The following is a 122,062-nucleotide window of genomic DNA, read 5'->3' on the forward strand; positions in this document are numbered from 1 at the left end:
GTCCCAGTTCCAGCTGTTTTTGAATGGTTCAATTATTGTTCTGACTGCAGATATGGATATGGCTATTTTGTTGACATGATTTCTCAAGTTGTGAGCACATGAAATCTAACTCAAAGCCATCTTTAAGAGGGAAGCTAATAAGTGCGAACACCTCTGTAATCCACCTCTTTGGGCCTGGGTCTAGAATCTGAGCCACTGGCTTTACAAAGTGTTACAATAATTGTAGAGAAGTCTAAAAAAAAGAGAAGACATGAAAGAGCATGTTATTTCCACCGGAACTAATGAGACTCGAAGCAGGACCGCCGGTCATCCGGTGTGAAGTTTCTGTTTGATAAGAGGTGCATGTGAACATATGAGCCTTCTGATGGTTTACCTTTTGAAGTGGAACGTCAAAGTAAAGGTCATGCCATTTTGAACTCGGCATAGTTGAACAAATAACTATTGTTAAATATTTAGACACATTTATCCACTGTGTTGTTTTTTTTCTGTACATGTCATGTACGCACTGGTATTTCATTCATTCTACCGGAAGGTTATTCAGTTAAATCCCAGATTATACAAACCCATTCCAGATTTGGGTTTGAAATGATGTTTTAATTTGACTAACACTGGAAGTAGCACTGCTCTTTTGGGACTGGTCCCCACAAGAGACCTGATTTGAATTTGAGAGAGAATCTTGGGAAGGAGCAGAAGACCAGGATGGTGGTTTCTAAGATTTTGGAGCTAAATCACCAAAAACACCTGTGAAAGCAAACTACAACCTGAACAGGCCTTGATTGCTGCTTTTTCCATTATTTACCTGAAAGTCAATTATTTTTAATATGTCAAAACAGTGACAGGGAAACAGTGACTTTATTTTACCTCAGTGAGACAGTGATTATGTGGTATTTTGTACCTGACTGTCCTAACATTACAGGATTGTTTTCTAATTTAGACCTGCTCACATTCTCGGTCAATAAAGCCCAATATTTCATACAATTTTCATACAATAGAATTGTTTAGTACATTTTTCTGATCATTTACTCCCATCTGCCGACCTATCAGGCTGACATCCTCTTCTTTAGATTAAAAAAAAGGTTAATTTGCAAGAACTTACATTATTTTATACCATTTGCGCCAACATGCGTTTATTGGAGTCCTTAATGGCAGAGCAAAAAGCCGGCATGTTTGTCACAGAGACTCAGAGTTTGCTATTGTTCCACGAAGATTCAAGAAGAGAGACAGGAGCATCAGAAGAAGTTTCACTTCACTCTGATCCCATTTCTTTTTTTTTTTCTTTTTCCTCAGTTACTGAGTTTCCCCAAAGCTTCTTCACATGTAAGGCATCTTCAAATGTTCCTCCTCAGGCAGAAGAAAGTTAAAGCTTTACCCGCAGTTTGTGTCAACTTTGGAGTTTAGTATATGGCTATAGCTGCTGGTGGCAAACCCTGTCTTGTACATTTTTTTGGTCTTATGTCTGTACAATGAAACCTGTATATTCAGTCATCTGGGGGGGAAAAAAGCATTTCTGTTTTAAAGCGAGCAAACCTATATGGCTAAAATTGATCTCCTTTGGAAACGTTGATCCGAGTCAGAGTGCTTCCCTAATGTGGGAACTGGTTCCCTGTGCTCATGAAGTCAGGAGCCAAACGGAAACTGGTTCTTTTCAGAGGAGGATTTAATAATTCCTGACATAAACTTCATCTACATTTATATTGGTCTTTATGTTATGGTCCGTGGTGCCAGGCACAATTTTAACTCTTCCATGCATGAATTATAATAAACTCAGGATCTTTTCAGGGTGAAGTGTTTTCAATTATCTTTAGGTATATAATATAAAATAGTTTCCTTTTCACTTTTTTTTTTAAAATTGCAATTCAGGTAAATGGCATGTAACTAGACTGAAAAATAAGGATGGACATGACGAATGATACCAGACAGAGTGAAACCTACATAAAACGTGTTGTATAATACGACCGCATAACAGACCATTTTATAATTTCATAAATTTTCCGCTGCTGCAGACAGACCCCTCCTCTTGAACTGCGAATTTCAATAACAATCAGGCCAGAAATTTCAATAACAAACAGCAAATATATCGTTCACACTGATCTGATGGCAAAGTGTAGCCCGCCCAGTTATTAGGTTTAGGGCAGAGAGGTTAGAATAGTTTTTTTTCCCTCTCTTACTAAACAAAATCAGAATTTGACCTGCATTCTGTATTTACTTAGGCTGTATTTGTCTGATATTACAATTTCTTGGTCTGAAACATAGCTATATTCTATACTGCACCCTCTCACATAGGCAAGAAAATTGCTTTTGATTAGCTGTCTAGAGTGATCACTTTATGCGTGAAAGGGCGACTGTCGTATTCTGGGAAATCCTGGAATAAGGAAAGATTGCTAGAGAGATAAACAATGCATGTTTAAAACTTTTTGCCCCCCTCTAAACGCCGAAGCTTGACGTTGCGCATGCAGGCCTGAGTTTAAATCCTGAGCATCAAAGATGCTTTCTGACACGCCTCCCCCTAGTTTGCCACTCATCCCACTTTAGGGACACTTTGCATGTTGCACCACTACCATCTTACAGCATCATTACTTTTAAACCTTCTGCCCTGCAATGCCTCATGGACCGCCTGACAAAACAGAATTCAAGAGCTGCCTTCTGCATCCCTTTTATTTGCTTTAGTGTGTAGCAATCGCAGAGCAGCTCTGAATGTGAGCCTTAAGTAGGGCGCACACATTGAGCAAGCTCATAACAGCAAGACAAAAATGTCAGGTCATGGTCCTTACTTTAAAAAAATACAAAATAAAAGGTTCTTACTCGTATCTAATTCTGGGGAAAAAAAGGTTTGCTGTCGTGTCTGTGCCATCATATTGGCATTAACATATGAAGATTAGTATTTTAGCACAAGAAGATTATTCTGACTCCTGCTACACCTTATCGTCTATTTGACAGTGCATAATAAAAAAAAAATAAAACATGTTATATTTTCTAAAACGGCAAAATCACATCCCATGGAACGAACGCTGTGCCGTTCCAAACATTTAATTATCATCTGCGGCGCTAAATCTGTGCCAGATGTTTCTGTACGCGAGAAGCCTGAACCTGTGAAAGACATAAACGCAATCACCTTCAGAATGATACAAATATAATCACTCTTTCTTCCACAACTTACCCAGTCAATAGTCTCTTTTAATGAAGTCAGATTGTGGCGTGACGAGACTGTCAACGGAGCCGTTCTCACATCGCCACAAGTGGAAGCATTCAAGCTATTTCTTTGAAGAAAGGCTTGTTTTGCTTTGTTTTTGGGGGGGTTTTTTCTCTTCTTTTTTCTTTTTGGGTGGGGGTGGAGGGGGACTGCATGATGAAATAATTGCAACCTCGTTTACAATCCCACCATGTGCAACATTGCTTATATGTTTCCTGCATTTCACAGTGAAACAGAAGAAGCTTTAAATCCCGCTGAAAATTGTTGAGCTCTAACAGAAGCTGTGCTGATAAGAGCGAGCGAGAGCGTGTGTAGTTCCACGGAGAACGAACGTTTTAAAAAGAAACGGGCGTCAGTCAGCGTATCAAAAACAAGTACACAACATAGCTTGTTGTAAACAATGCATACTGTGCAGAAATGAGTCTCCTGGGGGAATCCAGATTCATAATGGCTGCCTAAAGCACGTGTGAAGGATAAAGGAAAAAAAAAAACATTTTTTATTTCTTTTTGTTTCGGTTTGGATTCAGTTTGTGCACCTAGAGCAGCGATGTTTGCAGAAACCAGATTTCGGCTCAATCTTTAATAATATTTTAAGTTATTATGACAATAGCAAAGTGGTGAGCAAAATTCAAGCGCAGCTTTTTGAGACAATTAAATAATATTCATTTCCATAATAGTTTTTGGACATGCAAGGTTGCAACACTGATTGTTCCTGTAATTTAATGAGCCAAACAGGTGAGGTGCACTTAGTCGGAAGCATCATTCCCACTACAGACAAAATGTCTGTTTGTAACAAGAAAAGCTAAATGTTGTTAGGTGAGTGGATCAGAGGTTGGTAAATGAATAATTTGAAATTTTCTTCAACTAATTTAGGGGAGAGAAAGTCTCTGACATGCCTTTTACAAATACCAAAACCACTAAATCATTTTATTTTAAACTGGCTCAATGTCCTTGGAACTATTAAGAGGAAAAAAAGAAGAAAAAAAAAGTTGAGTGGCAAAAAAACCCTGAAAATTTTGTCCATATGAAAGGATTTCTTTCTAAGCACATATGACAAGAAAATCCAAAATGTGTATATTTTTTCAACTTGATTGAATTAATTTTTTTAATCCAATTTGATTAAATGTTTTTGTTAAATTTGAGCTGTAAGTATATATCATGATTTTTCTGGGGGGTTTTCTCATCTTTGTTTCATACTTTTTGACAGCCAGACTTTATTGTTGCTCCTGAAACTGTTTCAGTGTGAACTTCTTACTGTATTTCATTGAGTCTCCAACAGAAAGTTCCATGTTCCTTCCTCTCCTAAATGCAAAACTCAACTATTACTAGTTTGAAGAATAATTGGCAATTATTAGTACCTAAGCACATTCCGAACTGGGCGGTATTTTATAGTAAAAAAGCTGGAGTCTAATACAGAAGACTGTATTTTTTGTGTTGATTAGAGAAAAGCAATTGGTCCTCTCATTTGGGTTGATTGAAATTAGTGCATTGTGAAAAGACGGGAAGTTTAATTTCATGAATACTTAAAAAAGAAAATAAAAATCTGAGTGATTATTCATTTTTTTAAAAATGCTGCAGCATTTTACAAAACTGTGTTTTTGCATTTTTGTTGCTGTACCCAGCATCATAAATAAACATGTAGCATTGATTGAAAATTCACCACGTTATGATGTTTTTAATTATGGATGGAGTCTGAGCCCCCACAGCAGTTTGAGAGCCACAGCTGCACTGCATCCACAACGATTTAATGGAGCAAACAAAACGCTGTCTACTTAAAAACACATTTTGTCCCGGCACTGATTGAAAAATGACACATCTGACAAGTATGTAGTTTTTGGTGTGCTGAAGACCTTCTACGTAGTCGACCGTTTACCGACAACCACTGCTGCACTTCCTCACCTCAAAGTGCAACGGTGCAAAAGCTTCAAGTTTCTATTCAGTTTTGCGGTATGAATAATAGTAATGGTATTTCGGCTTGGATTGAAGAAAATGAAACCAAGCAATGCAACGTTTCAGAAAAAGGTTGTAATCAGACGTCAGATCTGACCCTACTTCCTCATGAAAGATTTATCCCTGCTGCACGCCTCGTATCGTTTATCACTTGTTCCCTTCTTCTCGCATCTTTTTCCGTTTATTTTTAAATGCCTTCCTCCGTAGCTCTGGAGGGTTTGTCAACCAAATGTCAGGGATGTTGGGATGTCACTGGAAGCAAGAACTTCCCCCCACTGTCTTTCTTAAAAGCCGTCATCCAAATGTAATTGTTCTTCGAAGAGAGTCGCTTTTATGAAAGCAATTTGAGGTTTAAAAATACTCGGAGGTGGAATGGCTCTTTCTTAGTTTCCGCTAAGAACACTTTCTGAGCTAAAATAAATTCAAACCACCCCTTTCTTGCTGTAGGCTGTGACATTCATCACGGAAAGGCTCGTGTTTTGGATATGCTTATTACTTTAGACGCGTTTTAGGTTAAAAAGGTACCCAGCAAATGGGAGGCATAAGTACCCATGTGCATTCATACTAGAGTAAGAACCTGTTTTTTTCGAAATAACAGCTTATAAAATGAAAGTGGTCTTGAAAAAGAAAAAAAAAACATTAAAAACAGCTGCATCTCAATGCGAATCCAGTAACGTGAAAGGAGTTGAGACTGTTTTACATTTGGTCAGGTTCCTCCGGATAGTTCCATACAAAAGAAACACTAATGAAAGAGGATTTAAGAAAGTAATCCAGAAAAAATATTCCAATTTGCAAAGAGTTGCTTTAAGTGTGCAGGTCTACCTTGCTGAATAAAATGCATAAGAAAAATGTAGTACTTTTCAAAAACATTTCTTTTTGTCCTGTATGCATCAAGTTTGTTAAACAAAAGTTAATATTCATTAAGACATACAAGGTAAAAATAAAAATGTATGAAGGTTTTGACTCCAATGTTTGGTTAAATCTAATAATAAAATGATTTTTTGAAGTAGAATGGCAAAAGAAAAATCACTACACATATATACATATATGCCCTAATTGTTCCATAAATCTACTGTCTTTAATAGATCTTGTATGAAATGCATAGAATATATTTTTTTTTTAAATTAAAACAGCAGTCAAAGACAATTCCTCCATATGTGGGGCAGCTGTTTCAAATTGTTTGTGTATACCTAAATAGCAGGAAGTTACACTTTTGTACTAATTCCTGCTACATTGTAGAACATAACGCTCCTCAGATACAGATATCCTGAGTGACTCTGCAGCTGAGCATCGTTAGCGAAACAAAGATATGAAATATGACACTTTTGGAAAAATAGGTCCCATGGGTGTGAATATAAAATATATTTTTTTCTTGAAATGAAGTGGCGCTCTGCAGGAGATGAGCAGAGAGAAATGGAAAAAAGAAAAAAACTGTTCTGAGTTGATTATCTTTATAAATAGGGAGTCAAATCTCATCACATGCTTGTGGTGCCGCACCACGAGAGTATGGTAATGAATCAAAAGAAGTCAAACATCCGTATGGCACAAAAGAGTCCTCGGTGCTCAGAGGGTTATCAGACATACCGAGAAGTGCTTATTCATTGTTTTACTGCCGACTGCCCCATAAAAGAGATAAGTAAAAAATGGCTACTGTCCTTTCAAACTCGCTATCTGTCGTCGCCAGAAATTCTGAGTCAAAGTGAAATCAATTTTTTGGAGTTTTCAAGAGTTAGAAACGGTGTTTGCAAAACTTCTCGGTTTTATCTAGAACCATTTTGGTGCTGGAAGAATTTTGTTGTTTCAGCCTCATAAAAAAGTTAAACAATAGGCCCAGAAAGCCACTCTGAAGAAAAGTACGTAAGTATGCATCCAGTCCTCAAACCGCAATGCAGTTTAGTAACTTGCACAGTGAAAAGATTAAGTCGGCTCATAAACAGCAATGGACTGCAGATTCGGTTGAAAAGAAAGCAGTAAATTGAGAGGGAGAGAAACTAAAGCTGGGTTGTGTTGTTTTTCTTCTGGGCGGATAAGTGCACTTTATGTTATCCAGCAATTATTAGCTGAACTATTGCTGTTAGGGGATTTTGTAGGGTCTGAATAACTCATCCCTCCTGGGCGGGGGGAGGGTGGGGAAAAAAAAGTGCTTTATTTCGACTGTAAAGGTCTTAACCCTAAAAATATGAAACCCCACTGACCTGACCATGTAGCAGCGAGAGACTCTGTTTGATATTGGTTTACTTTGGAAGGGCAAACTAGTCCATTACGGCTATCATGTGCATCAACCGATAGCTTCTGGTTTGTTCTCTTTGTTGGTTGCTGGAGAGTAACAAGTGCAAGATAATCGTAATTCAAGCTAGAAGCAAATTCTTTGTTTGCACATGCAGAACAATTCTAAAGATCAATTTTCATTTACGTGAAATTCACCCAAAATTTAATTTCGGTGAGTGAAAAATGTTAGCTACAACGCAAGCAACTTCGTTTTCAGTAGCCATATTTTTTTTCCATTCATTCTATATTTATAATAAACAGGACCACATAAATTCAGTGACTTGCGGACCCTTTTATAAGCTTCACTAAATAAAGCAAACACTGTCAACGTGTGACCACTTGTGAGAACTGAATGAAGAAGAAATTAGATCAAGGAACAAAAAAAATGCAAATTCAAAAGGTTGAAAAAATTTCAGTGGGAAATAGTCAATGAGATAAAATATTTTCTGTTGCTTGTATAATGTCTGTGTATTGTTCAATATAACGCCTGATGGCTTTATTTCTCCGGCTTCTTTGGCTTTGCAAGGGCAGCTTGATGTTTGAAAGCTCTTGCATATTGTCGGCTGACTGGTGATGCATAAAGACAGAAGCAGCCTATTGAGAAGCTTTTCTTTGCCGTTTTCATGATGCTGCTTTGTGAAAGAGCCAACTGAAAACAAGGCAGAAGTATGTCCAACAAAATTTTATTTATTTATTTTTTCTCTTCACCTGCTGAAGCTGGTTACTCTTGTGACAGTTTCTTCGTCTGACGGGACTGTCTTGTTCTATGTAGTCGATTTGAAATCAAATTAGTTGGATTTGTAAATGTGGGCTGGGCTGCTTGACCTATGACCTCTGGAAATATTTATTATTGTCTTTTAAAATAGTATAGAGGCACAAAGAAAAATATTTGCTGCACAAATGTTTGACACTAATTTCATTTGATTTGAAGAAGGTCGGGGGACAAATTCATGTCATATTTAGGGTTAAACTGGAAATTTATTTCTAGATGATTTGCATCTAAAATCATTATCAGAGCTGCAAACAAATGCTGAGTGTTCTGCATGTTTACATTGCATGATTATGCATAGTAGTTTGTAGTATATATCCCTATCAAATGTAATTTTCTCTCTCACAATGTAAACATGTACATATATCAGAGTGTAAATACAAAAAAAACACACTTTCTCACTTCACAACTGTTACTTGCATTTTGTAGGTAAACCCACAGACAGTTTTTTTTTTATTGCAGACCACATGTATGTCAGTATTTTTTTTTATTTTATTTTTTTTACTGAAGTCAGCCTTTGAAGTCAGAAGAAATTTCCAGTTTGTGCTGACATCAAAGACTCACAGAATCACCTCAAGGTTTCCTGGCACTTTCACGAAGGACTACAAGAGGATTTTCTGTCGGGTGTTTTCGAATGCAGTGTTTCCAAAAGAAATCGCAGCAGTTTCATTATGCACCTTTATTTCAGACAATATTAGTCCATATCTTAAAAAACTAAACACATAAACAAAGTCTGACATAAATTCCCAAGTGACACAATTTTGAAGCAGGTGTAGATTTAATGAGTGTTTCTCTTTATAGGTAAAATAAGATTCTGGTGTGGAGTTTAGCGCTCGTTAATGGACGCCTAAAGTGACAAAACCTACATATCCACCGAACACTGCCAGGTTATTTCTTCAACCCAAGAAATTGGAAAATTTCAACCAAATAGTTGGTCTGAAATTGAAACCCTGTTTGTTTTAAATATGAGACCAGAACAAGTCCTTTTTTTTTTCCTCATACACATCAGGAGCTATGCAACAACCTGACCAGTCTATACTGAACTTCTTCTACTTGAAATAAGAAATGGTAAAACAGATTTTTTTTTTTCTTAAATGATTTTACTTGTGGACACGTATGTAATTGCAGGATTTTAATTTTTAAATGAGTAGTTTTAAACAGCTAACTGATTCAAGTTTTTCTTTGTTTTTTGGTTTTTGGGGGGAAAATCGACATAGCTGAAATTAAGTATGTCTTTTGCATTTTCTGCCAATTTTTTATTATCTTTTTACTTTTACCAAACCTAATTTTATTTTCTGTTTTATCATTTATCTGCCTGTGCTGTTGGGATTGTTGTGAATGTCCTGAGTAAATAAACTTTGACTTGACTTCAGCTAAAAACAGGAAAAGTGGAAGGAGTACATAACTTTAAATCTGTTGCAGCTCTGAAGATTAATTTACTTTTTCTGCAAACTCACAGTGATGTCTCATTGGTGCAGCTAAGAAAACTGTTATTGACGACATCTTCAAAGAACCTCACGTCCAAAAATATTAAAGTTTAACATGCATTACCAGTTGTTTTAGGTTAATCTATGTATAACTGACAGCACCTGTTGGTGCTCCACCTCTTATTGTAAGAGGAACTCATAAGAGTGGGTGTAGCATGGTGAGAAATGTTTGTCAGCGCTCTAGATGTTGATTTTATACTTAAAGTTTGCAGCAGGGAGAAATTCTAAAACATGGCACACAAAAAATTCAGATGCTTAAAACCGTGCGTAGGCATCTCATTTGCACGTTACCTTTGTAAATCCCAATTTACGGTGAATTGGGCACAGCTGCACGTGCGTTTCAAGTGACTCGATCGCCCCTAAATGTATGTAAATATACCCGGAAGACTCCCATCACGTGTCTGAATGGTAACAGCCCCTGCTTGTAGTCTGTTTCCGACTGCTAATAATAAAGTAGTACATTTACAATGTGCCTTTCATGGCACACAAGGTTACCTTATAGAAAATAACAGCAATAACATTCAAAGCAAAGCACTTAACATATAAAATATATAATTTTAGAGAGGGAAATTTTACTTGGAGGCGTTGCTCAAAGTGAAAATGCTTGTTGGAACAGACGAGTTTTCAGCCAGAATTTAAAGAGAGACTCCATAGTTTCAAGAAATCTTGTGTTGAACCATGCCAACATTTATCGGCTACATTTTTCATCACTTATAAGTTGCACATTCACAAAGCTGACATTTCTTTCCAATTCACAGAAGAGCATTCACTTACAGGTGGTGCTCCGGTCATTAAATTAAATTGCAATTTCATTTCTGTCGGTTCAGCTGCAGTTTTAGGATTATGCATCTGGGCAATGTATGAATGACGGAGATATTCCCGACCTGTCAGTCATTTCCCGCTGAAATGCTCTGGGTTTAAGGAATCCCAGCGTAATGAGAACTTGAACTGCCATTGGTAATGTATGGCTTCTTTGGTTCCCCTTTATAATGCTGGGGCAGAGCTACAGGAGGATCATTCTGGGCAACCTGAAGCAGTATGACCTCTGAAAATGAGGTTCCTCTGATTCCTTCTGTTGATGATTTCCTACATCAGAGTCAAAGCTGCCATCGTTCCATAATGATGTGTACTTTAGCACAGCAATTTATGTGTGGTTGTGATTGTCTACACCTGATTGAAGTTACTCTGTGCGGTTTATGTCCGTGTTTTCTTTGAATTTCAGGCTGGTTGCAATAGCATTGGTTGTAATAACTGGGGCTTTAGGTGTCATTTGTAAATTTTCTATGTTGAATTAGTCGAGTAACGTGACTTTTGTCGAACTTGCTGGTAGCAGTTGACAGTGTCAGGTTGTTTTTCTGCTTAATTTTGATCTTTTTAAAAGTTAATTGATCTCTATTGCCAATGAATGGCAGGTGTTTGTTTTTTGTTGTTCTTTTTAAATATATAGGAAAACTATTTGTTCACAAAATAAAATGTTTGAAGTAATACAGCTGAAGCCCAAGTTAGCCAATCAAACCAAACTGGGCTGTTCTTAACTCAGCAGATCTTACAAGGTAAAAATCACATTTAATATAACAGTAATGAGATTAAGCTGATAAGAAACACATGGAGTTTTGGTAAAGTCTCTCTGGGATTTTTTTATCCCCATAGATTACTTGGTTTCTTCTTGAATCCACAAGAATCAGCACTATCTTGCTTTCATGTCACATCCTAAACCCCTTTGTTTACTGCATACAAAAAGCAAATGCATCTACATAATGAAAAGTGAGTTATCATTCGTTTCCAATAAGATGCCAGAATGAAAGGCTCTGCCTCTGCCCTTTTCTCTCCCACACTGCTGCGTCCCGACACGCCACTCTCTCCGGCTGCCCCTGGTGCACTAGGCAATGAAAGGAAAGATACCTACGAGGTGAATAAAAAGGGTAATACCCTCTTCAAACACCTCTTCCCACTAATCCCTACATGCTCTCAAACTTCACACAGCGAAAGTGTATAGCGCTGACACCTGAATGCTTACGCTACCCACTCAGAAAGCCTTTCCAAAACAGATTTCACTACTGAGGAGTAACTAGAGGCTTGAGGGAGAGGAGATTATTCATTCAGGGGAAAAAAGAAAGTATCTGTCGGCACTTTCGCCCAGCGTGTGATTCTCCACAGACATGAGTGCTTTGAAAAACCATCTTCCCGTACAGACAGGTGCAATTGTTGCTTCCCGTCATCTGATGCTTGGTATTGGCTGCATACAATGCAGCTTTGCGCTGCTCTGTGCTTGGAAGGCTGTGTAGGCATCCACTTATGAGTGTTAATTTGCAATATGAGCAAATATTTCTTTAAAGTGCTTTTAGCATTTATTTAATAAATTATCATCACCGGGTAGCAAGAAATGGCCAATACTACACACCATTAGGACCCTCTGAGAAAACTCAGGTTAAAAATATCAAGCCTGTTTTACAGTGTAACAACAATTGTTTTATCTAGTAAAGTTTAAAAGCCATCTGTGTAAATGAATCTTTTATTACAGTGTGAATAAGAAATTGTTCTTAATACTTTGCCTGGTGAAATAAAAGTTTAACCACAAAACCTACCTTAACAACAGCCTGTTAATGAAAGAAAATCTGTTTTACCTCCATGGTAACGAAAAAGTTTTGCTACCATAGTTTTCTATTTTGAAAAAAAAAATGTATTTCAATACTCAAGATATGAATCTATGTGTCTTTTAATTTGCTATACTATCTGCTTAAAATTAGGTCAAATGTTGGTTTTATTTTGTAAACTACAAATGTGGTCATTTGAAAGAGTAAATCCTTCAAGTTTTTTTCCTCATTTGATGCAATTGAGAGACAATGGCATTTTAACTAACATTTTAAAGCATCTCCCCAAAAACACTGAAAAACCTACCACACTGTAAAAATTAATTTTTTTATATGCCACTATAGATACATTTGCAGTGTGCTCCATACTTATTAGCACCTCTGGTAAAGTTAGTCAGTAGCTGGTTTTGTGTTTTAATTAATAACCTGTTCTCTCTGAGGTCTTTCTCTTGCTAGTTTCTGAGATCCAGCTTCTTTTTGTGAAAGTTTGCGGGAACTCCACAGAAGAGTTCAGCTTTCTTGAGATATTTTAAAAGGCTTTGACCGTGACAGCTCCTCTGATATCGATAGCACAAATGTTGATTGTGCTCCACTTCAGCTGCGTGCAGGAGTCAAGTCTCTTGGTCTGCCTGACATTGAGAAGTGCCTACTTGGAGAGAAATATAAGATGAAAAGTTCTACTGACAGAAAGAGAAAGAAAAAATGCAAACACTTCTACTAAGGAAAAAAAAAAGCAACATAAAAATAAAAAAAATAAGGATAAAAGCAAAGCAACAGCCAGCTTGTTAGACCTTCAGTTCAGATTTGTATGCAACACTTGAGAAACTTTTATCTTATTCTACTTTGGGGAATTGTTTAATTTAGCGCATGCTGAAGGTTTTTTGAGCATGTGTGCGGTTATGCCACAGCAATTCTGATTCAAGTCTAGACTTAAGCAAGGCCAGTCCAAAACATTCAGAGGTTTTTTTTTTCTTTTTTTTTTTGCCATTCAGTGATGGTGTTCCTGCCGAGCTTTTGGATCCTTCTGCATAAAACAAGTTCGGGTAAATTTGAGGTCACAAATTGAGAACTTGCTGGATTTTCTGGTAAACTATAAACTTCATGATTGAATTGATCCTTGTGGAATTCTGCAAGTGTTGATTTTATTCATTAGCAAAAAACAAAACAAAAACAACTAATAGTAACTGAAATAAGTTCTACCAGAAATATATGAAGACAGCCAAATGTTTGAATTATGTAATATAATTATTGTCAAAGTTGGTGAAGAATTGAAACATCAATACAGTGTTACCTTCTATAACCAGGTTGGCGTATATCCTATAAACAATTCTGAAAGAAATACATAAGTAAATGATTACATATAACCTTTTCCCAAAAATGGCAACATAGCGATTTCTCTGCAGCTGTCAAGTAATGTGTTAGTCAAGATATTCTCTTTAATAAACTTATTGACATTGCATTCTAGGACTATGAGGAGAACATACCAAACAAATAAAATTCCATTATAAAACATTGCCTGCGTTTTATGTTTTTGGTTGTGGTTTTGAGAAACTTAAATAAAGCAAATGCACAAGGTTAGGCTGAGCTGTCACTTAATGCAGATTATGCTATCTTCATCTTGCTCATGGTTGGATGTTATAATGATAACATTAGAAAAGTGTGGATAATTCGATCACGAATGAGATGAATAAGTTATTCCAGAAAAATGTGTTGCAAATTTAGCCTCCATGTCCTCTCAAAAACTGTGGGAGTCATCATTCGTTTCATTTCTGAGCCCCAATTTCTTTGCCCACTCCCAACACGAACCTCCCTCCCGCCCCCCTTTGATCATTCTGGGCACGCTTCACTTTACTCACTCCTCGCCTGATTCCATTTTCTCTTTGGTGTCCCTTACGGGAGCTCATGTTGCTTTCAGGGTCACCTGGGATCACGCACCTGCTTCAACGTCAGACCAGGAGGCAGCTTAACAAACATGCTTGTTTATTCACAGGTGTTGGTAAAAGATCTTAGGGTTGATGGCGTCTAATTGGACCGGATCCTGACGCGAGCACACGCAGCACGGCGCTGCGGTGAGTCGTGCAGGGAGTCGCAGCTTTTGGGGGGAAGTGACCAAAAACACAATCAAAAAGGATGAGGTTCTTTGAGAGGATGACAAATTTTACTGTTCAACCCTCGGCTCCCATCTGCTGCTCCTACCTAATGGTCCTCATTTGTCAGAGCATTCATAAATGTGTGTAGCAAACGTGTAAATGTAATGCGATGTGGCAACAGCAGCCTTGCATTTGTCAAACATTTTATGTTTCTATCATGGCCAGGCGCAGAGAACACCCACATAGACATTTCCCATGTGGGAAATCCTGTCACACAGAGGCAGAAACATTAGTTCTCTGAGGCAGGAAGGGGAGACATAAATAATGGTGTCGATGCAGAATAAACAATTATTATTTAACAGCTGACATAATGGGGTTATTAGAGGTTGTTCTATAAACTGTTAAGTTGATTGGATGGATGGATGGATGGATGGATGGATGGATGGATGGATGGATGGATGGATGGATGGATGGATGGATGGATGGATGGATGGATGGATGGATGGATGGATGGATGGATGGATGGATGGATGGATGGATGGATGGATGGATGGAACAAAATGGACATGGACTTGAGAATTTTTGAGGCAGGAAGGGGCAGATTTCAGTGAATCATGATCGATGCTGTAAATCACGAGTCAGGTCACGAATATTAGCAGCAACAACCTCCCATGCTGCACCATTTACTGCTGAGCTACTCCGCTCAATAGAAACCAAGCATAATGTCAAATTGTTTGCATCAACAAATGATAGAAATGTTTCCGTTGAAGCAATTGCTACTTGTTGACAATTAGAACTTGTAGTCTCCGAAATAGCTTTTGCAAATGGCTCCCATTGTTTTATAGCCTATAGTTCCAGGAAAATTGTGAATCATCAATTTAAGATGATCAAAGACACTCTTGAAATGGAGTTGGAGCTACTCTTTTCTGTTTTCTTTTTTTTTTAATGCACTGTTTCAGACATTGCTGGGAAAAGGCTATTCTTATTTTCCTCCCTGTTTCCATTCAGTCCAGTCGCATTATGATAAAACGGATGTGGATAATCGTTTGCAGTTTAGAAAGAACCTTGGCTGGTTTGACTGACATTCCTCTCAGCGTGAAAATGAGTCTTTGATGCAAGCAAAACATACTACACCGGACAGACGAACAAGCGAGACTCGCTCATGTAGCCACACTTCGCAATCATCATGACAAACACGTGTATCTCTGACTTCTGTTTGGACCTTTGAATCTCCCTGAACATTTGAACCTTGCTTGGTTTTGATCCTTAAGCGTCCATTCGGGCTAATCTGCTTGATTTTCTAGGAGGATGAAACGAAGTCATGTCTGTGCTTCCCAAAGACTAATATGATTTGGATGGATTATCGATTATCATCTCTTTAATTGCAAGTACAGCCAGTAGAAATGGTCTGGGTAGAACAGCGGTAAATCAATGCTGCCCTCTTGTGGTGGCAAAAATCCCAGTTTTTTTTTTTAAATTCAATTCCATCCATCTACGTCGAAATTTTTTGCCACAAGCTTGCTGGGATGCTTTAATTTATGATGCTGATTTAACAGCTCAGTTTTCCCACAAGTGTAATACTTAAATAAATAAATAAAAATAAATAAATAAAGGTCAATACAAAAAATAAATAAATAATAGTAATAATGACGCTATAATTCTGTCAGTAACTTGCTGCTTTTATGCCCCAAGTGTTAAAATGTAGCAGCTCAAGTGCTTGCAGTCATTCATAAGCACCCTCGAAGGAAGCAATTAACCCTTAACTCTTGACCCAGTTCCTTTAAAACCTCCTTTTTATGTAGAATTTTTTTGCTGAGGTCCAAAAGGTAATTTCTAATGATATATTCCACCTCCTTTCATCCGCCCCTCGTCTCGCTCTTAAATGACATGAACCTGCAGACAATAGGGCAGAAATTTCTCTTTGTTTCTTCTAAAACAGGAATAATACAAGAAAAAAGAACAACTTTCTTTTAAGTGTTCACCAAAAAAAAAAAAAACTGCCTGTCACGTTCAGTGTGTCTGTTCTGTTTAAACTGCTTGTTCGCTAAACACACAGTGAGAGCTCTGTCTTATTTTCCACGGCTCTCACCTTCTGGAGCCTCTGACTCTTTGACCCAGCTGATGCATCGGGTGGCCTGGCGATTTCATGGAAGAAAAAAAAAACAGCAAGCAGTGTCTGATCTGTACAGCTTTCTCGCTAAGGATGTTTTATTTCAGAAATTTTGCAGTTGAAATCCTACGAAAGCATAATGACAAGGTAAAAGTGGGAGATCAGATTTTTGCACCCTGGAAATAGGCAATTTTCTTATCTACTTAGCTTTTATGACCTTCTTAATATGGCCATTTCAAATCCTTTCAGAAATCTTTGACTGATTTGAAGTCAAAATTTTGGTTTGGATGGAAAAAGCTGAAGCATAAATCAGGAATGTGTGCTGTGTATTGTTAAATGGTCTTCCCTCTATACTATGTCTTGGTTAGCCTGTCTGTCAAACTGTGAGCCGTGTTCTGTGTTTTTCATGATTCAACTGGAATAAAACCTTAATATTGGTTTTATAAATTGATGGCATCTCATTGTTCACTGGTAGAATCCATGTTTACTTGGCATCAAGTAAAGCATAAAGCTTTTGTACATTGTCACTGAAATGTCTGAAATCACTCAAAGCTCTAATTGGCAGTAAGACCTATTTTTGCAAACAGACATGACAATATATGTGCTTAAAAAAAATTTAAATTCACCATGTTTTGCTTTGGATGTGACGTTGTGGGATGTTTTTCCAGCCCAAATAATCTTTGTCCACCTCTAACAACCACATTTCTGTCATTAGCAAATAAACAAATGGTAACAGTTTGCATCACTGGACCCACTGTCAGACATAAGAATAAGCTAATTAATTCACGACACAGTTTGGGTTTTTTTTTTTTAAAGAACATGTATGCTCAGTCCAGAATTATGTTAAAACGATATCAAAGAGTTGTGCACATACAGCAGATATAAAAAAGCTTCGTAACGTTTGGCAAAGCGTCTTATTACAACGTGAAAGTGTTTGCAGTCTATCCGATTTAGCACCAGCCCGTGGCCTTGCCAGGGTCATCATTTATTTAAACCCAGGCAGCTCTGCGATCTAACTTGGAATTAATGAATTTATAAACAGCAGATGCGAGTTTCCAGCGTCGTCTACCAGATTAATGTAGCGCTGTTTAGTCTCTGTTACTGTTAAACACCAGCAAACATTTTTATGCAAATAAGTGCTGAATGTAGACTGCGTGTCCTCGAGTAAAACACAAAGTAGCGTGATAAACTGCACAAAGTGACTCCCTGGTAGGCCTTCATGAAGCACTAACGGTGCACTTTGTCTTTTGTGCCACTTTTTCCTTCAGTTGTAGTCACACTAATGGCGAGCACACAGTGCCTCGCAAAGACGTTTTCCTGAAACTATTTCACGTTTAGTTTTGCTACAGCCACAAATGCCGGTGTCTACTTTTGCAATTGTACATAATCCGAAACAAAGCATTTGTTTTAAAAAAATTTTTAGAAAATTTAAAATGAAACGGTATGCGTTTATATCCGTCCGTCTTTGCTCTTAAACCCCAACATGAAATCCTGCTCATCTAACCGCCATCAGGTCAGGTCGGGTCGGGGATACAGTTGGAATAAAAAAAGAAACCTCATACATCACCTTGAACATAATATCCCCATAGTGAAATTTAGTGTCAGCATCATGCTGTGGGGATCTATTTCTTTAGCATGGACATGTTCTACCTGATAGAAACTTTGAAAATCCTAAAACAGGAAGCATTTAGATCAATACAACAGTATTTTAATCAATGTGTTAGGATGGAACAGTCAAAGGCCAGCTTGGAATCTATGGCAAAACTTAAAAGTTGATCACAGATTTTCTCCATCCAATGTGACTGACCAGAAAAGAACAGACGAAACTTTTGTCTCTGCGTATGCAAAAGAGAGAGCAACATAGCCTGAAATACATGCAGCTATAATTGCAAAAGAAAAACGCATATACTGTGAAACCACAAAATCTTATGTACAAAGTATTTCTGGCCTAGTTCCTGGTGCAAATGTCTTGGTACTTGAAATAAGAAAACTAACTCACAAGTAACTTTTCAGTAAGATATAAGAGCTCGTTTTAAGTAAGTAATTTCCTAACATTGAGAGAGTACTAGTTCCTCTGGCAGATTATTTCGAGACATTTTTCCAGAAATCTCTTGTTATAAGTGAAATGATCTGTCAATGGAACAAGCAGATCACGTGCAATAAGATATTTGCACAACAATACTTGGTAAAATGTTATGTTTTTGCAGTGTTTTAAATATGTGTGCCTCGTCACTTGCGGTCAGGTTGGGATTAAAAATGTGTCTTGAATTATTATAAGAAAAAACACTTTCTCCAAATGAATCTGGTGGAACTGTGCTACTTCTAAATGTCTGAGTGTAAAAATAACAAGCATGCTCTGGAACTGCAAAGTAGTGGCACAAATCAAACGTATTGCAAAAGGTTAACATGACAAAATGGCCCATATCTGTACTTTAAAAACATTCCTGATCTGTATTCTATTTTAACAAGCATGAGTTTTGTTTGAAAATACATGTTTGAAAACAGCTGCATAAAAAAAAACAAGCTGGCATATTTAACACTTATGGTGATGTTGCATGTTTATTTCATAAGACTGTATTTAGTTTACCTATATTTTTGACATCCTCATTTGTCATACTGTAAATTCTGTGTTGTGTGTTATTTTACACCGCTGCATCAAACATTTACAGTCAAAATTGATTGTTTTATTGATTAGTTTTGACTGTGTAGCATTAAAAAAATAATGAAAGAATTGGAACATGAACTTGAGCGAAGCTTCAAAGTGCATTGATTTGTTATCCCTGATTTCCAAATATCAAGTTCCAGGCGTTTTCCTAATTCCTCCTCAGTGATTGATGGAATAAAGAACCCATCCCATCACTTGAAATCAGCAAAGCACGTAGAGAAAAAAAAACAGAATAGACAGATAAATGGAGAGATGACTAATTTTGTTATACCTCACCTCCAAGGATTCGACAGTTCTTGTGATCCAGAGCTATCAACGACATCCATTTAATTGTGGTCGATAGTTCTCCAGCCTTTCTGAATGTCTTTCAGAAAATGTCAGCTGTCATGTTTTGTCTTTTCAGTCCAGCCTTTGTTCCAGACTGAGGCAGCAGAGAGTGTGCCAAAAATGAAAGATAAGTAAACATCAGAGAGACGAAACAGAAAGTCATTCCTTTGAAAGACAAACAAGAAAAACGTCCACAACACTTTAGTGTATTTTATTGAGACGGTCTGTAATAGGACATATTTGGAGCAACTTTTTGCTCATAGAAATCTGAAAAGTGTGGAATTAATTAGTATTTACCTCCCCTTGTTCTGCAGCTACAGCTTCACTTTTTTTTTTACCAGCATTGGCCACTTAAATGTGGCCCAATTTAAACATTGAGCCTTTTCTGAAGTTATCAGATGTGTTTAAAAAACATCATTGACTGAGTTTTTGAACCAGATTATGACTAAAATAAAATGCTTGTTTTCCAATCATTCCCATCTCCACAGGTTAATAACATCCAGCTCCTACATATGCAGTCTTTTTCTACAGATAATCGCTCCCAGAAGTTCCTGGAATGGATTTTCATGACTGAGCAGAAGCATCCAAGCTAAACATCATCAAGGGCAGTGCAAAGTGTTGGCTGCAGTAGCACAAACCTTGCCTCCAATGGATTCTAAAATAGTAGAGATGTGTTCTCTCTACTTGCCTGACTTCATTCAGTAACATGTGAAGTTGACTGCTGAAAGAATTGTGGTTTTAGACTGTTTTCTTAGGGGGTTCTGTTCCACGCACCCAACTTTGTGGGATATCTTGCAGATGGCTGCTTTCTTCTTTAACATCGCTGTGCATCCGTGCGTGAAGCAAGGTCCTTGAATACGTAAATGAGCAAGGATGGTATAGAAGAACTTGACTGGCCAGGACCAACATCCTATTAACTCCTGTGGAATAAGAATGGGGTGCCACTAGAGCTCGTATTTGTCAAGGCAACCAAGCACAAACATTTGGTGATGTAGTTTACTTAGAAGCAAAATCCAAAGAAAAGAGAGATGCTTCTAAGCTTGATGCGTACTGTAAATCCCGAGGCTGATGCAGAGTTTCACTAAAACAGAACCCAATCCACTGTCCCACAGCAATAACCTGGAGGAACAATCAGTTCTAGGAACAAAGCTGCAGGCCTCACAGTGAAATAAAATAACTCAAGCTGCAAGGCTGAAGTCCCCAGAAATTTTCATAACTCCCCAACAGATTTAACAAAATTCAGTCCATGTGCAATTGAATTTTATTTGCTTGGAAATACAAGTAGAAAACAAAGCAGGGATGGGGTTGTCTCTGTGCTGTTTCTTACCCACCACCAAAGTTAAATTGGCAACAGAGAGTTTATCCCTTTATTTTAAACTCTTACTTTGAAGCGGCAGAATAAGAACGTCTGCAATAAGAGTTTGTTTGTCAAGTATTCCCAGACATTCAGACGAGCAGTTTTTTGATCATAACATTTTGATTTCATAAACACTAGCAAGCTGAAAAGCTCAGGATGTTGGATAAAGAGGTTTATTTAACCAATCTTGACTCATTATGAAGTCGGTCTCTCAAAATCTCTGTGAGTGGTTTGAAAATATGGCTGAAAGGTCAGATTCCTGAGTGTTTTCTGTCTCTGCAACATGCCAAAATGTGCAAAAGTTTAGGACAAAAGATGATTTTGTGAGGCACTGTAGTGAGTTTTTGGATGTTTTTAGCTACTTACAGGGTTGCAAAATAATGGAAATGTTCTAATTCCAGTTGAATTTTTGGAAGTGTTTGGAAATAAATTGGAAATTTTAAATAGCTTTGGACTTTTCCATATGGGGGAAATGTGTCTTAGCACAATCTAGACTGAAGCAACCAGATTTTATGCAAGTATACATGAATATACTTCATCACATATGCTTGCCATATTGTTTTTTTCTCAGGGTGATTGAGGCCCTGCCATGCACTTCTTTATCATACATATAGTTAGAATAGATTCTTTATTTCTTCTCTTTATTTATGGCAAGGATGGATGTCATTTCACCTTATCTATAAATATAAAGGGTTAGGGTTGAGTAATATTTTCTTATTGCAAAGAATTGCTGGTTATGACTCAGAAAAATGGTTTTCCATTGCGTCAGTCGCGTTTTAATTGCAGTGGCTCCCTTCAGTCTCATTTGTTCCCCTGCGAGGTGTTCCAGTTAATGAGCACAGTGATTGAGTGCTGATGACATGGACACCTTAAGATTACTGTATGACTCATTACTCCTTTACATTTTCGACAAGAGAAAATTAGATTAATATACTTCACTCTGATTTACTTCCTTTTTCAGTTGAGCATTGTGTAACACATCAAGTACTTTTTTTAAAGAGGCGTAGCTGTAAGGAGTTTCAGTTTTTCCATAAACCTGTAAGACCTGTGTATTTATTTATTTTGTGGTTTGGTTGTTTGTTTGTTATGTTTTAATTATCTTTAGTATCTTCAATCTTTTTTCCTTGTCAGGTATATTTAAGACATTCCAGTCTTTCTATTACTGTTTTTTTCCTCTTGTTTTTTTCTTCCCCCAGAAGAACATGTAGTGAGTCATCTGACATGGAAAAAATTTGTGAAGGCAATACATTTCCATGACATTATGATCTGTTATTTCAAAAGCTTAGGAAGTGTTTGGGGGAAATAATAAAATATTTTGCTAAATATATAATACATATTGGGTTTTTTTTTTCAATTGAGCTGAATTAAAATTACAGTATGACATCATTGTGAGTCCGTGCATATACATTTTACTTAAAGGAATAAAATGTACATTAGTTTTACATTGAGTGTTACTTAATGTAAAACTAATTATAAACTAAGTTATAATTGTAGTTGTAAAATTATAAAAGTATGTTAAATCTCCAATGCAACAGAAATGATTTTTATTTATGAAATATTTCAATGTACTAAACGGTTAAAAGTTTAAAGTAGGGGTTTGATCTAGAGATTTTTTATTTTATTTAAATATAAGGAAAGCAGGTCTAATGCTTGTCCTCTTCACTTAATTTCATTCTTAAAGTCTGCCTTCTTTTTGAAGCATTTTCATTTATCTTTGTCATGAATTGGGTGACGCCCTTAATTTATGCAGTTTTATCATGCTCCACATGATGGCGAGCGCCAGCGTGATAAGCGTAAGATGCTCTGATTTACTACTTCAGCATCAGTTCCAGCCTGAGGACAAGTTTCTGTACAATAAAACCGGAAATTACATGTTGTTACATTCAAAATAAAGGTTGGCTTCAGCTTATTTTGACAGGAGAGAACGTGTGCGGACTGTATTAGGTGAGTATTCCATAAAAAAAAAACATTTCTGGTTATTTGTTTAACATAGTGTTGTGGGTGCCTCACAAAGATAGAAGAAAAACTTGGAGTTTCTTTAATGATAACAGACATAGTTTGAGTCTGACCTAAGACCTAAATAGAGCTGTTACAACTACTATTAATATCTGATAGTAGTAGGGTTTTATATTTCATGTTTCAAATGTATGCATTATTCTATGTCAATCGTTTTTCTTGCCTATCCAATTAAGGTTTAGGTGATTGTATCTTGTAGAATGTAAATTGATGTTATTTACATTTCATTTTTGTGTATAGAGAGTGGTCGCCAAGTGTACTTTCTGTTATATGTTTATGTGAAATCGGGAGTTATGTTGTTTTTTTCCCTTTAGTTCACCTAGTCCCCGATTTACATTGAGAATGGTGTTGCTCGTTTTATACTGGTATTCCATAATGGCAATCACATCTAAACAAGAAGTGGGTGGTATGTTCAAAGAGTAGGAAGAAAAGGTTGCTGTATTGTGAAGGAAAAAAAAGGATTATTAACCAATAATTTAATTACAAACTGTTATGCTATTTTTATAATGTTGTCTCCTAAAAATAAAACCAACCTGCTTATGCAACCTGTTTATTAATAAATAATAAGAATGAATGTTTCTTAAGTGTAATTAGAATTATTAGTTAACTATTAGTTAATTATTAATTATTACTACTTTATTTTGAAAAGCCCGGCCGGATGCCTTGTTTATGATTGCGTCACACTTGACGCCGGTGCCGAGTGGCCCATTGAGCCCAATCTTTAAATAGGAATAATACCCCTGCGTACAGTTGCGGCAGCCTGCTGGCCCGGATATTTTAGTGTTTTCTCTCTCTCTGAACCTCAGCATTAAATTCCAGGATGCCTTCAAATAAAAACATGCAAGGTAAAGAAGAAAAGCGACTCGGAATAATTTTTTTATATATATATTTCGGTTGTCTACCATTAGCTAAAGCTTTGAGTCTTTACAATAGAGCGTCGCAGGCCGACTGGCTCCAGTTCAAGACTAGCTAGAGGCGGCATTATTGCATTTATCGTTGGAATAACCTTAACCTTCTTTTTGTTTTTAGGTGGGAAAGCTTTCGGTCTGTTGAAGGAGCAGCAGAGGCAGAAACTGGAGGAAATAAATAAGGTAGGAGTGTAGTCTTTCTGCGAGCCTCTCTAACAGCATCTGAGTTAATGAGGTCGTGAACACTTGACTTGGCATTGGCCTTGTTTTTGAACGTGCAGCAGCCCCGGCGGTTTGCTGAGGATTCCCGGCAGAGCAGCCTCCTCTCCGCCCCTATGATAGATGAATTCCTGAGACATAGTTCATATTTGAGTGTAGCTGGCCGCTGCACTAACAGTAATAAACATTTTTATTGATTTATTGCCACCTTGTAGTGTCTTGGCACTTGTTGAATGGCCGCATACCTTCGCACATGAATGCCTTTGGGAACTGTTTCCCTCTGACCCGATCACATCGATCTGTTGTAGCAGCTCTGCCTTCTCCCTCCTTCCCATTATGGTAGAACAGGTGTCCGAATGGGCTCTTTGTTTCGCGCCGAGGCCTGTTCTCGTCAGATGTCTGCAGTGGCCCCTCAGATTAACCAAATTTTCCCATAATCTGCGCTTCGCTCCTTTATACACCCTGACCTGCCGCCTGCTATCAGCTCACCGCTGCAGCAGCCGCGTGGAAAACAGTCACTGCAGCTTGTTACACTTTACTGCATGGCACTCCTTGTTCCCGTTATCTAAAGATATCCCGTTATCTTTGTTTGGTAATTAGAGAAATGGGAGGTGAGATGATCCCAGCGTGCCCAATGGTTCTTCGGGATCTGATAACGCCGCAAAACTGTGTGCGAATTATTGACTTTTGCTCTATATCTGTTTCATTTTACGGTACAGATATCCTAATGTATTAGGATATTTACAGTGCCATCCAAAAGTATTCATACTTTTTGTTTCAACCAGAAAAAATAATCAATGTTTTATGCAGTAGACCAACACAAAGAAGAAAAGGATGCATGCTTTTTTTATTTATGTACAAAATAAAAGTATGCCACATGTCCTCAAATCCTCTAAATCATAGCTTTTGCTATATTTACAGCTGCAACACTTTATTGGGTATCTCTCTACAAGATTTGCATACCTAACTCTGAAATGTTTTCTGCTCTTCCTTTGAAAAATGCCTCAATCTCTTGTAGATTTCATAAAGAGTTTCTGTCAACATCAATACAGATTATCAACTTGATTTTGGTCTGTTTAGATCAGAGCATCTAATTAGATGCTCTGATCTCTGATCTCAACCACCCCTTGGCAGGTTTTGCTGTATGTTCTGCTGGAAGGCAGGCCTCCAACCTAGTCTGAAATCTGCCATCGCCAAACTGGTTTACTTCCAGTGTCGCCTTGTTTTTAGCTCCATTCACCTTCGTGTCAACTGTGACCAGCTTGCCCATCATATCTGAAGAAAAGCTTCCCCACATTATAATGCTGCCTCCATTATGTTTCAGAACGGTGTTGGTGTGTTTTAGATTACGTGCACTTGGTTTTCTGTTATTTAGCACATTGTCCAAAAAGAGTGAAAAATTTGGATGCATTTGTGACCCATTTGACCAGAGTTCATTTTTCCACATGACTTTCTTGTCCCCTACTTGGCCTGTGCAAAACTGCAAAAAAATATCATTCTTTCATGAATGGCACTTCCATAAAACCCCCATTTGTGAATGCATAACTTAAGTCATTTTGACATATTCTCCCACCTGAGCTACGTATCTCTGCTGCTCCTCCAATTACCATTGTACTCTAGACTGCTTCTCTAGATAATTAACTTTTTTTTTATTGTTGTTTTATAAACTCACCTTGTTATAAACATCTCCCTGAACAGTCTGGGTTGTGTAGCGGTCTTCACAATCCACATGTTTATGAGCTGCTGTATTTATACTGAAATTAAAGTACACACAGATAGCCTCAAATTGTTATACACTATGTGTACTCCAGAATAACATTTTCAACTTACAAGAGAGACCGTTTGACAGCAAAAACACACACTTTTAACAGACTTGTACAGTATGAGGTTAGAATATTCATTGAATTAGAAAATACACCCTGAGAAGTCTTGTTTGTTAGATTAAAAATACCTTTTAAAATAACCTTTAAGTAAATATTAATCACAGTTTTTATTAAGCCTGCATTTTCGTTTTGAAGAATTTTTTTTTCTGATGGATTATTCTGATTTTAATTTTGTCTTCATCAGCTGTTAGCAAAAAAATCACTGTGATTGAGAAATAAAGGTGTAAAAAAAATCAGCCAGTCTAATTAATCTATATAATGTGTTTGACTTGTCAATAGTTACTAAAATAAATTCACTTAATAATCAGGAATATTCTATTGTGTTGAATGGGTTTGTGTACATTTAGAAAAACACAGTTCAGATTCAATGGATTCTGATAAAAGTTGCTTCTGATGCTAAAAAGAAAACCTGTGAAATGGAAAACATGCATTCTATTCTGTTGCAAAATCTGCGGGAAAACTCTAGAAATACAGAATTTGTAGGAAACCTTGACGAGGGGAAATCTAGAGAGAGCTCTCAATAAGGATCTTGAGAAAGAAGAAGTACAATATTTTTTGTTTTGACTCATGTGAGGCATTGTTGGCCGGAAAAGAGATTTCACGATGTGATGTGCAGGCACTGCACTTGTCAGGATGCGTTTTCATGCTCCTGTCTGCGAGAGGACTTTCCTGTGGGAGGGCTGCAGCCAGCTGAGTCAGTCTGCACTGATAACCATCTGGTTGCGATGGTTATCCTCTTTGATTGCAAGCTTCAAAGTCGCGCGGAGGTCAACGCAGAAAATCAGACTCGCTCTGTCTTCCCTGCTCTGTGTTCGCGGTGGTGGATGACTCCCACACAGCATATTGCGCCATTATCATTTTATTAGAATGGCTCCCTTCAGGCACTCCTACTCCCTCATGAGGTGCCCCAGTAATGAAGTGGTGACAAGCCAGGAAGAAGAGCATCGTGAGATAAGATACAATTAGATCAATGCAATTTGTGAGAACCTGGTAACTTAAAGAAAGGTGTCATAATGATATTGAGGTGTTTCAGTTTCTTCGTAACATGCAAAAACTTTTTATGTGTACCCCTCCACCCCCAATTTTCCTTGAGTTTTATCACCTCTTCATCTTTCTCAGGAATACCTGGAAGACCAGAAATACAGGGATGAAGAAGGCCTCGCAGAGAAACTGGAAAGCTTAAAAAGTGAGTAAATCCACTCCTCACGTCAGCTGTCCCAGTATCTACTAGTCTGATTGTCCCTTTGAGGAAATGTGCTTTTCTTCTAGCTGCTGTTGTGCCTTCAGCAGTTGTTTAGTCGCTGCATGGTCTGCGTCGGCCCCTTTGGTCGTGAGCATTTTTGCTTCTCTCTGTGGGAAAGACGGACTGCTGTGATTTCCAAAAAGATTTGCCGGACCAAGTTCTCAGTGGGCTGAGAGGAATGTGCCGGGGCGTTCCTCCACTTGTTGTTTCAATATTCAGAACCTTGCTGAGCAAACTCTGAGCTCCTGGGAACAGAGAAAACATTGCTGCTAGCTAATTACAGAAACAAAGTTGCATGATTCGCAAGCACCATCCCACTCCTGCACTACACATGTATGCATCTGGTGCTCCCCCGCGACCCTTCTTTACTCAATGCAAGTTCTGGTTGTAATTTTCATGAGAGAGTGACATCTGGCTATTTAGCTTAATAAGTTCTGGAAAAGGGGAAACATACCGCAGTGTCCTACTTAGAGTGCAGGCCTGCTGGAGGATATGGAGCAGTGACATATAAACAGCACTCAGGTCCTGGGAGGTTGCTCTTTTTTTTTCCCCCTTCCTCCTCTTTTCCATACTGTCCCAGTGACCCAAAGGTCAACACCCTGACAGCTATTGGCAACCAGTAAATTTCCATCAGTTCACATCTATACCACTTTGAAGCTTATACATTAAATCTGCACAGAGTTTCTCCTGATCATTTGCATGCATAATTGTTCACTTTTTTTTTTGTCATTAAATATTTTACAAGGTTTTTGACACGACAAACTTCTTTTTAAAACAAAAGTGTCCTTTTGACATTAAACCATAATGTTTGTGTATGTATATTCTAATCAGGAGGGTTGTAACGGTAACTGTTTTCACACTAAGCTCATTTGTCGGTACATGCATTAACATGACGCTGCACAGATGTTTTTGTGGGGTTTTGTTTAGTCCTGTGAGAACTCGTAGATGCAGGCTTCTCCACACCAAAGCAATGCAAAAATTACTAACATTAAAGATGCGCAGAAGCTTGAATACCCACCTGCTTATTTTTAAGTCTGGTACCTACCTCCAGCAGTCACTGGGCTTTACATGGGTCACCAGGGCAGCACAAATAAATATCGTGCACACACACTCAGATGGCAATTTACAGAAGTTGGTTAACCTAACAAGCTTTTTTTGGACCATGGAGGTGATCCTACAAGAAACCCATGCTTACATATTATATGGAGAAAACATCCTAACTTTATTCAACAAAGACTGAGATTCAAACCCACATTCCTATTGCTGCAAGGCAACAATGTCCTTTATTTTATATCCCTAATTTATACACATGGGTAAATATCTCATTGCCTTTAAAATTTCACTCCCAATGGAGACCTGGCAAGAACGAGGTGCTGGAGTTTTCTAGTTATTGTGTGTTTTCAATTTGGTTGAGGTTATTAGGTTAAATTAACTTGATCCCAAGGTAACTGGAATAGGAAGATCCATCCATTATCTATACCTAGTTATCTGGTAAAAATCTTAAAGGGTGAACTGGTGCCTATTTCCGGTGGCCATTGGGTGAAAGACACACGCTTGACTAGTCATCAGCAAACCACAAATCAAATACATTTTTCAGCTTATTATTTTTATAGCAAGAAAAATAAGTCCAAGGTTTGAACTTGTACCATGTACTTCTCCCGTGATCCCATAACCTGTGTACTTCCCAAATGTGGACTTAAAGTCCTAAACCTCTACTAATGAACTTTCCTAATCTGTTCACTTAAGATTTATGCGTAGATTTTTGAGAAAACTTCTGCTTACTCTATAATCACAGTTCATAAGAAATATACTACATTCAGTGGACATATAATTGTCTGTTTACCAGTCTCAAAAATCCCAAAAAATAAAGATAATGATTGGAATTCAAACTATGTTTTAGATGAAAAGATGCCATTATCGCAGTTCCATCTGGTCCCTCGGCCATTGTCCACCAGTCTTATGAAGGCATGGGAAACATTCTTTGTCAGCAGGCCAAAATGGCACAAATGATCTCCTGTGTTGTCGTCAGCTTCGGCTATTTTATCAGCAAGCCTCTATAAAATGGAAAGCTTCTTCAGATAACAGTTGGTTATAAACGTGGCGGGGAGTAAACTCACTAATCAAAGTACACCTCAGTGACACAAAACGTTCAAATGAGCGAAAAATAAAGTCATTGCATCATAGTCATTTTGTTCCAATAGTTGCTTTAGGAACCCAGAAAGGAGCAACAACTGAAGGCTTGAGTTGTGTTGAGTCGAGCCCCTTTCTGAGGCTGCAGATGATCAACAGGCTGCACTACAACAAGTGGTCCTCTCAAAAAGTCATGTGTGTGTGCGTGGAGACCCCCTCCTGAGGGTTTATGAACAGGGTTGGCATTGTCCTGTCCCTCTTCCCCAACGATTCACACAGTTAACACGGCACCCCCACCGCTCTCTCTCTCTTCCAACACACACACAGAGCATCTATTGTGGGACAGAAATAGCAAGAGTAATCTGACCAAAGGGGTCTTCTAGGGAAGTGGAAAGAAGGAAGAAATACAGAAATGCCTCCTTGCTGGAGTGTTAAATGTGATGTTTTAAGGCGATGCAAATGTAGTTAAAAAATATACTATTTAACTCCAAATACCTATTAACTAAAGAAACTATGACCAACAACTTCTAAGTTTCTAAGTAGAGCTGTGCAATATACTGAAACAGAATCATCATCACAATATCAGTGTGTGCGACATCAGAATCGCAAATGACTCTTTGAATGCAATATTTAGTGCTGTACGTTCAAATTCTTAAAAGTAATATATTTGGTTTGTTGAATGGACTTTCACTCCATTTCTACGGTGGATCAATATTTTCATCCACTGACGCTAAAGCTCACCAACAGTGGTGGTGTGACGAAAGAAAACTATGTTGGTTAATCGTAGTAGATATCGTCATAATAGTAAAGATGTTTTCCCGTTGGACAATTTTTACATTCATTTAATTTGTAAACAATGATTCTTTCAAAGCTATTCTTTCAAAGCTATTGGAATTTAGCATTAGTTTTTTAAAAAGTTGTATTACCTTCTGTTTAAGCACTTTTTAAACTTTCTTTTTTTTTTTTTTTTACCTTTTCCTGATTCCAACCTGACACATAGTATGTAACCTCCCCAAACTCCTGTTCTTGTCATCTGCTCACGGCTCTCACTTCGAGATGTTCACCGTCAGCAGAGTCTTAAGAGTGTGGCCCGTGAACAGTGTGTGTCAAGAATTTTGCTGAGAAGTCAAATGCCAGCTGAGTTATTGTTGTTTGTACTACAGGATGTGGAGTGTGAGGTGAGATTGAGCTCCCACTGTAAGTAAAAATCCCTCTGTGTGTGTTTGTTTTGCAGATAAATATGCTGAGTTTGACCTGAATGATGAAGGAGAGATTGGTGAGTAATAACCAGCTGTAAAACACCTGCCGCCCTCGCATAACAATTGTCAGCTTGGCTGACCAAAGTGCAGTGTTGACAGAAAGGAACAGTAATTAATACTACGTGTGTGTGTGTGTGTGTGTGTGTGTGTGTGTGTGTGTGTGTGTGTGTGTGCGTGTGTGTGTGTGTGTGTGTGTGTGTGTGTGTACTGTCTGGCCTCAGACAGGCTCATGTGTCACGGTTGTGTCCTTGATGTAAAGTGAGACTCCTTCACTCGGCCCATCGCAGATGTGAGGTGAACAGGTGTTGAGCGCTTCCAGCTTGTCAGCAGACGCTGATGTTGTAGTTCTAACTTGAGCTTTGTTTTTCCTGTTCACATCTACTGCTGTGGTAAACTCAGATTTCGGAGAGGTGACTGTCGTTCGCAGCTGCTGATCTGGGATGGCATGTCTCAGCAGCAAGCTGCTTCTTCTAGAATGACTTGAAGAATTGTGTTGCTTTCCATGTAGTTTTACACCATTGGATTTTTATTTTTTAAACATCTTAACTCACTTTTCATCAGAAAGTTTAGTCTTCTACTTTTTCATTCTTGGTGCAGGATTAGACTAATTAATTACACTCATTAGTACTACTTAATGTCAATGGTTAAGCTTTACTTAACTTTTTAATTGTTCCTAATGTATGAATCTGTTGCAGTGCTGATACTTTTTAGAGCAATATTTTGCCAATATCAATGTGGTACTCGAAAATGGCCTAAGCTCAACAATATTATAATTTATCGCAATAATTATTGGGACAATTTATTGTCCAGCACTACCCTAAAAAAAAAAAGCTGTTGTTTTTTTTTCCTTCAGTTGTATGAAACACTAGTTTTATCAGTTTGAGCCAGTTTGTTTGACATTTCATTAACATAACATCCACTGATGGCAAAAGACCTTCAGCTAATGTAATTATGTCCTTCACCACCTTCTCAGATTTGATGGGGCTGAAGCAGATGATGGAGAAGCTGGGAGTGCCCAAGACCCACTTGGAGCTGAAAAAGATGATTGTCGAAGTGACCGGCGGCAGCAGCAACACCATCAACTACAGGGACTTTGTCAAGATGATGCTGGGCAAGCGATCCGCTGTGCTCAAACTGTAAGTGAACGTGTAAATTAGTTGTGAAAAGAACTACTTGTACTTCTCTGCAAGATGTGATTAACACTACGATGAACAGTGTGTGTTATGTCTAAGGGCAAGGTCAGTCTTGACATTTACCTGCTTCATCCATCTGCAGGGGGCCAGAGGGATCAGTCATGATGAGCAGTGATGTCACTACCTACTTGCTATCAGTCACCATAGCAACAAAACCCATTTGGAAAGCCTATCCACAGTCAACACCCTTAGCTTTAGCTGCGATTAGAGGCTTATGTAACTGAGTCTAGGCTGATTAACCGCTGACAGTCGCATAAAAGCTGAGGAGGAAAGATTTTTTTAAACTCATTGGATCCTTTTTTGCTGTGTTTTTAAATGGGTTAATATAGCTGATTTAAGCCTTTTAAAGCAGCTGTGTGCTGGGTCAGCCATGCCAAACCAGAGCCAGAATGGCTGCTGCATGTCAGTAAGCTGACTGGACCCCAGAACCCAGACTAATCTCATAATCCCAAAAACATCTATCAGAATGCTAAACTTTTCCTACTTTGCCTTCAACTCTTTGGTTTTTCTTTCTTTCTTTTTTTTGGGGGGGGAGCGTATCCCATAATCCCGCTGAATCCCACAGCATTCTATTTATAAAAGTCTAATTTCTTCCTGCTTCTATTTTCCACTCCTTTGTATTCTAGCAAGATAAGCTCTGCTTTCCAGAAATCCTGTTTATTTGTGCTGTTTGTAAGAGGGCAAAATGGTAAACTAGTAAATACATTTTGCCTTTAAAACAGCAGCCTGACCTAAATTATTACCAGGTCAAACCTGAGCTTTGACAGGGTCGATTTGCCAGAAAAATGCTGCATTTTTTGTGTGAGCTCATTTTTAATGCGTGCTCTTTAAAAAGCCTGCAGTCCACTGGAGTTGCTGATAAGAGCGATTGTTTACAAAGCCTTTCTTTTGTCATGTTGTTTTAATCTTTTAAGGGAGGAAGTATGAGGGCGAAGCTGAGAGTACAAATTTATAGCAGAATGTTTTGGTTTGTTTTTCTTCAAAGCATTTGCGAGAACAGCAGATGATTTAGTTCCCTTTAGAGGAAAACAATTGTGGGCAGACTCCACAATAGTGCTTAGTTAACATGAGGGCAAAGGACACTGAGTTACTACAGTTTGATAACAGCAGGTGATTATGTTGGATTTATTTATTTTTTTTAAGTTTTGGGTTGTTTGCACACTATTAACACATCTGTGCATCTGTTTTGGGATCCTGCTCTCCGGGAGAGCAGAGATGCTGTCAGTAAGTGTTGAGAGGAGAAAGAAAGCAGACAAGTGAAAGTAGTGTCGCTTTACTCGTTTGGATCAGTGATCCTTCTGGGATTAGTGGGGCTTTGCCGAGTTTTCCAGAAGAGGAAATTAAAGGCAAGCATTCACTCTAAATAGCTCATGTCAGATCCTTTTCTCTGTTGTGTTGTGCTATCCTCTTTGTTGTTCTAGGTTGTCACCACATGAGCCGTAACTGTAGATTTCTATAAATCCATTTTAAAATTGCATTTATTTACATTGACTGATTTTTGTATTTGAAAAGTTTTTTATTAATTAATTTATTTAAAAAATTTGCAGCAAGAAAATTAGAACGTTTGATTTGTTGTATTTTATTTGTTAAGCAGTGGTCATGCATTATTTTTGGTTCTAAGTCGTTTAACTTTTAAGAATTTTTTTGGAAAATGTAATGTTCAATTATGTAGCACGTGATGTAAAAGGACAAAATATGGTTATTTCAGCAGATTTTCTTATTTATTTATTTTTGTTATCATCAATCTCAATGTTAAGATACAGTCTGGGAAAAATATGTAAATATATTTGTTTTCCAGACTTGGAAAAGTACAAAAATATCTGTAAATAGAGGACTTGAAAACCTTTTACACAAGTCTCATAATCTCCCAATGCATCTCAGAGATGCAATGAAAAACTTTTTGTATTTTCTACTTTCTGTTTCATCCATTTTGTTTTATCTTTCTTTGTCCCCATCAGAGTTTTGCTTTTTGAAGATAAAGCCAACAGCAGCCCCTGCAAGCCAGACGGACCCCCTCCTAAACGGGACATCACTAGCCTGCCTTAAACTTTGATGTCAGTCTCCAGACTGCAGAGCAGAGAGACTTTTTTTGTGACTGTGTGGAACATCATGGAATAATTGTATTATTGTGCAACCAGGGATCAAGGATGATGTTTTGTGAACAAGTGGTGTGTGCAAGGTTTCTGTCATTTGGAAGACCGAGCCTAAAACTCACTAAAAGATGTTTGACTGTGAATATTAATGTTTTGTTTTCCCTTTAAATCAAATGTAGCAGTGATTAGTTGTATATGTAATCCAGCTAATAAGTTAATTTTTTTTTTACTAAGCGTTTTGTGGTTGTATTTTTAAGGGAACACTCATAATTCTATAAAAGTTGCATCTCCATCTTTATTATATATATTTTTTGTACTTAATTTGAGAAAATCATATTTAACAATGCAAGATTGGGTCACTTCTGGAAAATCGGATAACAAAAAGCAGTTTTTACAGTTTGTTTTCCCCACCATCCTCAGCGGCGCTGCATAGAGGTTCAGCTCCATGCAGCGTCAGACAGCAGCAGCCCTGATCATCAGACCCAACATGCTACGACCTTCCTTTTTAAAAAATCCCTCACAGTTGTTGGCGAGATGAGCAGAAAGAGATTAATCTTACCTGGAAGAGTTTGGGTTTTGGCGCGTGGCCTGAAGACCAGCCAGTTTGATCCAGTTTCAGATCATGAGGTTTAAGCCACTGCTCTTTTTGGACACCGTTTCACATACGGGCACACAAAGCAGAACAAATGCACACACAAAAAATAAAAAAATTGCTACATAAAGTACAATCATGTTCTTTCCAAGTGCCTCAACCTGTAGATACTGTAAGGTTTTAGCCGTTCCAGAAAGGAGGAAGAGCACACATGCTTTCATGTAGAAATACTTTTAGCTTTGTAATTCCAAGAAATTGTGAATTTATGTTTATTAGGTATGATAGTATTAATGATAAGTGATTGCTTTGTATTCACGATCGAATGGTATTTACAATGTTAATTTTTGTCCTTTGCTTATTAACCCTTGTTTTCTATTTCTCTGTAAGTGTGTGATCCATTTTTTATTTGTCTGTCTCCCTATTTTATCAACTTTTCAGTTTGTTACTTTTTGTAAAATATTTTCTGTAATTTGTGCCTCTATCTATCTGCCCATTATCTTATCAATATTCCGCAAAATTATTGTGAATTTGGTACCTTCACTCATAACAGGGTTTACACACGATTTGTTTTTAGTCTTTTAGGAGTGTCACATTATTTTAATGTTAAGATGTGCATTGTTTGCAGACACCAAAGGAATTAAAGTTTCTTCATACACTGGCTTGTTAAGTTGCTTATTGCTTATTATTTTTTTTCAACGTGGAGATGTGTGGAGCAGGATGTGAGTAGTAGATGTATGTTTTTAGCCATTTTAGCTAGCTGGAGTTAACCTAAGTTAACTTTCAAACTCATTTTTGTTGGGGGTTTTTTTGGTCATTTTTCTCCACACGAACAAGATTGGTGGTGCTGCTAACATCTCCTACTCGTATATCTCAGTGTTCTTGAAGTTTTTCTGATTGTAGATGGGTTCATGCAGATTTTCCACTACTTATCAGTTGTTTTTGCCTTATTCTGCTGCCTGCAATTTGTCACACGGGTCAGGATGTTGTAGTTAAAGCGGAAAAGCCGGTGGGACTCGCTAATTGCAGACCCCAGTGGCTAGGCTCCTCACAGTTAGCAATACAAGCCGATAACATGTTTTGCAGCATAACTATGTGGACCACATGTTGATTGTTGCTACGTTCACAATGGTCACAGCCATCTTGTGGTTGGATAGAACTTTGCAAGTCCAAATTTTGACTTCAAATTTGCATTTTATTTGTTTTCAAATATAAATTGACAACATATCCTTCTGTGTGAAAAAGGAAGGTAACATTAATGACTGTCGCTTTATTCAAAGGGCACTTTCTTTGGAAATTTACAATAAAATGAACAACTTTCACATACTGAAGGGTTGCAGATACAGTATGGACGATGCTAAAATTGCCCAGTGGGTTTTGGTGGTTTCATTGTTTCTAACAAACTTTGTATCTATTTTGTACTCCAGATTCTGACTTCTTCTGAAACTGACCACAACCCCACTGTTTAGCAAATGCAACACAAACAGTTGTGCAGCACCGCTTTAATTTTCACATTTGTAAACTTTGATAGCTACCTTTATTTATTTCGTGAGACTTTATGCATTTTTGGCAGTTTTGTAACAGTAAGTGTAAAACTAAAGCAATTTCAGCAAAATGTCATGCTGCACATTGCATATTTAAATTTTATCATACTACAAAATGTATTAATCCTGGTTCCCTGTAGACTGATTCAATGGTATGCTTTAAATTTATTTTTCTTTTACGCAATTTTCCTTCAATGTGTGTGAGTGATTAAGCAATACATGTCTTTGTGTGAACATCACCAGCTGCAAATAGTTCTTTAAATTGGTTTCAGTCATCTTTATATTCTGGATGGTATGTAAGGGCCGTTTACGCTGCCTCTCATTTGGGAGAACAGTTGCTGGGGTGTGGAACAGCATGGAGGATAATAAGCAGGACTCTAACAAGCCTGCTAACAGGCGGGCCTACCAGGATTATATTAAGCACCTCTGTAATTAAAATGATAACCACTGTTGCATGTAATAAACTGTCAGAGGCTTATAGAGCTACTGAGGATGAGAAAATACCAAGACACTGAGAAAGGGTTGGCAAAAAGCAGTCCTGCAAATAGCAATTTCTTTAAGGTGAATGTTGGACTCAAATTTATACAATAAGTTTTATGTAATTAGTATTTTAAATGCTTTGAATGTTATTAGTTAATTTCTATTTTTAAGCTCTTTTTTTCATAATCTTAGTATTTTGCTTTGTTTTCAACTTTTTAAACAAGATTTATTGAGTTTTTTTGATCAGTTGATTAATCATCAGCTATTTCCAAAATATCATCATTTATGCATAATATCGGCCCTTTTTAACAATTAAAACCAGATTGATATCTTTAAATTATTCATGTGTACAAACATTATGCTCAAGGAAGGTCTGTGACACCTTTGCCTGTTTTTAAAAGCCATGCGTGGACACTGCCATCTGCTGGACACTCCAAGCAAAAGCATCAATTCTGTATGGATAATGCGGAATAACAGAAAAACTGCGCTTTGCAAAAGTATTCAAACTTTCAACTTTATCATCTCTATCAATGCATTGTTATCAGAAATTTTGCTTCCCAGACCAACACAAACTGGTACTGGACTGTTACTATTAACTCAAAATGATTCATACCCCTAGCTGACGTACACTGAAAATGACTCATAAAGGAGGCAGATAATGGTCCAAAGATAATGAAGCAGTTGTGTTTTTAATTAACTTGTTACTTTTTACTTTTTTAAAATGGCGTACTGAAAGTTGCATTTATTTTTCTGCATAATAAATGCAAAAATGTGTCCTGGCATTATGATTACTACCTATCTTTGTTCATGTTTTTATTGATATTTTGATCGCTTATCGTCTTTGAATCTTTATCTTGAGACTTTCCAAAAAATGTTGTAAATCAACAGATAACTTTACAACTGAATCTGCCAGTGTTTCTTTTGTTATAAATAATATGTGGTGTGTACCTGGATTTTGAGTCCTTTTACTCTGAAAATCCTAAACAAGTCCAGTCCAACCAGTTGCCTTTAGGAATCAATCAGTTAATACCAGAGTAATTTAATCCCAGTATGTTCTCTGAGTGCCTCAGAAGTTTCTTAGAGTAGATTAGTGAATAAATAACATCATGGGGACAAAGGAATACCTGACATGTCTGCCCCTTATCCAAGCGTGACACTAAGAAATACATTTTGAACTAAGAGATATTAGAAGTTTGAAGTTTTGAGGGACATAAAGATGTGGACCAGAAAGTGTTCTGCTCAGACGGGGCCATGATTCAATTTTTGTGGTCTGCATTAAAACAAGCACAGAGCAGCATGCTGATAGCACCGTCCCTATACAAGAAATGTGACAAGAGGTATGAATACATTCACAAGGCCCTGAACACCCCTAATGCTCGGCTGTTTAGCGGTTTGTTGTCAGGTCGTGACCTCCAGAAGTTGATGATTTCTCTCATAATTCACGCTTTTGTTGCATTCTGGTTTATTACGTTTTAAATTATTACGCATTTAAGGCCTCGCCCATTCTCCAGTAACTCACCTGCAGGTGGTTTAAAATGTGACTGTGAGGATGCTGAGCAGTACAGAAAAGAGCTCATAATTCCAGTGCCGTCAGCCTACACTGGCTCCCGGTTCACCTTCAATTTCAATTTAAAACTTGGCCGACTGCCTTCGTGGCTCTAAAGAAACAAGCTACTTCCTTTATCACAGGACTTCTTCTGCGACGTTTAGTCAATCTGGTAGCAAATCACTGCTGCAACTCTTACATCCCACTTAGAATGAAAAGAGCAACTGTGCACTCTTATGTAATTTTGTTTTTTTTTCTGTTCAACTTTAGCGGTGATCATAATTGATCACCGCTAAATGTGTTGCATATTTATCAAATGTGTTGCATATTTATTGAAATATGCAACACATTTGAATAAATGTGTTGCATATGATAAATTGTGGCAATGAAACCACAAAGAAAGCATTGAGGACAAGCATTAGCGGTAGCAATATACACAATGAGGAAAACATATTGCAAATTGCTAACAGAAAGAAACCAGGTGCAACCAGAGGTCATAGAAAATGTGAAAGGGTGAAAGAGATGAGCTGAGTCTGAATTGGAACAATGGGATCTCTTAATGGCGGTGGATCTACCTAGTTTATAGGATTGATGTACCACATTTTAATAAAAAGAACAAAATGGCTTTCATCACTAAAAATCTAAATATGTCCAGAAACTCACACAGTAAGGTCAGAAAAATTGACAGTGGTGTGAAAGGATATTAAGTTGCAATGTTTTCACTGAAATAAGCAGCAGTTCTAGGCCCTTACATAGCTCTCTAAGTTATAGTTGATGGTTATAATTAATGATAGAAAATTGAGGAGGCTCACAAATTCACAACCTAAATAGATGCGATTACAACTTTGATCTCTTGTGAGCATATTGGATGGGGTTAGGGTTAACCCTAACCTTGCATTTCTCTGTTTAGCTATACAGCAAAAGTTCAGCCTAGTTGAGCTGATCCTTAAACATTTCGCCCTGTAAAAAATACACTGAGGCCTGTCTTAATATAAAAAGATTTGACACAATTACCTAGATTTCTCTTAGATAAGCAGCCTTTGACATTATGGACTAAATGTGATTCCATTGTCTTATACTTAAAACCTATTTGAAAGATAATCAAATTTGACTATATGATTGAATTGATTTGATACTTTGACTTATTTCTATTATAATGAGAGGATATGTACTTCCAATATATAGAACTTAGAGTAAATTGCATAAAAACTTTAATGTGATGGGAATTGACAAAATCATCATTGTGCTTTTGGTTCTTGCATATATGCTGGGTAGAAAATTTTTTTCTTGCGGCGTATCCAACAAACACAAATGTTCTCAAGTGTATTTGGAGAACACTTGTAGGCTAAAAGTACAGGAGCAGGCAGAGATGAGGCTGGTTAAGAATTGTGACTAACCTACTCCAAAATTTAGTGAGTGGCCACACAAAAAAAAAGGCCATTGAAGAAATTCAAGGCAATCCACTTGAAAGTAGCAGCTGTGCCCATTGATGGTGATTCAAAGGTCAATATCCTAATTTGGTGAAAGGGGAAAATAATGCGTCAGCGCCCTCTGCTGGACAAAATGCTTACAGCACCTGGCATTCCCAGGTGGTCTCCCATCCAAGTACTAATCGGGCCCGAGTCCGGTTTGCTAACGAGTTCAGACGAGATCGGGCGTGTTTAGAGTAGCATGGCCTTAAGCTGTCCGAGAACATAAATACAGTCATTTTATACAATACACTACTTGTAGTTTTCTCAATGGGCCACTATTTTAGTGTAAATTATTTACAGTGTTCGTTCCGCTTCTTCGGAACTTACTCTCTTTTCTAGAGTTCAATTTTCTTGCTAGATTAAGTCTTGGAAGTCCCTATTTCTCGCCTTGTATTTAAAATGACCACATTTTTTTTAAAAAAGCGGTTGTGATGTGGAAAGTTTCCTGGCAAAACGCTCAAAATCTCAGTCTAATAATGGCTGTGCTACTTAAGTAGCACTTTTGCCTGGGGACTAGGTGCGTCGTCATCCTGGAAATCAGATCAGGATGTTTCTCTGAAGCCGTAGCTCACTTTTCTTGGAAAAAAATATTTTCTCCACGTTCAAAACAGTTTGAAGGAGGCTTGAAAACAGAAAATAACTTTCAACAGAATGTCTCTTTGCTGCTCTTCGAGTCACAAGGCTGACATCCAAAGTATATGTGCAGGTGCACTCATGCCCACATGCTACAAATGTTCAACAAGCTCTGCACTGGCGGCGACATAATTCCAGGAACAAAAATGCTGTGTGAAACTGGGGTTTGTCATGAACTTTTGTAGAGAATAAGCCTGCTTTTACTAAGTATACATGATTTGTGTCTCTAAAGCCAGATACATTTGACTGCAGCACTTGTAATTTTTACTTTATGCTTTTAGCCATTAACTCTCCACCGAATCACGGTGCTACCAAAATGTAGAACCTGTTATTTGCACTGTGCAAATAAATAATTTCTGTCAGTTTCAGTTCAATCTCGAAGCAATCATTACAACAATGTAAAATAGACAGTAATATCTAAATGTATTTTTCCACTTTACTTTATCTGTTGTGGCAGAGTATTCAAATGGAGAAATCCACAGTGAAATGTAGTGAAATTTCTTCCTTTGGGAATGAGATTTCACCAATACAGATTTCCCAACTTACTACATTGTGCAACACTGAATTTAGAAGAATATAAAAAATGTAAAATACTTAGAAAGGACATGGTTTATGTGCTGGAGTTATAAGGACAAGAATTTTAAAAAAATGGCTGTGCGGTTATTTTGATCTCACAAGGAATGTGCTTCCAAACCAAATGTTAGAGATGGTGATTTAGATTCATTTCTCTGTGGAGAAGCCCCACTCGTTAGCAGGAGGTTTCTGTGTTCAGGTTCTAACTTCATGCTTTCTAAAGTTATTTACCAGTGGTACCTATTGTCATTTTAGGCTCTACTTTATTTTTTTTCATCGCCACTGACTGGAGTCAGAGTTCAGTTAAGCTTCCTGTTTGAGCTTGTAAAACCTTTTCCCCTGATTCATTCCAGCTAGTTCTGGTTCCCTCCTTTAACCTGCAGCTGTTTGCGTCTTCGATGGCTCCAGCTGATCTGCATCGATGCATTTCTTTGGTTTCCTGTTACGGAGTAGAATCTGTAACGGATTCTGCTCTGGCTCTGTTTGTGGAGGTCATCTTTGGGATCAGAACCGGGATCAGTCCTGTTGGGATCATTGTCTCATCGTGTGGCTTGATTTAGATACGCCCAATAGTACCTGACTTCTGTTGTAGAGAAAGAAAAACGGAGGATTAGTTTCCTGTCCAGCTCAGCTCAGGTTCCGATAACGTCTCATTTTATTGGTCAATAAATCCTAATCATCATCTAACCTTCATGCCTTCATTTCGCTTACACCTTGATCAAAACTTAAACATCCTTCTGCTTCTTTTGATGTGAAAAGAAAATATGATCTGCAGAGAAGTTAAAACTTAGATGAGGGAAACATATTTGCCCTCCAGAAAGCACAACCTCAAGGGTTCAGGGGAATATCAGTGTAAGCTACTACCTCCGTGAGATGGTAGGTTTCTATTTGAGGAGAATTTCTGGAATATTGGAAAACTCAAGCTGGACTTAGCTTTCTTTCGGCTCTCATTTCTTCATAAATGTTTGTCTACATCTCCATATTTTAATCAATGACAGTTGTCTCAGTAAGCATGTAATGTTTTGAGTTCAAAATTAGATTAGAGAAAACACAACAAACTAATAAAATATGATTACTAATTTAATGGCTGCACGTGGTTCATTTCTCAAATGTTTGTCCGTCTATATAGAGTTTGCACAGAATGAATCGTAGATCAACATTTATGTGCCAGCAGAGTTTCCCTGCTCCGTTATTATAAGAGCTGGCTGAGCGCCTGCATATTAATGTAAACAAGGATTGTTTTGTTTTGGGACAAACAAAAATGTTGGCTTCCTCAATATATACATTCGATGCATATCTGAGCTAAATTTGTTTTCAGATCAACAGAAAGACAGATAGACAGTGTGAGTTGAAAAACAGAAATGGATAACTTGCTTAGATAAGTATGTAGTCAGATAGAGGGACGCATGGGTCTTCTTTGAATGCTTCAGGTGTGTATTTGGAAGACAACTGGTTTAACCTATCTTGATTTTGCAAGTGAAATTTCTGATGCTGTGTTGCATGACCTTAGTCATCTTCATGGAGTTTGTGTGAGTATTGATGTATGAAGTTTTATTTTCTACTTTTTAAAACTGGTTTTAGACGAAGTTTAACTTATAAATATTTTAAATAGTTGTTTATATTTCTTTGTTCCTTGTCTTTAACAGCTGTATAGTTATGTTAAGAAGTTGTAGATACCATCACTGGCAGAAGGGTTTTATTGTCAGATGAGCCAAAAACCAGGCTATTTGGTGACAAAACGTGTGTCAGAAGTAGGCACACTTTTGGTTAAGTTTTCTATCTTGAAAACACTAAACCAACTGTTATTTATTTATTTATTTATTTATTTATTTATTTATTTATTTATTTATTTATTTATTTATTTATTTATTTATTTATTCTGATACTTAATAAAGGGATTTTTCAAGTTCGAGTATGTAACGGAAATTTCGGAGTTTTGTTTGTGCAGTGAAGGCAACACTGTAACACGCCTACGGGCTTTGACGAATCATGCGCGTGCCGGGGTGGATCTCTTTCCTCCGTGCGTCGGGGAGCGGATTCGGAGCCGCTCGAGAGACGCACACAGAGTTCGGTCCGTCACTGGCTGCAGCAAGCTAACCCCGCAGAAAGGCCGCTGCGGGAAGATGGCGACGGAGAAACAGAAACACGAGGGAAGAGTTAAAATTGGACATTACATTCTCGGTGATACGCTTGGAGTCGGGACTTTCGGGAAGGTTAAAGGTATGTCTCGTATGTGTTGCCCGTCTCTGCGTCCTGGCGGCTGAAAGATGCAGGCTTTTAGCTTAGCCGCTAACTTAGCCTGCTAGCGAGCTAAACTGTCGCCAAATCGGAAATGTAGCGCATATGTTGTCATGTTCCAGCTTGATCTACTTTGTGAGAAACGCCACAATTACTTAAAGCAACTGAATGATTCAACAGAGCTAGCAAGACTTCTCGATTATTTCTGATACAATAGTTTTAGTTAGCGGTAATAGCGCTGTTAGCTAACCCAGTGATCCACAAGTCGCTGTTGGGACTGAAGTAAATCTTCCTGACTGCTATTGATTTGTCTCCCTTTTTCCTGTTTGAAAACATTAAAATTATTCTTGTGACACTGTGCTAACTTCAGCTGACCTTTACGGCTGAGGAAATGTTAACGCTTCCAGGTGTGTTTGGAGAGGGAGTGGGTCAAAACCAGTTAAATGTTCGCCCCAGTGTTTTCAGTGTTTTCTTAGCTACTACTCAGGTAGTAGCTAAGGTCATTAACAGAGGTTACCTACTCAGTTTGGACAGAGGTGGGATTTGTTAGCTGTAATTTGTACTTCCTCCCCCCGACACATTATAAACCTGGACCTATCACCAGCAACAAACAGCCGGTCTGTTTATAGTCAGTTAATTTTCAGTGACTCATCTCCCTGGTACCCCAGTTTCTGTAGCTGATGAAAGGAAAACACGGTGTTAGTGCATTGGAGCTGCTGCCCTGTGTGAATGGTATTCAGATTTAAGCAGTAAAGAATGGATGTTCACTTACAAAGTTGCACAGAGTGTTATAGAATTGCTGTCCGGAGTACAAATACATCTTTTATTACTGCGTCTGTTGTTTGATTCCAAATATGTGGCAGGCATATTGGATTTTGTGATCAAGGTTTGTGTGAAATGGCCTGTTTACTTAGGTGGTAGTTGTTGTAAAATGGTTTCAGAACGCCTGCTTTGTTTATACAATGTTACAAAAAGAGTTATAAATAGTCTGCCACATGTTTTATGAGGAGCTGAGAGCAAAAGCTCAAAAGGTCCAAAAACCAAGCAACTTTGCTGCAATACTTTCAGCCTTTCCTTGTGTAACAGAAAGGCACTTACACTTGCAAATTCTGAAATCAGCTCTTGATCAGTTCACTTCAGGAGAAATTAAAGCACTGTGGTATTTGCTGATCTGAACAACAGGAACTTACAACTCCTCAGTCTCTTATCACGGCTGGCAAAGTTGACCTGGCATTTCCTCTTTGTGTCTCTAAATATTTTGTCAGCACAGCTAATAAAGTGAAACTTTGAGCATCACCTTACATAGCAAACTGCTCTGTTGTTCCACGATGTGATCAGTTATTGAAATAATTTTTTTTTGTTTGCTGTCGTATTGGAATAACCCTCTAGCAGCAAATGATTAAGTAAGAACATTTTTGCACTAAATTCCCCATTGAGATATTTGCGTATCCAAGTTAATACTTTCTACTTTGACATTTGCAATGTGCAATAAAATGTGTGCATGTGTTGGTAGCAGTAAATCCGATCCAAGCAAAATGCCACAACAAACCTCAGCCGTAAAGAGTCGAGGTCAAGAAGAAACAAAATACGACTTTGAGGAGCGGCACTGAAGTTGGCTTTTAAAGAGCTGTAAACTTTGATCTTTGATTCCTCGTGTGGATTGCGGGGATGAGTTCAAATAAACAATTATTGATCTCTGTCTGCTGCATTTAAATAAAACAAGTTGCATGTCTTTAAACACAAAAAGAAGAATTTGACTTTTTTTTTTAACTATTAAATGTTTAATGTTTTGAAATTATTTTCTTATTAAGTTATTCATGTGCTCTTGTTTTCTGATTTCAATTCTATTCTCCCTCTGTTATTTGCTCGTTGCACAGTGGGCCAACATGAGCTGACCAAGCACCAAGTGGCTGTGAAAATCTTGAACAGGCAGAAGATCCGCAGTTTGGACGTGGTGGGAAAAATCCGCCGGGAGATCCAGAACCTCAAGCTTTTCAGGCACCCTCACATAATTAAACTGTAAGTCCTAAATTACACACCTACTCACCGCCGCGTAATCCCCCCCGCCGCCACATTAATGCCACCCACTGAACTATTTCCAGACTTTCGAAATGGTGCGTTCCAGGATGCATCCGTCAGGGTGATATCATCTGACCCTGTGTCCCTTTCCATCAGTGCTCTCTGTCTGCGTTGTGCTTTCCCCTCCCCCTTCTTGTTGTGCATTTTAATGAGCAAAAAGTGCATTATCAACGACCCCAGCCATGTGACCTCTTTGTCCTGAAATAATTACCCGCCGAAAAGCTGCTTTTTGAGCCAGTAACCACGTTGCTTGCCTTGCCTTGCTTTAAATTATTTGTGAAGTTCTTCACAACATTTGTACCTGCCAACTTTGAAAGATGACAGATATTTTCAATGAGTCATATTACAGTTACTGTCGGAGCCGACTGTCACACTCGTGTTGCAAAGGGTCCTGCGGTTTCATAAGGGAGTGAGCCCTATGAACCTTTTGGAATAGACTCTTCCAAAATCTATTTTATTCAGCAACATGCTGCTACATGCAGCAGTGATACTCTGTTACTGAAAGGAGCACTGATCTAAATACAATGAAGGAAATTGCTGCAGTACTTCCTGCCTGATGGGTAATTGTCTGCAAGCTACAGTTAGAGGGTTAGTAAATAGAGCACGAGGTGTGGCAAATGTCTTGAATATCAGCTCCATGTCATGCATGCACAAGAATGTAAACTTTGTGTGTGGGATCCTAGAGAGAGAGAGAGAGACAGTGAAAGAGAGAGAGAGAGAGAGAGAGAGAGAGAGAGAGAGAGAGAGAGAGAGAGAGAGAGAGAGAGATGTCATCTTTTCCAGAGGGCAGAAGCAAATGGAACAAACTCTGTGGTGTGTCCTGTTTAGTCTCAGAGCAAATGCAGCAGTGCAATACAATAGTACTATGACAAATGTATGGAAGCCCATTTCCGCCAAAAAGGGAGCAAATAAAAACACAAGAAGATATCCTAATCACGAGTTTTGAAGACATAATTGCAAGAGTAAATCTCAATATTACAAGTTTTGAAGTTATAATTACCAGAAGAAAAATTGTAACTATGACTTTAAAACACTAAATTCTGACTTTCATTTTCATAACAATGACCTGAAAACTTCCTGTTGGGCTTTTGTTTTTTCTTTCAAGGTGGAAATGGGCTTCCAGAAGATCAATAAAAAATTTTTTAAGTAAAATTTTTCCCTTACTCTTTAAATTTCTCTTTATTTTTTTATTTCAATGGTTGTATTCACTGCCCACTTAAGACAATAGATGTTTTGAATTGCCTTCCTGTGAGGTTCAATATCTGTTGAATGTGATGGGGCATCTTTCAAAGAAATCAGCTATAGAAGCCACCTGAAATGTGTCCTCCTTCATCCACTTTAATAAGATTGCATGAGGAAGAGAAGCACAGCTCTAAACAACTCACTTAAGCCTGCTCAGCTAAGGGCTTAAATGGGAGGCAAATACATTTCTTCCCTTGTTCCCAGTTACCTTCTATTTAAACACAAAGGATTCTGATGTCCTGGTTGACATAGAAACTGCACCAGCATTCAGCCACTAATACAAAACAAAATTCAGATCAGAGATTTTAAAAAAAGTTAGAATTACCAAAACATGTAGACTAAATACAAGGCTTAGGCTTATGATTCTAATCGAGGCGTTTTCAAATCAGATCGGGAGTTGTTGACCAAGCTTAGCTCTTGATTTCTGTTGTTTGTAAACTTTTAATGATTTTTTAAATTTGCTACCCACAACTACAGCTAGCTATGCAATTTCCAAGGCCACTTGTTAAAAATCACAACCTATTTTATTGTTCTTAGCCATCCAAGATGATCAGATGTCCCCTGCTTTCCAAGACACTTAACTCTCATTCATTTTTGCAGCATTTAGAATAAAGTACCACTTTTGTGAAGCAGGGCGAACGCCTTCTGTAAATAATGTCCACATAATTAACTGGAACTGAACTGAAATGCGTTGCATGGCAAATTATCAATGAGTCATATCAAAACAGAGAAGAGAAATACAAACATTATATCGGCCCTCAGCAAACCACTAGAGCTAAGAATAAGTTTAGAAAAGTTTGTATCTGTATGAATCAAGACAACTGCAGAAACTCGTGTTAGGAGGGAATATCAAATGTCACATGCTTCAATAATTGTTATTGTATGTCATATCAGAAAAGACATTTGTTTATGCTGGGTTTTTTTGTTAGTTTGTTATTGCTTTGAATGTAAATTCCACATTAAAGTTGTTAAGAATTTTGTTGCTTCTGCTATTAAGGCCTTTTGGTTTTTACTGATGTTTTTACGATTAAACGGCATCAAAGTTCAGAGTATATTCTGTGAATTCATCACAGCTTCTACTTAGAAATGAGCACTGGGAGCTAAAGGTGACATTACCATAGTTTAGATGGGGTCATAGATCATTACAACAACACTGTGTGTGTGTGTGTGTGTGTGTGTGTGTGTGTGTGTGTGTGTGTGTGTGTGTGTGTGTGTGTGTGTGTGTGTGTGTGTGTGTGTGTGTGTGTGTGTGTGTGTGTGTGTGTGTGTGTGTGTGTGTGTGTGTGTTTGCGTGTGTGTGTTTGCAAACCAGTCACAAACCAGGTGCTGGTTCTCAATTAATGGTGTACAACCTTACAAACTTGGATCTGCCATTAAACTGTAACTGATTGCATCCTTAAAATGCAAGAAAGGGTGCGCCTAAAAGATATTAAACATGATGGATTAGATTTAAATGCTTTCATCTTACAACTTCCCTAACATTTTATTGCTCAAACTCGGCTGTAATCATATTTTGACACGTCAAGTCAAATATTCATGTCTGACTGATTCTTCTTTGGCACGATATGAAATGAAGTTCCTGCCATCTGAGCTGTTTTGAGTCAGTTCTGCTCCTCAGCTGTTAATAACTCATGTGATTTTAATCTTTTTTGTTACTGTTGTTGCAGGTATCAAGTTATTAGCACCCCTACAGATATCTTCATGGTCATGGAGTATGTCTCAGGTGGAGAGCTCTTCGATTACATCTGCAAAAATGGAAAGGTAGGACATGACAATACAGAAGACGATCCAAGAGTTGCAGATCAACTTGTCATGTTTTACGTTGATTGGCCTGTGTGAACGCTAACGGGTAATTTCTGATCCATCAGTTGGAAGAGAAGGAGAGTCGGCGACTGTTCCAGCAGATCATATCAGCGGTAGATTACTGCCACCGGCACATGGTGGTGCACAGAGACCTCAAACCTGAGAACGTGCTGCTCGATGCGCACATGAATGCAAAGATCGCAGATTTCGGTATGCACTCTACACTTCACCTGGCAGGCTTGGATAAGAGGCGCCGTTGTCGTTATAGTAAAAGGATAGCCAGTGAGGGTTCAGGTTGCTCTGCAAGCATTTTCTGGCGTGATGTTTTTAAGAGCAGACAATGTTTGATATATGTTAGTATAGGAACAGTCATGAATGCTGAAATAGAATAATAGTGCAGGCTTTCCAGTTATTAGCAGCACTGGCTTGTTTACCAGAAAATTGGCTAATATGTTGCCTGATCCTAGAATAGAGAACGTCAGTGTACAGTGAGAGTAAATGTGAAGTTAGAGTTGGAAAAGTTTTGAATATGTAATGGAGGAAGGTGAATTCCTCTTTGTCACAGGAAAATACTCCCAAGCTCGACCTTCAACTTACATCAGCTTTACTTTGTTATTGCATTTGTTTTATCTATGACTCAGATTTACTCTTGCTGCCAACAATAGGAGATTTTCTCTCCTTGTAGGCAGCCTGAGCATGAGTTGTAACAATGAGGTCAAATAAATAAACTCTGGGAACTTTAATACTGCTGTTTGTTTGGCAAACAGAGCCATAGCATTACTGTCTTTTATGTTCACAACGCCATAAAGAAGAACAAATGACACAAAAAGGTGAAGATTGAAGGTTGCTGGGTTTTTTTTATTATTCTTATTCTGAGACATATGATGAATATCTTGAATATTGTAAAATTAACTGCAGATGTGCCTTTGAATTTCCTTTGAAATGTTTCACATTATATCTGCTAACTTTATTTTCCCACAAACTCTGGTCAGCTCCCCTGAGCCTGCTGGCAGAGAAATGTAGAGAGGGGGACTTGTTGTCCTTTTCATTTTTTTTTATTTGTAAAAAATAATGCATTGATCTATCTCCAATTGAAGTTTGTGATTCTAACAAGACACCGAACCTTTTAATGCATTAACAGTTCAACATTCTGTGCAGGTCTGTCAAACATGATGTCAGATGGAGAGTTCCTGAGAACAAGTTGCGGTTCTCCAAACTATGCTGCTCCAGAGGTCATCTCAGGAAGGTAACGAACCAGTTCTCAAGTGAAAAATTAGCCTCGAAAGTCAAACTTTGCTTTGAATCTTGCATATATATATATATATATATATTTTTTTTTTACACCTGTCCTCAGGTTATACGCCGGTCCAGAGGTGGATATATGGAGTAGTGGTGTCATTCTGTATGCATTATTGTGTGGGACGCTCCCCTTCGATGACGACCATGTGCCAACGCTCTTTAAAAAGATCTGCGATGGGATCTTTTTCACGCCGCAGTATCTGAACCCCTCAGTAGTAAGCCTTCTTAAACACATGCTGCAAGTGGACCCAATGAAAAGGGCAACTATTAAAGAGATCCGGTAAGCCAAAAATACAATATCATTATTGTGTTTGTTCTGTTTTGGATTATAAATACGACTTCTTTAGTGCGTCTCAAACCCTCGGTCTGTCCATTTCGCCACTATAGTGAGGACGATTGGTTCAAACAAGATCTGCCAAAGTACTTGTTTCCTGAGGACCCCTCCTACAGCAACAACATGATTGATGATGAGGCCTTGAAAGAAGTTTGTGAGAAGTTCGAGTGCACCGAGGAGGAGGTTCTCTCCTGCATTTACAGCCGCAACCACCAGGACCCGTTAGCGGTGGCCTACCACCTAATCATCGACAATCGGCGCATCATGAGCGAGGCCAAGGATTTCTACCTGGCCTCGAGCCCGCCCGACAATTTTCTGGACGACGTGGCTGGAATCATCAAGCCCCACCCCGAGCGTTTACCCATCTTTGTGGCGGAGCCTCCTCCGAGGTCTCGCCACACACTGGACGAACTGAACCCCCAGAAGTCCAAGCACCAAGGCGTACGGAGAGCCAAGTGGCACCTGGGGATTCGCAGTCAGAGCAGACCCAACGACATTATGACCGAAGTGTGCCGTGCAATGAAACAGCTGGATTACGAGTGGAAGGTAAGGGGGAAAAATGTCCAACGTTAGCAGTTTTTAATAAAACGATTCTACTTTAATGTGTGTTTACAGTATTTAATTTCTTGCTCTTTCTAGGTTGTTAATCCATATTATCTGCGTGTGAGGAGGAAGAATCCTATCACAGGAATGCAAACCAAGATGAGCCTTCAACTCTACCAGGTGGACAGCAGAACCTACCTCCTTGACTTTCGTAGCATAGATGGTAAGTTCTTCCACTCGGTTCTGCATATTAGGACGGTATTAGTTTGTGTTTGACCTCATTCAGTCTTCCACATAAACTTAAAAATGTCTCAACCTAAAGTTGCATTTTGTAAGATTGTCTGTTCGTGTGAAGAAGACAGCAATATTTTTACGCCAGTCTGGAAACACAAGGGCCCACTTACACTAGCCATCAGCTTGTGGACTTATTGATGAGTCAGATATGTTTTCTCAAGTCGCAGCAACGTGGCATAAAAATAGGTTTGAAATTGGGTATAAATTTACACTCTAAATACTTGACATTTGACTTAGACTCGAGGTTTTAAGCTCAAGTCTGACAAACAGTCTCGTTTCATCAGAGGTATCAGTTGTCCACTGATCACCAGTCAGAGGGGAACATAGATGTGCTCTGCAGCAAATGGGTTCATTTCATTTCTTAGCCAGGGACATTTGCAGACATTGAGCTAATATGGGTTCATAATGGTCAGGAGTTTTTTGGGGGTTTTTTAGCTGTGGCTGAATGATGGTGAACACATGCATATTTGAAAAACTGAACTTGGTAAAGAATCTGTCTTTGGGTGAGTTAAAAAAAACAACTTCTTGTTTTGAAGAACTAAATGCATTATGTTCTTCTAAATAAAAGCACTTAAACTTCCACTTTACTTCACAACATTCTCTACTTTTCACCTGCTGCTGTGGATCTCACTCTTTTATCGTTTAAAGTGCACCATTTACTTTTTCTTTACTTAATTCAACTAGATGGCATGCATCCGATGAGAAGTTTAATTCAGTCATTAGAAAAAAATGATTTGTAATTGTGAACACTGCTGCAAACAATTAACCTCAATTAAAAGAAATGGAAAGAAACTTTGTATTTTTGACATTTAACACCCATGTTAAAGCATGTCCTTACTCATTAACCCTTTAAGATCTGCTGCACTTCTATGGAAAATTGTTTAAAAGTACTCATCCCTGTGTTTGTCTGTACTTTAAATGTTTGCTTTATTGTTTTATTGAGCTAATTAACTCTGCTTTTTGTTAATAAAAAATGTAGCACATTAATGGCATATTTATGTTGACCTAGCTATCTTAGCGAAACCCGAGCTGTATATATTTGGGTTGTTTATCTGACCCGAGTCCTGCAGTGCGCTGCTCTAGTATAGACTTCATTAATGATTGACTGAAAAACGAGGGCTTTTGGTTATCTGTATGGCCTTGGCAGCGACTTCAAACGAAAGTGTTATGAGTGTTTTTGTGTGCAGTTTGATGCGCAACAGTCGTGCTGTTTAAAGGGGACGAGGCTAAAATTTGACCCTAGCTGACCTGATGTGTTAGCAATGTTCAATTGTAGATCGTGCCAAAACAAACATGTTGTGAAAACTTAATGTTTTGAAAGCAAAGGGCAAATTTTATAAAGTTGTGTGTGGTCGGTCTTGCTTGGATTTTTACAAGGAAACCTCTTGTGAGATTTAGTGCCTTTGATTGCCATCAAAGGATGCTAGAAAACCACTAGGGGATGATAAAAGTTGACCTCTTGCAAAAGACTGAAGAATCTTGCTCTTTCAGTTTAGCAGCTTAAAAATATTAATTTTTAAGTCCCTACATCTATTGCAAAAGATGTAGGGACTAAACTGAATGCAAATGATTATTAGAGTGATACCTATAAATCCAGCTAACAAGATTCCCTAGAACAACATTTTAACACATTTTTTCTGGAAAACTAAGCCTGAATGCCATTTTTTTCTTAACAAGCAAAAAGGAAACTAATTTATGTTAAGATATATGCAAAGAAAATATCCTGAAGCCTAATGAAAACCCAGTGAAACATGATTATACTAAGTTTCTAAAGATTTGAATACTTCGGTGTGTTTGCCGTCAGACCAGGTCAGATCGGTGTACTCCAAGCATATTTCAAGATTAGTATTCTCATTAAAGTCTGTTATTTTAAGACAATATATAATGCATACTATATGTTTGTGTTGGTGTATTGGTATAACATTGATAAGAAAATCCATGTACTTTGTCAATTGGGTTTAATTGAAGTCATGTTTTTGTCCCAGCAAAACAAAAACTATTTGCTGCAGGACTGTTTATACAACTCATATGGGCATGTTGGACCATATATATTTATATAATAGAGATTGGTGAGAACTGATCATGCCGTTTTGAGGAATGCTTTATTTCTCAGTAAAGCATGTGAACCACTTCCTGAATGAAATGCCAAGGGATGGAGGGAGGGGGTTGCTAGTGGTAGGGAGTGTCCTGTGGGATTCAACAAAGATTCCCCCCCATTTCTTTGCCACAAAAGAAGATTTTACAAACCTCACAGCATGTTTTATGACAGAATGTCTGTAATAAATTCTAATCAGTGTTTCCCAGTTTCTGATATTGTTGCACCCTTGCTAGTCAGTGCTGTTAATCTCTCAGAAGAATAGTTAAAATTTTTTATCGTGTGTGTGTGTGTGTGTCAGTTTTTATTGGTTTTTCCTTGTTAAACATAGCCTTTCTTGTGCCGTTCAGATGATATGCTGGAGACTAAATCTGGAACTGCTACCCCTCTCCGCTCTGGGTCCGTGGGCAACCACCGCGCCACAGTAAAGAGCGACGCAGAGGGAGCAGACGTTTCGGCCACCTCCAGCACTGTGCAGCCCACCAAGACCGCCGAAGGCTCCCTAGGTTCCTCTCTGACCTCGTCCGTCGACTCGTCGGGTGGTGCGGACAGCACGCCCGCCCCCCGACCGGGGAGCCACACCATCGAGTTCTTTGAGATGTGTGCAAATCTTATTAAACTACTTGCACGATAGCTTGCAAAACAATCATCGCTAGCCTTTTTTCTCTCTGAGTGTCTTTATAGCAATAAGCATGCAACCGATTCATGGCTCACTTTATCCATGCTGAGGATGAAGTGATTGTTCCATGGCACTGATGCAGGTTGGCGTTCCCTGAGCTGTAGAGGGAGGTATACCAAGCTGACTGGGTCTGTAGGAGTTGAAGAAGGAGGAATCACGTGCTACTTAACTAGGACAGAACATTTCAGAGGGGCAGGTAAAAAGAGGGGGGCAGGGGGTGTCTTTGAATTTCCAAATCAGTCCTAACAACAGATTCCCACATCCCAAGTACAACTACATGCGGAAGTGATTACACTGAACGGTCTGTACTTATAGCCTGTAAGGCGCACGTTTCAGTACAGAGAACAAAATCTCGTTTTTTTTTTTTGGCCTGCAGAGGAGGAAGCCACAGGTTGGGGGTGGGGGGTTAAAAATTGAGTGGCAGTCATAGGAGGCAGGAAGCACTTTTGCACAACTTTCTTTAATTTTCTGCTGCTTGTATTTTTTTTTTTTTTCTTAGTAGGGATCAGAGAGGCGTTGCAGATGTATCGGGGCACTCCACTATTTTCCATGCCCATCGCTTTCAGTTGGACCCCAAAACGTGCAGTGACCCTTGATGTCTGCAGTGTGTCAGGGACAAAAAAAAAAAAAGGAAAAAAAGATGCTTCATCAGATTTATGTAGGGTTTTCTTGTTTCTGTCAAATACTTAAATGTTCATGATCTTGTCCTCTTTGTAAAAAAAAAAAAAAATTGTTTGAAGTTGTTTGTCCCCCTGCATTTTTATATATAAAAGGCGTGAACATATTTATCTGCATTAAGTGGAGGAGGTTTTGGTTGTAATAGAATTTGATTTTTTTTTTCTTGCATTAAATTCTATTGCTGGATATTAGACATATATAAATATATATTCCTTTCTTTTTCTTTTTTTGTTTTTTTTTGTTTTACTGTTTTTAGGTCTTTGTCAGTTTTGTTGCCCTCAATCACAATTATTCTGATACTTGATTGTCTTTCTAGATAACTAGCTCGCTTTAAGAGGTGTTTTGTTATGACACAAATCTAGAAATATATCATTTTAAGTGTTCATGTATTAGATGGACAAATTGATTTTGGAGTTTTTATGTTTTGGGATAAAGTATAGGATATGAGTATGATTATTGAGTGAAATGCCTTTGGCCTACATTCATTTCATAAATGCCAATCAGTCATGTATACTGACCTCAAGGCCTAATTTTAAACAAAAGTAGCAGTAATAGCCGATATGTGGAAAGTTTGTCGGTGAATACATATAATTTTTTTTTTTCCTTCAGATTTTTATTTTTTAATTGCTCTCACATTCCTTTTAAATTTGACATTTTATTCCAGACTTCACTTGAATTTATTTGGTACTGTAAATTGTTAAGGACGGAACGTTTTTGGTAAGATGGTAAACGTGAGACAGATTTATATTTGATAAGGTTTGTTTGGACACTAAACTTGCAGACTTAAAGTCACAGATATGTCTTTAAATAAAACACATCTCATTCCATTTCCTGTTCAGTTTTAAAAGTTGTGAGTGGTAATTGTTTGGCTGCCTTATCCTTTCTAGTACTGTTCATCAGTTTTTAATGCTTGAAATTTGATTCCAGTGCTGGTCAGAAATATTGGCACCTTTTGCAGTTTTTAAAGATTGATGTCCACGGCTTATGTTAGTCTTATATCAGTAGTACACATTTAAACTGGTTTTGGAAAAACGTAATACTTTATTACAAAACGAATAAAAGTCTGACCTCCAGTTTGATTTTGTTTGTTTTTTTTAAAGTCACCTCTTTCAGTAAGTAGACCCTTAATGGTGTTTAGCTTTAAACAACGCTGAAATAAGTTCAGATCATGACTGAAATTGCAAAGTGTGTCAATAATTGTGATCATGTTCTCTCATGGTGTATGAAAGGTTTCCACCCAAAACTAGTCAGTTCATATTTGATCTTGATGTCTCAGTTTTTAAACCACAGGTTGGAAAAAAAAAAGGGTAAAGACAGTTTATAGTGTTGTAGACATGGTTTAAAATAGTACTTATTTTTAAAGGGTTTCTTGAAAGTCTAGATTATCAAAATTTGTCATGCCTTACATGATGGGTTTTGTAGGAAAGATGAATGTGTGCAAAAAACATTAACTCCTTGAGAGATTATGGAAAGTGTCCTAGAAGACTGTTCAATACAGTCTGGTTGAACCTCTTCCAATATATTGCTCTATTTTTGTTTGGTGTGAAGGGAGTCCCTACCAGATTGAGCAGTGTAAATCTAAATGGAAAGTGTTGAATCATTTGTATACACAACTGGCTAATAAACTGCTAATAAATTGCATACTGTTGTTTGGAAGTGTTTTTGTTTTTCATTTTATGTAGCCATTCTGAATAAATGGCTCTATAATGGCAAATAGATTAGGTTTGATAGTTTCTATTAAATTGTATAGCTCTTATTCAGACTTTCATATGAATAAATTATTCTAAAATTATCTTCCAGAAATGTTACAATGGGAAAAAGTTTCAAGTTTCTCTAAAAAATATAAAAGGAACAATATATTAAATTAATAGACTGTAAATATATGTAAGATACTGTAAAAATGCTTAAATTTGAAGCGTTTTAAGAAATAATGATTACCTTTAAATTAACAGGTTGCTTTTATTTTGAAATAAGATGGAAATATCTTCCGGGTGATGCTGCATTTACGGGGAAACGAAAAATCACCTTGTTAAGTTCATGGTTCTGACGCATCTATTTAAGGTTTCTTCACGTGAAAGTACCTTCGTACTCAAAATAGAGTAGGGAAAGTTATTTTGTTAAGTTATTTGCAAATAGAAACATGGGAAATAATTATATATTTTTTGATCTTATAAAATGATGGCGAAATGTCTAAGATTCTGGTTGTTCAATGTACATTGAACGCACCATTTAAGGTTAAAAACAATGGCTGACAGCTAGGTATTGCGCATTAGTTTATATATGCGGGACAGCTGTAAATGTATGTGGGTGCATAGCTCCTGTAACTGTTTGAACATCACTCTAGTGGCTCTACTTTCATTAATGCTCAGTCAGAATAAAGTGTTGTTTTGCTAAGCTAATGTCCTTTGTGTCGGAACTATAACATAGCAGCTAGGCTATCAATGCTAACGCTAGCTAAAAGCTTTTTTATATTAGTCCTCACGACATGTTTCACATTGTAATTAAATAAACCAGTATTTACCACTTGAAAACAGTTGAAACACGTTATTCATATCAGCCACCTTGTTGATGGTAACATCAACTTATTAGCTTCTTTACTAGCATTTCAGAATAAAAGCCTTGTCTTTCAGGATGGCCTCATTTGGCTGGAAGAGGAAGATCGGCGAGAAGGTGTCAAAGTCTGTGGTCCAGCAGTTTGAGACTGAAGACGAGCGAACTGAAGGTGATGGTGAGGCGGGTCAGGATGAAGAGGTGGACTGGCTGCACGCCATCAAGCGGAAGAGGGAGATCCTGCTGGAGGACTGTGCCGCAAAGAGCAAGAGGCTGAAGGAGGAGGGGACCCTGTTGGCTGAGGAGGGCAGGTGAGAGCACCTGATGCATTCGCACCCTATCATTGTGGCACCTTACTGACTGCTTTAAAAGCGCCACACAGATAGAAATGTTGATGCAAATCACATGGTGAAATATTGCAATCCTTTAAATGTGTTTTTAAAAAGGTTATGCGTGCACATTTCTGATTGATTGTGTGAGGATGGCCTGAAATACAACCGTAGCAGCCCTCCGTTAAAGTAAAATGAATCAAGAAACATATTTTTAGTTGCATACGTTTTGCTTACCGCCACCAAACAAAAAAAGACAAATTATTAAATGAAAATCTAAATTTGGGCAGAACGGTGTGCTGTTGCCAATTGTCCACGAGGGGGCAGTATTGTACACAGCTAATATGGCTCTTAGTTTACTAACCATAAACTTTAAAAGCAAAGGACATTAAACAGCACGCTGATCAGGCCTGGGGGAGATTTAAAAACCTTTCTGTGAAACTTGGTTCTACCACCTGGTGTCATTATAATATTTGTGTTGCAACAATAATGGGGTTTCTTGGAAAACTGATGGCATTTAAACAAAAATATTAATATTTAATTTTTAATTTATGGCAATAGTTATTCACTTGGTATCTTTGCATTACTTTGGAGGCCCAAGTTCAGAGGCATCTTGATCTTTGTTGTGCCTCTATCATATTATACCCATTGGCCTTTTTCAGTCAAAAAGAACAGTTGCTTTGTACAAACCCTGTTAGTGCAGAGGACGTGATGTTGTGGCCTTCAGTTGCTGCCTGTAATCACGTTTGCCCAGAGAAAGTGGATTTTGCTTGGAAATGATGCTTGGTGCTGCCTAATGGCTGCTTAGAGATTTGAGGTTGTGTCTGTTCGGGGATGTTGGTGACGGTGCATTTTCGTCTCCAGCAACATTGACCTCAGACGGGAGTTTCTTATTACAGAGGTTTGAATGTTTCTGATGTAATCAGGGAGCTCCTTGGGCCTTGCGTCTGGTCTGAGCCTCTGGGAATCTTTCTGTAGATATTTTCATGTGCTTTTACTACCAGTGAATAGTTAATATTTAACTGGATTTGATGTGGGTGTCTTACACCGGCCGTTACTTTTTATTTGTTGAGTGCACCATAACTTACACCCAGAGTGTCAGCTGCTGCACCCTGCTGTGAAAAAGAAACATATTTACAGCCTAATATCCTGCTATTAATGCTTTACGTCAGTTTTTTTTTTTATTATTATTATCATCATTGGACTTTCTCACAGTTTGCCAAAAATCTTTGGCTTTCATCCTGTGATATTTTTATTTGGTATTTCTGACGTCATCCTCAGGTTTTTTGAGTTATATGTTTACTTGTTTTCTGACTTCATCATCATCATCATCAGTAAAAACACAAGACATTCATTGTGGCATAGTATTATAAAGATGTTTTTAAAAGAGTTGTATAAGGCCATTCCTGTTACTTAACAAAAAACACTCAGCAGGGTTGTTGTCTGGGGCAATGAAGGCCACCACTCATCAAAACAAGGTTCGTCAGATAAACATTTTTACATTTGATAGGTGTTATAAAATAAGGATGAGGTGTGGTTGGTTAATCTACACAGCAACTCAAATACGGACCAGTCACCTTGTCTGTAACAGTTTGAGCCTTGCTAGCTGATACTGATGGGTGAGTCAATACCTGCAATACCTGCATATGTTATAATTCTGTATTTTAGTGATTCTGTCTTATTTTAACATTTAATGAATTCAGAAATTAATTTGATCTTTTCAGTATTATATTTGAATGTATTGATTCATTAATATTTATTATACCAACATGTTTTTTTCTGAGTCGGTGATGCCATCGGAGGCCTTCCAGCCTCAAAAACCCGCAGCACATCCCTGAAGATAAATAATCAGATGCGATTTAAAAGCGCGTTGGCAACACTTTTATATATTGAGCAACTAAAGTCGGAAGCAGAGGAATGTTTAAAACATGTTATTGCTGTCAAAGATGTCGTGGCCGTTACTCCCCACGGGGTGTTTTACAAGCGCATATGATTTCCGGTAAGCTTCATAGCGGGGCTTCCTTTGTGATGGAGCTAAAATCAAATCAAATCGTTTAAAACTTCAACGTAGTCCATGCTTCCAGCAGGCAATTGTTTCTCAATCGCCGAGGGTCCAGACGCTTTTACCAAGCTAAGTGGAAGCAAGTATATTACAGATATTATTTATTTATTTTCTTTTTATTCTTTTGAGTGAACCTGCCTCATTTGTTAACAGAAGCAAGCTTTTTAAACGTAAATAATTTTATTTGTACATAACATTTTTTACCTTAACTGTATGTGTTTTATACATTTTGAAGCAATTATTTATTTTTGTAAACACATTTAATGAATTCTAATTTATTAATAAACTTTTTTTTTGTACTCCTTGGCAACTCATAGCTTGCTAATTACAGGCTCAAAATAGCCTTATCTGAAAAGGAGTGATGTCGCCTCCCTCATTCAACTCAATGGGGAAGTTGTGTCCAAATGTCCGACTGGTTTTTGCTTCTATACAAAAGCCAAATTTGGCGATATTCAGGTTGTGAAAGAAACTTTTTAAACTCCTCCAAAACTTTGACACTAGTAACCCTCGTACGACTCATCATGTGAGAGGAGAGCTTCTCTTTTTTTTTTTTTTTTTTGAATTGTTGTGAGTTGAATTGTCACAACTTCCTATTTCTCTACGGTTTTCTGTATTTAGATGAGCTGCAAAGCTCCTGTCTTTTTTTCCCTCAAACTTTTGTTTACATCTGTAAACGAAATGAGAATTAGTGCCTCCTTTCTGAAATCTACTTTTGACTGATAAAAATATCAAATTCATTATGAAAAGCTTTTTTTTTTTGTTCCTTGCCTCATGTGCTACATTGCTTAATTTCCTCCTTTCCTTCATGCAACGAAGGTTTCTGCACTCCCTCCATTTCTAGTTCCTCACTCAGCTCTCTTCCCAATAAATCCACTCGAATGATTTATGAAGATATTGTTTCACCTGATCGATGTTAATTGCCTCATTGTGTGGTCTTAATTGCTTTCAGATTTTTCGGGCCATCCGTCTCGTTTTAAGCGGTGAAAGCTGCTGACACGACAACGAGAAGGCCAAACTAATGACTCCCCCTCAGTCTTTGTTTCCAAACGGGGGAAACAAAGACTGAAGTCAATATTGACCCCGAAGTGACGCTTTTCACAGATTGGACATGTCGATTCGGTGCGGTCGAAAAGCAAACCTGTGCTGTGAAAACGAACGTATGCAAAACGGCTGAAACCCGTGGCGACAGCCGCTTGGATCGGGACTTGTCAATGTGTCTTATAGCCAAATTTATGAAAATCCCGTTTACGTTTTAGTGGTTTTTCTCAAGCGGTCGTCAACCCTGCTGCCTCGCAGACTCTGATTTGCAGCCTGTTTTAAACTGCAGAAACCTGTCTGTTTGTTTAAGCCTTTTCAGCCTTTTGTTACCTCTGCCACTCTGTCAGGCCGATGGACAGGTGTTGCACAACGCAGATTGTTCTGGGAAACGTTTGACCTATTAAAAAAAAGAGTAAAGAAAAAAAAAATCTACTTATGGTTCATTTAAGCAATGAGCTCTTGGAAATCCTTACTTAACTGAAACCAAGACTCAGAAAATAGTAAAAAAAAAAATCTGTGGGGGAAGAGGATCAAATTAAATTGAAGCATGACTCAGATGTGTTTCACAAATGTCTGTTTGCAGAAATGATCAGGGCAAATCTCCTCATTATGTCCACAAAGCAAACTGAGTTTTAGTTGCATAACGTATATAAAATCTTTGAGCTGAGACAGTAAAACAAAGCCGTGCTGATTCAGTTTCAAGCGTCTTATTAGTGTAGGACAGTCATGGTTGTAATCATAGAGATGAGTGTGTGTGTTGTTCTTTTTAGGCACTGGGAGGCCATAAAGAAGTGGGATGAGGCTATTCAGCTGACTCCAGACAGCTCTCCGCTGTACGAAATGAAGTCTCAGGTACATATTTACCAACTTACTGGTTTCTCAGTGATTTCCCTGCTGCTGCATTCGTGAGGGTTTTGTCACGTCCCATTGATAAGCTTTTATGCACTTAAACTAGTGTATATGTCAGAGCTAAACAATGAAGAGTATAATTGGGAAGTGAAAGCTAAATTATTCTTTTTCTTTTTTACAATTGAAAGCCTGAAAATGTGGTTTGCATTTGTATCCAGCTGCCCTGAGTCAATACTGCTTTGAACCAACTTTATCTGTGGCTAAAGCTGCAGGTCTCTGCACATCAAACTCTTGAATGTGCTTCAGTCTAAACCGTTCCACTGCATCTCTGGCTGCATGTTTAGGTTTAGGGCTTCCTGTTGGAAGGAGAACCGTCAACCCCCTGTAAAGTCTTGTGCATTTTCTAGCCAGAATGTTTTTAGCTGCACCTGTTTCCTTATTAACTGTGACCAGCTTCTTTATTCCTGCTGAGGAAAAGCGTCCCCACAGCATAATGCTGCCACCGCCATCTTTAGCCATTCATAGTGTTTTGAAAGTAGATCAGAATTACAAGGTGTTTTTTGTTGTTGTCGTTGCTTTATTTTGTCATATAAAATGTCTTTAAAAAAAAAAAAAAGCAGTGTTAGCAATTCACTTTTTAATGCAGTTCATAAAAATGTCCACAACAGAATGACAATAATAGTGCAGGAATACATTTTGGTATTCCTGCACTATTAGTTTTATTATTAGATCACAAACTGGGAGGAATTCAGGAAAATAAGTTAATTCTTTGTTTTTTTTTTTCCTTTTTTTAAAACCTAGAAATAACAATAAAACTATGGTTCTTTAGCCTTTAAGCAAATACCGTTTTAAAATTGGTATTTCTATACCGTGTTTTTAAAGGGTAGTGTTGCTTTTGTGGCTCTAAAAGGTTGCTATCTTATTTTTTATTTTTTTACAAGTAAAAATCTGAAAACGGGGGCATCCAACTTAATCTGATACCCCTAAATAAAATGCAGTCTGACAAACTGCCTTCCATGGCCATCCATCTTAGTCAGAGGTCAGTTTCTTCCACTTCACAATTATCACTAAATGTTGGTCTTTCGCATAGAATCCAAAGATAAAATGTTGAATCTTTTCGTCGTTATTCGACATGTAAAGAGTCGAGTGGCATGACTGTTCTTGCAAGCCACAGTAAGAGCCACATTTTCTCTCATCATTTGTGAACTATCACCTCTAATCGTCACCAAGCCAGTAGTGAAAACGCTTCTAGAAACTTGTCCATTTTCTGTCATCAGCTGGAGATTGAACCTGATTCTGACACCACTCTGCCAGACCAATCTATACTGAATCCGTTTCCATGTCTTTGCTTCTTTTTCTTCTTCTCCTTCTTCTTCTTCTCTGTCTGTTTTCTGTCTGTGTGTGTTTGTACTTTAGCGTCTATGATTTAATGTCTGGTTTTAATCTTTCGTTCATGTTCAGGAAAAAAAGACAATCATTTCTGAACTCAACAGAACAGTGTTGAAGTTGGAGGATGCAGTCGGGCAAAATGGGCCTCTTCCCGTTATTTATCCATTTACTATAACTAACACAATATAGGCTAACACAATAAACCCTCTCCTTGTAACCATAGTCATTCTCATCACGTTGAGTATTCCATGCCTAATATAATATTATCCATTACAGGAAATTTGAGAAGGAAATCATTAGTGGACCAGGCCTGGAGAAACTCTACCCCAAACAGTTTTTGTGGTGTTGTTTTTTTTCTCAAGCCATGACGAGTTTACACGCACGCACACACACGCACACACGCACGCACACACATGCACACACACCGACCTCAGGTTACTTTGATTGTTTCAGTGTTTCTATGTGTATTGTGCGCAGCGCCGGTTAGTTATTCTACTACTTGATGCTTCTACATCCATAAAACGTAGATAAGCCGACATACCTCAGATCCGCACCGTTGCTCAGATGACGTGTTTGATGATGCTGACGCTCTTCTTATTCTTCTTCTTCTTCCTTTCAATGCTTTGTGTCTGTTTAATGTAATCATTATTGTGCCCAACACAACCGACTTCCTGCACTCTAAAGCTGCCATCATCTGTACAACTTTCACCTCCTTGTCTTATGTGTTTCCATCATACAGTGGAACCCGCCGCTACTTAGTAGCATGAAGTAATTTAGCATCGGAGATAATATAGTTTTGGTGAAATATAACTGGCCTCGTTTGTAGGGCAGCTTGTAGTCACTGGAGTTGACTTGTTGGTTGAGCTAGCTTGCTCCTTTTAAAGAAAATGATGTAGTTGGTGCAGTGGCCCTGTCAAGTATGATTGAGACGCTGTAGTGGGATGTTAAGAAGTCTCCATGAACTCTGTGAACTGAAGCGGCGTTGCAAAGAAGCCGGGGGGACGCAATCCCTCCGGGGTGACAGATACCGACAAGGCCTCACAAAATTTCAGCTCACTGCTGCTAAAGTTTATTTTACAAGCTGCTAAATTATAGGTTGCAGTTAGTTTTTCAAACACATCTTTTGCACTTTGGTTTCATCGTTGTCTCATAAATAACGGCTGTGTAAAATCCGTGTCACGGCCCTGTACACTCGAGAGTGAATTGCTTGGATCAGTGCTGTCAAGATATGTAAAACCTCTGGTTTGAAAGAGGGTGCTTTTTTTTTTTTTCCCCTCAATCAAGAACTGTATGGTTAATATATCACACACAGAAATCTAGCTGGTAAGCTCACACCAGAGTAGCGTTTAAGAGATTGAGGAGGGGGAACGAGTTCACTTCAACAATGATATGTGTGAGCGCGGGTCAGGGGAGATGTAAGTTAACTCCAGGAAGAAATTTAAAGCCCATGACGGTGTTGCTGCTTTGCACACTGCTCCTTATGTTCCTATGGTTAATTGAAAACCTTATAGGCTCTAGGTATGGTGCCATTTGCTTTATATTAGTGGTTTTCAATGTGGGCGGTACCGGCCCCCGGGGGTCATTCAGAGGACGGCAGGGGGCACTGGCGGCAATTTTTACAAAAGGGAGGCGCTGGGATGCCTTTGGGGGGCGTTTGGTCGAAGGTAAACTTTACACCTTATATGCAGGGGCGGATCTAGAAAAATATTTATGGGATGGCAAGAGGGGGGCAGGGATTTTTTTCAGGGGTGGCAGCATATGCCAGTGTGTGTGTGTATATATATATGTATATATATATATAAAACGTCTCATTCTCACGTTTAGCTTACACAGACCTAACATTGGACTTAATTTACTTGTTGCAAAATGTTTTTACTTGCATTGTTCCAAAATGAGCTTCATGTAGCACTGAGAATTAAATATAGTTTCTTAATATAGCATAGTTAATTATTTTTATGTCTTTCATACTCCTGCTAATTGATATGTATTACTGGATTGGACAGCGCCTATTAGTCGCTATGTGATTCATTGAGTTATGTCCAGAAAACCATTTTATCCCAATGCAGGACAAGGAGAAATCTGTCACAAAAATATTCGTACCGCCATCATTTGTCATCAGATATATCCATTAAATACAACTTAAAATAAAGAGGAGAAAACTGATGTTTGATCAATTCTCTGTGATACAAATCTATAAACAATTTTGTTTCTGTTAGTTCTGTCAAGATGCAAGAAGGATCAAATTTCTCTTATATTGGTCAATCGTTTTATTTTAAATATGCTGCAGGAGTCGTAGTTTGATGATTAGTTCAGTTTTTGTCGCTTGTTTAACTTTTAGGAATTGCAGCGGCCGCAGACAGTGCGCCACAATAAAGGTACAATAAAGCTGATAAACAGGTGAAGAACCAAACACCACTTAGTAGCGAGAAAATTCTGGCTTTTCTCGCTGTGTGTGTCAACTTTACGTGGACCCGTTGCCACGGCAACCGACAGACAACTGCTCAATGAGCAGATGGAGCAGAGATTACCGATCAGGGGAATCAACACCAAAAAAACAAACATTTCCCACACAAAAAAGTAGCAAAAACACTAAAACATAACATTCAGTCTGTTACATTATGCTGTCAGGCTTGATGTCTATATTGTGATTATTAATAAGTTTTCGCCTGAGCACAGCGGTGGTTGATTAGCTGATTTAAACAGCTGCTCTACTGATGACTTGGTGGGCGGGTTGACCTGTTTTAGTGCTAATTGAACCAAAACACACCGAACTGCGCAGCACATGTTAAGGTTATCAAAGTCAGTAGCAGGCTAGCAACAGTTAGGCTAGCATACCTGACCCACTGCTCACTTGTTCAATGTTTTCTTGAAGTTAAAACGTTTTCCTCACCTGTTAAATCTGAAGCACTTGTTATCTAATTCATAGGGTTGAATTAACCGCTAAATATTGCGTCCATTTTCAGATTCTTTGCATGACTGTGGTATTTCCTGACCACCCATAATGTTGACTCAATGGACAGCAATGGCGCATGTGTGGAGCACGATAAGTCACGTAATGTCCAGTCCAGTCATTTATATCCATCCATATCAATGCTGCTGCCTCGCGCTCTGTCCTTCTCTCGCACTTCCCGCTACTCAGCAGTAGGTGTCAGGTTACATTGTGTTGCATTCAATGTTGTCGGAAAAAGAGATTTGTGCGCTTAATGTCCTTTTTCCCATAACTATTTATTGAATTCATAGTCGCCAGCTGGGGTGGCAACAGGGGTGGCAAGGCTCTCATTTGGGGTGGCAACTGCCACCCCAGTAAATCCACCCCTGCTTATATGCACAATAATACCAGTTTATTATTATTCGTTATTACCACTTAATAACGAAACTGAATATTTATCCCTTCCTATTGTGGCAGGAGGAGAAAATTCACCTGACTGACGCCTAAAATTTTAAATCACATATTGATTTATGCTATATTTTATCGCAGATTGTAAAATGGAGCATGCTTTTAAAATACTTATGAATAAATTTCTCAGGAAAGAAAAAACAAACAAAGTTTATTTATTAGATGTTAACATCCAAAATGCTTAGCACAGACAAATGTGTGGATGTGCCATAACTTTCTCCAGCTGAACAGAAACTAAATTTAAGTTATTATTTTTGGACCTGACGAGAAGCGGTCTAGAGTCGATGCTTCAGTTATTACAGCTGGAAACCAGTGATCAGAAATCTGAGTGTGGTGATGGACACTGACCTGAACCTTCAGAGGCACATAAAGACAGTTACAAAGTCGGCCTTCTATCACCTGAAGAACATTTTCAGGATTAGAGAACTGATGTGGCATTAGTTGCATTGATTATTGCAACAGTGTCTTCACAGGTCTACCTAAAAAAAAATTAATCCTCCAGCTGCAGCTGATCCAGAACGCAGCTGCTGTCGTTCTGACTAAAACCAGGAAGTTGGAGAACATCACACTGGTTCTAAAGTCCCTACACCGGCCCCCTGAAGCTCAGAGAATAGACTGACTTCAAAATACTGTTGTTAGTTTATAAACCACTGAACAGTTTAGCACCACAATACATTAAATATCTGTTGTTGTCGTATCAACCTTCCAGACCCCTCAGATCTTCTGTTTCTGGTTCTGCTCTGCATCCCCAGAAGAATAACCAAAGGAAGAGAAGCAGCATTAGGTTTCTATGCACCACAAATCTGGAACAAACTTCCAGAAAACTGTAAAACAGCTGAAGCACTTAGTGACTTTAAATCAATGTTAAAAACCCATCTGTTTAGAATTGCTACGACCAACATTTTGATGCGTAATAACGGAAAAATGTAATGTTTTGATTGTTGATTTTTATGTCTTTATGATGTAAAACCCTTTGAACTGCCATGATACTGAAATGTGCTGTACAAATAAAAAAGTACTGTTTACTTTATTAAATGTAGCAGTTTGAAGGGATGCATATGATGCTTCAATGTTTGCTGGTCAATTGATTGTAAATCTCTGCAGTCAGTAAATGCCCCATACTCGGTGCCACTAAGTCGGCCCGACAACAACACTCTTTTGTGTAGATGACGTTGCTGAGTCAGCTATTTTCAGTATCAGTTAAGCGTTCAGATTTTCCCTCAGAGGAAGAGCACAGTGAAAGGAAAACAGTTTTCTACGACAGACATCTCTGCGCATCTCAGGCTGTGAGAGCGAGAGAAAGCAGTGCTTCTCAGCAGAGAGGCTGATTTTTATTACTTTTCTTTTTACTACAGAGTTACTTTGTTTTCTCCTTTAGAGCTTTCAACTTCTGGCTGTAATAAAACATGCTAGATTTGGAAATATTGGCAGCCTGTGGAAAACCTCGCCGCCAGCCTTCGTAAACGCTTGCCATGCTAAAATAAGACCTGAAAAACAATCTCAAATGCCATCTCACGCCTAATCGTTTTCGCTTGTCTTGTGATTTTCGCGCTGTTTGTAATATAAACAATCAATGATCCTTTCAGAGGTTAAGACGTAAAAATGTTTCAGCATTTAATCGACACCTCAAAGTAAAATCTCCTGCAACTAGACGCCATCAGAGTTTTGGTGTCTTGTCCTACGTGTGGATCCGTATTTTCTCGATGACATTGCATCTTACAGAAATGTGAATGCAGTCTTTTTTTTTCTTCTTTTTTTTTTTTTCCCATGCGTGTTTCCTCTGCAGGTGCTGACCATCCTGCATGAAGTGTTTCCTGCTGTGAAGGCTGCAGAGATGGCCGTGAAGTTCAGGCCGCTGTGGTGGGAGGGCTGGCAGACTCTGGGCCGGGCACAGCTCAACCTGGGAGAGGTGGACCTGGTGAGTAACGATGGTCCCTTCAGAGGGTGAACGGTTTGGTTTAAGAAAGTAACAACTGATGCACCTTTTTTAATCACTTCTGCCAAGTGAATATCTAGAAATGTTAAGATTTACAGTAGGAGCTATGTTTTAAATTGAGAAACATTAGCTAAAAAAACTTTTATTTGTTCAAACTTGATTTTTTTTTTATTATTTTTTTATTAACTAGCTTCCAGGCTTCCAAGAAATTATGTTTTGTGATAAGGATCTTGGAAATTGTAAAGGAATACGACTTCATTCAGGCATGCAAGTTGTTTTATAAGTCGCAGCTTTCGGGGAAATTTCTTTGCCGCATTAAACAAAAGCATTTGTATTTCATAGCTTTAGGCCTTTTCCCTGTTGTAACACACCAGTACGGATCTGAATTACACCCAACCAGTTCATGATCTGGGTTGAAATGTTCATTTGGTCCGCAGTTAACCTCTTATTTTGTTATCTTGAACTCATCAACGTCCGGTTTCTGAAAAGCTGCAGGTTTCCTCTGCGTTTGAAGCACTTCGGAAAAGTCTGGAATGTATTTTCCAAAGGTTTCACAAAGCTTGAAGAAGGAAAATATCCAGTTCAAGACTTCATTCCGTCCATTATTCTGTCCATTAAACCATCCACCTCAGTATTTGCCGATTCCATATTTGTGTATGTTTTGCCAATATCTGAAATTTGTGTTTATATTGAAAAAAGAACTTTGAGATCAAAACCGGTGTTGGATGGTACTCTGTAACACATTAAATACATCTATTTCCTAGTTTGTTTGTTTTTTGTAAGCTTCCATCCTCTGATCTGATGCTCTTCATATGAAGCGCACCCAGGTGCCTGCGGCCGAGACGATTGACTAAATTGCCTCGGAACACGCCGTGACTTGCGTTTGTGAAACCTGTGGATCACAGCGACTTTATTGCTACCCTCCCGGCAGCCGAGCGCCTCGGTTTAAGACAAAAAAAAAAAAATCCCCTTCAGGTTATTTTCGCTCATGCATGCCTTGGAGCAGGAGATCTGTCCGACAGCCAGGAAAACAATGGGAAGTGTTGAAAGTTACTTAGGCTCAAACAAAACTAAATATAGACACACCTCCTCGCATAATGAAGCCCTTTTGGTATGACAGAACAAATGTCTAATTTTAGAACAACTTGTTCTGTCGCGTTTTAGAACATTGGGTGTACCAACATGTTCAGGCTGCGCCTGTTTGGCAATTCAGATGATCTTGTTTTTTTCTTTTGTTTTTTTTAATTAATTTTTTTTTTACTTTAATTGACTGTTCTGTTCTTGCTTTTACTTTCCAGTAAACTCAATTAAGGGTAAAGAAACTACGCAAAAAAAATAAAACAACATGTCAACAAAATGTTGGCACTCATGGTCTCTGAATATTCAGGATTAAATTTATTGACCTGTTTTTTTGTTGTTGTTTTTTTTCCAAAAAAATATTTTTAATTGCAACCTACAATTAAACCTAATCCTTCCCTCTGCTGTACTCTGGTGTGCTAACCTGCTAGATACGTTCCCCCTTAACAACAGTTACTATGGCAGTGTGAAAAATAATTTTTGCACATCAGTTTGAGTTATAACATCCACGTTCATACATTTGAAGAATTTATTCCTGCAAATTCTGCAGCTTTAATTTCTCTGTTCATTTCTGTTTCACATCGATTTGAGTTTCAGGAGTTTTACTTTGGTAAAATAAAAAGCTGTGAAGCCGAGTAAATCGGTGTGTTCCCCGATGTCGGACTTGATTCGATCCTTTGCTTTGACGAAGCTTTGTGGAGGGTGGGAGTGACTGTGAGGAGCTACTTCTACTTGACCACAGCAAACTTATTTAATTAAAGCTTTGTGTTTTAAATGGGGATCTCTAATAAGATGATTAGCAGCCCCAGTGTCATCTTGCATATGTATATTTAGTGCTTCATCTCATTCTGAGATGACACACGGAAACTCAAATATCCAATATGTTTCCAGCCATTGAAAGCATAATATCTAATCACTTGAGAAAACTCAAACTCAACTGTTTTTACTCATAATGAGATATTTAAAAATTAAAGAAAGTAAGAAAGTATTTGAAAGGCAGCTGTATTTGCTATATCCAGACATGAATGCTGTAAATTTTGTCTGTGAAAGAGCAAGACCTTTATCAGATAGCAGGAAACCTTGAACTGTTGTGTTTTATTATTTTGAGCCTTTAGCCTGTCTGTCATGAGACAAATTGGATTCAAAGATGTTTGCAGTGTTTTAGAAATCAAAGAGTAAAATGTAAGGTCCTAAATTCTCCTTGAGGCTTCTGAAATATCTGTAACATTTGATGCCGACTCCAGTTTAATATGTGAATGACGGATTGTCTTTACTGTTCTTTTAAGAATAGGAAAGTCTATCTGAAAAGAAAATACTGTGCTTATTAATGAACAGCTACACGTAAATATGTCAGATGGCTAATTTTCAGCTTTTGTCTTCTGTAAAATGATTAAAAATGCTAACATATATGTTCTTTTAATCTTCATTTTAAGTCCAAAAATGTATCCCAAAACTTTCCTTCAGCCTTCTCGGAGCTCAGTCAGAGCCTTAAGGAGCTAAACTCTGCTGAGTTTCACCTTATTTTCCAGCCCCTTTGCTTTTGGAGATGCTCGACAGGCCTCTGATATTTGTCAGAGTTGATTTGTAAGATCATCAGTCAACTTTATTGGCGTGTCGGATGAAATCGATTTGACCGTTTCGTGGGGATCAAATGGTCATTCGTCAAGGCAGGCGCCTGGTTGTGTGAACGACTAGAGACGCTTGTGATTTTGTTTCAACGCAGTCTTCCAGTCGCGACTCGGCAAAGAGATATTGATCTAGCTTCATAACAAACTACAGCTGTCAAGGGTAAGAAGGTTAGAATCGTAATCCCAGACATGCTGCATGTTTCTCTTATGTGAACACACATCTCAAAGACTTCCACCTCATTTCCTGAACGATTTCCCCTCGCATTTCACATTTTCCACTGCTTCCTCAAAACCTTCCTCCTATCGGCGCTCTCTCCTCAGGCTGTGAGGTCCTTCCAGATCGCCATCCACCTGTGTCCCTCCGAGCGCAGCCTGTGGCAGGACGACCTGAAATGGGCTTGGACCTTACAGAAGCAGCAGCTGGCCACCAAGGAGAAGATCAGACGGGAGGAGGAGACCAGAAAGCAGATCCTCAATGCCCCCGAGCTGGAGCAGGACTACGACTTCGAGTCCGATGAAGTGCTAGCAGCCTGCGTGGCGGTCGCTGACAGGCAGACGCAGTACGAGGAGCTGAGGAGGACCACGGTGGTGATAGACGCTGAGGGGAACGTACGAAACGTCGTGAGCGGGGAAGAGGGATCGCAGGGTACGGACACTCCAGCAAGCGAGCAGTTAGTTAAAGCGAGAGGACTCTGAACTGCTCTCACATTGAACTGATTATCCCGTGCAAAGCGTAAACGTAATATTAGACACAAAGATCACAGAAGACCTAGTTGTTGCAACTCTTTATATTTAACTATCCCACCTCTTTACCATCAATTATAGTTAAACGTGAACGTTAAGTTTTTATATCTGTTGTGACTCACAGGGCTGGAAACGAACGTGGAAAGATCAGCCTGGGGAGTCACGTGTCAGTCAGTGAAAGTCGGTTCAGTGTTCAGCTAGAGGCCACTGCTCCCATTCATGCAGAATGGATCCAGATGCTCAAGTATTCGGTGCCTTGGTAAAGTTTTCATACCCCTTAATGCGTCTCACAATTTGTCACATTACAACAACAGACCTGTTAATGTATTTGATATAGCGGACCAGGACAAAGCATCAGCGAAAGGAAATTTATCTGTTTTTCAACGTTTCCACAATTAAAAATGTGAAACGTGTGGCATGCATTTGCATTCAGCTCACCTTGTTGCCAATCTTTTAGGCTGTATGTCTACCAGATTTGAGCTTATGATCTTGTTTTTTTTTCAGGGTTTTAGATCCCTGGTAGAGAAACAGATGTTCCTTTGACAGATTACCCCACCTTTCTTGTGAATCTCTGCTGCTCCTCCAGAGTTACCAAAGGTCTCTTCTGCTTCTCTGTGATTATAGTTCTCCTTGCCCCGTTAGTTAATACAGGCAGCACATATCATGTTAGCTTAAACAGTAAAACGTTCAAACCTTGAGATTTTTTATAATAAACCAACTTCACTTCTGTTATGAAGTGAAGTTGGTTCTGTTATGTTCCTTGGTTATCGTGATGTTTTGGGATCACTAGTGTTTGTCCTAGAACGGCTAGAATGTGTTTACTAGAGAAGGGTTAAAGCAAATGGTTGCACTAAAGTTCACATTCTTATCTGTGAAAGTAATTTTAAACCTCGTACTGTTTTCCTTCCACTTCCATATCACATAAAATTCCAGAAAAATACATTGAAGTTTCTGGTTTTAATGTGACAAAATGTGTAAAGATTCAGTGGGTACAATTACCTTCGCAAGGCACTGCAGTTATAAAAGACAACCAGTTTGTTTTATTTTGAAATTGGTTATTATTGTGGTGTGTTTCGTTACTTAGACGTGTTTTATCTACTTTCACACACAGTAAAAGTTTATTTTTTATTTTTTATTTTTTACTAATCTGAATGCAAACAGTAATAATTTTCTGTATGAAATTGTCAGCTTTTTGATGTGCTTCTAAATGGAAATGATTGTCATTGTGAGCACATGCTAGGCTGTTCCTTTCTATTTCACGTGTCATCAAGTGAACAAATTAAGTTTTAACATTAAACCAATCCTTTAATATTTTAAGAGATTTTGTAGTTTTTCTTTCACAGCTTTGCACAGTTTCTACAAAATGTAATTTACCCTTTCATTGCTTTTTCCTATCAATCATAATAAAAAACACAGATTTCTACCAAATGACAACAGATACGCAACACAAATATGTGATTGAATACATAATCACTCCCTTCAAAGTGAATGACCTAATTCAACAGAGGCCCAGCTAATTGGTGCTAGCAATCGTAAGTCGGGGTGAAACTGAGCAATGAGAGAGCGACGGCTTTGGAGAACATTTATTTTCCAGCAAGACGGCGACCCAAAAAATCCAGCTAAAACTACACAGAAGACAATAAGATGGACGATCTGGAGTGGCCAAATCAAAGCCCAGACCACAAACTGATAGAGAATGTTGTTGCAGAACTTGAAAAGGTTCTGCAACAACTTTTTTTTTTTTGTCGAGCAAAAAAATAAAAACACCAACAAATTTTGTTGATCTTGATTGATTCGCAAAAAACAACAAACGGTAAAACATCCAAGTACTTTCATCAAATCTGGATTTGGAAAACGCAGTAATGTGTAAACCTAATTAAATATGATGAATTGAGATTGGGAAACGAATTCATATTTTTTGACAAATAACACCCAAATACAGCACACACCCAAAAAAAAAAGAAAAAAAAGATGAATAACAACCTTCAAAGTTTTGCTCCACACTTTGGGTTCAGGTCATTTCAGAAACGGGGGCTCAGAAAGGGGAAAAAAAAAAGTCAACAAAAAGCTCAATATTCACTGACACAATCTTGATCAGTGAAGACATTCCTGCAGCGTGTGTGTCTGTTGACTTGCGCGGTTCAGTCAGACTAATCCAACACGCGTCCCACAGGGCCGAGGTCAACTGAAAGAAGACGCCACATGACAGATAGCAGGTTCGCTTTCTTCTCCGTGTTGTTTTTGCCGAGCACGGATGTTGAGGTCTGAGTCAGCCAGTCGAGCATTTAAAGGCATAGTGTGATGGATGATAGATATCCCTGTTGATTAACGGTAATAAACTCCTCTCCTGCTCCTCTTTGCGGTGATTCCACTCTTCCATCTGATAATGAGCATAAATAATTCAAGTCGTTTTCAGCGCTCGTCAGATGGGACTCGTTTTACTTTCCGCTTGTCTTTTGGGGGAGTTTAGGAGTGGCTCGGCTTTTTCAGACTTTTTTCACGCAAATGAGAGGGAAGGCTTTCTGGACCGTTGACACCCGAGGATGTTTCATCAAACCGACAAGTCAGCTGATGAGCAGTTTGGCATTTCATGCAAAACGGATCAGCCTGTTGACAATTTTGAAGCTTTTTGTCTCCCCTTTTCAGAGTGAAAAACAAGCACGTTAAATTTCAAATGATACTTTACAGGGTTTGTAGATGTGATGTTTTGCAATATACAACCTTGTTTTGTTTTTATGACGTTAGAAAGTGAAGGAAGTCTCAAGTATTCAGACATTTGAGCTATTCGCAGGCGGCCGTGACCCCTGACCCCCGTGAACGGCTGGGGGCCACTGTATGATGCATGTCAATTACAAGTCAACAAAAAACATTACATTTTGTCAAATCCCATCATCAAAATCATCAGGCGAATAAAGCAGTAAGTTCCGGTTATTGTGAATCAAAGGGGGCGTTGTAGCCCTGATTTAAAGGAACTCAGGGTTTTGGCTGTTTTGCAGTTTTCTAGAAGTTTGTTCCAGATTGGTGGAGCATAAAAACGGAATGCTTTGTGGTTCTCCAATGTCTGTTCTCTGAGCTACAGGGAGGCAGTGTAAGTATTTTAGTAATGGGTTGATGTGTTCTATCTTCCTAGTGTCAGTGAGAACGTAAATAGCAGCATTCTGGATCAGCGGCAGCTGGAGGATTAATTTTTTTTTAGGCAGACCTGTGAAGATACAGTTGCAGGAATCGATACACCTAAAGACAAACTTATTGGTGAGTTTCTCTACATTTTGCTGGGATATTAGTCCTTTAATCCTGCAAATGTTCTCCAGGTAATAAAAGGCCGTCTTTGTAATTGTCTTTATGTGTCACGAGATGCACAGACTTTGTTAGTTGAACCACAGAAATATCCTTTACTTTAGCTCCAGCTGTCTCCCATCAACTCGGACTAGCTTTCCTCTCCCCGCTGTGGAGAAACCTCCCCACAGCATGATACTCCCACTACTGTGTCTCACAGTATCGATGGTGAATTTATTGTAATTTAAAATGTTCCTCCACTTAGTCTTTTGCATGTAGGTCAGAAATGGTGTCATCCGACCCAAACGCATTCTTCCATAGATTAGCCGTGCCCACCTGTGTTTCTAATCTAGGCTCAGTCTATAACGGCTCCCATCTTCCCATTCTTCTTTGATGTGGATGATCTGAATTTGTGCGTTTGCTCGGATTGACAGAATTACTGCGAAAGCACAACAAACAGGCAGAAATGGGATGTTTCTTTTACACTGGGACTAGATCCATAGCTGTTGTAGCAAATTCCCAATGATATAAAGAATAAATTATAATGTAAAAGGAAAAAAAGAAATCACCAAAAATATCTTTGTCGTAAAATTACTCCTAATTACGTTGTAGGTGCAGCTGTTATTTTAGGATCTTGTAGTGAGATAAGTGGCGCCATGCTGCATGTAATAAGGATTTGTCATCTGTATTCGTGGTCTGCATATGTCTCCGTGTGCACATGTGTGTTCATGTGTGAGAAGAGTGGTGAGAATGTCCTAGTTGAAATGTGTGAGTGGATGTCTCAAGAGCACTAAAATTATTTGAGCTAAAATTGTTTGAGCTACTTGTTAGTGAAGCTTCAGGATGCAGACAGTCTGTGATGGAAGACGGTACAGACTTCCTACGTGGTCTGGAAAAATCTGGTGTTGAAGTCTCTTCCAGTTTGGAAAAATATTTGTCTTTCCAGACTTTGTTCCCCTGCTCCATTGTCAAGATGGTGTTTTCTTCATTTTCTTGCTTCCTTCCTCGTGTCCTTCTTGTACATATTATTCCTTGTCGCGCCTTTTTCTTCTGCCTTGTAACATCCCTTTCTCTCATACAATGTATCTATGCTTAATTTTGTCTTTCCTTTGATGTCTTGTAATCCAATTTCAATTGCCTTGTGTATGAACGGTGTTAAATAAACAAACTTGCTGTGTCTTGCTTTCTTACCTTTTTCCTTTCATTGCCGTTCTTTGTGTCTTCCTTGTTCCCCATCAGTCTCCCATTCTCTCTACCATGAAGCCTGCCTTGTAGGAACCCTTGAGAGTAATAATTTTGAAAACACAGAGCAAAATAAAGAGAGAGAGATGCATTCAAAACCCAGATAGGCCAAACATCCAGCAATCCCTGCTGGGAAGGCAGAAGACCTGATGATGAGTCAAACAGAGTGAATCAGATTTAGAAAAGAGAACATGTAACATGTGGGTGTGAAAATGCGGAAGGTAAAATCTAAAAGAAGAGGTTTTAAAAGGCAACATGCTCTTAAAGAACCCCCACATGTGGAGAGTAAATGAACAAAGATGTTAAAAGCAGCTCAGAACACTTTGTGAATAATCAAATACAAGATTCCCCACTTAACATAAACCAAGATGTTAAAGATGAGGCGTTTTGTGAGTACATGACTGATTGTACCAGGGAAGTCTATATGAACAGAAGAAACCTGAGCTCTCAGATAACTTGTGGTTGTTTATTAGCTTTTTTTTTTTTTTTTTAACAGGGCAGCTTCTTCACTGTCATTAGGATGAAGCACGGGAGTACGAATTGAGACAGCAGCCATGCACACCTATAGCCACCTGCTTTGAACTGAAAATCAGTTACAGATCCTGTAAAACATATGCTTATGAGAAATAATAAATCTTTTTCTGGGAAATGTTTTTCAGTTTTCAGTATTAGGTATGAATGGAGGTAAAATATATGTATGGAAAACCCATAAAACTCCCTGATAAAAATTTTAGGATTACTGGAAACCCTATTTAAACCCATCTCTCTTTGTCCGATCCACCTCAGAATGCAGTTTGTGGTCCAAGTATTGCCGTTTGAACTCACGTCAGGGCGCCCAAGATTACGCAAAAGATATGATACAGTGAAGCAAGCTTATTTAAATACAGACACAAAGTATTGAGAGGCCAGCAGAAGATCCAGACCAAGAAATTTATTCTGTTGAAGTACCCATCTGCATCTGCTAAAAGTCCCATCCACAATGCTTTTCTTTTCTTTTTTTTAACTCATTCTCTAAATGTCAGCTGTTTTTAGAGCTTTAAATGTCTAAACCAGCTTTTTTTTCTGAAGTGCATGACTAACCAGGTCTGATGAGGTGAGAAAACAATGCAAGTTTCCAAGAGGGATCGTTTTTTCATCTGCTGAAATCTTCCTTTGGCTACTTGTCAATCACAGTTTCCTGTCTGTGGAGAGACTTTACAGCCTGGACAGATCTTTCAGTCTGAGGTCGCAGCTTCCAATAAAGAGCGCTCGTCCTCAGCGGGGACATTTAACCGCTCCCTGAAGGCTCTGGACGGACGCCATGTTGGACCTGGAAATCTTCGTGGGGAGTGTTGAAGAAGCAATCCATCCACAGGTGAGCGAGGTCGTAGAGCCGTCGGCTGGTTCCATCTGAACAGCTCTGTTTTAAGTGCTTCGGTCATTACTGCTGTTATGGGAAGAGGTGAAGGGGATAACATGTGTTGCACATTTTTAAAAATGATCCTGCTGACAAAGGAAAAAACACTAATGAAGACCATTTCTTATTAAAGGGGAGTGTGGATTTTCTTGCACAGGTATTCTGTGTACTTTTACTTCATATTAAGATAAATAACAAAATTGTTAGTAGACCATCATTAATTGCAGAGGCGTTAAGTGAACACTTTTCCTCAATTGGTAATTCATTACCCAGTCATTCATACTCTGAGTGGAACCAGATTCAGAACAGATGTGGCTGTTCTTTTGCCTTCAGAAACTTCACATGAGCTACTGCTGACGATCACCTCAGAAATGTGCTGGTTCAAGAGGTAAGAGGTGGTTTGGTGGAAGCAGATTATTATTGAATTTAATCGAAGTCCTGGTGTTGGGTACAAGATGGATATTCAAAGTGTGGAAATGGAAAGAGTTTGTGAAAATAGGTTTCTTTCTGTAAACCCCAGTTAAAACCAATAAACTATCAAGGAGCATCTCGGTTCTCAGTAAGGTGAGATGCATCCTGGAGCACAAATCACTACACGTCCTCTACTGTTCACTGGTTTTACTGGTATTTAATTTGCTGTACAGAGGTTTTTGCGGCGATACTTACAAATGCGCAACTCGATCACTGGATCAATATTACAAAAAAATAAAAAATACACAACAGATAATAACACCAGCTACAAAGATCATGCAAAGTCATATTTTTTCAAAATCAAAAACATTAAATTTCCCTGTCCTGGTTCATTCTCAAACAGCACAACTTATGTACCACGCCATAAGAAAGCTCCTTCCTGGAAATATCCAGAAGTTGTTTTTGGAAGGGGTTGGCTGTAGATCTCAAGCAAAGTTTTCACAGAGTACAGGAATGAGGGGCTTTGACCATCACCAGGTGTTTTCACAGATCCTTTGTTCCCTCTTTTGCGATACGTATAAGAAAATATGCCTATACTGTATCTGACACACATTCTTTGATTGGGGATTTGATTGTTTTTTTAGGGGCAATGAGTAGGAAAAATGACAAGTATATTCTTCTTCCTAGTCCCTTTTGAACATGTTATTCTGTTTTTGTTGTTGCTGGACTATTTTGATTGTTGCCTTTTTTTTCCTTTTGTTTGTTTATGTATTTATGTCTGTTTCTGTCGTTTTTCTCATGTCCAAAATAAATCACACCAACTGAGGTTCAGCAGGTGGCTGCAGTGTGATGAAGTCATTTCCATTGTCTGAGTTGTTTAATTTATCTTTAGAAACTGGTCAAACCCCATCAGTATGGAAATATGCTGGAGCAACCATCATTTATAAAGGGCGGACCATAACAGACGCACCTCAGTTATTAATAACTGTGTCAAAGGTTTTTATTGCCAAATAGTTCAATCTACCATGGAACATGTCTCCAGAAATGAAGGCCTTAGTCGCTGAATCCATTTGCAAATTGTATATTTCATGAGTAATGGCTTCTTTCTGTCTGAGTGGCCTTTCACTGTGAATAATAACACTCTTAGTAGCTTTAACCAGCATCTTCATGAGGGTTTATAAAATTTTTATAAGCCGTATTAAGCTCAGTGTTCATGAACTTCTGACTTTGAGGAAAGTAATAAAAATATTAGAGAATCTCTGTATTTTTTTATTTATTATTTTTTTTAGCAACCAGAAGCTAATTTGGTAAATCCCAACTGAACAGTGAGAAAAATTGTCTCTTTTTTTTGTAGTGTCTGTGAACATCTGGTTTCAGCTGTTATTCTTATTGAGGGGTTTCCTGAACATTTGTATCCAACACCCTTTAAACTGATAACCAACACAGCCGATTGCATTTCTAAGTAATCTGAGTAGGACAAACCTGTGAATGTTAACCTCTGTCTATATTCTGTGAAGATACCAGCGATTGTTCACTGGACTGGATAATACAAGTTTGCCACTAATGTGAGACGGATGGGATCAATGTAAATACATTTGTTCTGGATTATTCTCTATCTTCAGCAAAGGAAAAAAAAAAGGGATGGTTCTTCTTGTTGCTCCTGTTTTTTTTTTTTTGTGTGTGAATAATGCAATTAAAGCAACATTCTTAAGAATCCATTTTTTATTATTTTCATTTGAGGAGTTCAGCACATTATGGCGTTTGTTCAATGAAAAACAGGTGCATGTGGACTTTTATCAAAATAATGTTTTTAGCAGCACAAAGATAATAGTGTTGAAAAACAATGTTACCTGTCAGGACACTGGATGTCTTGTGTTTTTTAATTTCCTTTCTTAACAACAGCACACAGTCAAATTAGACGGGACGCCCTGCACTTTACACTAAGCTGAAATAAGATAGGACTCTTTCAAAGTACTGCGCTACAATAAGCAAATGAATAATGTCATAAAATAAGTCACATTAAGGTTTTGTTTAGTCATCTTCTAGTGTATTTACCATGGAAAAAAAACCACAGTGTAGCTGCCTTTTGGTATGAAATGCAGAACAAAATACTATATACCTAGCAATGTCAGGGATGCACTTTGAAATAATACAACCTGTTTGCAAGTGTCAAGACATAAAAGGAAAAAAAAAAATAATCCAAACACTATAAGTGTATTCATCTTTTGGAAATGCAAAATGGCACAGAAGTATTGAAACCTTCTCACAGAGAAGACATTAGCATACATTTTCATTCTTTAAATAATTTAACACGCTGTTCACATTTTAACATTGATGCTATACAGTCAGTCATTGCCTGTCATTCATGAAGGCTGAGCAGTGGTTCGAAAGTCTTCAAAGTGCAACAGAAGAGCTCCTCGGTGATGTCCGTGGATTTGTACGTTACAACTGCGGTGATTTGAATAAATTGTGGGAGGGAATCAATACTGAGGAGTAATACGTTGATAATACACCAAGGTCATGACGAAGGTTATATGCATTTTTCCTGCGTGTTTGCAGTATTGTCTGTGAGGGTCACGTGCAAAGCCGTGTCCTTGGGACAGATTGGAAGGTCACTAGGTGCCGTGCATGCCTCGTCGTCCTCTATCCCCGTCTGAGGCTGCGGCTCCTCCTGCATACACTGCAACATCTGTGCAGCCGCCGGACAGGAGCCGTCCTCGCACCCGGGCTTAAACGAGGCCAGCCCCAGCGCGTTCCCGTCACTCGGGTACAGGGCGGTCCGTAGGGTGCTGACTCTTTCTCCCGGCTGACGGGATATCAGTGAAGGGGAGTCCCGCGAGATGATGGAGGAGGAAAGGGCGCCGTCCGCACAACGAAAGCGTCCTCCTCCCCGCCGTCCCCGCCCGCCCATTTTGCAGAACAGGCACTTGATCTTCTCCAGGACTTTGAGAACCACCGTCTTTTTCAGGAGAATGTAGAACCAAGGGTCCAGAATGGGGTTCACGGAGGCCATGCGGATGGCTATGAGGTCCTTGTTCAGCCCAGAGGTCTGCGACGTTTGGTTTGAGAACAGCTGGTTTTCGAAGATCCTCAGCTAATGATAGAAGACAGAAATAAATTAGTTTTAAAAGGCAGCATTCCAAACTACAGAGGGGTATCACACTCCCCAAACCCGGCTCACATCTTTGAACTTTTTAGATTAGATTTTGCATGACGGAAAGTGTGGAATTAAAAGCAAAGGACATGTTTTTTTGTGTGTGTGTTTATTTGTTTTGGTTTTTGCAAACTAAATCTGAAAAGTGTACTCGGGATTTGCTTACGACAGCAGTTACTCAATGCACTGTGCAGAGGAGGCCTCAAACTGCAGACCGCCAGGGCCGGTGACCTTCAACCTTTAGATGTCTCTCTGATTCAGCACACCTGACTCCAATACTAGCGCATTAGCAGAGCTCTGTAGAGCTTGACTGTATGCTAGTGAGCCAGTTTTACCATTTAATTCAAGCGTGTAGGACACATCTGAAAGGTGACTTCAGCTTGAGACCACTGCTATGCCTTTTTCCCTTCACTTCCAGCTGCGAGTCCTTCGGGGTAAGACGAGCTTTACAGATGCAGAGACAAATTCATGCTCATTCTTTTTTTTGCAAGACAGTTCAAATTCAGTTCATCTGATGGAGAGCATCGGCAAACATCCACGTTTAAGTATCGCCTTTGCACCTCAACTGAATCTGGCCTGGACTTTGACTTAAATGGATCTGGTTGTATTCAAAATGCCTTGACTGATTTCCACAAAGCAGCACTGTTCTCGGGTGTCCCCCCCCCGGTCAGGTGGCAAGTCCTGTTAGGGTGGAGATCTTAGTCCATTGATTTGGGGACATGAAAACGTGACTGTGACAAAACCACGTCGCACTAGTTTGACGTAAAGTTAGGCTTTTTGGTAAACACACCAAACTGCACCAACCCGTGCCACACCGCTCACTGGAAATGAGTCACTACTGTCCCACCTCACATAAATTCCCATTAAAAGACTGAAAAGATTGTTGATACAACATGAAAAGTTCTCAGGAGAGTAAATCTTTTTATTGTAAAGCATTGCACATTAGTGCCATACGCAAATTCTTAATGACTCCTTACTGATGACAAATTCAGTGATATCACAGTGGGGTCTAAATGGAAATGGGCCAACAAGAGCCGTTCTCACTGTCATCAAAAACAAGCCTCTGGCTGTTGCTTCCCATGAGTCTAACCAACACTCGTCCCTTGAAGCCAGAGGCACAAACGTCTCAGTTTTTAACATGACAGTCTTCTCCCCCCTCCCCTCCGTAGTTTGGTGAAACTATTTTTACATTTTCTGGCCTCGTAAGGTTAATAACCTAATTAACGGTTCCATTACATCTTCTGGTCCTCGTGTGAAAGATGTGGGATGAGACAGTTCTGTTGCTCCATTTACCCAAACAAAATAGGAACGCTGCAAATATTGAATGTGCTTGATGACAGGTTTTATGGTCCTATTTCAAAACTTTGATCTCAATATGAGATCTAAAGAGACGGATATAAAGGGAGGCAAATTGAGAAGTAAATTTTGTATGTAATCCTTTTTTTCTCCACAGGGTAAAGGTTTCATTAATCACAAAATGTGTCTTAATGAGTCTGTAATGAGAAAATTAAATCACTTTCAGAATTTCTTTGCAACATTCACCTCAGATTTTACATGTTTAACCCTCTTGAGACTCCCTTCGCTCATTTCTGTCCTTTTAGCCACTTTTTAATTTTTAATAGTATTTTTAGCCTGTGTTAATGCTAATCGGATAGAGATTTTTTTATATATATAATTTAAAACCCTCAGCACAATCAAACAATATAATTTAGATATAATTTAATTTAGCCATCACATTGTTGGACATTTATTTACTCTTTAAGTTACACATTTAATCATGCAGTTGCATCAGATCTAATGCAGGAGGCCTAAAGAGAGCCCCTTTGTTTTCTATTATTGGAAACAATAGCTCTAAATAAACAATCCACACAAATAACTCATTCTGCACTTCAGCATTTTTAGTTTGTTTAAAAAAATAGAGGATGCTGTAATTACAAAAAAGTATATATTTTTTAAGTAAATAATGCAAAATGCATGACAACTTTAAAGTTCTGATTAGGACTGACGAGGTTAAAATGCTTAGAAATGAAGGCAGAAATAAATAAGCAAATACATAAATACAGTACACGCTGAAAATAATTTTTGTTTTTTAGATAACTTATTCTGCAGATATTTTTTGTTTTCAGCTTCTTTAGGTGCAGGGTTTTATGCAGCAATATATTTTTTTCACTTTTGCACAATACTATTCTCTGACACTGTGAAGATGCAAAGAGGCAATAATAATGACAAGTACCTTCTTTTTTTTTTTTTTTTTTAACTCTACTCCTTCTGCCCCCTCTGCAGTGCAGCCCTGGGCGTTTGGTCATATTCTCGCATCAATAGCCGCCACACGTTGCAGCAAAATGCCAGCTTTAGAGGGGGGTCCTGCGCTTCAGAGAGCTGCCGACTCGTAAGACTTACGCCCCCATTTTAATAGATATGCGGCCAGAAACCCAACAGAAACCGTATCAAAGCTTGGTTTACCAACTGAACGGAAAGAGCGCGCGCGTAACCACACGTGCTTCAGAGACATGCCTCATCTGCCCACACAGATCTCAAATAAGAACACAAAGTTCTGGGAGTCCGCGGTTGTCACATACATTTCAGTTCCTGTTTACTTTTAATGCTAATAAAACTGTATATTGTTTAATTCCGATGCTTTCTTACATTGTAGAACCTGTGACAACTACGGCGCGCACGCACAGACCCAAAAGCAGCAAAGTTTAAGCTATGATCTCACCCCTTCCACCCCCATACTTACAACTAAAGGTATCGAGCAGATGAGGACCACGGCGGAGGTTCCGATGAGCACAACCACCATCTGAATCTCCACTCCGGCTAAGCGCCTGAAGTTCCGCCGGCGTCGCAGCTCCGCGATGCGCCGCGGGTCCGTGCCCAGCGAGGTGCGGCGGATGAAGCGCCTGTGCATCAGGATCAGCGCCCCGCACACCATCACGTTGCAGAAGACCGTGGCCAGCACAATCACCGAGTTGACTCCCGCGTAGATCAGGTTGAAAGTTCTCACCGTGGTCTTGTTGCTCTGCCAGTCGATGAAGCACCACGACTTCGGCTCCTGGACCTTCACCTCCCCGATCCCGGCGACGGGCAGCGCGCAGAACACGAGGCACGACACGTACACGGCGAAGAGCGTCAGCGCGGCCAGTCTCTGGTTGACGAACTCGTTGTAAAAGTAGGCATGATTTATTGCCAGGAACCTTTCCACGGACATGGTGAACACGATGCTAAGTTGCACCAAGAAGAAGTAGAGCAGGATGAAGCCCGAGTACTGGCACAGCTTTCCCTCCAGCGAGTTGTTGTTCACGTAGATGAAGAGGGTGACGGGGCTGGCCAGCAGGGTGCCCAGGAGGTCTGTCACCGCCAGCCCGCACACCAGAGTATAGAAGGTCGTTTCCTTCTGCTCCTTCCGCGACAGGCGCAGGACTACGATGGCGATGACATTTCCGATCACCCCGATTACAAACATGATCGCCGGGATGGTGAGCGAACGAGAAGGCGTCTCTTCCGCCGTGGCGTTCATTCCTGCGAGCGACTCGTTCACAGCAGACATTCTCTTCTCGGTTCCGAAGGACAGACACTTTCCATCAACGCGTCTTCTTCATTGCTGAACAACGAATCCATTGTGTCCACCGTCCGCTCACTTTTACGCACGGCATACCTCCATCTTTTTTTTTTTTTTTAAACCACGGAAAAACAAGAACTCATGAGCGAGAGAGAGAGTTTGGTCTAATGTCTGGAGGCTTGCACCTTCACGTCCTCATCACACCCACAAACTTGACAGGGAAGTCTGAGTATGAACGGCAGCTCCTCCTATTCAGGTCTGGGTTGTTGTCAGTGTGCGCGTCCAGGGCGCACAGGCGAGGAGGCGCAGTCTGAGTCGCAGCTCGCAGTTTCATATCCTCTTATTGCTGCATTTACGACCATCATCACTTTTTAGTTGACATCGGCCAAGCGGTCAGGACAGTAGTGGCTTAAAGCAGAACAGCATGCTTTTTTTTTTTTTAATTAAACAAAATCAGAGGTGGGAAAGAGATATAAAGCGTTTCCTCTTTCCTGTATAGTTTTCGCGGTTGAAACATTTCAATAAGACCGCGCTTTGTTGGAAATAACAGGCAATTTATCTTACGGTTGACCTCTCCTTCACGGTCAACATAAACTGTCGGAACTAAAAATAGCCTCATCCATATTAAATCTTATTTCCCTGTCGAAATTATGTCAGTTTAAGGGGTATGGAAAAATTCCATCCATCCATCCATTTTCTTACACCCTTGTCCCTCAGTGGGGTCAGGAAGGTTGCTGGTGCCCATCTCCAGCTAACGTTCCGGGCGAGAGGCAGGGTTCACCCTGGACAGGTCACCAGTCTGTCACAGGGTATGGAAAAATTAATTGAGAAAATTACAAATAATTGTGAAATTGTCCGTACTCAAAAAAAAAAAAAAGAAAAAAAATAGTTACAATTTGATTGATTTTTAAAAATAACTTATCTAAATTAAACAACCGTTGAAACCATTCTATTTTATTTTGACTTAAACTTTAGACACAAATGGTAAAACCTTCCAAATTAAATTTAATTGAAAGTGCAAAATATTTGAACATTTCTTAATACAGAATTATCTTAGTATAGCACTCACTGGTCACTTTATTAGGTACACCTGTTCAGTCGTTTTGCACAGAGAGGATCAGCCAGTGGCTGTGGGTCAATGTGTTTAGGCTGCAAGGCATGAAAAGAAAACTTGCTGAACACAAAAATGTTGTAACACAAAATATTTTGTGTTAAAGAACAGGATTGTGATTAATTAATATCATTTAAATTGAAATGAATTTTTGTTAAAAAAAACTATTCCGCTAAGACAAGATGACAACCAGAGCTAAAATGTGCCACTCACTGGCAACAACAGCATTAGTGTTGGATACAAGGTTGAATTCTTCCTCAAACGCAAAATAGGTCGTAACTGCAAGCCTCACAACAGTTACTGATCTTTGCTATGTCATTGCTTTATACTGTGACCCATATAAACAAGTGAGGCACATCATCGTCACTTAAATTGTAATCAAAAATGCTAGTGAGGAAATGTTACCAAAATAAAATATTTAACTCTGTTGCAATTTGACAATTATTGAAAATTAGGTTTAAAAACTAACATGCTTGATTAAAAAATAAATCATTTTAATTGCATATAAATAACATCCTACAAAACTCCTTTTTCCAGTGCCTGTCCCAGTGAATCGTGGAAGATGGCTGCATGGCCTTTTTGCCTTTCCACACAGTTCTGCTCGATTCTCATCTCTCTTCAGTGCTTTGTCTAGAATTTCCCCCATTGAGCTTGATTTCTCAGGAAAACTTTCATCCATGCCAGTCAGCAAACAGAAGGAGTTATTGGCAATGTTGTTGATTTTCTGCATTGCTCCATAATTTCAGTCTGTCTATGGTTGTAGTTTGGCAATGGCTGCGAAGGAAGTGAATGAAGCTGTCCAGTCCGTGTTGACCACGCTTCTAAATATTGACCAATTAAGGTCGGAACAAGTGGAATGTTTAAGACAATTTACTGCTGGCAAAGATGTCATGGCCTGTCTCATTAACAGCCGTCTCATTTGGTCATCCAGCGTCTTTTGGGAGAGTGAAAAGCAACTTTCCTGGCTGAGGAGTTGGCAACAGTGTGAACAAAGGAAAGCGTAGAACAATGGGGATGTTTTTTGTTTTTTTTTATGAGGCCAGCTTAACAGGGTTCTATTAACAACTGGATGTTTGCTTCCACTGTCGTCACATACTTGCCTAGGATGAAGGACTGATGGAAAGTCAATCTCTCATTGCACCAGAAATTGGATTTCAAATTTTTTATTATTATAAACAAAATTTCACCAGATTGTATTATATGGGGATGAACTGAAATGTATTATCTTGATTGTAAATTAGTCAGTAAGACTGGATTTTATTGACTCAATTAAACATTTCTGCAAACAAACTAGTAGTGTTTGTTCTGTCCCTGCAGGCTGGGCAGAGTCTGTGTTTCAATCTTCCCCAGCAGCTTCTGGTCATCTCCTACAATGCCTTTATTCTGTGCACGTCCATTACAGGACAGGTTTCGACTGCAACGAACAATGAGGCCTCCAGAGACCATCGTTGGGGCTGACCTTCCTGTCTGAGGCCAGGTAAAGAGCGGCTGACATCTCTGTTAACCTCCCACTTCCTTCAGATTGGTGCTAAGGCTTAAGGCTTCCTAAAGTAAATTGTTTTGTTTCTAATTATATATCCCATTACAACAACAAGCCTAATCTTCTTGTCTCAAAGTCCCACAAATTAGCTTTTCAGAAGTAGCCTCTTCTGAGTCAGCTAATGTTTGTTGCACAGGTCGTTTTGGCAGTCGGTGTTAGTTACAACAAATAGATCATAAAATAAATGACTGGTTCCTATTTCGTCAGTGGAGCTGCTATTCTTGCGTCACATAACCTACTTGCATTGGAGAGATTTCCCAAACATGAAGCTTGAGCATTTGTAACATCTTTCTAAGTAAATACACCCCCCTCTCCTCCGAAATGCGTCAAATCAGCAAAAAAAAGGCAGCTGATAAGAGTCAGTATCACTCAGTGATTGGAGAGGTGTGTGTGTGTGCAAACAGGTTCCCAGGAGAACAACCTTAATTTTACGTAATCACAGTTGGTGTCGGTGCCAATTTATCTATTTTTACTCTCAAGTAAATAATGTATTATTATTAAACATTTAATAATAATAAATGTTTTGGTTAGAAAGTTTCTTTTGTTGAAAGTAGATTGCTACTTTTAATGGTGATGATTGAGAGTCTTCATTGTAGACAAAAACACGCTTTTTATTCTAGACGCAAAATGCTATTGTGAAAGAAAAAAAATTAAAAGTACACACCATCACCATGGTGACATGGTATATTCCCCCACCAGTTGGACAGTAACCCCAAACGTACAGCCAAAATGGCAATAGAATAGTGCAGATAGAAATTTTCTCTTGTGGCCTAGTCAAAGTCCAGACCCAAATCTAAATGAGAGACACAAGTCAGTGAATGCAACTATGCAAAACTGTTGAGGCAAATCACAAATGCTGTTCTAGAAGACACATATACGTGGTGCAAAAGTATTTGTGCCTTGTAACGAAATACAAAACACAAAATGTACGTGTATCTGTGTCAAATTAAATGTAAAATAAATGTTTTACTTTGTGGTCGTCTACTATGAAGGTATTTTTGCCCTGTAAATTGTGAAGTTGAAGTCAGAGGAAAACAATCCGACAGGAGTTTTGAAATTGTAGATTATTTTTTCAGTTTTTCAAAAATCCAGTCTTTCCCTTGTGTTACAAGGCACAAATACTTGTGCTCCAAAAATACTTTCGTAGTTTGTCACGTGATATTCTACAATACATGCCCTTTGGGAGAACAATTGTAAACACACACACACATGCACACACCCCCGCACACAAACACACACCTCAAATGGTCTCACATGTGTGTTTTTGAGGAAGTTGGAGTACATAGAGAGAAACCACTCATGCGTTTAACATTCATACATTGCATAGAAAAAACAAAACCTGCACCACCATGCATGTTCAGAAGTTTGCTATTTCATTGCAACAGCTCCTCCTCTACAAGTGAATTGGTGCTTTATCATTTATTAAGACTTTTGTCATAACTCTAACAAAAAAACTAAACTAGTCCCTGGTGTAGCCGTTTACAGGAAATCATTTCCCCCCGGCTAATGATACATTGAAGGAGTCTGTTGCTACATATTTGTGCTTGCCAAAAGAATGCGGCATTTGCTCTCAGGTTCTGGATCGACTGCATAAATAACTGCAATGTGTTTTCTCTCTCGGATCAGATTATCCACTATGGATGAGTTTAAGCTCAGGGGAGCAGAGCAGCATAAGATGGCAGCATTTAGGATGCTAGGCTGTTGAGTTGATTAAAAAAAAAATTTAAATAGAAATATAATTAGAATATAAACTGATCAGGACACAACAAACCAGTCCCAAACCATGATGCCACCACCACACTCCATTCTTTCAAACTAAAAAATGTATTGAAGCGTCAGCTATACTTATTTAAAAACACTCCTGTGTGTCACTGCAACTTTTTTTTTTTTTAGCAAATTGGTCATAGATGATACAGTGGCGCAGTTGGTAGAGCTGTTGCCTTGCAGCTAGAAGGTTCTGGGTTCGATTCCCGGCCTGGGGTCTTTCTGCATGGAGTTTGCATGTTCTCCCTGTGCGTGCGTGGGTTTTCTCCGGGTACTCTGGTTTCCTCCCACAGTCCAAAAACATGACTGTTAGGTTAATTGGCCTCTCCAAATTGCCCCTAGGTGTGTGTGTGTGCATGGTTGTGTGTCCTGTGTGTCTCTGTGTTGCCCTGCGACAGACTGGCGACCTGTCCAGGGTGTACCCCGCCTCTCGCCCGGAACGTTGGCTGGAGATGGGCACCAGCACCCCTCCCAACCCCACTGAGGGAAAACGGGTGCAAGAAAATGGATGGATGGATGGGGTCATAGATGATACATTTTTGGAGAACTCCCACTCCCAGGCAGTGTAATTTATTTGTATTTTTTTTCATTTGTACACAACCCCCTCATTACTGTTAAATCTTTAGTGTTGATACTTTTCACCATTATCAGGCTTTAGTTTGAGTTCTTCAGGAATCCCATTTGTTGCTGTTCCACTCAGAGTAGATTCACCTGGTGTGTCTTTGTGTTTGGCTGCTGAAGACGTTTCACCTCTCGTGTGTCAGGCTTCCTCAGTTTGAGTCACAAGGTCACATATGTGTCATGGACCTGATGATCTGAGAATCACCCCAGCTTGATCTGGAACTTTCCACCCACCACATCAACGTTTGGCAGTTTTGTCAGCACTTCTAATCAAGGTGATCTCAATATATTACTATTTCTGTGGATGCTGATAAAAATGTCCTGTTGGATTCTAATAGATTCCTGTTCTTCCACTGAGACGAGCTGCTGCCCTCTGGCCGACAGCAGGCTAAAATGAGCCACCAATCAAAAGGGGAAGATCTTCAGTCTTAACATTTTCCATCAGTGGAATACGACCAGCCGACCAAAACTGAACTCTCCACTGCATTTCGATATTGCGTGATCATCCGATGATGGAAATTGGCAGCATGGCCTTTAGCGACGCAAACGTCATTAGACATTAAAGAAAATGTGAAAAATATTCTGTCATTTCTGTTTCCTTTTTCAAGCATTGTAATCAATAACAAGTGGGATTAAAATGCGTCACAAGAACCTTTGTCCTCCTGGTAAGAACTCTTTTCATCCGCTGCTTGCATCCTGTGCAGTTTCCAGTTGAGTCACCTCAAGACCACAAAGTTGCTGAAAAACATTTTGACGATAGTTATCACAAACAGCTTTGCGAGAGTTTATCATAAGCAGCGATCTATAAATACTTATTTTATTTGACGGAGCACACATTCATATCTTGCAAAAACATGACATGGCACTGATGAGCGTCTCATGACGCGCTCCGTTCTGTTTTCCTCAGAAACAGCAGTTGACACCTATACACTCGTCTGAGACGTTCACAGGAAGTCAGGATGATAACGGCTGAATCGAGCTGCATTGAAAGACCCAGAATGATGCTGCTGCACTGACGTACTGTAAACGTGACGTTCTGGGATAGGATGTCATTGTTTGTACACAACAACAAAACTGGGGTTTTGATCTGTGACGCGCCCAGGAAACGTATCTTGTATTTTGGTGAAATATATGCAGAAGCTACGCAGAGGTGCCACTTCCTCTGACCTCTGGGTGAGGTTTTGTGGCGCACGAGGAAGGAGTGGGAGCCGTCCCATTTATAAAACCAAAGATGGCTTGGGTTTCTCAACAGTGTATCATCTGTTATCAGAATTTTAAAAAAAATTTTAAAAACATGTTGACCATAATATTAAATATATTAGTGCAGTTCATATTGCTGCTGCCTTGCATCAAACATGTCCTACGTTCAAATCTATGACTTCTCTCTGGGTACTCCAGCTTCCTCCAACAGTCCAAAACACGATTGCTTGATTTTTCATGTTGTATGATCCTACCGTCAAGATTAAATCAAAACTCACTGAGACACTTTTTCCTCTTTATTGTCTGGTTTTACTGAGCTCGCTTTAATTGTCGCCTCAGTTTTCTGCTTCTCGTCGTCAGCAGTGGCCCACGGTGTGGACTTCTGCTGCTGCAGCCCATCTCTGCATTCAGAGATGGTATTCTGAAACGTGGTTATCTGAGCTGCCTACGCCTCTCTGTCACCGCACAATCCGCCCTAACCTCTGAAATCAATAAGGCAGACTCACTGAAGCCAGAGTTATCTCTGCATGGAGGGCTGTTGATCAGCAATTTCTGAAATTCACAGACCAGCAAGTCTGGCAAAAATAACCATGGCTATCATATTAGGCTGAGGTGTCTAACGTCACACATATCCTGTCTCAACCACATTCTGATGCTTTGTTTTTTTTATCAAGACGTCTTCAACACAATTAGAAGCGTACTTGCTTTGAGTTGTTGCTGTGTGATCGACCAATGTGCTTTTAGTTTTAATGGCTGTGCTAAATGAAGTGGCTTATGAGACTTGATGTCGATGTTAATGTTTTTTTGAATACAAGTACTGCCAGCTTTACACATCCCAAAGCCATCACTCATAAAAACATAACCAAGTTAGATATTTACACTGGCAGGGGAAGTTAGGAATATAGTAAGAAAATGAAATTCTTCCACCCAAAGGCTTCCCTATATTACCAATGAGCGTTTTTGTTCTTCACTTCTCTCTCTCTCTCTCTCTCTCTCTCTCTCTCTCTCTCTCTCTCTCTCTCTCTCTCTCTCTCTCTCTCTCTCTCTCTCTCATTTGTTTGTACTGGCATTGTATAAAGCAGAAGTGCAGAGGTGATGCTGAACAGTGCCATTACAGAGCAGCTTTACTCAACATGTTGTTTCCTCCAGGATAGATGGGAAATTTCAAACAGAATCTAATTGTGTCTCTGTGGCACAACCATGTCCCCTCATTCGGCCTTTTTTAAAGGGGTAATTCAACCTGATCAGGTTAGAGGCTGTTCGCTGGGTAAAGTGTGGAGACGCAGCAACTGAAACCAGACAACATCGAACGTCACATATTAGTCAAGTATATGAGGGAAAATAGTAGGGACTTTTAGAAATATTCATTCCCCTTTGACCTGTTCACTTTTTATGTAACCATTACAACCATAAACTTTAAGGCACCATGGATGCTGAAGCAGAAGGCAAGTAATAAATGGAGGATCTAGTGACACCTTTCCACCACATTTACAGCTACAAGTCTTCAGCCAGATTTAGGAGTAAAGTTTTTATTGTCCTCTTAATTGTAAAGTGGCGTAAGCTCAATGACCATCTATTTTAAAGTCATGCAAAAAAGGAAAAAAAATCCAGCCCAACCATGTCCGTGTATATTTAAGGTCGCTCTGCTTCTGGACGGTGAATCTCTCCGCCTACCAGGTTTTATTTCTTTATTGCTCTGTTTACAGCTCCATCTATATTCCCTTCAAGTCTGACCAACTTCCCATTCAATACTGATTAAAAACTTACCCACACTATCATGCCTTTACAACCTGCTGGGTATTTTTCTTTTCTTTTGCTACACATTTAGCTTTTTGCACGGAGGCCAAAAAGTTGCATTTCTCTCATCAGCAGAGGACTTTCTTTTACACACTGGCTCGTCCTACGTGCATGGGTTGTGGCAATATCTAAATGTACATTCTTATGGTTTTCTTTGTGTAGCTCTTCCATAAAGAATATATTTGTGAATGAGTTTTCCTGTCACAAGGTTCTCCTCCCTGAATACTTCATTTCTGCAGTTCCTGAAGAAAATCAATAATACGACAATAAAGTTGCAGGGTTATTTCGTCTTTATTCTCATAATACCATGACTTTGTTCTCGTAATTTTCTTCTTTTTTTTTATTAGCATGACCCTAATAACTGAACTGAAACTTTAAAACTCAGCAGCTAACAATCACTACACACACAGAGCGAGGTGGCGCATTTGTGCAGCGCGAAAACCAGCAAGCGTGCCGCAGCCTTCATCACTGCGACCAAAGTTTCAGCGTGTTCTGTACAGCCACTCAGCCACTCTCCCAGGCGGGTCTGCTCTCTGGGTCAGGCAGCACAGCAGCTGTTACTGGAACAACCGGGGAACCTGCTGCTCAGGTTATCTTTCTGCGCATGGGCTTGAGGCGAGTCGTCTGATTCTTGAGAATCACAACTAGTAGTAGACTACTGTCTACAGGGACACGGTGTTCTTTACTCATCAGCAGAAAAAGAGAGGGGGTTTAAAGAAACATGTTCGAGCTTTGTGGTTACTTGTGTTTTGTTTATTTTATCCAGTTTGCTGTGATTGGTCAGAAGCTTCGAGAGATTTTCTTGGAAGAACTGTTGACACATTTAGCATAAGTTTGCTTCAATTACTCTATAGAAAATTATTTTCAATGCATTTGAAAATGCATTGTTAAAAAAGCAACGTCATATGCAGAAAGAGTCTTTAAGCAGGTAGTCGAAATGTAACTCAGGCGGCTGGTGTTATTTCCTGTTTCCAACCACCGAAACATTTTGTGGCTCATGCTTTGCTAGTCTCACCCTGTTTCTTCAAGAACCCCATTCTCATTGTTGTTGTCATTAACATGAAACACGTCCAGCTCAGAATGTGCCGAATATCATAGTTTCCCACCACATATAAGGATAACCTGATGTACAAACTTACCACATGCTGCAGCATTAAAAGCTAACACCCAACATCACTCTGAACATAAACACGGTGCACGTAACATGATGGTCGCCACTGTAAGCTGTGGTAAACAGAGTGAACTCCATGCACGTATCAAGAGATTAAAAGCGGACTAGGAGAGGAATGGCGACCCTAAAGACAAAGTCACACTTGCTGTTGGTTGGTTTAGATCTAAGCACAATCATGTTTTAAAATGGCCCAGTCAAAGTAGAGAACAAAATGAAGTCAGAGTCTGTTTCAAGACCTGAAATTTTCCTATCACAGTTGTTGTTTTTTTTTCCCCCACCGAGTGTGGCTGTTTTAGAGCTAAAGAACATTCAGTTCAAAACTGATAAAAAAAAATATCTAAAAATTATAAATTTTCCATCAACTTCCTGTTGTATACCCACTTGTGTTGATCGATCACATGCAGGTCTGGGGATAAAAATCTTTTGCAACGTGGCGTGGATATTGGATTATGCTAATAACGTCTTAAAAGCTGTCCTGTTATTGATTTGGGAAAAATCAATCGTATGTATTTTCCCGTAAAAACCTTTTTTTTTGCCCTGATATCAAAACTATTGATAGTTTTAGGGTCACCAGCCTTGGTAATAACCTCAAAAAAAAAAAAAAAAAACACACGGAGGGAACATCTTCATCCAGGAAGGAGGAGGAATCCGGTCATTAAGGTTGTGTGTTCTTACTCTTGAGGCAGCTTGATGCAACACAAAATTTCAATGTTTACCCAAAGCAGCACCTGTGAGGTCAGAAGGAAGATTATATGAACCAATTAGCCGCGTGAAAGCCGAATGGGCAAAGGAGAGCGATGCCTCATAGGTCAGCTAGATTTCCATGTAGTCGTGTGTTAATCCGTTTTCCTCTCCTGTCACGGAGAAGACAAATTGACTTTCAAATGAGCGAGGGAAATGACAAAAATCTTCAAACATGAACCCAGGAGAGGGAAAATGGCACATGTCTCACCTTTCTGGCCACTTTCCTGGAACTGGACGGATATCCCAGTGTGATTCTGCTAATGCATCCCGATTGTTTGCCTCTGTGGGTGAAACTGGAGCCGCGCAAGTGAGACGACTGTTAGGAAGCAACTACGTTTAATTAATTTCAAAAACAAGTCAATCTACCTGTCCATCCTGTTCAGGGCCTTACAAACTTCATCACACCCTTCAACATTTTTTGGTCATGTTTTGATGCATCACAACCATAAAACTCCATGTATTCAGAGTGACATAAAAATATACTTTGTTGTCCCACAGTGGGGAAATTCAGGACATTTTAGTGAGACTTTAGACATACACCAAAGTAAGTATTGCGTATAATTGAGAGCAGGAAGAAAAAAAGCGATTTCTAAAGTTTGCGAATACAAATCCGACAATAAATGTGGCATGCTTGTTGTGCTGTAACACATGAATGCTCTTTATTCTCTGCCTTTAGTTTTAGGGTAATTGTGCATCTGTAAATTGAAACTCTCAAGTCTTTCTTTGTTTCCACCAGGCTTTCTCCTAGAATTGCCCATTATATCCAGCTCCATTCTTCTCCCCATCCATGCACTCTGACCAGCCCCCCTTTCTCTGTGAGGAAAAGCACCTGCATCACGTTGTACCACTGGAACCCTGTGTTCACAGTCGCTTTTGCAGAGCTCCTTTTCGCGCCGCACATAATGCTTTGCATCTAGGCCAAAAAAAAAAAAATAGAGTACTTTCCCCTCTGACTTTACAGTTATACGTCGCACCATGTTTATCTATAACATACAATTCCAGTGAAAAGAAAACATGAAAGAGTGTGGTTGCATCGTGACCAAATCTGAAAGTGAAATGGGTATGAATACTTTTTGCAAGGCGCTGTACAAGTACTTAGTGCTTGCAGGGTTGCACAGCTAAAGATGGGAAGAAGTGCATAAAAAAAGAAATAAATGCAAATTGCCTCAGTGTCCTTGAAGAATAGTATTTGTTTTACATCTTCCTGATGTCTTGTTTTTCAATTTGTCCAGGGAATAATTTGGTCTAAGACTGGAAATGAATTCATTGGAAATACCTTGCTCTAGTTGACATTGTTTGCATGATTTGACATTGACGGTTGCAGACTGGCTCCTCTGCAGTCCTGCTGTCTGGTGATAAGTGGGAAGAAGTATTCAGTTCGCTGTTATCGTCATCACCTCGCAGCCGAGGAGATTTGAATCCTGGCCGGCGTCTGTTTGTGTGGAGTTTACATCTCTTCTCTTGAGCTTCCTTCCACCACACAAAAACTTACATGTTAGGTTAATTGGCCAGTTTAAATTGCCTGAAAGTGTGTGTGTGTGTTAAATCTGGTGGTGTGTGCTGGGTGCTTCTGGATGTTCAGAGATGGGCTAAACCAGAGGAAATTTCTTCACACAGAGATTAATTTGCGTTTCTATTAAAAAAAAATTCAAATGAAGGAATAAAAAATAATAATTTATTGACATGTCCCCTTTACACTGTGGAATCCAAGGTCATGGTCAGAACAAGGAGCCCGTTTAGCGGAGCCTCTTGTAATGTTCGCTAATGAGGAACAGCAATAATGTTCGTGGGTCAATTTGACCCGTGGAGTCAGGAACCAAAAAAATCCAACAACACATTTTTGTGTCCGATTATTAACTCCAATACTAACAATTTTAATAAATTTTTGTGCAATGATGTTTTTTTATTTCTCGCAAATAAAGGATCAATGACGACAATTGAGATTTACATACATTTGTTTATGTAAATCCTACACACACACACAAAAAAAACACATTATTTTCCTTGAAATTGATCTTCTGTAAAAAAAAATTTATATTACATTTTGATTTTTTTTTTCAATGGGTGATCTTTATAATTGAACTTGAGGCACATATACTGTTTAGGGTCAAATTGACCCACTGATTAAAATCAATACAAAGGAGTCATGCAGAGAGTATTTATTTTTTCCCCCAGTGTGGGTGGAGTTTTTCCACAGGAACAGAAAATGCTCCCGTCAAAAGCTGCATGAACACCTGCTGTCTCACAGTTTCCCAGTGAAGTAAAGAGAATAGTGAGAAAGTGGGCTTGTGCACATGTGCATGTATGTGTGTGGCGAAATATGTCTCATAGTTGCAAGGAAACAAATAAAATTGGACATTTTTTGACATTTTTTCAGTATAAATGTAGATGCAGGGAAAGGGGGCTGCAAATGTGTAAAATGAATTTCAATTTATATGTAGAGTGCACCTATTAAGACAAATAGAAAAAGTTTCATGCAGAATAAATACTTCCAACTATTAAAAAAAAATTTTTTTTCAACTTCACAACGGGTCAATTTGACCCACAACATAACAGGAGGGTTACAGTCTAATAAACTAGCATTGGTGCCTCAATTCTACATGTGAGGATAAATAAACACCGAGAATGAGTCGTGCTCCTGCCTGGGAAAACCAGGAACATTTCTGCGCTCCCCGGGGAAGCATTATCGCCGAGTCTTCCACGACTCCCCGCCGTTGATCACCCTCCCGTTTTAACTCAGGTCCACTTTGAGGCAGCTAGGTCATGCGTAGGTCAACTGATGTGACCAAGCCTCAGATTCCTTGGTTCTGGAGGAGTCTGCAGGGACCCAATCAAAACACTATTTATATATATAAAAAAATTACATTTAAAAAGAAAAAAACAACTTGTTGAACTTCAGCTGCACCTTAACCCTACAAGACAGAATTTATGCTAGCAACTTTCTTGCTCTATTTATAATGTTTGCTGATTCTCTCTTGCAAGTACCGATCTGCGCTTTTGTTGTTTACTTTACTGTTTCGGTTTATGACTATGTGTGTTATGCCCAAATGGGGTCCACGGTGCCAACAGACTCAGAGTTTCTATTAAAACCTAAAGATGATCATTGTTCTAAATAAGGGAACGAGATCACTGAATGGCAAGTCGTGATTTGCCGGTGCTGGCAAGTCAGTACCTGCAACTTTTCAATCAAATTTTATAAGTTTTTGTCAAGAACAAGTTGTACAACTCTACAACAACAAAAGCATGTCCGATAAATGACTCTTTTCTTCAGTTTATGCGTTGGCTCTGGAGAAAGTTAAACTAATCACACTTCCCACGCAACCCTCTCTTGTTATTAGAAAGGAGTTTAAGAAAAGAAGAAGAAAAAAAAAAACCTCTGAAACATGTCGGGTTAGAGGTGGAACTCTTGAGAAGGGGACGTTTTCTAGTCTTCTACGTGTAACCCCGATAAATATTTTAGAAATTGCATCAGCGCAGCGACCAGAGAGTTGGGACGTGACGAGAAGCAAATCTGTAAACACCGAGATGTCTGAAGGCAAGAATTCAAGGCTGCACATTCTGCAGAGGGATGAGCCCCAGCTACTCCCAGAGATTCAGGCCATGAACGGGCTCATCCAAGGTCCTTCTGTTCTGAGGGATTGTAATTCCTGAACAAATGCAACCAGGGAGCCGTGTTTACTCTCCGTCTTATCTTCACCACGTTCTGCTTGCGCCGTTTAATAAAACCCTAATTACACTGGGTTGTGACGCAAACACAGACACCGCAAAAAGGTGGTTGTTTCTGTCAACACAAAGCGCTCTGCAGCGCTCACAACAACAACAAAAAAAAAAGCTAATTAGCCTAACGTCAGGATTATCATAAATCATAATTTGCTGGATTTTTCTCATGCTCTTGCTGCAACGATGAGATTTATTAATTTACTACCTTGTCTGAATCTCACTAGTGAAGAGTTGCACGGGGGACATAATTCAAAGTGCTTTGGAGAACTTTCTGGACCGCATGACATTTGACTGCCGTTTGTCCATTTGCAATCACAAATGTATTTGGATTTGTGGAAGGCCAACACGAAGGAATAGTTATGTGGAAAAACTAAAATTATGCATGTTTGTTTTTTTGTTTTTTTTTATTCCAGAAGTGTGTTTTGTATTTAGTCCCAGTTACTTTAATACCTCTGAGCAACCAATTACGCTCCCCTCTCACCTATGTGTCATTTGGTCACACATATAAATATAGAGGTCCTGGTCTAGTAACAGGGAGGACAAGATTCTGAAGAAGTTTTTCATCAGTGTTTAGCTAAGCATCACAGGACTATTTAATTTATCATCTGCAAATGGAAATAATACGGGACTGGAACCCTAGTGAGACACGGTTGTTCGCCTAAACCACCCAAAATGCTCGTGATAACTGCAGAGATCTACAGCTGAGGTGTGAGAAACTGTTGACGGGACAAGTGAGTCATGAACTCCACAGATCTAACCTTTACAGGAGAAAGGCAAGAGGAAAGTCAAATTTAAGAGAAAGTCACAACAAGTCACTTCTCACCCCCGCCCCTAAGCAGAGGACACAGCACGGCCCAATGTCTAAAACGCTGTGTGAAACGGACACAGTAAAACACCCTTGGCGTTTTGTTTTTGCGTTTAAACACACACAAGATGTTGGCTGGTCTTTTCCAGTGGGGACAGGGAAGCTGTTTAGAGTCTTATCTAAGGTGAGCTGATTGCAAGATGGATGGAGCTGAATGAAGTTTTTAAGGGACGTTGTTAGAGGCTACAAAAGACGTAAAACATCGGTGTGTGTTAAAAATGGCTCCGTCAAAGTCTAGAGCTAAAAACATTTGACAATATGTGGCAGAACTTGAAAACCGACAATGTGAAACGCCAGTAGAGACGTACTCCAAAGGACTGGCGGCAAAAAGGTAATTCTACAGCATATCAAATCAGATGGTAAATAGACTAAATTCATATGGCACGTTTCTAGTCACACTCACCACTCAAATCACGTGTCAGTTCCAGGTAATTACACTCAAACCACAGATTGGTGGACATCTTGGGTTGAGGGTTCTTGCTCGTGTGACGAGGCGAAGCTGGAATTGAATCCTCAACTTTTCAGCTCCAGAACGACGTTGCTTATTAAAACACAGTTGTCCCATGTAGATGTGAAGATATTTTTTGCATAGTTCCTCTTTTAGTTTTTGTTCATAACCGATGTTTTAATATCATACACGTAAGACAGTTTAACAGTCAAGGCATGTCAAGTTTATTTGTGTAACACTTTTCAGCAATAGGGCAGTTCAAAGTGCTTTATGTCATAAAAACATCATGCAGTAATCAATTATGAAACAAGCAATAAACATTACGTTTCGTCCAATACCATCATGAAAATCAACAAATGTTGACCGATGGGGGTTTTAGCCTTGATTTAACAGAACTCAGCGTTTCGGCATCTTTGTAGTTTTTCAGGAAGTTTGTTCCAGATTTGTGGTGCCTCGAAGCTGAATGCTGCCTCTTCATGTTTGGTGCTGGTTCTAGGGATGCAGAGCAGAACCAGAACGATGCCACACTCTGGCCAATCATTTGTTGATCATTGTCTGTGAGCAAAGAGCAAATTTTCTGATCGGGTTGTTTCCCTCCTTTGCTAAAAGCTTATCCTGAGTGATGCACTCCTTTCTGATTTAATCTTTCTTTCTGTCTCCCAATCTGCGTGACCTACATTAAGCTAAAATGAACTCTTGTGATAAACAGCAGACACCAAAAGTACAACGCTCAATTGTTAGGATAAGGGATAACGTTTAGTCTGCCTCACGCCCTTGAGCATTTGAGAACTCCTGAATCATGACTCACTGACTGAAACCATTTCCTCTAAAGAGGGAAGGTTTAACTTGTTCATGACTATCTTGACAACGCACGCTCAGAACGGAAACAGCAGCTTTTTATCTCAGTCACATTCAAGCTACAGTAGCTTGAATGTGACTGCTGGGTTCAAAAGATAAGACCCAGCAGTCTTGCCTGTGGCACCACTCTCCCACTCGTGTAGATATCTTGGACGCCTCGCCGATTTGTCACAGCTTCCTGGGTGCGACAGAAATCTCTGACACGAGCCCTCTCTGGTTTCCTCCCGTCTACGTTCGCTCTTCCATCGTTGCGCCTTTCAGATCTCCCCATGTTCCCTCTGCACCAGTGCTCCTCTAGACACTTCTGGCTATAATTATGCTCATCAGCCCAACAGTCAGGTGCGGTTTTAACACAACAAGCAGGTCTGAACAGTGGCAAACTATTTCCCTTAGGCCGCTCGCTGAGAAAACATCGAGAACTTTACATCGTGCAGCTTTTATAGGCAGGGTTGGATTATATAATTGCCAAAAAGGGAGCCAAAACCTCCCCAGTGCCTTTTATTCTGTACACAAACCCAGCCAGAAGAAGTTAAACCTCACCTTGCTTTAATCACAATCCAACAGGCCTCTGCAGGTACCTGCTATGTGAACACCTGACCTCGTCTGACCGAGCTGTTTACTCTACTCAAACCCCGGCTGTCATTTGTAAGTTCACATGAACTCCTTCAGGCAACTTCAGAAGCAAAGGTCCCTAAAATAGAACTCGAATGAAGATCCTACCTTAAGATAAATGCCGGTAACCGACTCTGTGGTGACAGTCTTGTAAATCTGCAGGAATTTCTGTTTCATCTCCCCAAGGCATTAACCTAATAATTAAAACTAAATTGCCAAGTGAATGGCAGGGTTCATACAATTGATGGTTTATCTAAAAGAACAAATAAAAGATTGTCTTGCATGTTAATCCAATATTAGTATATGAAGACAAGGGTTGTTAGCCTGGAAACCTGTTTTGACTCCCTTGGCATGTTAACACTGTGACTTATAGTGTGAAAAGCAAAATACTACAGCAGTTTCAGCAAAGATTTTTCTGCTAAATGACAAAGAACCCTTGGTGATGCACACAGCCTTGCTCCTCCATTTCATCACCATGATTGTAAATAATTCTCTAATACAACCATGATGGTTTAAGACTTAACAAAGCAGCATCTGTACCAAATACTATTATTTATTTTAGCTTGTTGCTATTCTTAACCCTCGTGCGATCTTTACATTCTGTTTCTGTGTGACCTTTGAACTTTTTTTCTGCTGTTTCAATGGTTTTATAATTCACTGGTCAGAAATTACCCATAAGGCAATCCTTGTACCCTAGTGGTGTACAGCCCAAATGGAAGCATACACAAAAACAAAGTATCACTTTTTTTCTAATGATGGGGTCAATTTAGGAAAAGTCATACAATTTCAAGTTGGAAAAAGATAATTTAAGGTATTTTTTGTACAGCTAAACATGCTAGTGGGTCACTTTTGACCCACAAGACAACACAAGGGTTAATATATTCACTTTAACCTTGGGTTTCCAGCTCAGATTTAGAAATCATTCTCGCTGTTATGATCATGTAGCCACGACAAACGGTGACATTAGTGCAGAGGCTGAATCAAGTGGTGACATGGATTGTGCAGAAAAAAGGAAAAAGCTAGTGATAAATTTGAAGCTCAGGAAAACATGGAAAATGTAACTTGTTAGATTTCTTTACAATTAAAATTGTATAGGGAAATTATAAAACCTGGAAGTGGTTTGCCTGAAATCTTTGTGAATTTTTTTTTTCTTTTATAATCAAGCAGTGTTTATGTTTAAATAACATGCTACACTTTAGTCACGATCATGAAAGTGTAACATTTTATTTTTATTCTGAGATCATATTAAAAATCAGTACAATATATATGTATAAACTACATTTAACTGAAGTCAGTCCTTGTTTGTCTTTCCTTAAGGAGTTTAAGGGATGAATCATCTCACTGTCTCTTACAATCTGCAGCGATGCATCATCAAGATTCATATCTCTGATTTAGAAACACCATCCGGAACACGATTCCTCTCTGATACAGTCATTTGTTGTTGTTAAGGTTAGAGGAGTGCCTCGATCTTATCAGGACCTGCAACTATCTGTTAGGAAAGATTATTATTTATTTATTTATTTTTATTCTGGATCTCTCTGTTCACTTCTGCACCTGCTTCCGTTGTGAGTAAAGAGCGGGCAGCTGGAGACGTGATGCAAAAACAGGTGCAAACTATTTGCATCTGCCCAACCCAATGAACAAGTTTGCATCTGTATGAATTTTGCAATCTTTATTTTGGGTCCTGTGGACAAATCAGGTGAAATCGGATAATGGATGTACAACAAAAAATTGGAAAAGATTGCAGCGCTGTGACAATGTCTCGCTGAGTTTTCCCCGGTTTGTACTGGTGCAGAGCAAAATCTCTCCTAATTTCTTGTTGTTTTCTTACAAGTCATATTTACTTATCGAAAACCTTTTTGTATGTGCATAAAAAGTCAAAACACATCACAGCCAGGTCTGAAATAACTTCAATTATTCAGAATTGACTTTATTTGGTAGGTAGTATTGCAAATGGGAACTAATCATCAATTCTGACACAAAAATGAAAACAAACCCATAGAAGAGAGTATTAACAAATTTAAACATTGAGTTGCAAAAGTTGTGTGATAAAGCTCCAGTGCTGCAGGTGGGAAAGAAGACCAGAAAAACTAAGTTTGAATTCTAGTTTTATTAAAGTGTTGCTACTTTCTTTATGGTGCTTTTTCAGTTTGAACCAAAACGTTATGGATTGATAATAGAAATGAATGCTTACTATAGAAACTCCACAAAGCACCGCAATTTACAGTCGTCTGGAAATGTCCGGAAGCAAGAAAATATTCTATGAACTTTGAAGCATTATGTGCATCAATGATATTATGTTATTTAAGTACATTTCACTTAGCAGACCGCAGCTGCTCACGATCTCAACTGGACATGAATCAGAAACGAGACTGAAAGTTTCTATTGTTGGGACTGTTACCAGCGTCGATGCTGAACGCAGCTGTGTTTGCTTTGTGAACAATGTAGACGTCGTGATGCCGCAGATACAATTCGATGGGTTTCAGACGAGAAACAGGCCCAGAGCGTCACAGGTCCTCCACTATGCTTAACAATGAGCGTTTATGTCGCCTGTCTGACTTAATCTAAACACACTGGTTTCCATTTAAGTGTCAGTAGCTTATAGCAATCTTAGCAAATTAAGAGTTGTGTGACATGGCTAATGGCATTGTACTTCTAAAAACAACTTTTTGGCATGTAGATCTTTTTTTAATAAATCCAGTTATTTCTTACTTATTAAAATGTTCCTAGACATTTTTCAGTTCCGCTTATGTTGGAACTGAGTAAAGAAAAGGAAGAGTGTGTGCCAATATTTGACCCATTTCCTCACAGACATGTGAGGTTCCTGTCCATCTGGTCTAAACTGCAGTTCTTTGGGAAGACATTCATCTTTCATTTCCACCCCACAGTGACATTTATTTTTTTTTTTTTTAGAGATATGTAAATTGGAGATTGAATGATTTCAGTCTGAAAATAAACTTCTGCAAGCTGAGCTGAATCTATTTTGAGACATTAAGTTCTAAATGCAATCATCGACTTCCCTTTTAAAATATTAATTCTATCTACTTTATCTTCTATTCAGGGTACGTAAAACTGAATTTTTCTTCTTCAGTATCAGGCAAGAAATAACAAATACTAAAATGCACAAAGTACATAGCTGTCCCAAAACAAACAAACAAATCCCCAAGAAGTAGAAAACAAATAGCATTTAAAAAATGTTTTCAAAAAGTTCTATGAAAGTAATATCACAATTTGGAATTATTCCATTTTAGGATCTCTTTGTTCAAAAGGGAGAAAAAAACAAGTTTTAACTCTCAATATAACAGATTTGGATCCTTATTACTCACTTATTATTCACATCATGAATCCAATCTTCATTAGCACATGCTATTAACGATTAATTTATAGGTACTAACTTAAAACTCAAATAAATGTTTAAGGGCGTTTAAACATCCCTGCACACGTCTGTTTTCTCATTTCCCGCAACTAAGATTAATTTCAAAAGGCAAAGATAAGAACTCAAACTGTAAAAACATGTAGATCAATTTTCCTCTTTAAATGCCGTAAGAATGTTTTCTTATTAATCCTTCGTCCCCGGAGGCGCAACGCAGGTTTCGAAACACACCGAACTTCTACCTGCAGGAGCACAAAGAAAACTTTGTCTAAACAAACCGCCAATCAGACACCGTTCGCTGGGAAAATGATTAGTTGAGCTTCAGAGTATTCCAGGTTTTCCCCAGGCACCTGGGTTTTCCCACAGACCCCAGTCAACAAATTAAAAGAGGTCATTTATAGGGACACACCAAACGTCTGCTGTTTATTTGCTTGGTATTAGGTGTTTGTGGCTGAGATTGTTCTTGGCAGAGTTGCTCCTGAAAGCCAAAGCTGAGATAATTGCAGAGCGTAAAAGTCAATTTGCACTGAATTAGAGCTGCAAACTTCTTTCCTATCCTGGAGGTGTGGGGGTCATCGTTTCAGCTTCACACGCATTGGAGAAATAAAACTTCACAAAAAGAAAAAAAATGTCTGTTTCGAATTAACATGAAAAGAGGTGACATGTTTATTTTTATACTGGACAAATGGCAGGGAAATTAAGAATGCAACCTTGATCGTTACCCTACATAAAAATTCCTGGGGTGGTTTTTCTGCAGGGAACCTTGAAAATGCCCCCCTGGTGTTGTTGGGTTTTAGGTTACCTTCTATGACCAAAACCGCTGATGAAGTTTAATTTGCTTGCTTTACTTAACATTAAAAAACAACAACAAAGAAACAGCAGGATAGAATCATAAAAAAAGTATAAAACCAAATTGTAGGTGGTTTCAAAGGCAATTATCGGAAATTAGAAATAAGGATGTGCATGTAAAACAGATCGATTTCAGAGGTTGAATGCAGTTAGAAAAAGAAAATAATTGCATTTTCCATCATTAAAGTTTATGTTAAAATTATACCGATTTTTTAAAAATTATTATTCCTGCTTCTTCGATAATTGTGTAAATGAGTTGGACAATAAGTGCCGGGCACTGTTTTATCTCTCTGTGCTTTCAGAAGTTAATGCAAATTAACCATCTAAGATGGACTTTAGCCCTCTGTTTAGACCAGTGGACATTTCCTGCCCTGTTCATTTTAAATAATTATTATTTGTTTTGCAGTACGCCGCTGAATCACACATTTATGCTTAGCAGCTGATGAGTTATTACTTTTGTAAATGTACAGACCTCGTTTGCAGGCGGTTGCCAAGTTACGGATTCAGAAAAACATAGAACAGAGCACAGGAACCCATTTCCAGCGTTCACCTTCCTTGTTCTGCTCACCTTTGACCTCCACTAATTCCTTCTTTGTGCCATTTGATGCTGCGCAATAATCCGATTATTGAGGATATTTGCATTTTACTGTGCACAGCTGTCTAATGTTATTAAGAATTAAACAATAATAAGCCACAGAAGAAACAAGAGAGAATTTAGATTTACTTACAGTATGTGGAGTTATAAAGGAGTATTTTTCAGAATGTTTCTACTGATATTATTTATTTAAAATAAAACATTTTTATCCTTTTAGAAGTAAACTGTCACATATTAAACAAGACGTTTGAGTATTTTCATTTTAAATGTGATGGCTCTAAGTAAACCATTTTGTAAAGTTTAGTCAAACATACTGATAAATCTATTGCAGTTATAAACTGCCTTGAAGAAGAATTTGCATTTGTTTAACTTTCGCAAATTTTGTCACACATTGGTTTTAGGTTTGGACTTTGACTAGGCCGCATGCTTTCTGTTGCAGCTCTGGCTGTGTGTTTAGGGTCCGTGCTAAAGGAATCTCTGCCCCAACCTTTTCTACAACCCTCAACTGATTTTCTAAGGTAACATCTTTTTAATAAATAGCATCAACACCACCAAAAAAAAAGTTATTCGTCCGCGGGAGTTTTTGCCGAAAGGGAAGGGCGTGCACCACTTTTCTGCAACTTTCTGAACTCCTTTCCTGACGGACAGGTGAGGTTCCTGTCCATCTGGCAAAAATGATGGCTCCCTGGAAAGACATCCATCTTTCACACCCTAACTAACATCTGACAGGAAATGGATATGTGTCATCACCAGGGAGAGCATTTCGTCGTGAGGCCTGTCAGAAGCTTAGCCACCCTGTTCCCCGATTTAATCTGTGTTGCTTTCTGCATGAGAAACAAATGATCCATAACGTGTCGCTTAGATTTATTTCAAACTGATGCCATCATCACAGGTGAGTGAGGGAAGAAATACATTCTGAGAGCAGAAGCATTTTCAGGGAAAGGAATTAAAATGGTTTAATAAAGTTCAAAAACAACAACGCTCATGGGTTAGCGTCATTGATTTGCACGGACTGCGTCTTGGTTTGGCTGTTTCAGAACAGGTAAATAAAAGAGGGCATCAGAGATCGTTCTGTTCTGCAAACGTCTTTGCCGTTTCAGATAAATACTGGCAGTGCTTCGTGTCGACAACAGCAGATTCTTTTTTAATGGCACTTTCCCGTGACTCTATTTCAACTTTGATGGTGGTATTTGCACTATAAATATTAGGATAAATAGAATATAAAAATTAAAAAAAAAACATTCCGTTTCTGTTTTAGCCAAAACACAAACAAAAAAAATACAGGTGCGGGATTGTTGCAGATACCTAATATCTGACTGCAGAAAGCTTTAGGTTGAGTTTATTTAACCAGTGGGGGAAGTCATATCACCTAATCAGTCTTTAAATTTTTACAATTTTCTATGCATCCAGCATAAAACTTTTGGACAGCCCAGATGATGATGATGTCGTTCAAAGCTTGTTATTGGCTAATTCACAACACTTGAGCTAAATTGAGGCACACCTGACTTTGCATTTTAAGGGCCTTAAACACTTTCAGACTAGTTCCGTATCCCTGATAAATGTCCCAGAAAAACAATATTTCCACTCCGAGAGGAAAGAGCCACCCATATTTGGAGGTGTGTTCTGTAGCCCGGTGAAACTAAAATTAAAGCGTTTTGGTCACAATGACCATTGCTACATTTGGAAGGGATTGAAGGAAGAAACTTTAAATGTGAAGTACGGAGGTAGCAGCATCTTCTCATCTCATCCTCTCAAGACAGATCATCCAGAAAACTGAATCTTGGGTACAAACTGATCTTCCAGTTGGAAGATGCCTACCAATTACACTGACAAGTCCTCTTCAAAGAGGAATAAAGGCCATCAAGTTAAAGTTTTTGGAGTTGCCAGTGAATTAAATATGCCATCTTCTAAATTCTGGGGAAAAAAATATATGTATATATTGTTTATTGTTACTGCATTTAGCATAACTGATTAAAACAGAATATTATTATTAGTATTATTTAATGTCAGATAGAAGAAGAAAAACAAGGGAGTGGGTCTCATCGTACAGTGGATGTGGAAAACAGGTTTCAACTGGATTTAGGTCTCATCTCTTGCCAGTTTACCCAGCCTGGATTTATACATGACCTCATGGGAGAATGTTTTACAGCATGCGCGGAGTAATAAAAAAATATGAGCCGATTCACATGACCCAAATCAGAAACGCAGTAAAATGACTTTGAATCAAGTTATCCCTCTGTGGTTGAGTTGCACAGAAAATGTAAGACATGACAGACATAATGCTACATCTACTAAAGCGTTTTCCTTTCAGAACACCAAACAGCCGTTGGCTCATACAGACAGAGTGATGAAATATTTACTGAAAAAGAAAAAAAAACACAGCACTTCCCATTTGAAGTGGCCTGCTTTCACAGGGGACTTCCTGACTGTGACACAGGCCTGCAAAGGTTGTTCACACAGCAGCCCAACATTCAGGGAAAGTTCTGCTGAAGCGGTATCTCTCAGATCTTGAAAAAGTTTCGCAAGAAAAACAAGCACCGCAGTATGGAAAACCAAAAGCTAATGAATGTCTCCCGGTACGTCCACCTTGTGTGACTGGTATTCATGCGTGAGAGGAGATAACGTTATAGCAGCGCACCGTCACAATTTATCAGGACTTCTTTTTTTTCTTTTTTTTCGATACACAGCTCACTGTGTTGATTGTTTTTGCAACACAGCGATATCTTTCAAAAATATATGCAAAGCCTTCAACTGTTTTCCAGATGCTACGGTCCTGCTAGTACGTTGCTAACGTCCGTGCACGTCATGTTGGTGGGAGTATCTGCACAGTCCACCTGCAGGTTCTCACCCTGAATCCAACAGCCTGAAACAGAAAGCTTGTTTGACATTACAACACAGCTGGATCAACTGATGTTTGTGTGAAATCTAAATACATGATGCTGACTGACATGAAGGTTGAATGTAAGACAGTAGTAGCGTATGGAGACAAAAGTAATGTTCTTTAACAACAGTAAGACACTATACTTTAAACAAAACTGAGTAGTCTCATGGTTTTAATTCACTGTAATGTCTAATGTCGGCTCTAGATCCACCCTGAGCATCTTGTGCACCTGCCACATAACTGCACCTGATTCACAAAGGAGGTAGCTCTGATTGAGTGCTGGTGCAAAAGGCTATGCTTTTGCATTTGGACAAAGTTGTTTTTTTTTTTTCCTTGAAGATGTTCTGACACAAATAGAACTAATGCAAAAGTGACAAAAGATGGAGTTTTTTTTTTCCCTCACAGAAACTTTCACTTCCTGTGAGTATAAGAACCATTCACTCTGTACAAGAAACAAATCCAAGTGTAGATGGTGGTGTTAAAATTATTAAAGGATGTGAATTTTTTTTGTTTTACACACAGGAAAACAAAGTAAAACAACTTATTCCTTCCACCAATCTACAGGAAAACACAACAAATATGAGAGTTTACACAAATTTGAACAGCTTTAATTGGTGATATACTGTGAGAATAGAGAAGTACTTTCATGACTGTTGTAACAACCTGTGGTTTTATATATATATATATATTTATATATATATATATATATATATATATATATATATATATATATATATATATATATATATATATATATATATATATATATATATATATAACCCTCAAGAACCCTCAAGCTCCCAGGCCTCTGGTAGAGGACCCGAGCTCAGAGGATGAAACAGACCACCAGCGGAGGGTGAGAAGGGAATTTTATATATATATATATATATATATATTTTTTTTTTTTTTTTTCACCTGATGAAAAAGATGTCTTTATGTTCCATCCTGGACTACATGTTGGTTCTCTTCCAGTGAGTGTCAGATAGTCAGATCACTTTCAGAAACCTTCGTCACGACAGTCCCGAGTGCGTCAGAGCACCGCAGCGTGAAATACTTAGCTTTCTGGTCATTAACTTCTTTTTTTTTATCATAGTGTACTTAGCAAAAATATAACCGCATGATTGTACACTTCATGGGAACCTTGTTTAGTACGACATCCGACACTCTTCTGCACAACGCTGCGAAAACTAATTTTCTCCTTATATTTTCCGTTTTTGACTTTTTTTATAGGTTTCAGACATTCAAACAAAATATACACAGATTAAATAGAAAATTCTGTTTTCCAATATTGTTCTGATTTAAGGGGAAAAGTTTATTTTATTCTTCTAAGAGTATACTTTTTTATGTTTGTACAAATTAAATATTTAGTAAAGTGATTATATTGTCCAAACATGAAAATTGTATTAAAAGAACAATAAAGCTTTCATTTTAAACACAGTGCCTTTTTATTGTAAAAACGTGACATATATTTAAATCTATCGATCTATATTTAAAAGCCTCCAGAGAAACTATTCTTACATCACAGCGCATGGTGTACCCTGATGCATCTGTTGCAAAAGCTCCAAATTTGGTCATTCTGTTTGACTTTTTCTCTGTTTTTATATTCGCATTACAGGTTTCTCGTAAACTGGAGAGAACTGATGTGAGTGAAACTTTTAAAGAGTTAAAAAGTCTCAGGTTTGAACCCTCAGTGGGCTACATAAATTTGTTTCAGTTCCTTGATCTCATTTCCTGTTTGGACAGTTTAGGCACATTTTGGTTCTAAGATGTTTTACTTTTGAATACTTCTCTCTCTGTCTCCTCAGTGATCAAATTAAGTAAATTAAGTCGCTTAACTATACAGGTGTGATTTTCTGTGACAGACCTACACAACATCATTCTAAAATGAAAAATGCAAGATGATTTTATATTTATTTTTTATACAGATAAAAACCGAACAGGTCAAATAAAATCCACTACAATCAATTACCTCCAGGAGTCCGATAAGTACGTACATTTTTGTCAGTATTAACACAGCTGTTCTGTGGAGGCCTTAAAGCAGTGGTCTCGAATTCCAGTCCTGCAACTTTTAGATGCATCTCTGCTTCAGCACACCTGGCTCCAACATTGTCTCATTAACAGGACTTTGTAGATCTTGACCGCATGCTTGCGAGGGAGTCATTTAATGCAAGCATGTAGGACAAGGAACACATCTAAAAGCCTTCAAGCCTTAAAGGTCTGAAGGAGAACATTTGTGTTCAAACAGCATAAAGATCAAAGAACACGCCAGAAAATGGTTAAAGCAGGGTCACGTTATGAAGCAACATCTCAGACTTTGAACTTCTGAGACACAGCCAGCTGTGTAAAAGTACAACTCCAAATCCCCTCGGAGATGTTGATATGTAAAAATCTTAGTATGTTCTGGACCCAAAATGGACGGCACGACTGAGAAAATGTCAAACAGTCTTTGTTGATAACAGCCGAGGTAATGTGTGAAAAGAAACGCGACTGCTTCTCGGGGCAGCTTTCAGGTCAGACTCTGCAAAAGAGACAGGGCGATTAGTGATGCGTAAGACAAACAGGAAGTGAAGCCTACCAAAAAGAGGTGGTTTCCCAAGCTTTCCTTTTCTGAGAATCAGAACCTTATTGGATTGGAATACTTTACGTTTTGAAAGAGCGACGTGTCCGGAAATCAGGGATTGTTGCACAAGAAATGGCAGCACAAATAAGCAAAATCTTTACGATGGAAACTGGGGCGGTGAATCCACAGACAGCAGCAACTCAGGTAGCAAGATTTGCTTATTTCTACTCACTACTACAGTGGTCTGGTTTCACCATGGGACAATGAATGGTCACTTTGTTCGTAATCCTTTGTACAGTGGTCGGATAAACAGTTCGGGTTGGGGAAAGAGAAGGGCATTGAGACAGAACAATCCAATATGGCTGAGATAGAAATCTGGTGACAAGAAGCAAGAGTCGAAGACGCATGCAGAGATACAATCAGAGCAGTCGGGGAGCAGAAAAAGGTAAGGGTCAGAGGTCAGGCATGCAGTGAGGATATCAGGCATCGATGCTTAAAGGCTGTGACAAGGATGATGACATACGATCTTCAACTGAGCGAGAGCAGAGCAGGAGTTTATGTAGGAGGAAGCACGTGTTAGCCTTCAGCAGGAACAGGAAGAGCAGAGAGCTCATCAGCAAACTGGGCAGAAATAAAGACAATAATCAGAGAAACATCCTGTATACTATCACTGGGTCAGCTGTAGAGGTCCGCAGCTCAGGTGGAAATCTACAGCTCTCTGTTAAGGGGACAACTATTAGTGGGGAAATCCAGCCTCTGTTGAAAAATGACACAAGAAAAGTCATGAGGACTCAGATGGCGCGGAGGAAAACTAATGTCGTGCATCACCTTGAACAAGCTACCACTGTGGGAAAATAAGATAGTGGCAGCATTACGCAGTGGGAATGGTTTACATTTTAATCATAGCTGGTGAAGGCGCACACCACTAACACTTCCAGCTGTAATGGCAGAGATTAGTAGTTGAACAAAGCATTGACTCTTGGGGGACAATTTTTGTTTGTTAGTTTAACTTCTTTGAAGCTAATGCATCCTTTTCCTTCCACTCCATAAGTGTGTCCTTAAATGATCTTATAAAATCCCAATAGGGCACAAAGAGGGCTGTGTTTTGTAGGTGTAGTTAATTATGAGATTTTTCAAGATGTTTTATTGATTTAATTAAAAGATATCCAGATGGTTAAGGTCAAAACGTCCACTGTGTGTGTATAAGAGGATACTTGGTAAACCCACCGAGACCTTTTCTGTACTCCTATAAGCTCCAGTTTGTTTTTTTGTTAATCATTTGCCAAATTCTCTTTGCCTTGTTCTTATTTTGTGAAACGCCTCCTTGCTCCTGTGTTTGTCTGAAGCTCAACATGTGTTTGGTTTCCTTTCCCCTCTTCACCGTTGTGTTTCCGCCTGACTGCGCCTGTGTCCTCCTCTTACAGGCTAAGTCAACATGGCCGAAACGTATACGTCGGCATACGTCATTGCACCTGGGTGAACGGGAGGACTCGGACACAAAGCAGGATTACTGGTTCAACACAGAGAGTTTGGCTTTCAAATCCAGTTTCTCCTAAAAGCGCTTCGGTTTTCATCAGGGCACAAAGGCATGGAAGCTTATGCTTGAAATCGACACCGTTTTGAAGCAGGTTATGTTCAAACTAAGCAGCCGGGCTGTCTTAGGGGACAGCCGATCTCACCTAAAGGATTCTCATTAACCTTTTGGAAATTCTTGAAGCGAATGACATTGTGTGGAAGAAATTGTGTGTTGCAGAACGTCCTCACACTACTCACAATCTCCATATATGAATAATCTCCATGTTGTTCTGCTGCAGTTTCTAATTTTCCTTTTGAACAGGTTTAATCAAACTGTTAATTGTTTTAAAAAAACGTCAAGGTTTGGTTAAGCACATTTCCTCCTTCATGTACATATGCTTCGCCTGATTTTAATATTGCAAAGAACAAAACTTCAGCAAACTCAACCTGATTTTCCACAGTAGCATAGATGGACTGGTGTCAAACCTTATTTGAAGGAATGTCCTTGTTTATTAACAAAAGCAGAATGGAAAGAACTGCTCCCTCACAAGACTCTAAACGGATTAATTGATAAGCCAGACTTTACAAAGACCACAAACAAGCTCTTAGATTGGTTTGTTTGTGTTTTTTTTTTCTTTAGAAAATTAGATTCTAAGTAGATTCTTCTCAGCGCCAGAAAACATTAGACTGCATGTCCAATTTGTTTCAGCACTAAAGTATTTTTTTTTATGTTTGTTTTTTACATGTGGGAATCACATCAGTACTTGCGGTCCAGGAAAGAGATAATGAGAGATGAGCAGGATTTGAGGTTGTGTTTATTTTTGCTTGATAAGGAGCAAAATTAGTGTCTGAATCAGGAGCCAGAGCTACACTTGCACCACTTTGACCAGTCCAGTTAGCTACGAACATTTTATTGTTAACAGCAGAAAATTGCAATTTTCCCAGTTTATCATCTACACCATCAAAGTGGACGTGCGAGACTATGTTTAAAACGACTTCCTTTCTGCTGAACTCATTATGTTTGATGGTTCAAAAGAAAATTGTTCTCATGCAGCTTTACTTAAGAGTTAGTCTTGGAACATTAGGAATCACTGGATACAATGAGCAGGTTCTGACTAAATCCATTTCAGAGAATGAGCAGCGGAGATCAAATCCAGTCGCTCCTATTCTATTCATGGGCTGCATTTGTATTTTACGCCAAGATCATGTACTGCGTGACTGAACTGGAGAGAATAAAACAGAAAATAATTCAATGGTGGGGTTTTTTTTTTTTGTTTTTTTAAACATAAATCTGAACAGTGTGGTGTGTGACACACATTTCTTCATAAGTAGGTCACTCAGGGTGTGTCCCTGTGAGGGTTACACATCTGGACATTGTTCTCCATTTTGATTTTTCTAATTGGCTACAGTCAAACTGGGTGGCAACCGGGTGTGAGCAACATTTTTTTTAAAGTCTTGCCAGATTTTTGAGTGCAATTAAACGTAGACCCTAGTGGGTATTTCTAACATTTGAGCATTTTTATTGTAACTCTAGCTACATGTTTAGTGATGTCCAGCTGAGAAATGAACCTTAAACCCTGGTAGCAGCTTGCTCCATATTTTGTTTCATTGTCCTTTCAACAAACCTGTCCCTGTTTTCAATTTACTGCTAAAATCTGTGGTACTGAAATTTTCCAAATTCCAGTTTAATTTTGCCTTATTTTTTCATTCTTAATTATCAAAAATACAATTTAACATTCAGAGTCTATGAGATGTCATGTATTCTAAAAAAAAAATAAAATAACCTCTTGTCTTTGGAAGTGATGCAGGCCCACATCATCACAGATCCTCCACTGTTTTTTCATAGTGGGCATGCGATGCTTTCAAGCATATTATTCCCAAACCCACCTGGAGTGTTTGTTGTCACAAACTTAAACTCAGTCTCAATTGACCACAGCACGCAGATCTAGTTACATTTGAGCTTAGCGAACTCTGCATCTTTACATTTGTGATGGTTGGACAGGAATTGTTTGTGCACAGCTTTTATCAGTGGTCTCAAACTGGTTTCCTCGAGGGCCAGAGTCCTGCAACTTTTAGATGTGTTCCGTGTCCTACATGCTTGAATTAAATGACTAAACTACCTCACTAGCATGCAGTTAAGCTCTACAGAGCTCTGCTGGCGGGCTAATATTGGAGCCAGGTGTGCTGATGCACAGACATGTGAAAGACACCGGGACACCGGCCATGAAGCATGAGACTAACCCTAACCTTAACCCTAACCATACCCTTATTTAACGGTTGTTATGCAGACTTCTTGACCCAAAGATGGCACTGTAGATCTCTAATGATGAGCTCTGGACATGTTTTCTTCCCTTACTGTCCTCCAAAGTGGCAAGATAACATTTTGTCATCATTTATTCTTGGGTATCACACTTCCAGCTGCTTTAACCTTTTTTTTTTTTTTTGACACTGCAGCTTTCTGATGTTCACTTTTTAACCCATTGTTTAAAAAAATCCCCACTATTGAAGACTTCTTCAGCAAACAACAATAAACCTGTGAAAATTATCCTATATATGTCGAGCAGAATTTGTGAACGTCGATTGTTGGCGTCAGTATTGTTTTCTGTGCATGTGCTGCACAGTCGATCCGATACAACAAACGGGCCATTAGCACAAAATCGAGCAGCAGACCACATCTGTTCCATTTATCTGTGGGAAAGGGGTTGAAACTCCGGGTGGAGGCTCTGATGTCCCATCCTAGCCACAAAAATATCCAAGCTAACCTTCTGTTTGTGATCTGTGAAAGATGAATGCTTTCCCAGAGATGGGAGGGAAATTTAATGCCACTGCGGCCGAGTGCATTTGGGGCTCAGTCTGATGATAGATCGTTTAAGACCGACAGCGCTGCGTGTCGGAGGGTGAAGATTTCTGCAAGATTGTTGGAGAGGCATGTCGCTGTTCATTATTTTTGTATTATGTGATACACTTGTTATTGTTAATGGAGTAAAAAAAATGTTATTATTCAGATAGTTTTGCACGTTGATTGCTTCCTGAAAAATCTAACCCAATCCAAAGTCTCCGGGTTTATTTTAAATGCATTTGGAGACCCGTTACACCTGTCCAGTCACCCTGACAAAGGAATTTTGATTGTGACAAACTGTGTGCTCTTCTTTACCAGCGATGCTTGGTGTGGTCGCACTCAGTTTGATCTACAGGAGATTAACGAGAAGCATAATTGTGGTTCTTGAGGATAAACTTAGAAAACATGATACACCAGTCAGCTTTTTTTTTTTTTTTTGTCTGGGTTCAGCGAGTCCACATTTTGTTTTTCAAAAAACTATTCCCAGTGATTCTTATCTTTAAAAACAAAAAACTTCCCTCCACACTAATCCCACTGTAGACTTGGAAATAAACAGAGTTCCATCACGTATTGGCAGGTCTGGATGGATGAAACGTGCACAAAGCAGATCCTGCGTTGCTGCTTTGGGGATACGATGGGGGGGAGGGAAACACGTACAGCAAGAGATAACATGCGAAAGTCACACTTTTGCATGTCAAACTGAGGTCAGTTTGACCTTTGACTTCTTAAATGCTGACAGACGTGAGACGCAGGTCATCTGTCAGAAGCGTCCAAGGCCCTCGGAAGAGCGCGGTCCATCCAAAGTTCAGACAAACGCTCTCTCTGCTTACGTGTGCATATGGCAGTCTTACTGACGTGTGTATAATACCACGAAGCAACTATGCACATCACATTTCAACTCGTTGTCTTAACATCCTTGACACTAAAAACATTTGGCAAATTTCAACTTGACTTTGAGTGGTTCCGTCTTGTAGATGGGAGTGCGCTCAGTGTTGCTGTCCCTCTGGAAGCCAAAACTCCACTCCTCTCTCAAATCGTTTTGCAGCCTTTAGTAGATTTTTTTTTCATTGCAGTATTTAGCTCCGTCCATCGTCCCATAAGCTCACAAGGAAAAAAAAACACGATGATGCCACCATCATGCTTCATTCTGGGGTTGATCTGTAGATGTTGTTAGTTTTCTTGCAGGCTTCATAAAGTTCAATTTTAGTCTTATCAGACCACATGTTTGCTGTGCTTCCCATGTAAAAGATTCTTAATCTAGGAAGTTTATTTTTCCTGTTTTACAAACACTAGAAAACATTACAGAGCGATTAGAAAAGACTGAGAGGTCAGCCCTGGCTGCTAATCTATGCAGATGCTGAACTCTGTTCGTCTGCTTCAGTATCAGAGCATCACCAGTAAGCTAAATCTATTCAAATATTTTTTGAGGTGCTGCCTAATGCTGAACAAGCAGAATGTCGCCTTCCCTCCTATTGGGACGTTGCACTTGCAGAAGGAAATCAATAAACTTTTCATTGAGCAAACAAAATGGTTTTAGGCAGAAGGGAGCATAATTTACAGTTCCTGCTATAAAATTGTAGGTGGGAGAAATTGAGTATCTCAAATTCCCTCGATAATTTTATCTACAATATTCAAGATTTTGTTTTATTTTGGAGTAAAATAGTGCTTTAAGGTAAAATTTGTGTTAAAAATTTAGATTTTTAGTCTTGCAGCCAGGGCCATGCCTAGAATTTACTGGATTTTCTTCAAGAAATGTGCACTTTCTGCAGCTTGGCGGCCGACCTCTGCCTTTACCAGACAAGCACCTCTGTCCATTTTAAATTCCTCCTGTTGAGTCCATGACAGAGAGGGGATGCACGCTGTGTCTGAAGCGCTGGCTTTCACTGCTACAACCGGGCGGTGGGTGAACCTCCGAGCATTGATGACAGCCGGCTGAACAGCCTCATTGGGCGGGTTAATGAAACAAAGTCGGCCCCAGGGAAGCTTATTTTGAGCGCGCGCGCGCACCCACGTGCATGTGAATGTGTGAGTGGGAGGTTTGTGGGAAACTTTTGGATGAACATCAGTCAGCTTGTTGGCGGATAACTTGAAACAAAGCAGTCAGATAAGATGCAGCTGAGCCTCTGAGCTGATAGGAACGAGGATGAAGAGAGCGGCAGACAGGACCGAATGGATGCTGTGTTGGAACAGAGCAACATGTATTTTAAGTTTGTGAGATAAGCACAGTTGGATCTGGGCGGGCGGATAAATAGGAGGACTTGCAGAGTGAAGCAAAGTTTTAACCGTAAACCAACAAACATGTAGTCTTTCATACATGCATTTGATATGGCTATTTCTTTTAAAGAGGTAGAGGTGCTGGAGGAAGTAGGGAGTGATCCGGTACCCGCTGGGTTGCAGGTTCAAACCCCCATTCTGTTGATCTGAGTTTCTGTATCCTTGGGCAAGACACTTCACTCGTCTTGGCTGCCGGTGAAGGTCAAAGGGCCCGGAGGCGTCGACGCCTGGCAGCCTCGGTTCGGTCAGTCTGCCCCAGGGCAGCTGTGGCTACAGTGTAGCTTTCCACCATCAGTGAGTGAATGTGCGTCTGAATGTATTTGAACCCTTTTCCATTAAAAAAAATTTAAAAGGCTTGGAAAACGTGAGCTGTGAGTAAAAATATATTTTGCCCTCTCACGGATGTCTTGCGGTTTTGTGAAATATTTAAGGTTTTACAATAAAACTTTAATACCTAACAAAGAAAATCTGGTTCATACAAAATGTAGTTTTATAAATGTGGTTTTATTAAGTGGAAAAAAAAAAAGAAAAAGTTTTTCAGACCAACTGTGGATGTGTTATTCGGCAGCAGAATGGGCTTTTCTTGCACCAAGCCCCGCTCCTTGTGCCCGTATGTTATTTTGGGCGCAATGCTCTGATGTCATCTGAGTGCCAGCCTGGCACATGTCCACAGATACCGAGACAACGGAGAACATTGTGACGCCTCACTATCTGGAACTGCTAACTCCAGCTCAAACAAAAAAAGCCGCGACCTGGAAGATCAAAAGGAGAAAAAGGTGAGTTTTAAATGTGTTGGACAATAGTTTGTGTGTTTTCATATGGCAAAATTGTTTGCTAATATAATTGTCTTTCTTCACACTAAGTTGCCCCTTCTTTTGAAAAAGGTGAGATGAAGCTACCGACATCACTCTGGATCCAGAAATTCAGAAAACGTTGTTAATCCCAGAAGGCGATTCAGTTAGACCCCCTTTGTTACAAAGACTAAATACAACTTCATGGTGGAAAAAGACATCCGGACAGAAATCTCTAGCAATGCCATCAACATGCCAGCGACACAGTGCAGATCAGATCCACCCAGTGTCAGGTTTCTCAATTACACTAATAAAAAAACATTAAACAGGAAATATACGGCCTGCAAGGCTCATCGTGTTTGTGGTAGGGGATAAAAGCCCAATGGGGAAGATTTTATGAAAGGCAAATAAATAGTTTAAACCCTTGTTTGCAACTGCTTTAGCAATCAATAACTTGGAAGCTGAAGGAATAAAGGAATTACCATATCATTTTGTTTTCTAAAAATGACCATGAAAACACAGACTGGAGGACATGAGGGAGGCGAATCCTGCCAATACGTGATCTGGTTGGGTCATAACTTTTCTCACCTTCTGGACCAGGGGTGTCCAAAGTCAGTCCTCAAGGGCCGGCATCCTACATGTTTTAGTTCTCTCCCTAGTGGTTGTAACAACCTCCTTAGCAAGTCAGTGTTTTCCTTAAACCTTCTAATGAGCCATCATTTGATGCAGGTGTGTAAAACCAGGGAGAGAACTAAAACATGCAGGATGCCGGCCCTCGAGGACCTACTTTGGACACCCCTGTTCTAGACAGATCTGATCTTATATCAGATATAATAGTAAGAATATCTTCAACAAAGTTACACTCTTGTTTCTTAAAGCCACAGAATATTTTCCATAAAAGTCTTGGGAATTATCAACATGTTGTTTTTGTTAAATTTGTGATCTTTTTGGTCAGTGGTGATTTTCTCAAATCATGCTTAAATGCTTAAATCCTTAAATGAATTAAGTGGTTCCTGCTGTGCTTGAGATGTTCTGAGTCATTTTTTTCATCTCCTGGATGATTCAGCTTGGGACCGTCTCCTGGGAGCGTTTCCACTGTTCCATAGTTTCTCTGTTTCTAGATGATGGTGTGGTTCATTGTTGTTCACACTTTCCAAGATGACAGATGTCAGTGACTTTTGTTTCTCATTTGGCATTTCCATCGAATGTGGCATAAGGTGTCACTTTTCCTGGTCATTTAGACTACTTGTCCATACTTTTGATTTATGCAAAATGTTGCATAAATCCAAAGTTCTAACTTTGGACCATAACTGCGCGTATTCAACCCAGGACGCATCTAAAAGTTGCAGGATACTGGGCCTCGAGACCTGAATTTGAGGACCTCTGATCAAAACTACGTGGAGGAGTGTCTCATTAGTACAATAATGGTGAGTGCATTTTTGAAACACTTGCTCACATCAACTGTTAGCTGTCGACCACCGTGGAAATGTGTCATCACTCTGTAAACTTGACCAACATTTGATGCTTTCTGAATTAAAAACAAAGTTTGGCGCTCCAGGGGTTTTCTGACTCACATGTGTGGCATAGATAAATGGCAGTAAATTGTGGCGCAGGGTCATTCATAATTCATTTGTGTAGAACATGAAAGGGAAACAATAAATATGAGCTACAGTACATGCAGAGAATTCTGTCCTGCATTCATTTTGTAGGTACATTTTATTGTCATAAATAAGTAATTCTGCACAGGATTTTTTTCTCCTAAAAGTAATCTAAATGTTAAGATTTTTATCGTGCTTGAGTTTTGCTCGGATGTGTCTTCATAATAGGCACTAAAGCGCCGTGGTGATGTCCCTGGACCTCTAACGGGGATTGGTTCCGTTATCGTGCTATAGGGTTACAGCGCCCCCCGGTGGTGGTTCCAAACCTTTACACAATCAAGAACTCAAAGTCTTCTCTGCTTGAAACTCATGTATGTCTGAGTCAATAAATAAATAAAAAGTGTAATATTCTGAGTGGCTGTTTGTGATGAAATAAAGGTAGCTGGCAATATTGTAAAGACCCAGATAATATTTATTCCCTCCTTTAGTCAAACCTTGTCCAATAAAAGTGACAAAAGGGAGAAAAGTAAAAAGCTTTTGGTTCAAAATTCATAAACAAAAACTGATTATCCTCAAAAACAAATCAGCTAGAAGTCATCAAAATAAAAGCATTGGTATCACCGTAATGTAAATGATCTGCAGGGGATGAGAGTTTGTAGCCAGTTTTAGATGTTTATCTGCTCCAACACAGCTGATTCAAATAGTCCAACTCCCTCCTCATAAAGTTCTGCAGTGACCTGCTACTGTAGGACCATAATCATTCGACTCAGCTGCAGAAGTGAACGAAAACATGCTAGTAATGGTCACTGAGTACTCTTGGATACAAGCTGCATAATGATGGAGAGGAGGTCAATATGCTAGGTTATGAGCTCCTTCTAGGTCAAGGAGCTCATAAGCATGGTCTCGTGCCATTTCACGAGACCATGCGTGAAATGGCAAGATTTTATCTGGAATTTAGGGGATTTTATCTGGAATTTAGTCAAAAGGCTATAGAGCTAAAAGCAAAAACTGATATGTTCTGCAGTGGTCTCTTATTTTCTTCCCCAGAGTTTTTGTTATGTTTTGAACAGAATTATCAGATAAAGAAATTACTAGAAAGTCACACCATGATGCACAAGTTTTAAGCCTGAATTAATACTGTATGCGTCATCTGCTCTTCATGTTTCTGTCTTGGCAAAAGGGATTTCATTCATTATTTCTGCAGTTCTCAAATATCACCACAAGAAGGTGCTTTTAGTAAACGATGATTCTCAACATGTACCACCAAAACCACCAATACTGTACAGATACGGGAGATATACGGGAGATATTTTCATTTAGAAGTAAGAGGACTTGTTCGATTATGATCCCTAAAAAACATTCAACAATTTTTTTTTTGGTAATTTCATTATAATTATATGTGACCTCATAGTAAAACCTTTGATCCACCAGCCTGCTGTGAACTGGTGGGTTTTCTTTCTTTCTTTTTTAATCAAAAAAATTAATTATTTGAGAAAAGCTACTTTTACTTGTCTTTTACAAGATTCTCCTGAGGCATTTATTGTATTTTTTAATCAACTTTCACTGTTTCCTTCTCTGTTTTAATAGTTTCTCGTATTGATGTGATCAAACAGACGGGATGGTTTGTTGACATTTACTGTTTATCATTTTACATCAAAGTATTAAATCAAAGCCAGGGTTATTTTGCTGAACCAAGACATTTTAAATATTTAAAGAGATTAAGAAGTCAATTGAGTTGTAAGTGGAGGAAAGCATTTTGTGCTAATGGACTGAGTAGATGTTTAAATGTCATATGGAAAATGTTTGCTCTTACCAAAAGCCAAGAACATCCAGAGTAGCAAAACTATCTGCACTTTGAAAAGTACATGAGCCAAACAGATTCTGAGGCATGTAAGTTTAAACTAAATCCAAGGAGCATCAGAGCAGAAATGTGTTGGCTGAAGCAGTCTGAAAGGCAGCCAGTGTCTTCCTCCACAACAGTCGACAATCACAAATAGAACAGGATTTAGCTGGTTCACCCACCCACACACACACAGGAACGCACACACACACTGTTAACTCTGCAGTTAGCTTGTCTTTGTGCAGCATGTCTAGTAAAGCAGGTCAGACTTTTTTTTTCTTTTTTCTGCTTGGCATTTGTAAATCATCCAGTGCATTAGCCTAATGGTAGGCTTCCAAACAATGTATTTAACAAAAATAAAGACAAATAGATGAACAGTTTAGATATTTTTAATGATGTGTTGAATAAACGTTGAAGCTGCTTCTAAAATAACCTAAGCTAGGTTTTCACATATTTCTCAGCCAGTCAGAAATTTTTGTTTATCCAAATACATGAGAGCCAAAGCATTGTAAAATGATAAACTAAAAAAGCATTAACTCTGAAGAACCTCCCTTAAACCTGTGTACCCAAGTTGTCCCAAGTTTACTTGC

The 122,062-nt window shown here is 38.9% G+C and overlaps 4 protein-coding genes and 1 pseudogene across 6 annotated transcripts; 3 read left to right on the forward strand and 2 right to left on the reverse strand.

Annotated features, from left to right (window-relative positions):
* The first annotated feature begins 23,510 nt into the window (after positions 1-23,510).
* On the forward strand, positions 23,511-33,975 carry aif1l (allograft inflammatory factor 1-like). Its single transcript, XM_008423623.3, has 6 exons — positions 23,511-23,665; positions 23,850-23,911; positions 26,950-27,016; positions 30,438-30,479; positions 31,436-31,598; positions 33,614-33,975. The coding sequence occupies exons 1-6, from the start codon at positions 23,641-23,643 to the stop codon at positions 33,699-33,701; spliced, it is 447 nt and encodes a 148-aa protein (XP_008421845.1). The 5' UTR covers positions 23,511-23,640; the 3' UTR covers positions 33,702-33,975.
* A 5,496-nt stretch (positions 33,976-39,471) lies between these two features.
* On the reverse strand, positions 39,472-39,590 carry LOC145554444 (5S ribosomal RNA; annotated as a pseudogene).
* A 2,995-nt stretch (positions 39,591-42,585) lies between these two features.
* On the forward strand, positions 42,586-55,510 carry prkaa1 (protein kinase, AMP-activated, alpha 1 catalytic subunit). The gene is made up of 9 exons (XM_008423624.3): positions 42,586-42,805; positions 44,701-44,842; positions 47,812-47,905; positions 48,013-48,157; positions 49,106-49,193; positions 49,302-49,526; positions 49,634-50,126; positions 50,220-50,346; positions 52,863-55,510. Exons 1-9 carry the CDS (start codon positions 42,709-42,711, stop codon positions 53,144-53,146), a joined length of 1,695 nt encoding a protein of 564 aa, XP_008421846.1. The 5' UTR covers positions 42,586-42,708; the 3' UTR covers positions 53,147-55,510.
* A 433-nt stretch (positions 55,511-55,943) lies between these two features.
* On the forward strand, positions 55,944-75,334 carry ttc33 (tetratricopeptide repeat domain 33). 3 transcript variants are annotated; one of them, XM_008423625.3, is made up of 5 exons: positions 55,944-55,968; positions 56,500-56,730; positions 60,619-60,700; positions 67,270-67,401; positions 70,446-75,334. In XM_008423625.3, the coding sequence occupies exons 2-5, from the start codon at positions 56,501-56,503 to the stop codon at positions 70,818-70,820; spliced, it is 819 nt and encodes a 272-aa protein (XP_008421847.3). In that variant the 5' UTR covers positions 55,944-55,968; position 56,500; the 3' UTR covers positions 70,821-75,334. The 3 variants fall into 3 exon arrangements, with proteins under 3 accessions (XP_008421847.3, XP_008421849.2, XP_008421848.2); XM_008423627.3 differs by lacking the exon at positions 55,944-55,968 and adding an exon at positions 55,992-56,128; XM_008423626.2 differs by lacking the exon at positions 55,944-55,968 and adding an exon at positions 56,069-56,168.
* A 2,056-nt stretch (positions 75,335-77,390) lies between these two features.
* On the reverse strand, positions 77,391-84,249 carry ptger4b (prostaglandin E receptor 4 (subtype EP4) b). The gene is made up of 2 exons (XM_008423628.3): positions 83,088-84,249; positions 77,391-80,287 (listed from the first exon to the last, which is right to left on the reverse strand). Exons 1-2 carry the CDS (start codon positions 83,892-83,894, stop codon positions 79,724-79,726), a joined length of 1,371 nt encoding a protein of 456 aa, XP_008421850.2. The 5' UTR covers positions 83,895-84,249; the 3' UTR covers positions 77,391-79,723.
* Positions 84,250-122,062: the final 37,813 nt, after the last annotated feature.

Source organism: Poecilia reticulata, chromosome 12 (assembly GCF_904066995.2).
Source record: "Poecilia reticulata chromosome 12, P_reticulata-male-v2, whole genome shotgun sequence".
In the NCBI taxonomy this organism is placed as follows: Eukaryota; Metazoa; Chordata; class Actinopteri; order Cyprinodontiformes; family Poeciliidae; genus Poecilia; species Poecilia reticulata.

Excerpts from the sequence above, each read along its gene's own strand:
- ttc33 (XM_008423626.2), top strand. Across the intron at positions 56,731-60,618 it reads CTGTTGGCTGAGGAGGGCAG|GCACTGGGAGGCCATAAAGA; the intron begins GTGAGAGCACCT and ends TGTTCTTTTTAG. Across the intron at positions 60,701-67,269 it reads TGTACGAAATGAAGTCTCAG|GTGCTGACCATCCTGCATGA; the intron begins GTACATATTTAC and ends TTTCCTCTGCAG.
- aif1l (XM_008423623.3), top strand. The coding sequence starts at position 23,641 with ATGCCTTCAAATAAAAACATGCAAG. Across the intron at positions 27,017-30,437 it reads GAAACTGGAAAGCTTAAAAA|ATAAATATGCTGAGTTTGAC; the intron begins GTGAGTAAATCC and ends TTTGTTTTGCAG. Across the intron at positions 31,599-33,613 it reads CGATCCGCTGTGCTCAAACT|AGTTTTGCTTTTTGAAGATA; the intron begins GTAAGTGAACGT and ends TGTCCCCATCAG.
- prkaa1 (XM_008423624.3), top strand. The coding sequence starts at position 42,709 with ATGGCGACGGAGAAACAGAAACACGAGGGAAGAGTTAAAATTGGACAT. Across the intron at positions 42,806-44,700 it reads GACTTTCGGGAAGGTTAAAG|TGGGCCAACATGAGCTGACC; the intron begins GTATGTCTCGTA and ends CTCGTTGCACAG. Across the intron at positions 44,843-47,811 it reads CACCCTCACATAATTAAACT|GTATCAAGTTATTAGCACCC; the intron begins GTAAGTCCTAAA and ends CTGTTGTTGCAG.
- ptger4b (XM_008423628.3), bottom strand. The coding sequence starts at position 83,894 with ATGTCTGCTGTGAACGAGTCGCTCGCAGGAATGAACGCCACGGCGGAA. Across the intron at positions 80,288-83,087 it reads TCTGCTCGATACCTTTAGTT|CTGAGGATCTTCGAAAACCA; the intron begins GTAAGTATGGGG and ends TTCTATCATTAG.